General features: G+C 41.2%; 1 protein-coding gene across 2 annotated transcripts; it reads right to left on the bottom strand.

The window, feature by feature from the left end:
• Positions 1-63,301: 63,301 nt before the first annotated feature.
• Ect2 (epithelial cell transforming 2) lies at positions 63,302-121,530 on the bottom strand. 2 transcript variants are annotated; one of them, XM_036190567.1, is made up of 24 exons: positions 121,383-121,530; positions 120,372-120,451; positions 120,190-120,282; positions 117,479-117,661; positions 116,272-116,361; positions 112,924-113,031; positions 108,235-108,308; positions 106,464-106,594; positions 105,912-106,027; positions 105,748-105,810; positions 103,534-103,756; positions 99,192-99,328; positions 95,925-96,044; positions 93,850-93,918; positions 91,533-91,643; positions 90,412-90,508; positions 89,272-89,353; positions 87,712-87,790; positions 87,210-87,329; positions 83,186-83,324; positions 80,800-80,954; positions 71,784-71,891; positions 68,247-68,390; positions 63,302-64,573 (listed from the first exon to the last, which is right to left on the bottom strand). In XM_036190567.1, exons 1-24 carry the CDS (start codon positions 121,510-121,512, stop codon positions 64,484-64,486), a joined length of 2,742 nt encoding a protein of 913 aa, XP_036046460.1. In that variant the 5' UTR covers positions 121,513-121,530; the 3' UTR covers positions 63,302-64,483. The 2 variants fall into 2 exon arrangements, with proteins under 2 accessions (XP_036046460.1, XP_036046461.1); XM_036190568.1 differs by lacking the exon at positions 120,190-120,282.
• Positions 121,531-121,953: the final 423 nt, after the last annotated feature.

The following is a 121,953-nucleotide window of genomic DNA, read 5'->3' on the forward strand; positions in this document are numbered from 1 at the left end:
CAGGATGTTTCAGTTCATGACAGACACTCAGAAGACCACAGGGAATTGAAAAATGCCTCTAGTAGTGTCATAGTCATCACAAGCTCACAGCATGTGTCCCTTCCCCCCACATCTGTAACATGCGGCCATGGACATCGCTACTATACAACCAGTCACATGGAAGTGTAATATAGAATTATATTAGATGATAAGAGATGACAATGTTTGTGGGTGGTATATTTATTATGCTATAGTTTTATCATTATTTTAAAGTAGATTCCTAACATTTTTTACAAGTTTACTGTTACTATCTCATATTTTACTGAAAGAAGTCCCATGCATTTCTTATTTATTGAGTCACTTGATTGCATCAAAAGATCAAGAAAGCTTCCTGCTCTTTCAGAGGACTGGAGTTTTCTTCCTAGCACCCATGTCAGGCAGCTCAAAACCACCTGTAACTGCAGCCCCAGGAGACTGAACACCCTTTTCTGATCACTGTGGGCATGTGTGGGCGGGCACACACACACACACACACACACACACACACACACACACACACAAATAAAATGTTCAAAGAGAGAGAGAGAGAGAGAGACTATGTGAAGGATGGAGGTGCATCTCAGTGGTGGAATACTTTCCTAGTACACATAAGGCCTTGGTTTGATTCCTATCATCACAATAATTTAATCAATTAATTAATATAAAAGCATTTATTAATTAAAAATTATACATATTCATTAGAAACTGGCTGACACCTTGTTCAATGTTTTTAACTGTATAAAATATCATCCATGCAGTTTTTAATTAAATTGCTCTAAGCCTGAGGTATGGTCAAGTTGGTACACTCTACCAAGCATAAAGCCCTGGGCTCTGTCCCCAACACTTGTAGCTGAAGTTATCCTGTTCCTGCCCGGCTGCCATGGCCCTCAGACCCAAGCAAACACACACAGACTTATATTACTTATAAACTGTATGGCTATGGCAGGCTGCTTGCTATCAGTTCTTATATCTTAAATTAACCTGTTTCTATACATCTATACCTTGCCACGTGGCTTGTGGCTTACTGGTATCTTACATCATGCTTCTCCTGGTGGCAGCTGGCAGCTCTCTCTGCCTCAGCCTTCCACCTCCCAGAATTCTCCTTCCTTTTTGTCCCTCCTGAACTTCCTGCCTGGCTACTGGCCAATCAGCACTGTATTTATTAACCAATCGGAGCAACACATTCACAGCATAGAAAACATCCCACAGCAAACACTGAATAGGATTGGGTGTGGTGCTGCATGTCTGTAATCAGCACTCAGGTAGAAGCAAGAAGTTCAAGGTCAACCTCAGCTAGATAGTGATTTCTAGGCCAGCCTAAAATATAGGACATCCAGTCTCTTTATTTTAAAATAATTTTAGAGTTACAAAGATGTTTTAAAAATAGTTCGGAGTTCATGTTCATGTATACCATTTACTCAATTTTCCATAGTGTTAGTTGCCAGTAACTTGGGTAGTTAGCAAAACCAAGACTTTAGCATAGTAACAATACCGTTAAAGAGCCTTATCTGAGTGCTATCCATTTTCCACCCAACACCCTTCTCTTTTCCAGGGTCCTGCCAGGCACCACAAGCCAACTTCTTCCTCTTCTCCACACATCTGGAGCACTTCCTCACTTTTTCCTTTTCTTTCACACCCTTGGTGGAGCCCTGAGCAGTTATTTTGGAGAATTTAAGCTGAAATTATCCTGTTCCTGCCTGGCTCCCATGGTCCTCAGACCCAAGCAAGTAAACACACAGAGACTTATATTGCTTACAAACTGTATGGCTGCAGTAGGCTTCTTGTTACTAGTTCTTATATCTTAAATTAACCCATTTCTATAAATCTATACCTTGCCACATGGCTTGTGGCTTACCGATATCTTAACATCTGCTTCTCATCATGGTGGCTGGCAGCGTCTCTCTGCCTCAGCCTTCCACCTCCCAGCATTCTCCTCTCTGCTCGTCCTGCCTATACTTCCTGCCGGGCTACTGGCCAGTCAGTATTTTATTTATTTACCAATCAGAGCAATACATTTAACATACAGAACATCCCACAACAGAGAATATTCTTCATCATGGACTTTTCATTTTTTTCTGGCTTACAACATTGAGCCTTTGGGACAAGCATGTATTCTTTTGCTTTCCTCAGGGCACATCAAAGGCTAAATGAACTGAGTTCATAGCAATGGTCGTGTTAACCTTGATCACTGGCTGAGCAGTTCCTGCAAGGGATCTCCTACATCATTAATGGCTGTAAATTGAGATTTGCCCACAGCCAGTTGCCCTGTGCCTTCAGCCTTCCTGACATTAATGGTTCTTACAGCTGTGCTCACCCAGTCAGGACTATTTTCATGGTACCTTCTGCCTTTGTTTACTGGTTGTTTTCCACAGGGAAGACCTGACCCTCCCCCATTTATTTGTTTATTTGATGACTTATTTAGATCCATGATTCCAGGATATTTATTTTATTGGTTGAAATCTAATTTTAAACTTGTATATTTTATTATTTGAGTCTTTCCATTTCAGGTGACCAGGAGTCCCCTGTCCTAGTGACATGTTCTCCTAGCCTGTGTCTTATTTTATGATCCACAAGCTGATCTGGTCTCATATTTAATTTTATCTCCCTCAGCTCTCAAGTCAACCGTTTTTCCAAGGGGCTCTGGTTCATTTGATTGGAAGATCATGTTCAAAAATAAATATGATGTCACCAAGTTTGCTCATGGATGCTAGGATATTGTTTCTCCTAGACCCTTTCAGTGGACAATGCTAGGAAGTGTGTGTGTGTATGTGTGTGTGTGTGTGTGTGTGTGTGTGTGTGTGTGAAGTACATATTGATTCTTCTGATTCCAATCCAACACAATGAGGTCCATTCTCTTCTTCCCTCTAGACCTCTTTTTCCAACAGCTGGAGACTCCTCTCTCATCAACAATGGTAGATTCAGTGCTAGTATCCATGAAAAGTAGCTGCATGATTCCCAGGCTACACCATAAGAAACAGACTCACCATCTGGCTAACAGTATTTGTGTCTAGCTCTTTTTGTATCTCACATTATCCAGGCAGATGGATATGCATTAGTCCTTCCATTCTCTTCTCACTGTGTGATTGTGACACCCATTTGTAATATGTCTACTGTAGTAGCTGGTGTCACTATGACCAGAACAGCAACAGAAACTTTTTAAGGGTGAAAAGATTTATTCTGGCTCAGCTTCTGAGCATTTTCAGTCCATTGTGGCTGGAAAGATGTGGAAGTGGGGAGCATGTGTAGACCCTCCTCAAACAGCAGTTGACTAGGAAACAGAACACAAGTTTTAGCCTTCAAGATACACCCCTGCTCACCTGCTCCCAACAACCAGATCCCACCTTCTCAGTCCCCCTTGCCACCAAAATGGCAGCACAAGCCAGGGACTGGAAACTCAGAATGAGAGCCCGAGGGATGTTCCAGATTCAAACAATAGCCAGGCTGGTTTTTTTTACTGATTTGACTGTGACTGTGTACTGAGGGAAAGGTATGGATGTGTAACGCCATCACAGTTCTAATAGGCTTATTATAATCACTACAGCTCAGATGGGAAAGTATCCTGGCAGTTGGAAGCCAGGGAATACCATAGTCATACAGCACAACAAACCTCACATAAGAGATTTGTTGGAAGGGAAGAACCCAAGAGGGTAGCTGCCTCTGCTTGGGCAAGAAGCAGCAGAAAGCTGAGCAGAAGACAAGGTTTGTGTAACTTTTCTTGGGGAGTGGGGTGGGCCAGAGCTTGCCAGGGTGGGAATCAGTGAGATTTCAAGTCCAGAGCTTGGATTTTTTTATTCTGTAGGGCAGGGGCAGGGTCCAGCCATTAGGGCAGTTAGAGTGTTCTGTAGGTGGAATCTGACTTTTGGAGGTCTTCAAGGGAAGGCCACTACTCATGTGCTTTGAGTGGCTTACATCCCCCCCTTTTTTTGTTTGTTTTTGATAAGCACTCAGGTTACAGGAAAGGGGGCAATGTTGCTACATCCTGCTAATTGGGGGCACCAAAGTCCTTGGGTGAACTTGTTCTTCACCATCAAGGTAAAATTGGAAGTCAAAGGCCTCCAGCTCTGTGGCTAGGGGCTGTTAATCCTGTAATAGCAACTGATTAAAAGTCTGGTTAGAACTCTTTTCAATGTCCTGTTGAAATCTAGACAAGGAGTGTATAAGGCAGGATGTGACTAGGAGGGTTAAGGAGAATAGGAGGAGAGGGTAGGTTAAAAAGGGGAGTATCCAACGCCATATTGGACTGTCAGGGATGAGAGGAATTCCAGCCATGCCCCATGATCACCTATGCCCCGGCAGGACACTCAGACATTTCCATCTAGTCATTCCTAGGTCATACGTCCTATGTAACCCATGCGCTGCGTGGCCACTTAAATCACCTGAGGCGTGACCACATGATTATGCACACACATGGAGTAGCCACGTGGACTCGAGGTGGTCCTTAAAAGGTGGATCCTATGTCTCCTCCTCCTCCTTTTCACATGTCCTTTCAGCAGGCCTGAACACATCTGTCCCTTTCTCCTTGTCTTAAAATTCTTGCTTCGCCGTGTTCCTTGACATTTTCTCACAGGCTGAGAGCAACGCTAAAACCAACAAATGAGCCACTGGCCAGAGGCATCGAGCTGTTTCTTACACTTTTGGAGATCCACCTGGAGTTGTCAAAAATGTGTTTTACTATACCTGACTGGTTAACACAGAAGCAACGTTCCTCCCTGAGGAGACAAAGACCACCTCTCTCAGCTGTTAGTAAGTCCAATCCTCCCTCATTTTAGAGTACTACATCTACCAGCAAGTCTGTTTGTCCCTGGGCTGTAAGAATGAGCTGAGCTGCCCATTGGAGAGCTAACTAAACTAAAAGGAAACTGATGGTAACTAGCTGGGGAAGTAGTCAGTTTTGCTGCTCTGGTGGTGACTCCACAGGTTATACCCAGGACTGCTAGAGAGGGTATGACCTGAACCTCTCATTTGTCATGCTGTGCTGCTATAAACCTTGTGATGGGAATCAGCAAGGGTTCTTCACCAGGTACCAACCCTAGTTTTGGACAAAGAAACACCAGGCCATGAGTCCCAGACCACCCAACAGGTAGGTGACAATAAACTTGAGTGCCCCAGTATGAGTGTTTAGACACAGAGGCTGAGTGGTAATACTAAGGGTCCAATTAGAGTATCATTGCAGTCTGCAGAATCCAGTGTGGTCACAAAGCATGTTCCTGAGGAGTTGAGGCAGTCTGTGATACCAAAGAGAAAGACATGGGAGAGACAAGGGGTTGGTAGTGATATTTGGATTAGAGCTATTAACCAGAGTTGAGGTGAGAGAGTCTAATAAGCCAATGAGTGAGGCCACAGATGATGGGAGTGAGTTTGACCCAGGAGGGAAACACAACCAGTATTCTCCAAAGGGGTCAGGCAGTAGCTGATATTCAGAGGTTAACGTCTGTAACAAGAGATGGTGTGTCAGTTAGGCGGGGTCAATATCATCTAAAAGGGGTGACATTCGGGGTGTAAGGGCCTCTGAGGAGCTTTGGACCACTTCTTCTGCCTTGCCTATATTTAGGGTTTGAGAGGCTGGAATGTGTACCCTCTCTATCTTGACTGCCTGGCGGTCGACTGTGATGAGTGCTTTAGTAAAGTTTACCAATGCCCCGTCACCCATCTAGGGTGCCATGGATCATTAATTAGAATATAAAAGATAGGGCATTTCAAGAACTTTAAGTCCCTGAGAAAAGAAATTGAAGAAGATGTCAGAAAATGGAAAGATCTCCCATGCTCATGGACAGGCAGGATTAACATAGTAAAAATGGCAATCTTACCAAAAGCAATCTACAGATTCAACGCAATTCCCATCAAATTACCAACACAATTCTTCACAGACCTGGAAAAAATAATACTCAACTTCTTATGGAAAAACAAAAAACCCAGGATAGCCAAACGAATCCTGTACAATAAAACAACCTCTGGAGGCATCATGATCCCCAACCTCAAGCTCTACTGTAGAGCTACTGTAATAAAAACAGCTTGGTACTGGCATAAAATCCGACATGTGGACCAATGGAATCGAATTGAAGACCCTGACATTAACCCGCACACCTATGAACATATAATTTTTGACAAAGAAGCCAAAAATGTACAATGGAAAAAAGAAAGCATCTTCAACAAATGGTGCTGGCATAACTGGATGTCAATGTGTAGAAGGCTACAAATAGATCCATATCTGTCACCATGCACAAAACTTAAGTCCAAGTGGATCAAAGACCTCAACATAAATCTAGTTACTCTGAACCTGATAGAAGAGAAAGTAGGAAGTACTCTTGAACACATTGGCACCAGAGATCACTTTCTAAATATAACACCATTAGCACAGACACTGAGAGAAACAATCAATCAATGGGACCTGTTGAAACTGAGAAGCTTTTGTAGAGCAAAGGACATGGTCAACAAGACAAAGTGACAGCTTACAGAATGGGAAAAGGTCTTCACCAACCCCACATCTGACAGAGGGCTGATATCCAGAATATATAAAGAACTCAAGAAATTAGACATCAAAATGCCCAACAGTCCAATTAAGAAACGGGCTATAGAACTAAACAGAGAATTCTCCACAGAGGAAGTTCAAATGGCTGAAAGACATTTAAGGAATTGCTCAACATCCCTAATTATCCAGGAAAGGCAAATCAAAATGACTCTGAGATACCACCTTACACCTGTCAGAGTGGCTAAGATCAAAAACACAGAAGACAGCTTATGCTGGAGAGGATGTGGAACAAGGGGAACTCTCCTCCACTGCTGGTGGGAATGCAAGCTTGTACAGCATTGGAAATCAATATGGCACTTCCTTAGAAAATTGGGAATCCATCTCCCCCAAGACCCAGCTATAGCAATCTTGGGCATATACCCAAAGAATGCTCGATCATACCACAAGGGCATTTACTCAGCTATGTTCATATCAGCATTTTTTTGTAATAGCCAGAACCTGGAAACAACCTAGATGCCCTTCAACTGAAGAATGGATAAAGAAAATGTGGTACATATACACAATGGAGTACTACTCAGCAGAGAAAAACAATGACATCATGAGGTTTGCAGGCAAATGGATGGATCTAGAAAAAATCATCCTGAGTGAGGTAACCCAGACTCAGAAGGATGAACATGGTATGTACTCACTCATAGGAGGATACTAGATGTAAAACAAAGATGAGTAGACTGCTGCACAACTCCAGAGGCTACCTAGAAAACAGGACCTTAGGAAAGACACAGGGATCACCCAATGACAGAGAAATGGATGAGATCTACATGAACAACCTGGACGACAGTGGGAGTAATGAAGGGCAAGGTTTGAGGGAAAGAAAGCTTAGGGGAGCAGGAGATCCCAGCTGGATCAAGAACAGAAGGGGAGAACAAGGAATAACAGACCATGATAAATGATGACCACATGAGAACAGGAATAGGCAGCGTGCTGGAGAGGTCCCCAGAAATCCACAATGATACATCCTCTGTAGACTGCTGGCAATGGTTGAGAGAAAGCCTGATCTGACCTAGTCTGGTGATCAGATGACTAAACACCCTAACAGTCGTCTTGGAACTCTCATCCAATAACTGATGGAAGTGGATGCAGAGATCCTTGGCCAGGCCCCAGGTGGAGCTCCAGGAGTCAAATTGTCGAGAAAGAGGAGGGACTGTAAGAGTGTGAATTGTTGAGACCAAGATTGGAAAAGCACAGGGACAAATATCCAAATGAATGGAAGCACATGAATTATGAACCAAAGGCTGTGGAGCCTCCAGCTGGATCAGGCCCTCTGGATAAGTGAGACAATTGAATAGCTTGAACTGTTTGGAAGGCACCCAGGCTGTGGGACCGGGACCTGTCCTTAGAGCATGAGCTGGCTGTTTGGAACCTTGGGCTTACACAGGGACACTTTGCTCAGCCTGGAAGGAGGGGACTGGAGCTGTTTGTACTGAATCCTCCAGGTTTAAATGAATCCCCAGGGGAGTCTTGGCCCTGGAGGAGATGGGAATGGAGGGGAGGGGCTGGGGAGAAGGTGGGAGCAGGAATGGGAGGGGGGAGGACAGGGGAACCCATGGCTGATGTGTAAAATTAAAACATAAATATAATAAATAACAAAAAAAAGATAGGTCATTTGCTTAAAAGGCAGACCGCCTGCCTTCCTGAATGTGCACCATGTCTCCCCCGGTGCCAATGAGGGCGACCTCCATAAGTATCTAGCCAACGTGGACAGTGATCCCATGGACCATAGAGAAAGCCTGCACAGGGACAGGTGTTCTAGAAGTTGATTTGGGTGTTATAGGGACAGTACTTCCTTTTGGCAACCTGCTGGTGAGCAGTATCCAGACCCCACCATGTGAGTGGTGTGGTTGAACTGTTGTTAACTATTCGTTTCTTAAACCTTTGAAATCTTAACATAAGAATAGCATAGGGGGGTAAGGAAATGTGAAACTTTCTCATCACCTTAAATAACCTTCTTATACCTGCCAAACCTTTTAAGCTGTTGTATCCTCCAATGTACGTTCTCAGACCCTCAGAACTTAGTAGCGCGTTCACCAACAGCCTCTCCTGGGCTCTCTTTAGGAACTTCAGTCCTGCTGCACAGTGGCAGCTTCTCTCCATGGCCCCTCCATGTCTTTTTAGAACTAATACCACCAAGGTGATTCTTATATTGCCAACTTCAGCTACCGGGAAGAGGAACATTCTTGTATGAGTACATAGAAGTGCAGCTTTAATATCTTATTAAACAAGCATTGTTTTGCAAATCCTACCATAAAGCATGTTTTTATTATTTTTGTTTCTAGTACAGGAATTATCATACAACAGTAGAAAAAAACAGGCATGGGGTAAGGCCCAGCGAAGGAGAGATGGATAGGGGAGTCATAGGGAGCTGAACTGGCCTTTGACAGCATGATAGAGAGCAATTTCCTGACCCTATTAGGATGAGCTATTGGTTAGAGGTGGTGGTCTCTTGGATGATAATATCCATATGGAAGAGCTATGCTGGACAGGTGGAGTCAAGAAGAAATAGAAAGGAGAGCAAGTTTAGACATAAAAGATTTTCAGATCCTTTGTTTGTCCAGTGGCAGAAGTTACCACCATTGAACATCGAGCACCAGTTTAGACCATCGAGCCGTGCTGAGGCCAAGCTGTCTGTAGTAACAGAGTGAGGTTTTATAAAATTAGAGTCCATGGAGGAAGAGAAGAAGGTTCAAAAAAATGAACTCTGCTTGAGGGAGTGTCTATAAGTTCCACGTGCTAACTGAGAGGCGAGAGAGAGAGACCTAGGAAGGCACAGAGAAGCTGTGAGACTTCCTGGATGCAGCTGAATAAAGGAGGGACAAGGTCGCAGCTGCCCAGAGGGCTTAAGGAAACTTGAGGACTTAAAAGACAGCTCCCAGGTGGAGGAGGTAAAAAGAAACATGGTCCCAGGAGAGGGAGATGAGCAAGTGTCTTAGTAACTAGAGAGTTGCCCACAGAGTCGAGCCCTGAAGGTGGCAGCAAGCTCCAGGAACCAAAGAGAAGATGCTTACAGAGTAGGGGAGAAGAGGTGAGTGGATAGAGTTTCCCGCTCCGCACCAAGCATTACAGTTTGGATGGAAAGGTATCCTGGCAGTGGGGAGCCAAGGAATACCACAAAGTCACATCACACAACATACCTCACACAAGAGGTTTATTGGGAGGGAAAAAGCAGGAGGTTGGTTGTCTCTGCTCAGACAAGAAACAGCAGAGAACTGAGCAGGAGACAGGGTTTATACAGCTTTTCTGGGTGGGGGTAGGGCAGAGCTTGCCAGGGTAGGGATTGGTGGGATTTCAAATCCAGAACTTGGGCTTTTTACTCCAGAGGGCCAGGGCAGGGTCCAACCATTAGGGCAGTTAGAATGTTCTGCAGGTGGAACCTGATTTTAGGAAGTCCTCAGGGGAGGGGCCTGCCACTCGTGTGCCTTGAGTGGCTTACACCTATACTTAAAGAACTCAGAGAACTATTTCTCCCATTTTACCCCTACTAACATGGCCGATTCATCCCTTCCCATGCCTTTCCAACCAGCCTCTATGAGTAGTTAACATCTAGTTTCTTGTTTATCTGTGATTTTATTTCTCTTGCACAAATGTGTATTTCTTACATTTTGGGGCCCATCTTTCTCACATGCTAGATCTACTTTTTGTGGGGGTTTTTGTTAGTTAGTTAGTTTGCCACTTAGTAAGTCATAGAAATCATTTCATATCCTCCAAAGAACGAGACTCTGTTCGTTCTTCTTCAGAGGAACTTGGCACTCTTATAAGCTGTTCAACCATTGTCCGATGATGGAAATTCAGGTTGCTCTCCATGTCTTACAATTGCAACACTGTAACATATAACTTCACCATGATCCATTTGTATTTTGAGAAAATCTTCAGAGTAGATTCCTAAAAATGGCATGCAGGTGAATATGCACTATGGTACAGTCTGACCAACATGCTTTCCACTGGTTGTGATGGTTAGTTATCTCCACTGTCAACGTGACTGGATTTAGAGTTATGTGAAAACACACCGCTTGGTGTATGTATAGATTGTTTCCAGCAAATTTTGACTGAATATGGATGGAACACAACCCTAAATATGGACAACACCATCCCTTAGGTGGGGGTACTAACAGGAATATAAAGAAGAAAGCAAGCTCTCTCTCTTCCTGACACAACAGGACGGACTGTGTTATGGTCCATCAGCTATGCCTCCTGTCTAAAGGTTTCTATTGCTGTGAAGAGACATCATGACCATGGCAGCTCCTTTTTTTTAAATATAACAAAATTCTTCATTGATTCTTTGGGAATTTCACATCATGCACCCCAATTCCAGTCACCTCCTAGTCCTTCCATATCCACCCTTCACCCCTGCAGCATCTCACCAAAAGAAAACTCCCAAAAATAAAAATTAAAAACAAACAAAACCCCTCCTCTGTCTTTCCTGCTTCTCCAACAGCTCTTCGTTCCTCCTAGTGGCATTGGGAGCTGCTGTGGTGTGTCATGAAGTACACCCTTTTGTCCAGTCAGCCCCACTTACACAGGTTCTTTGCAGTGATGTCTGGTTCAAGGCCCCTGGCCTCTGGCACACCACCATCACTGGACACTTACAGAAACTCCTCTTGGATATCCTGCTGTTGCCCCGAGTCATGGAGATCCTATGGCTGTCATTCTGCAGGATCAGTCCCTTCATGCACTCCAGCAGGTTGTAGATGGAGTAGATGCTAGGGTGGGCCAATCAAAGGCCCAAGATGTGGGCCTGGGTGGTAACTGAGTCTGGGATTCTGGGACCAACCTCTCAGGTGAAGGGCAAAGCCAGTTCTCCTATGCCCATGCCATCAGGGTCAGGTCATCCATATCCATGGTGGGGGTGGGGCATCTCTCCCTAGTGCTGGGACCAGCTTTTCTATGAGGAGCACAGCCAGATCTCCTGCTACAATGTCCACTGAGGAGCAGGGCCAGCTAGCCCAGGGGCAGTGCAGGGTGGGGCCAGTTCAGCAGGGCTTTCAGATTTCAAAATGCATGGTTCTTATGGTCTATTGTGGTAACATGGGCCATGGACATCAACACAGACCCCAGTTCCAGCACGACCACAAACCCACACATGGCCCTTGGCAGCAGCTCAAGCCAGGACATCACCATGGCCCCAGTGGCAGCACAGATCACCCAGATCAGTATGGCCCTGGCAGCATGACCCTCAGACACCAATATTGCTACAGGTGGTGGCCCAGACCCCTGGCATTGGCATGGCCTTCCATGGTAACATGATCCACAAATATCAACATAAGCCATGGCTGCAGTAGGGCCACAGAATCAGGAATGGTTCTAGTCAGCAGATCAGGCCCAGACATTATCATGGCCCAGGTGACAGGACAGATGATGACCATGACCATGCCAACTCTTTTTTTTTTTTTTTTTTTTTTTTTGGTTTTTCAAGACAAGGTTTCTCTGTAGCTTTGGAGCCTGTCCTGGACTAGCTCTGTAGACCAGGCTGGTCTCGAACTAACAGAGATCCACCTGCCTCTGCCTCCTTAGTGCTGGGATTACAGGCATGCTCCACCTCTGCCTGGCCCATGCCAAATCTTATAAAGGAAAATATTTAATTGGGACTTTCTTAGTCCATTATCGTCAAGGCAGGAAGCATGGCAGTATGCAGGCAGACATGGTGCTGGAGAGGAGCTGAGAGTCCTATATCTGCAGCCCCAGGCAGCAGGAAGAGACAGTGAGTCGCTAGGCCTGGCTTGAGCTTCTGGGACCTCAAAGCCCAGCCCCTAGTGATACATTTCCATCAACAGAGGCACACCTATTCCAATAAGACCACACCTAACAGTGCACATTTCCATGAGCCTGTGGGGCCATTTTCTTTCAAACCACCACAATACCTCACCATAATGATGGGTTGTATCTCTTAAAACTGTGAGACAAAACACAACCTAACTACCTCCCTTCCTTCCTTCTTTCCTTCCTTCATTTCCTCCTTCCTTCTCTCCCTCTCTCCCTTCCTTCCTTCCTTCCTCTTTTTCAGGTATGTTCTTACAACAACAAAAGGTGAAACGAACATCGTGGGACTGTTCCTAACTCCTACCAGAAACGTAGGAGGAAGTGCTGTCCTCACAGCAGAACAGAACGTACTGACGTGCTTCCTAATGTCTGCTTCTGATGAAAGATTGTAAGTGAATTTAAAAATTGTCATGTGGTGCATTTTGTGCTTGCTCGGGCTTCAGCCACCCACATTTGACCATGAGTCTTGGTCCTCTGTCTCTCTATTTCTACAAGTCCTTTAGAGATCTCTTAAGAAAATACATCTGTGACAAATATTCTTTTAGTTGGTGAAATTTTTGTTGTACCTACATTTCTCAGTCTGTGCTTTGGTTGAGTTTGAGCTCCAAGTCTGAGCTAATGAAGCCTTCCTTGTACTTTTACTCAGGTGAAAGAAGCGTTTACCTGATTTTCTCTTGTGTTTACATTGTTCTTACTTTTTGAATTTAAACCTCTAACCTTTAGGGGATTTATTCTTGTGTGTGTAGAGAGTGAGATGGCATGGGCCTAATTTAATCCCCCTCCAAATGGCCACCCTGTTGTCTGACATTTATGAAAATGCTCAGGGATCACAGACAAGATGTTATTTAATAAACTAATTTTTAAATCCATAAAAATGAAGAGGTTATGAGAACATTAACAGACAAAGTAATTTTAAAAATAAATGCATTCCAAAAGGTAAACAGATGATGCTAAAGAAGGAAATGCGTGCCGGGCATGTGTACAGAGAGGGCATTTCACAGGGGCTTTTCCACAGTGCTGACTATCAAGGCCTTATGCATACCTGGTCAGGGCTCTACCACTGGGCTCCACCCCCACCCACAGTGATTCCTAGAGACCCGATTATCAAGGCGACATAACAGTCTTAACATAACAGTCTGTGACACTTGTCATATTCCTTCGCTGGTTTTCTAATCTAACAAAAATGCCGTAACTCTCATCTGACAAAGGAGTTGATTTAGAAAATCATTTATTTGTGTTTCTGGGGTTGTTTTGCATTTCATCCCACAGAGCCAGAGGCAGAATCCGAAGCTTCAGGCCATATCCACAGTAATATCAGGATCCCTGACACATTTTCGGTTCTTAGGAAAACAGCTGGATAGAGCACTGATCTGAGTTTTCCAGCTGTGACTTTTGATCCTTTGCTTTGGGCTTCTTACACTTTTATCAGCTCATTTCCATTCTTTCGGACAAACTTCAGACACTGAAAACAGTCATTTGTTTTCAAGGGAACAGTTCTGAGACAGAACTTTTTATAACCTGGACAATTATGAGAACCTAGCAAAGTAGTTCCAGGCTACATTCCATGAGCCACTCAATTCCAAGTTAGTCCATGGTGCTCCTCCACCTCCTACCTGCTAAAACATTGAGGGGTGAGTCGTTCGATTTCATAAACACATGGTGTTAATCACAAACTAGATGATGAATCTTGCTATAAGTAGAATCAGTTTGACATTTAGGAAAGGCATCAGTACCAAGCTTTTAAGGTGTGCACATAATATGTAGATTAAAGAGGTAGGATTCCTACCAAAAGATTTATCAACACCTCTTAGCTGTTGGGATCTGTGAGTCAGCCAGTCTTCACTTCATGTTTATGAAATGCTCTTCCCCTAGGGAGTTCTTCTCACACTCATTATCTCATTAATCACCCAGCTATTCCCTTGGAGGAAGGAAAATGGGGAAATATGCATTCTATCAGCTCTCTAACTCCCAGGAGGAAATACTCAGACTGTGAGAGAAAAAATAATTTCCTTGTCTGTAAAATGAGTTCTCTGGCTTAGGCCACGCCTTTTGCCCTCAGTGCTTGGAAATGATGAGAGATTTGAGAGGTTCTTCAGTCCTTAGGAAAAAGTAATTGCTTGTAGCTAGTCATGCAAACTATTTGAAATATGCTACTACGGGAATCTTAATAAAAGCTAAATTATGCTGTGTGGGAACCTACTACCATGGTGCCTCCAGACACATATTTCTGGTGGGTCATTGTTAGGAACCCAATCAATGAGGCTGCCATAGGTTGTCCTATACTTAAGCACGTTGACATGCTCAGTACACATACACAAAGATAGAAATAATTCAGACTTGGGATATTATCTTTTCATACAAATTTTACTTAATCCTGTTAGAAATTATAAGAAGAAAGCATTAGAAGTATACTGAGGACATTACACCCAATAGACAGCAAAGTGAAACTGAAGCCAGTGCATGAGGCACTGTGCGTGCCTTTAAGCGTGTGTGTGTGTGTGTGTGTGTGTGTGTGTGTGTGTGTGTGTGTGAAGACTACAGGGTAACCTCGTGTTGTTACTTGAGTGGAATTTTCCTAATTTGTCTGTTTATTTTGAAAAGGGGCCTCTTGCAGTTCTGGAACCTACCAAGCAGGCTAGTCTGGCTGACCAATGAGCCCCAGAGATCGGCCTTTCTCTGCCTCTCAGGGAGTTGAGATTATATGAGCTTGCTGCTACACTACCTTTTTGGTTTTGCTTTGTTTTTTTTTAATGCGAGCTCTGACCCTGGAACTCAGGTCTTCCTACAGGCCAGCACATTACCACTGAACTATTGCCTCAGCTCCAGATGTTTTGAATTTTTAAATCCATGTTCTCTCCACCACATGGAATGTCCACCAGCAATGACTTGTTTCATCTTAATCCAGTGAATCTCAGCATTCCAATCTAGAAATTCTGAAACTGGCATGAATCCCAACTTGTTGCTTGTGCACTTGTTTGGGGAAATGCTGTTTCGGGACAATGCTGGAGCTCAGCTTCCTACATGGAAGAGAAAGACAGTTCTGCTTCAGAAATGGCAGCTCTGGAACGGCTGAAGACATGCCAAGAGTGCTCATGGCCTTGAGTCTAGGGAAGAAGCTATCGTGACTGTTTCTTAAATACTCAACAGGTTAAAGTATTATTATTATCACTCAATGGCGTGAGCTTTCACCTTTGCCTCCGAAAAGATGCAACACACTTATATCAGGAACAGTGATCTTTATTTTTTGCAGCAATGGTGATGGAGCCCAAGGCTTGTGCACTCTAGGAAACACTGTGCCACTGAGTTACATCCCCACCTTCCTGTGATTCTTTTGATTCTTTTAATTCTTTTGTGCAAACAGAATTTCCTATACAGACCTCCCAATTCCAAATAAACACACAGAGGCTTATATGAATTACAAATGTTTGGCCAATAACTCAGGCTTATTACCAACTAGCTCTTACATTTTAAATTAACCCATATTTCTTATTTATGTTCTGCCATGTAACAGTGCCTTTATTAGCATGGCACATTCATCTCCTGCTCCCTCTGCTCTATCTGGCAACTCCTGACTCAGCCCTTCCCCTTCCCCTTCCCATCATCCTTAGCTTGGTTGCCCCACCTATACTTCCTGCCTGGATACCGGCCAATCAGCATTTTATTAAATCAGTTCAAGTACACATCTTTATCGTGTACAAGAGGATTATTCCACAGCATTCCTCCTTTTTGTCTAATTAAAAGGAATGTTTTAACTTTAACATATACAACAAAAACAGTTATCAAGTAAGAATCACAGTTACAGTATCTAGTCTATTTGTATTTGACAAAATCAGAGAAAACATTTAATTATCCATCCTATCTTGGTGAGTCCAAAGTTTTATATCTAATTTATCCTTTTATCATAATTAAGAAAAATTATAACTATGAATGCCTAGTCTTCAATTCCATCAAAGACTCCAGAAAAATGAAATGTTACCTAATGACAGGGACATCAGGCTGCCTGGACAGTCACCCAAAGTTTCTCTGCAATGTTGAGTCATCCATCTTTGGCCTACAAGTCTGGCATATCTGACAGACTTTCCTGTGAAGCAGAGAATTTTGAAGGACTGTCCTACCTTGTCTTCAGAAAGTTCAACCATAGTCTTTTGTTGCCCTGCTGGTCCAGTTTGGACAGTAACTTCAGCAATTAAGGCAAAGGCAGTTTCTTTGTCCATATGGCTTACTTTTACCATAAAGAAAACAAACTCCATATGGAGTTTCTTTGATGCCTATCATCTTCTCTAGAGTATATTGGTGCTGGCAGAAGCAGACTTGTCTCACTGCCATGAAAAGTCTAAGTTATTAAAACATTCTATAGGTCTTTGAAGCATTTGAAGATTACCTATTTATCTGAAATATATCTCTGTATACCTAGAAAACCTAACATGACTATAAGATTTACTACTATGGATGACTATTAATCTATATTTCTTAGTTACATACTACATTTTTAAATGAGTTGCATAAACATAATACTTTAAACAAGAGTAGAAATATACACATAACAAAATTATCTTTAAAATTGTATCAACAGACAAAAATCCATACCAATGTAAGACATTTTGAGATTAACAGTTGTTTTGGGGGTTAAAATGGATTCAATAATCTACTCTTTTATCCTATCATTGCTATATCCCCCTTTTCTTTTCAGATCAAAATCCTTGAATCTAATCTCCTTTGTTTAGCTTTTTCCTGACCATTATCCATAACAACTTGTAACCAACCCCCCTAAAATGATAATAAATACCCATAACCCATTTTGGGAGGGAATGTGGGCATAGTTTTCTAGACTACTTCCTGCTGATTGGGGGCACATTTAATCTTTGGGGGACCCTGAGAAAACTCAGGATTATGGTCAAATCCTCACTGAAGAATTCTGTAAGGCTGGATCATCTCAGCCAGCAGCCTTGAAGCTGTTTTGGATGCAGAACTCAGAGGAAACTGCAAGAGAGGTGCTCTGAAACATTGGATCATTTGGGCCATCCATTCACATTGGAGATTTTTCAGGGGTTTTTCCTCAATCAAACCTGATTTTTCTTAACCCAGAAAGAATCCACAGCCTCTCATTTCCTGTGGAAACAAAAGCATAACCTCTCCCCTAAAGTAACATATCTTTTTTTAAAAAGATTGATTTATTTATTATGTATATGGAAGAGGGTGCCGGATCTCATTACAAATGGTTGTGAGCCACCATGTGGGTGCTGGGAATTGAACTCAGGACCTCTGGAAGAGCAGTTGGTGCTCTTAGCCTCTGAGCCATCTCTCCAGCCTATAACGTATCTTTTGACTTAAATCTTGAAGTCAAGATAATTTTAAAATATATAGGTTGGTTTGATCTAGCAGCTTTCATAATTCAAGGTCTCTTAAAAGCCAAAATTTTTAAATACAACACAATAATATACATAATCCAGACTCTCTATTTTCCATCTTTATGTGGCTTATTATATTTTTCATTACTCTATTCCTTTTTTAAGGACTTTCTCTACTCTTTTTCTTTTCTCTCCAAAGACTACACATATTTTTAAACACAGTGTAACCCATTTAGAAGTTTTGGGGTTTGTTTTTTGTTTTTGGTCTGAATCTGTCTTTACTGCATATCTCTATCTTTTGCTGACCACATGAGTCTTTAAACTGCTAAGTGGCATGGCTAGGACCAAAGCAGTAGCCCCATTCTGTGGTTTCTTGAGAGGCTAGTCTTAATGCAGAGGCATGTTTACTGCCACAACTCTGGGAAGCTTTTGAGTCCACACCAAGTAGTATGCCACCCACTGCTCATAAGCACCACTTAAGTGTTTGTCAGCAGGGCCTCTTAAAAGAGCCATGCAGTTCTTACTGCTAACACTGAGTCAAGAAGCCATTTCCTAAAGGAGCCACACCTCTGTTGCCACCAGAAAACAAGCCTACTGAAGAAAACATGATAACCAAGAAGCTGTGCTTGACTCCATTCTTGTGTGTCTAGAATCCTTTTTTAAAGCTTTGTCAGGTTTTAGTAATCAAGGATCAAGGCTTCAGTAGGGTGGTGTCAGCTGAGGACTGCCCTCCACTTCCACCGTGGTGCCTCAGTTGTTAGAGTGTTTGTTTAGAATACCCAAAATTCTTGGATTGATTCTTAGCACAGAATAAACCAGGCTTGATCACATATGCCTGGTAATCCCATCACTCAGGAAGTAAGGCAGAAGGCTCAGAAATTCAAGGATCATCCTCACCTACATAGTCAAAGGCCAGCTTGGGCTACATAAGATCATATTTTATTTTTTAGATTAATACCTTTATTGTCGGGGAGCACATGCCATACCATGCATGTGGAGGTCAGATGATAACTTTGAGTTAGCTCTCTTCTTCCATCATGTGAGGGTAGGAGGTTGGACTCAGTGGATCTGGCTTGGCTACAAGCTCCCTTATCTGCTAGGACATCTTACCAGCCTTAAGACCTTGTTTATAAAAATAAAGCTAGTGTCTTTCTGCTCCATCATCTGAATGGAAGAACATCACTCTTACCTGGTAAAGGAGACAGGGGAGGAAAGGCAGCCTCTGGCCCCTGTTACAACACCAGGCTTGGTTTGAGGAGCCTGCCGCATCCTCACGCTACTAACTTATTAGAAAAGAATTTCAGGAAACACATTGAAGCCACTGTGCTGAAGGACTGAGAGTTTGCAGATGGGTTGGGTTGGGGAGGTAAAGAGGAGAGAAACTTTAGAAGACTGGAATGGAATTAAAAAGAATTGAAAAGGCATGGCACAATAGTTGAACCCTTGCCAAGCATATTATCAGACCCTGGGTTTGACCCTCAGTACCATCCAGCTGTTGTTGTTTGGTTGTTTTGTCTTTTGCTCTTTTACTTTGGGGGCCACACCCAGCTCCCAAATAATTACCAATGCCTGCCCTTAGCTTATTTTAGTTTCCTGCCAGCCTTCCTTAACTGGTCCCATCTACCTTTTGTCTCTGGGCTTTTCCCACTCTCTTACTTCTGTAAGTCCTACTCTCCCTAAGGCTGGCTGTGTAGCGGGGTGGCTGGCCCCTGGGTCCTCCTCCTTCTCTGGCTCCCAGCTCTCTCCTCCCAGATCTCTCTCTCCATATACTCTGCCTGCCAGCCCCACCTACTCTCTCTCCTGCCTTGCTATTGGCCAGTTCTTCATTAGACCATCAGGTATTCTAGACCACAGCCTCACAGTTAAACAAGTACAACATACACAAAAGTGACACCCCTTGACACAACATTTGCCAACACCTAGCAGCTTCTGGTACCCTCTGTTCTATATTATTTAGCTCCTAAAAAAAAAGAAAGAAAGAAAACCATGATTTAATATAGATGTGTGTGTGTGTGTGTGTGTGTGAGAGAGAGAGAGAGAGAGAGAGAGAGAGAGAGAGAGAGAGAAAGAGATTTCTATTCTGAAAAGATTGTTAGTAGTTAGGGTTAGTGTTAGTTGCCACCCTCCCTGACTTGTCAAGCAGTTATGGTCATTTGTCACACACAGGTCATTGATTGGAACGTCCATACACCACTGTTGGAAAAGTCAGAAGTTAAAGGCAAGCCACAGGTGAGCTAATCTGGTCTGTCGTCAGGATGTTTGGCCCACACAACAGGGAAAGTGCAGGCTTTCATTTAAAAATAAGAATTTTCAGAGGTAGAAAGATTGCTCAGCAGTTAAGTGTACTTGATGCTGCTCCTGAGAAGCCTACTCCAGTTCCCAGCACCCACATTGGGCAGTTCACAACCACCTGTAACTCCAGTTCCTCAGGATCTGATGCCCTTTTCTGGCCTCCACAGGGACCCATGTGCACATGGCATACACTCACAAAGACACACACATAAATAAAAATAAAACAAATCTTTTAAAAATTATAAGATTTTTTTTTTTTTTTTTTTTTTTTTTTTTTTTTTTTTTTTTTTTGTTTTTTGAGACAGGGTTTCTCTGTGTAGCTTTGCGCCTTTCCCGGAGCTCACTCTGTAGACCAGGCTGGCCTCGAACTCACAGAGATCCGCCAATCTCTGCCTCCTGAGTGCTGGGACTAAAGGCATCCACCACCACCCAGCGGAACACTTCTTTTCGTCCTTGGATCACAGCAGTTGGCAGGGCTAACTATGGCCTCTTTGTGATGAAGAGTGCTGTCCCCGCTTTGCCATCCCCAAGGAGAATCCTAGTTTACCCACGTCTGCCGCCTCCATCAATCGTGTTGCTTACCTGGCCTCTATTGGCTCCTAAGTCTGCAAACTCTGAGTTAGGTTTTCTTTACTCCAATCATGTGGCCAGAATCAAGGAGCCAGGCGTCTGTGGACAGGGAGCCTTCCCCAGGAAAGCTATGGGCACTGCAGGCATGCCAGGGCATGGCTGCTCCATTACACTGACGGAGCACATGCATTTTGATAAATATCAATGTGTATCATATAAACCAAAAATTTATATCGTGTTCTTATTAAAAAAAACTTATATCCAAGTACTGCCTGTTAATTTGAATCTAATCTAATTAGGAAATATTGCCTTGAAAATAAACTTAGGAAGTGGAAGAATAATCTACGCACAGTCTTTTTATTTTTTTTTTTTTAGGATGTTTCATTATTGTTTGAGTATTGTTTTTGTTGTTGTTGTTTTAAGATGGGTTCTTACTCTAGCCCTAGCTGGCCTTGAATTTATGGCAACCCTCCTGCCTCAGCCTTCCAGGTGCTGGGATTACAGGTGGGTGCCACCAAACCCAACTAGTCTTTGATTTTAAATAGGAAAATGTTATGCTCTGTTTCAGCCTACTCCAAAACCCTAACAAATGTTTCAAAATTTAAACACTCTTAAATAATAAAGACCAAAGGGTTTGGGCAAATATGTGTGATACAAAACACTAGCTACATAATTATTACCTAATGAATTATTACCTAATGAATGTTTTATGGGTGTGTGTGTGTGTGTGTGTGTGTGTGTGTGTGTGTGTGTACATGTAACATTCACAAGAGTGCTGGTGTTTCACATGGACATGTGGAGGAAAGAGAATTTCTCATGTCTTCTCACATTGCTCTCTGCCTTATTACCTTGACATGGGTCTCACAGAAGCAGAAGCTCACCAGTTCAGTTAGGCTGGCTACAGAGTTCTCAGGATCTGCCTGCCCACTCCCCTATTGGTGAAATTATTAAGGCCACTCCACGTAGTTAAAAGGGAGGTTTATTTTGTAGGGTAACTTACAAATGAAGGGGTAGGTTGCAGGGTCTGGCAAAGGTATAGCACAGTCTGGCGGTGTTCTCTGGAGAACTCTGTTCGGTCTACCTCCTGCGTCCAGCATCCCCGAACCAAGAGCACGACCTCCTCTTGATCCTCGGTCTTCCGCTCCTTCCTCTGCCCCGCCTTGTGGGTGTGATCATCACTGAAGCCTCAATGGGGGTTGGAACTTCCAGGCCAATGCTGGGATGGCTATCCACTACATCTCCCCCTTTTGTCTAAATAAGAAAGTTCTAACCTAATACAAGACTATATACAAAGAGATGGTTATCAAATATTGTCTAGGAGTAATGAGGGATAATGACTTAGATAAGTTGGAATTACAATAAGTGCAAACAATATCAAACAAAAAACACATATTAAAATCTAGGGAAGTCTAGGGCATGGGTAGGTGGCATGTTACAAGGATCATTCCAAAAGGTGTACTATCTTAAAGAACCTGAGTCTAATACTTAATATATTCTATCTAAGATATTATATATGTATATATACTAAGTTGTAACTATAACTGTTAATCTCCAACCTCATCAAAGACCTGAGAAGGAATATAATAATACCTGAGAAATGGGAGAAGGATGCAAGCAACTTTCGGAAGTCTTGCAAGAGTAGACAGAGACAGCTAGCAGCTGGACAGTCACCTAATGTTTCTCAGTATCGTTGGTGCATTCAAATTGGCTACAGGCCTAGAGTATCTGACAGACCATTTTCAGAAGCAGGAATTCTGAAAGACCATCTTACCCTGTCTTGGCAAAGTATGGTGGTCGCTTTCCTTGTGTCCCGCTTGTCCAGAAAGGACAGCATTTGTACTGTCAGCAGTTGAGGCAAGGGCAGTTCTTTGCCCAGTAGGCCATTTTGTGCCAAGAAGACAAACTTCCAAATGGAAATGTCTTAGAAGCCCAACATTTTCTCGGGATCAAATTGGTGCTGCCAGGAGCAATTGTGTCTCACGTCAACAGAATTGTAAATTATTTAAATGCCATATTCTCTAGGTCCATGAAGTGTTTGAAGATTACCTGTCCATCTGGCCTATGTGTTTATAAATCTGGATAACCTAACTAACATAATTATAGAGATGACAAGCATAGGTGACAATAACTCTGTAAGTCTCATCTACCTAAACAACCTAAGGACTAAGGCTTCCTATAAATAAGGCAAACAGTCTGTAAGCAAATGTACAGTAAAAGGACAATGACTTCAAAATATCTTTAACAGAGGTAGGAATGTATAGTGCAATATGCAATATGATAATAATCCTAAATATATATCAGTATACAGAATATCTTAAACAGAAGTAGAACATACATACAGTATGACAGACATAAATTCACATTTGTATCAATATACAAATATTTCAAATAAGAGTAAAAATATGTGTACAATATAACAAACATAGTTCTGCATTTGTATCAATATACAAGTTATCTTAAATAGGAATATAAAAATCTCATATTTGTATCAACATATAAGAATTCATAACAGTGCAAAGGCTGCTATATTACTAAATTTGTTTACTAATGTATATGATAGTCTACCATAATATCTTATACGTATCCACTCCATTTCTTCTTTTCCCTTTTTTTTTTTTTTTGAGACATATTGTCTTTCCTTAAGGAGAGTACTGAGTTTAACCATTTCTTCTACCCCCAACCCTAGAACCATTATCCATACCCTGAGAAATATGAAACCTAAGGGATAAGGGGCGTCGTGTTCTTAGAATTGCTTCCTGCTGTTTAGGGGGCGATGGTATCTCTGTTGGGTATTGTGAGAAAGCTCAGATAGTTAAATCTCAGTTAGATTAACTGTAGATTCTGCAGCAACTCTTAGAGTAATGGGTAAGATTGTCTGAAATTCTGGCAAGAAGTGTAGTATGATGATGATTACCATGGCATCATTCTGGATTGGGTAGAGTTGTTGTTGTTGTTGGGGCCCCATCTTCCTTCTGGATACTTCAGAGAGTGCTATTGGAAAAAAACTTATTTTTTATCAGAATGGAAGGTTTGGATTTAAAGATGTCATGTCATGTGAGAAAGGATTCCAAGAAATCAAGAATAAGCATGGAGAGAATTAGAATCTTGAAGATAATGGTCCCTTATAATTGGTTTCCTTCTGTCTCACACCAGAGGGCTCTTCTGATATGGAACTGAAGAATCTCTCAACCTTTTTTTTTTTTTTTTTTTTTTTTTTTTTTTTTATCAATATGCTTGGGTTTAGAGAAGGAGTGAGCCAGTTCCATCTCCAAAGCCAGCGTGGTTTATAATTAAATTGGAACCACAACTATTCTAGATTGATAGAGATATAGATGTTAGACAGTGATATCTTACCCTGTGTAGATTGGTACCAATAGATTCTTTCTTTCTGCTGTAAACATCCGGATATCCAAGGCCTTATGATTTCTGGAAGATGGGTATTTCCATTATCCTGGAAAGACAAAAACAAAAGCCTACCCCAACCTTTGATTGTTAACTTTTTCTTACAACCTGAGGAGATGTCACATTGGTGGATGATCTTTTACTTCTCCTCATCAAGGGGTTTCTCCTGTTCGAATCGAATCTTTATTAATTTTGTTGATATCCATAGCTTTTCTTCTCCTGTGGAAACAAAAGCAAAACCCCTTCCCCAACATAGGACATATCCAGGTTTCCATTCTGAGGTCAACACATCTTTGAAATAAACCGGTTGGTTTAGCTCAGGAGTTTTGTCTGTCATCCAATGTCTCTCCGCAGCTGTTGTTCCTTTCTCATCAGCATTGAGAAAATTCAAGGTTAATAAAGCACTATGCAATCTATTTCTAGGAGTCATTGTTACCTGTTGCTGTTTATTTAGCATATCATTTAAAGTTAAAGCCTGTATCAGTCCCAATAATGACTCATCTTTGTTCTTACTATTAAACCAGTGTTTGAACACTGTGTGAATTATTACAATGAATGTCAAAATGGTACAGGCCAGATATGTCTTAGGGAGGTCGTATATTTCCAGGAAAATGTCATTCATCATACAGGCAAAAAGGTTTTTAAATTCTTGTGAGGTAATGTTGTCAGCCATATTACAAGAATTATTCAAAATTTGTTAGTCAGTTTTAAGGTGTAAAATTATCAAGTAAGTACTTTTACTTGAAAGAAGCTTACCTTTCCGTGGTTTTGGGGGGTGCAGTAGCACTTTTCAGCCAGCAGGAGGCATTGGTATAGCTCCAAAGCAAGGCCTGCTAGCGACCTTGGCTGGCGGCAGCTGAAGGCAGGAGCCAAGGTGGCAGGGAGCCGGCACTCAGGGAGGGGTGGGTACGCCTCACTCACAGCGGTTTTCGCTGGTCTAGGGGCTAAGCTAGGGAACTGAGACCGGACTAGCTGTTCCCTTTTTCGGGAATGGGACCGTGTAGGCGTCCCCTGGTTAAATGGAACTTTGCAGGTGCGTTTAGGTGCCCGCCAGCCGCCAGCCGGGAGGAGGCTGAGGGAGGGAGCCGCCTGGGCCTTTGGAATTTGCCCCATGTGAGCGCCAGATATTGGTGAAATTATTTAGGCCACTCCACGAAGTTAAAAGGGAGGTTTATTTTGTAGGGTAACTTACAAATGAAGGGATAGGTTGTAGGGTCTGGCAAAGGTATAGCACAGTCCGGCGGTGTTCTCTGGAGAACTCTGTTCGGTCTGCCTCCTGCGTCCAGCATCCCCGAACCAAGAGCGCGACCTCCTCTTGATCCTCGGTCTTCTGCTCCCTCCTCTGCCCCGCCTTGTGGGTGTGATCATTACTGAAGCCTCAATGGGGGTTGGAACTTCCAGGCCAATGCTGGGATGGCTATCCACTACACTCCCCTGCCAACATACACACACAAACTTGGGGCTCAAACATATGCAGCAATTCCTGGCTTTTACATGATGCTTAGGATTCAAACTCAGGTACTGATGTTTGGACAGTGTAGTAGTTTGAAAGAAAATGGCACTATTAGGTACTGAAGGAAGTACGCCACTGTGGAGTGTTTCCTATGATCAACCTATGCTCAGTGTGACACTCAGTTCACTTCTTGTTGCCTGCTGATCCAGATGTGGAACTCTCAGCTCCTTCTCCAGCACCATGTCTGCCTGTGTGCTGTCATGCTCCCTGCCATGACGATAATGGACTAAACCTCTGAAACTGTAAGCTAGCCCTTAAATGTTTCCTTTGTAAGAGTTGCTGTGGTCATGGTGTCTCTTCACAGTAATAGAAACCCTAACTGAGACAGACAGCAAGCTAAGCTCTCTTTGAGGCATATCTTCATACAACACAGGACAGTGTCCTATACAACACAGGAATTTATGTCCCTATGCAATGTGAGCACTTTAACATAAATTAAAAACTATTGTGTCTTAGGTTATGGAACAAATACAAACATCACTAGTTACATAAAATTCAGAAACATAGAAGCCAGTTTAAATGATTAACCAAACAAACAGAGGTCAGTTATAAATAAAGTAAATGGAGATGGAGCAAAACAGTGTGTGTGTGTGTGTGTGTGTGTGTGTGTGTGTGTGTGTGTGTTTGTGTGTTGGTGACCATCCTCGGGACTAACCTGACTTTTGATTGTAGTTGGAGATCTTTTCTCCAGGTGCCACCAAGCCCCTGCGGTCCCACAACCCACATATAAAATAATCACTCAGATGCTTATATTACTTATAAACTGTATGGCCGTGGCAGTATTCTTGTTATCTACATCTTCTATCTTAAATTAATCCATGTCTATTAATCTATAACTTGCCACATGACTCGTGGCTTACCTGTACCTTACATCTCGCTTGTCATGGTGGTGGCTGGCAGTGTCTCTCCCTCCGCCTTCCTGTTCCCAGAATTCTCTTCTCTGCTTGTCCCGCCTATACTTCCTGCCTGGCTACTGGCCAATCAGCATTTTATTTACACAGAGCAATAACCATAGCATTTGATGCTTGTTACCATGGAGTTAGATGGGTATAAATGATTAGGGTCAGTTAGTAGGGTACTTACCTAACATGCAAGAGGCCCTGGGCTCCATCTCCAGAGCCACATTAACTGGGAGAGAGAGGCTGGTCTGGGCTGCATAGGACTGTTGTAAGGTGCTGTCACCTCACCACCTTCTCCAATTTTCATGAGATCAACTGTGCCTACTCATGATCAGCCATTAGACTGTTGATGTCACCTTCAGAAAGATGGATGGGCAGGGTCATTGAGTCCTGACTGTGTGTCCATCCACTCCTCCTAGCCATTTGTATGCAATTCAGTCGCAACTGCATCCTGCCTCAGGATCAGCTAGAAAAGACTAGTAGGAGGAGGCCTTCATCCAGGTAGCTATAGGAGCACCATTGTCCATGCTAGTTGAAGAATTCCCAGTGAGGACGCTTTGGGTCTACCTACACTCCTGTCAGTAAGCCCTCACCCGTGTTCTGTATTAAAACCCAATAAACTCATTGGGTCCCTCAGGTGAACTGTGGTAGAATCAGATTTGGGTTTATTTGGGGGACCTTAGTGCAAGGAGGCAGACATTGTTCACATCTCCCCAGGGAAGGAATTTTAACAACAGACTTTGTCTCTAAAACAAACAAACAGAATGCAAACCTATGGATCCAACCGAAGCAAGTGATGGTAATTTGTAGAAGTGTAGTTATTCCAGGCCTAGTGTTAGCTGTTTGCAGCCCCTCTCCCTTCCTCTGGGGACCCAGGGTGAGCATCAGTCAAAGAAGTCCTTCATTCACGTCCTTTGTGCTGTGCCCTTCGCTAACTTCCTCCTAAGATTTAGGGTTTCTGCTCTGCATCAGTCACTTCCCAGAAGCCTTGGAAGTCAGCGACAGCAGATAGGACCAGGTTCCCCTCGCCCACTCATGGTGTGCTATGCCACCTGCCAAAGCCACTTGACACATGGGAGACCTGCTGACTGTCCAAACCTGCCCATAAACCTCTTCTGGAGTGTCATTACCTGCATCATCAGCCCATCAACCAGCTGGTAAGCACCACGCTCAGCTCCCCCATCTCCAGACAGGATGCCTTGAAGACTGCAGCATCTCCTAAGTGCAGGACTGCAGTCATGACTGGAAGCTGGGAGGTTAAAAAAATGCTGTGCTAGTGTCTCCATGTGCATCAGCACAGAAGGACATTTGGAAGATTGGACTATTATCAAAAGTACCTTGTTTGCAAGGTTATTTTTTTTCTACTGTATCCTGTTTTGACGAGGTAGAGTGCTAGCTCTTCATATAATCACTGATCACTGCCTTGCTCACCCAATCTTTTATAACCCAAATATCAGCTAAAAAGCACAAGGATCTTTGAAACAGTACACGGCAGCTTAGCTCCACCTTCCCTTCAAAGCTGTGCTAGTCTGTCCTGCGCGGCTCTTATGTCTCCTTCTGAAATGAGTCTGTGAGAGTACAGTTTCATCAACACTAAAAAATTGCTGTGCCATTCAGCCCCTTCGTCAATAGTTTTCTTTGTTGGCTCCGGCACTTTCTTCACAGGCTTCTCAGCATTCTGAGGAGACATTTGCATAGAATAATGTGCAGAAACTGACAAGATAACACAGAACATGTTGAGGCTGTGTTTGCACAAGACTCAGGATTATTGCAAGAAAAGCCGAGACTCCCCTGCAGCACAGTCTCAATTTTCACCCCCAATACGTGCACAAATCAACAGTTCCACTGAGATAGTACAGATTTTTTTCCTAAGCAGCTTCCCTTTTACAGAGAGAATATGGGGCAAAATCTGTGCAAATCCTTTTAAAGTAAGTATTTGCACAGTACATTCAGATGGCAAGGTACGCTGGTTACAATAGGAAGAGAGAAAAGGATCTAGTTCTACAGTTCAAGGTTAGCAACAATACCCTCAAAATTGAGACAGGGGATCTTCAATTTGTGGGGAGGGGCGGCTATCAATGTTTCTAATCTATCTCAAATAAATAGGCATCAATATTATGAATTAAATGGGTAAAATAGAGTCAATTGAATGAAATGCCATCTCCCTGGACTAACAGTGTCCACCCAGAAGTGTTTAATTGCGTCAGCACGTCCCATGCATGTGTGCTACAGAACATTACTGTTAGTTATTTAGTGGCACACCAGAAATCCCAGCATTCAGAAGGCTAGAGAGGAAGAGAGGACATTTAATGCCAACCTGTGAGAAAACCCTTTCTTACACAAAGAAAAGGGAAATTAGTATCTTTATCTCCCCATTGGGGAGAAGAAATGTTACTGTCTCCTTACCTTGAGTATGAAGGATGGTTTTCAAGAGAATGTTTGGAAATTTGATAGTCTGGAATGAGGAGAGCACTCTCCCTCAGGCAGACAAATCTAAAGAAGGCCCAAGTCCAGGAGACGGTAACACCATGTAACCCATCATAAATGCCTGGTGTCGCCAGTCAACCAAGATATCCCAGGACTCTGCCTCTCTCTCCCAACACAGGAATCCAGGAAGCAGGGGTAAAGACAGAGATCCAGGTTTTTTTGTTGTCGTTTTTTGTTTGTTTGTTTGGTTTTGGTTTTTGTTTTGTTTTTGGTATTTTGGTTTTTTTGAGACAGGGTTTCTCTGTGTAGCTTTGCACCTTTCCTGGAACTAGCTTTGTAGACCAGGCTGGCCTTGAACTCACAGAGATCCACCTGCCTCTGCCTCCCGAGTGCTGGGATTATAGGTGTGTGCCACCAACGCCCAGCCAGAGATCCAGTTTTATCCAGTTTTAAGACCCAAAGGAAGCAAGGTACTAGACCACGTTCTCCTGAACCATCCAAACTGTGGGAAGAGATCAGAGTTCAAATGAAGTTCTGGGTGTTGCTGATCTCCTTGGACTGACCAGTAATGAACAAAAGGTGAGTATTCTTGTCATTAAACATAATGGAAAGATTCAATTTGTGGAGATCGAGAAGAAACCCATCCATTAAATCTCTCAAAGGATGGGAAGTCAACGGGCGGGGGGGGGGGGTGGAATGGTTAGTGATTTGGGTGCAGGGACGAGAAGAGAAAAAGTTATGATGATTCTTCTTCTTTACCAGAACCCACATGTGGTGGTTTGAATGAGGAATCACCCGCCCCCGCCCCTGAGGCCTTGAACACTTGAACACTTGGTCGCCTGTGGGGACATTATTTGGGAAAGTTTAGGAATGTCTAAGAGGCTCTGGGGGGATTTGAGAGCCTGTGGTCTCACACCACTTCTAGTTCCCACTGTTGACCTACGACCTCTCAACTTTCTGCTCTGGCTGCCTGCAGCCATGCCTCCCTCACCTAATGACATCTAGCCCTCTAGAACCTAGAGCCCAAGCAAACCCTTCCTTACATGGCTTTTCAAAACAGCATGATGCTGAGTCTGTGGTGTGATCATTGCTGACTCTTATGCAGGCCCACACTGAAAAATGTCAGGTAGTTTGGAGGGGGAAGGAACTCTAGGAATCAATGCTACAGTCAAGGCATGTGCTGAATGAGAGGGGGTAATTGTAAGATTGGTGTCTTTCAGTAGAGGCCTTCAGCTCCATACTAGAAAAAAAGGCAAACGTGACTTCAGGGCAAGACCCCACCCAGCTGAGTTTACAGTTTGTTTTCTGCTCCTAGAAAACAACAGCATACAAAATGAGTGGGATTCAAGGGGTCAAGAGTCCTTCCCAAACTGGCATCCATATTTGGTAGTATCATATGGCTTTGGTGACATGGAAAATACAAGAATGAGAGAGGTGTAGTTCTTCATGCATGGTTCCAGGCAGCTGCTGAAGCCAGGAAATGTGTGGCAAGAGGCAATTTCATGAGGCAGTAAAAGCAGAACTTGGATTGTGGTGGAGATCCCACACTTGGTACCAACTTCCATATAAGTTACATTTGTTCTGAGAGGGCCAGGCAAATATCATGACAGACTGCCCTAATAACTCAGTTAAAAACTGAGTCCCTGCTCTTCAAACTAGACAGTTTCTAAGGAAACCATGAACAAAGGGCAATTAATCACTCATGCCCCTGACAACAGAAGTCACGGGAGATAGGATGTAGCAAGCCTGGAATCTGTCCAGGCCTTCCCCAAAATGGAAAACTTATAGCCTTGATGAGCCCCAAACTAACCCTAGCCAATTAGAATGTACTAATATCATTGCCACTTGCTTAAGTCAATCATATCCAAAGTGACCTAATTGCCCTAGGAACTCCCTTCCACTATGCTTAAAAGGAGCCCACATGTCCCTCTTGGGGTCACTGCCATTTTGCCTCTGTGTTGGATGGATGGCCCCAGTATACCAGAATAATAAATGATCTTGCTGATTGAGTACATGGTTGGGGGTCTTCTGTAGGACTTCTTCAGGATCCTAACAGTATCAATGGGATAAAATGCCATGTCCAAAAGCAACTTATAGAAGAAAGGGTTTGTTTTGGCATAATGGTGAGGAGGCTTGGCAGTAGGCTGCCAGAGCAGAAAGTTGAGGGATCACATCTCAACCACACAAAGGAAGCAGAGAGAAGAGCTAGAAAGGAAGCAAGACCTTCTCCAGTGCTATGCTTCATCCAGCAAGATGTCACAACCTAAAAGTTCCATAACCTCCCCAAAAAGCATCACTGAGTTTTCAAGTGCTTGAGCCTGTGGGAGACATTTCTCTCCAAACCACTACACTGTGGTAAGTCATTTGATCTAGTCTCTTCCAGCAAGAGCTCCTATCTCCAAGCAAGTTGGCTATGTATTGGCCAGTATGAACTATAGAATTAGTCTTGCTGACTGAAGAACTGGTATTTTCATAGAAGCTACTTACTTGGAATGAGATACATAGTTCATTTTTTAATAAATTTATTTATTTTACATCCCTGACCCAGTTTCCCCTCCCTCCTCTCCTCCTAGTCCCTCCCCCAGCCCCACCCTTCTGTTCCCACACCCCAGTCTACTCCTCCTCCATTTCTGTTTAGGAAAGTGGAAGGTCTCCCATGAGTACCAACAAAACATGGCATATCAAATTGCCATAAGACAAAACACCTCCCCATCTATTAAGGCTGGGCAAGGTGACCCAGTATGAGGAGTAGGGTCCCAAAAGCTAGTAAAAGAGTCAGAGGCAGCCCCTGCTCCCTCTGTTAGGAGTCCCACAAGAAGACCATGCTACACAACTGTCACATATATGCATAAGGTCAGTCCCATGCAGGCTCCCTGGTTTTCAGTTCAGTCTCTGTGAGCCCCTATGAGCCCAGGTTAGTTGATTCTGTGAGTTTTCCTGTGGTGTCCTTGACCCCTCTGGCTCCTACAATCCTTCCTCCCCATCTTCTGCTGGATCCCCTAAACTCTGCCTCTTGTTTGGTTGTGGGTCTGCATCTGTTTCCATTGATTGCTAGATGAAGCCCTTCTGATGACAATTGGGCTAGGCGCCAATCTGGTCACAGGAGATGGCCAGTTCAGGCTACTTATCCGCTATAGCTGGGGTCATCATTGTAGATTCCTAGGAGATTCCTTGTGCCACATTTTTACCTGACACTGAAATGCCCCCATTTTCAGTAGTCTTATGCAGTCCTCTCCCTCTGTCCCACTACAACTTAATCACTCATGTTTCCATCCACCCTCAGTCCACTCACAAAATCTTCTATTTCCTTTTCCCAGGGAAATCTGGGTGTCCTTTCATGAACCCTCCTTGTTACCTAGTTTCTCTGAGTGTGGATTATAGCATAGTTATCCCTTATTTTACAGCTACTATCCACTTATGAGTGAATACATACAATGTTTGTCTTTCTGGTCCTGGTTACCTCACTCAGGATGATTTTTTCTAGTTCCATCCATTTGCCTTCAAATTTTCTGGTGTCGTTTTTTAGCATCTGAGTAATACTCCATTGTGTGAATCTATCACATTTTCTTTATCCATTCCTCAGTTAAGGGACATCTAGGTTGTTTCCAGGTTCTGGGTATTACAAATAAAGCTGCTATGCACATAACTGAGCAAATGACCTTGTGGTATGATTGAGCATCCTTTAGGTATATGCCCTAGAGTGGTATAGCTGAGTCTTGTGATAGATTGATTCCAAGTTTTCAGAGGAACAGCCATATTGATTTCCAAAGTGGCTGTACAAGATCGCACATGCACCAGTAATGGAGGTGTGCTCGCCTTACTCCAACAGGAGCTGTCACTAGTTTTTATCTTAGCCATCTGTCAGTGTACAGTGGAATCTCAGAGTCACTTGAATTTGCATTTCTTTGATGGCTAAGGATGGTGAACATCTCCTTAAAGTGTTTCTTGGCCATTTGAGATTCTTCTGTTGAGAATTCTGTTTAGCTCTCTACCCCATTTTTTTTTTTATTGGATTACTTGGTTTGTTGATATCAAGTTTCTTGAGTTCTTTATATATTTTGGAAATCAGTCCTCCAACAGATGTGGGATTTGTGAAGATATCCTATTCTATATGATGCCATTTTGTTCAATGTGATGTGTCCATTGCCTTACAGAAACCTTCAATTTCATTAAGTCCCATTTATTGCCAATCCTAGTGCCTGGGCTATTGGTGTTATGTTCAGGAAGTTGTCTCCTGTGCCAATGCATTAGTTTATTTCCCACCTTCTCTTCTATCAGGGTCAGTGTATCTGGTTTTATGTTGAGATTTTTGATCCACTTGGACTTGAGTTTTGTGCAGGGTGATAGATATGGATCTATTTGCATTCTTCTACATACCAACATCCATTTAGACCAAGACCATTTGTTAGAGATGCTTTTTTTTTTCCATTGTATAATTTTGGCTTCTTTGTCAAAAATCAAGTGTCTAATTAGGCATTCATGGGTATGTGGACTTACATCTGGATCTTTGATTTGATTCCATTGATCCATTTGTGTTGTGGAATATTATTTTAAGATGTATTACATTTGTTTATACTGTGAAACATTTGTTTAATGATGCAAAGATGTGTTTAATTCTTTTATGTTGCATTTGTTTAACTCTGTGAATCTGTGTTTCTGTGCCTGTCTAAAACACCTGATGGTCTAATAAAGAGCTGAATGACCAAAATCAAGGGAGAAAGGGTAGGTGGGGCTGGCAGACAGAGAGAATAGATAGAAGAAGAAATCTGGGAGGAGAAAGAAGAAGGAGCAAGAAAACAAAGAGAGGAGGATGCTAAGGAGCCAGCCACACAGCCACCCAGCCACTCAGCCACTCAGCCACCCAGCCACCCAGCCACCCAGCCACTCAGCCACTCACCCACCCAGCCACTCAGCCACACAGCCACCCAGCCACTCAGCCACTCAGCCACTCAGCCACCCAGCCACCCAGCCACCCAGCCACTCAGCCACCCAGCCACTCAGCCACACAGCCACCCAGCCACTCAGCCACCCAGCCACTCAGCCACCCAGCCACTCAGCCACCCAGCCACTCAGCCACTCAGCCACCCAGCCACCCAGCCACCCAGCCACTCAGCCACCCAGCCACCCAGCCACCCAGCCACTCAGCCACTCAGCCACCCAGCCACTCAGCCACACAGCCACCCAGCCACTCAGCCACACAGCCACCCAGCCACCCAGCCACTCAGCCACTCAGCCACCCAGCCACTCAGCCACACAGCCACACAGCCACTCAGCCACACAGCCACACAGCCACCCAGCCACACAGCCACTCAGCCACTCAGCCACACAGCCACACAGCCACTCAGCCACTCAGCCACACAGCCAGCCACACAGCCACCCTGCCACTCAGCCACCCAGCCACTCAGCCACTCAGCCACTCAGCCACTCAGCCACACAGCCACACAGCCACTCAGCCACTCAGCCACACAGCCAGCCACACAGCCACACAGCCACCCAGCCACTCAGCCACCCAGCCACTCAGCCACTCAGCCATATAGCCACCCAGCCACACAGCCACCCAGCCACTCAGCCAGCCACACAGCCACTCAGCCACCCAGCCACACAGCCACCCAGCCACCCAGCCAGCCACAGAGTGAGAGTGAAAGCAAGATTTACAGAAGAGAAAGGTAAAAGCCCAGAGGCAAAAGGTAGATGGGATAATCTACTGGTAGCCAGCCGCCAGCTACCCAGGGTATGCAACAACAAAAAAATCCATAAATTTGGAAGGGCTAGACTTTTTCTACTTGAGGGGTAAATGAGGAAACATACATGCTTTCTGATGCTAACTTTCTCTTTTATTTCATCTTAAAAAAATCTTTCTTTGAAAATCTGTCTTCACATAGATTCTGCACAAAGCCACAGACCTCTTTTGCACAGTTACATCTCTTTTCTATGTTTGTCATTGTCCTTGACATCTCTTTTTCACACAGCTCCACATCTCTCTTCTACACACATTTCTTCTCTCTACTCTGCTACGTCCCTTCACAGTATTACATCATTTATCCACTCTTTACTGGATCATTCTCTCATGCTCACACACTCTCACACTCTCACACTCTCACACTCCCACACTCTCACACTCCCACACTCTCACACTCCCACACTCTCACACTCTCACACTCCCACACTCTCACACTCTCACACCCCCACACTCTCACACCCCCACACTCTCACACCCTCACACTCTCACACCCCCACACTCTCACACCCTCACACTCTCACACTCTCACACTCTCACACTCTCACACTCCCACACTCTCACACTCTCACACTCTCACACTCCCACACTCTCACACTCTCACACCCCCACACTCTCACACCCCCACACTCTCACACCCTCACACTCTCACACTCTCACACTCTCACACTCCCACACTCTCACACTCCCACACTCTCACACTCTCACACTCTCACACTCTCACACTCCCACACTCTCACACTCCCACACTCCCACACTCTCACACTCCCACACTCCCACACTCTCACACTCTCACACTCCCACACTCTCACACTCTCACACTCCCACACTCTCACACCCTCACACTCTCACACTCCCACACTCTCACACTCCCACACTCTCACACTCTCACACTCCCACACTCTCACACCCTCACACTCTCACACTCTCACACCCCCACACTCTCACACCCTCACACTCTCACACTCTCACACTCCCACACTCTCACACCCTCACACTCTCACACTCTCACACTCTCACACTCTCACACTCTCACACTCCCACACTCCCACACTCTCACACTCTCACACTCTCACACTCTCACACTCTCACACTCTCACACTCCCACACTCTCACACCCCCACACTCCCACACTCTCACACTCTCACACTCTCACACTCTCACACTCTCACACTCTCACACTCTCACACTCCCACACTCCCACACTCTCACACTCTCACACTCTCACACTCTCACACTCTCACACTCTCACACTCTCACACTCCCACACTCTCACACTCCCACACTCCCACACTCTCACACTCTCACACTCCCACACTCCCACACTCTCACACTCCCACACTCTCACACTCCCACACTCCCACACTCCCACACTCTCACACTCTCACACTCTCACACTCTCACACTCTCACACTCTCACACTCCCACACTCTCACACTCCCACACTCCCACACTCTCACACTCTCACACTCTCATACTCTCACACTCACACTCACACAGTACAGCTCTCCTCACAGCAGCTCTCTCACATTCACACGCACACTCTCACACCTCTTCTTCTCTCTGCCCAGCTTTGGACAATTACATGTTACATTTTCAGGGTCTAGTCCATTCTCATAACACACAGTAAGTCACATAATTTCTCTCAGACTAGGTAGGTCACATTGACTGGCCAGTGAGTAACACATGGCCATGTACATAGCTCTAAGTTGGTGAGGGTTCCGACAGACAAAATGTAAACAGTTGGCTGAAACTTGAGCCTGTAACATAAACTGAAGCTGGGACTATGTGCAAAAAGTCAATTACTACCAAAATTGCCTCATGTCGGACCTTGATTCAGCAACAAACAACACCTGGGAATTCATCCTTGTATATTCATCCCCAGAGCAAGGAGTTAACTTTGAATATGTTCTGAAGTCTAAAATTTGCTGTTTTTGTGATTGAAAATACTATTACTTGGGCTGGAGAGGTGGCTCAGAGGTTAAGAGCACTGACTGCTCTTCCAGAGGTCTTGAGTTCAATTCCCAGCAACCACATGGTGGCTCACAACCATCTGTAATGAGACCTGGTGCCCTCTTCTGTATACATAATAAATAAATAAATAAATCTTTAAAAAAAAAAAGAAAATACTATTACTTCTTGTATCGGTTATGAAAAATGTTCTAATATTATTAGAATTATACAGCTAAAGCAGAAATCACCTTCCTGACCATCCACAGCAGTATGTGTGCCCAAAGATGGAATATTTTTACAAGATAAACACACAAGCAGTGGGGAAAATACCCATATCAGTTACTAGGAAAGAAATGTAATGGTACATGAGAGAAATTACAGACAGAAACAACCAACCATTTATAGTCAGTAACTCCATGGCTCTGCCAGGTGGGCTCCCCAGCAGGTGGGTCTGGTGGAGTTGACCTGTTAAATACTAGTTGTCACCTGCTGTATACTCCCATGGCCTCCTGCAATAATTTAAGAAAAGCTGGCTAGCAACAAGCCAAGCTAAGGTTGAGTATTCATAAGAAAGTAATTAAGACTTAATGTGTAACTTATTTGGGAAATGGGTAGCAAGCCACACAAAAGAGCAAAAATAGCCAACAACACACCTGTCTGTTTTTATGCCATTATCAAGCAGTTTTTATTACTATAATTCTGTAGTAGAGCTTGAAATCAGGGATGGTGATATCTCCAGAAGTTCTTTCATGTACAGGATTGTTTTAGCTATTCTGGGTTTTTTATTTTTCCATATGAAGTTGAGTATTATTCTTCTAAGGTCTGTAGAGAATTGTGTTGAATTTTAATGGGGATTGCATGGAATCTATAGATTGCTTTTAGGAAAATGGCCCTTTTTACTACGTTAATCCTAATGATTCATGAGCATGGAGATCTTTCCACCTTCTAATAGTTTCTTCGATTTCTTTATTCAAAGACATAAAGTTCTTGCCGTACAGGTCTTTCACTTGCTTGGTTAGTTACCCCAAGATATTTTGTATTATTTGAGGCTATTGTAAAGGGTGTTGATTCTCTGATTTTTTTTCTCAGCCAATTATCATTTGTTTATAGAAGGGCTACTGAGTTAATCTTGTATCCCGCCACATTTCTGAAGGTGTTTATCAGCTGTAGTTCTCTGGTAGAATTTTGGGGGTTGCTCATGTATACTATCATATTGTCTGCAAGTAATGATACCTTTACTTCTTCCTTTCCAATTTTTCCCCTTTGATTTCCTTCAGTTGTTTTACTGCTCTGGCTAGAACTTCAAGTACTATATTGAATAGGTCTGGAGAGAGTGGACAACTTTGTCTTGTTCCTGATTGTATTGGAATTGCTTTGAGTTTCTCTCCACTTAATTCTATGTTGGCAATCAGCTTGCTATATATTGCTTTTATTGTGTTTAGGTATCTTCCCTGGATCTCTGATCTCTCCAAGACTTTCATCATGAAGGGATGTTGGATTTTCTCAGAAGCTTTCTCAGCATCTAACAAGAGGATCATGTGGGTTTTTTTTCTTTCAGTTTGTTTATATGGTGGATTACATTGACAGATTTTTGTATGTTGAACCACCCCTCCATCTCTGGGATGAAGCCTAAATGGTCACATCTTTTTGATGTGATCTTGGATTCCATCTGCCAGTATTTGGGGGGGGGGGGGGGGCAGGGTTGAGACAGGGTTTCTCTGTGTAGTTTTGGTGCCTGTCCTGGATCTCGTTCTGTACACCAGGCTGGCCTCAAACTCAAAGAGATCTGCCTGCCTCTGCCTCCCAAGTGCTAGGATTAAAGGCCTGCGCCACCACCACCCTGGCTACTGTCTTTCAGTATTTTAATGAGTATTTTTACATCAATGTTCATGAATGAAAATGGTCTGCAATTCTCTTTCTTTGTTGAGTCTTTGTGTGGTTTGGGTATCAGGGTGATTGTGGCCTCATAGAATGAATGTGGCAATGTTCCTCCTGTTTCTATTTTGTTGAATAATTTGAGGAGTATTGATGTTAGGTCTCCTTTGAAAGTCTGGTAGAACTCTGTGTACAAACTGTCTGGCCCTGGGCTTTTTTTGGTTGAGAGACTTTTACTGAATGTTTCTATTCTCTTAGGGGTTAATGGTCTATTAAAATTGTTTATCTGATTTTGATTTAACTTTGGTAAGTGGTATCTATCAAGAAATTTGCCCATTTCTTTTAAATTTTCCAATTTTGCACAGTACAGGTTTTTGAAGTATGACCTAATGATTATTTGGATTTCCCTGGTATCTGTTGTTATGTCCCTGTTTTTTGTTTCTGATTTTGTTGATTTCAGTATTCTCTCTGTGTCTTTTCATTAGTTTGTATAATGGTTTGTCTATTTTATTGATTTTCTCAAAGAACTAACTCTTTGTTTTATTGATTCTTTGTATTGTTTTCTTTGTTTCTATTTTATTGATTTCAGTCCTCAATTTGATTATTTCCTCTGTCTACTCCTTTTTGGTGTGTTTGCTTCATTTTGTTCTAGAACTTTTAACTTCTTTATAAAGGCACTAGTGCTATGAACTTTCCTCTAAGCACTACTTTTATTGTGTTCCATAAATGTGGGTATGTTGTGCATTCATTTTCATTGAAATCTAGGAAGTCTTTCATTTCTTTCTTTATTTCTTCCTTGACCCAGTGGTAACGCAGTAGAGAGCTGTTTGGTTTCCATGAGTTTGTAGGCTTTCTGTTGTTTCTGTTATTGTTTTTTTTTTGGGGGGGGGGGGGTGTTTTTTGTTTTTTGTTTTCCGGAGCTGAGGACCGAACCCAGGCCCTTGTGCTTGCTAAGCAAGTGCTCTAGCACTGAGCTAAATCCCCAACCCTGTTTCTGTTATTGTTAAAACCCAGCTTTATTCCATGGTGGTCTGTTTGTTTTTTCTTGGCTTTCTTGGCATTCTTTTAGGTATTGATTGATTTCCTCCAATTTTTTGTTTGTCTTTTCATCAATTTCTTTAAGGGATTTTTTTTATTTTCTCTTTGAGGACCTCTATCATCTTCATAAAGTCATTTCAAAGGTCATTTTCTTGTGTTTCAGCTGTGTTGGATTGTTCAGGTCTTCTGTTGTAAGATAGTTGAGTGCTGGTAATGTCAAATTGCCCTGTTACTGATTATGCTCCTACTCTGGCATTTAGGCATCTGGATTTGGGATGATTATAGATCTAGCGTTTGTCTTTGTTGGATGGCTATTTGGTTTCTATTTCCTCGCTGGTCATTTAACCTGGACTTCCTAGATCCTGCCTGGCTTCTGGTAAAGTCAAAGACTTCTTCCAAGGTAGTAGGCCTGGATATGAAGCCCAGGGTTGGGGATGCAGTCTGGGGTTGTTGGACAGGCTTAAAGGGATATAGCAGGTGGAGGCCTTGTCTCCCCTCGAGTTTCTGGGGTTCCTAGAACCTGCCTGGCCTCTGGTAAAGCCAAAGACTTCTTCCAAAGTAGTAGGTTGAGATATGAAGCTCAGAGGTGAGGGTACAGTCTGGGGTTGTTGGACAGGCTTAAAAGGTTTAAGCAGGTAGTGAGCAGTGTCTTCCCTGAAGTCATTAGGAGCACTCTGGCCTTTGGTAAAGCCACTGGGGCTGTGGGCCCTAGTGTGGAGCCATGTGGTACATTTTCAACAAATGAACCCCTCTACAGTCACTGTGAGTTCCAAACTCATCCTTAGCTTCATCATATATCCTACTCTTAAATTTTTATTCCTTTGGGAATGGGGGTACCTCAGCATACATATAGAATTCAGAAGATGACTTACAAGAGTCAGTACTCTCCTTTCATCGTGTGGGTTCTGGGGATTGAATTCAGATCATCAGTCTTTACCCACTGAGCTATCTTGCTAGCAGCCCCCCCCCCCCACACTTTCTTCTACAATTTTTGTAGTATACATTTATGGAAGTCACTTCAAGGATTTTTCTGAAATATGGTGAGAAAACAAATACATTTCTCACAAATGCCTAGCTTAAAATAAGCCAAATGAAAATTAATCGTGAACATCATTTAGCTGTGTTCTCATGATTATGAAGGTCCCAGGGTCTTGCATTGCTTAAGGACATCTAGATGAACATCAATTATCATTGTCCTTTAAGTGTGATTAAGTCCACAGAGGAGTCTAACGAACAGTGACTCCGATGAAGAGTTTGCTCTTTGTCGTCAGCCTGGGGCGAGGAGAATGTTCTGAAACCACCACCTTTCACTTCGAAGTATTTCTAAGTTAACATTTGTCTCTGTCTATCATTTGGTTGTAAAGGAACAAATATTCTTTCCAACTGAGTATCCTATTTAAAATATTTAAGATTTTAGAGTTCAATTAACAGCACCTGAAGTAACAGTTGTAGAAGTAGCACTGTTGGTTTCTGTTCGCAAGCAGAACTGTAACCATTGGAAACACTGAAGTCAGGCGTTACTGATGCATCAGTTAGCAGGGTGCTTCTGGCATGAACGAGATCCGATCTCCAGAACAGCACAAACTGGGTGTGATGTACATTCCAATCACTCAGGAGGCAGAGACAGGTGGGTCAGCTTCAGAGCCATTCTTAATACAAGGGCTACATAGTGGTTTTGAGGCTAGCCTAGGATACTTTAGACCTTGTCTCAAAAAGAAAGGAAGGAAGGGAGAAAGAAACCAGAAATAGTTACAAGCATTCATTATTTTTCTAAACAAATTAAGACTCACACTGCTGTGGGATGTCTTTCTGTATGCTATGAATATGTGTTGCTCTGATTGGTTGATAAATAAAGCTGCCCTATTTGTAATAGCCAGAAGCTGGAAACAAGCTAGATGCCCATCAACTGAAGAATGGATTAAGAAGATGTGGTACGTATACACAATGGAGTACTACTCAGCAGAGAAAAACAATGACAGCGTGAAATTTGCAGGCAAATGGATGGAACTAGAAAATATCATCCTGAGTGAGGTAACCCAAACCCAGAAGGACAAACATGGTATGTACTCACTCATAAGTGGATTATAGGTAGAAAGCAAAGAACAATCAGACTGCAACCCACAGAACCAGGGAGGCTATATATATAGCAGAGGGGACCCTAGGATGACTGTGGCTTATAATAAGTTTTGGTTTTACTCAATTACTGGGCAAGCCTCAATGAAACATTTCTCAATTAGGATAAGAATTTATACTGTATTAAGCTGATAATAGAAAAATAAATTTTAAAAAAGTGAAAAAAATGACAGAAGTTACCGGCTAGCTGGACAATCACCCTTGGTTCCTCCAAGTCACAGGGACAGAGGTCCAGGGCAGTGTCAGTCTTAAGCTTCCAGATCCAAACAGACTTTCCTGTGGAGTAGGAACTTGAGGAGGATTAGCCTACCTTGTCTAAGCAAAGTGGTTCAGTCACCTCCCCAGTGCCCTTCTTGTCACTGATTGGACAGAGTACTGTGGCAGGTGAGGTGAAAGGCAGTTTCCCCAGTGGCTGGCTTTGCCACATTTAAAACAGGCTCTGGGTGGAGTTTCTTCTGTGCCCATCTTCATTTTTTGAGATTAGGAGTAATGTCAGAATCTGGTATATCTCTCTATCACAAAGTACTTATTATTATTATTATTATTATTATTATTATTATTATTATTATTATTTGTCATAGTCAGTAGATCTTTGAAGAGTTTGAGGACCATCTAATTATTAAGTATACCTGATTACTTGCTTAAGCTTAATTTTGAAAATACATACAGGAGACTAAATAAAGCTAAAAAAAAAAAAAGCTGCATTGGCCTATGGCAGGGCAGGATGGAGCCAGGTGTGGACATCTAAGACAGACAGTGGGAGGAGAAAGGAGAGTGAAGCAGATGCCATCAGGAGAAGCAAGATGTAAGGTACTGGTAAGCCACAAGCCATGTGGCAAGGTATAGTTGTATAGAAATGGGTTAGTTTAAGATGTAAGAGCTAGCTAGCGAGAAGCCTGCCATGGCCATAGTCTGAAAATTATATAGGGGTTGGGGATTTAGCTCAGTGGTAGAGTGCTTGCCTAGAAAGCACAAGGCCCTGGGTTTGGTCCTCAGCTCCAGAAAGAAAGAAAGAAAGAAAGAAAGAAAGAAAGAAAGAAAGAAAGAAAGAAAGAAAGAAAGAAAGAAAGGGAGAGAGAGAGAGAGGGAGGGAGGGAGGAAGGGAGAGGGAGGGAGGGAGGGAGGGAGAGGGAGGAAGGAAGGAAGGAAGGAAGGAAGGAAGAAAGAAAGAAAATAATACAAGCCTCTGTATGCTTATTTGGGTCTGAGCAGCTGCAGGACCAGGCAGGACACAGAAAAACTTCCAACTACATCATACTATTCTTTTAAAAACAAAATTATAATCAATTTGGCAAAAATTAAGTCCTTTGGAAGAGCAAGCAGCGCTCTTAACCTCTGAGCCATCTGTCCAGCACATTCTCCTCCATCTCTCTTGCCTCCCTTTTCTCACTCCTCCATCTTCCCACTAATCCCCCTTGTTCCTTAGACAGTTTCACTTCTATTACACACACACACACACACACACACACACACACACACACACACACACACGATAGATAGATAGATAGATAGATGGATAGATAAGTAAATGTGATTTTAAACAATTAAATCCCTGTTCCTCCCAAGGCACGTATTGTGGAGACATCAGATTATCACTTCTGAGAAGAAGGAACACCCTAAGGATGTATTAAGGTGTGAATCAAATGGAGCTCTCCACTTGCCCCTCTGTCAGCTTTCCCATTGATGCTGCAGCAATTTAAACAGTTGATGAACACCTATAGTATGTCAGGTTCTGAGCTAGGAGCTAGCTGTGTTTGTTTGATATGTAAATTAGATGAAGCTGGGAATGGGTATAACTCAGTGGTAGAGCCCTTGCCTCCATGTATAATGACATAAATTCTATGCTTAAAAGAAACAATAAATGATGTTGAAAGTTATAAAAAGAAGCTAACCCACCCTGGGGAAAGAGCAGATTCATGTAAGGCTTTTTAAAGGAAAAAGCAAGCAAAGAAGACAGGCATCCTTCGGAGAGGGAACAGCAGAGAGAGGCAGGACTCAAGCAGAGCACATTGTAGGAAGCAGTGTCTACATGGGAATCAGTGAAGATGGCTCCAGGAGGAAGGAGGAGCCTCCTCCCACCCCAGAAGGCTTCAGGAGAGACTGTAAGATTTTAAGCAGGAAAATAGCATACTCATTTTCTTTTACAAAGACTCTGGCTATAAAAGATGAACAGGAAGGGCATGGAAGTGCTCAGGGCCCTTCCACTGGACACTTCTGAGCCTTTCAGATGTCATCGTTTTTTGCTGAAGCCAGGATGTAGGATGTGCCTTGGGGACGTCCAAGCCTTTGAGGTGTCAGAGTTGCTGGGTCTTCATGCAAGTACAACCTAGGCTCGCAAAGGACTGAACTATGGCTTTGAAGGCTGAGAGAGCTCTGCCTCTCTCTTTTTCATGTGTCTGGCAGGCTGTTCCCACAGGGCTGGGCAGCAGTGGTTGGTAACGGTGCCCAGCTCAATAAAGCAAACTGTCTCTCCTCAGGATGAATTAGGCAGATAAACCTAGCAGAAGCCTTTGTTCCAGGTTCTGCTTTTGTGAGTCTCAGGTTAGAACTGAAGGCCACCATGCAGATCCAGGAGAGACTTGTGCATGTCTCAAGTAAAGCCTGGCAATGGACTACAGATGAAGAGTGGAGTCACTTGCAAAATCCATCTTAAGAACGTGGGGTCAAAGAACCAGGAGAAGGAATGATGAAGAGAGACGAGCATGCTGGAGAGGAGACCAGGGTTTCTGGCTCAGGTGGTAGGTGGATGCTGATGTCACAGTAAGCCATGTAAAATAGCATGGAAAGGATTAGGGAATGTCAGTCTTACTTGCTGTTCAGTATATAGTCTAGATACAAAATATAGATTGTGAGGATCTTTGAGCATGCAGTATATGAAGTGTTAAATCATTCAAGGGCTTACATCCTGCAGACAATTTGACATGCATAAACATGCATGTATGTATAGTGTATGTAAAATGCAAAGAAATGAATACAAAGATATGAGGTATGTGATATGTCTGGGCCAAAGCTTCACTGAACTCGATGCCACTTACTAGTTAAGAGAGCCACTGCATGCTTTGCAGAACTCCCTCCGAAGTGTACACACTGCATGCTTTGCAGAACTCCCTCCGAAGTGTACGCACTGCATGCTTTGCAGAACTCTCTACGAAGTGTACGCACTGCATGCTTTGCAGAACTCCCTACGAAGTGTGTACGCACTGCATGCTTTGCAGAACTCCCTCCGAAGTGTACGCACTGCATGCTTTGCAGAACTCCCTCCGAAGTGTGTACACACTGCATGCTTTGCAGAACTCCCTACGAAGTGTACGCACTGCATGCTTTGCAGAACTCCCTACGAAGTGTGTACACACTGCATGCTTTGCAGAACTCCCTCCGAAGTGTGTACGCACTGCATGCTTTGCAGAACTCCCTCCGAAGTGTGTACACACTGCATGCTTTGCAGAACTCCCTCCGAAGTGTGTACACACTGCATGCTTTGCAGAACTCCCTCCGAAGTGTGTACGCACTGCATGCTTTGCAGAACTCCCTCCGAAGTGTGTACGCACTGCATGCTTTGCAGAACTCCCTCCGAAGTGTGTACGCACTGCATGCTTTGCAGAACTCCCTACGAAGTGTGTACACACTGCATGCTTTGCAGAACTCCCTCCGAAGTGTACGCACTGCATGCTTTGCAGAACTCCCTATGAAGTGTACGCACTGCATGCTTTGCAGAACTCCCTCCGAAGTGTACGCACTGCATGCTTTGCAGAACTCCCTCCGAAGTGTATGCACTGCATGCTTTCTCACAAACAATTCTAGCAGAACCTCAAGACAAACATACCCCCAGTAACGCAGCAAGTTGCTGTCTGGAGGCTGATAATAAGAAAATGGGCAATATATATAGCCATGTTATGGGATTGCACATATAAAAAACTTTTTACAAAGAAATCTCTGATGAACAATTTTATTTTTTTGAAAGAATAAAAGCTTAGAAATCCTTTGCAAACACTTTATAAAGAATATTGATGTAACCCTAAATACAGCACCCACATGCAGAGAAGAAATAAATTCTGTACCAGACATTTTCTTTTAGGGCACCAACCAGATCCCAAGTCATGACACAGACTTATTAGTTTTCGATGCTAAGCCTAGCTTATGCATGTTTTGGCTAGCTCTTTCAACTTAAATTAGCCTGTTTCTCTGTATCTATTTCTTGCCTCAGGGCTTATTCCCTTCCTTACTTCTGTATATCTTACTTTTACTGCTTCTCTGTGTCTGCTGGTGGGCATCTGCCTGGCCTCTTGCCCCATGCATCTCCTTGCTCTCTCCTGTCCTCTTCTCTCTCATTCTTCTTCATTTTCTCTCGAGCCTAGATTTCTCCTCCTATTTATACTCTCTGCCCACCAGCCCCACCTATCCTTTCTCTGCCTAGCTATTGGATGTTCAGCTCTTTATTAGACCAATCAGGTGCCATAGCCAGGCAAGGTGAAACAGACGCAACATCCTTACATCATTAAACAAATGCAATTTAAACAAAAGTAACAAACCTTTACAAAGTAATATTCTGCAGCATAAACAAATGTAACATATCTCTGCCTAGTTAAAATAATGTTCCACAACACTACAGTGGCAACAGTCTGGAGGGTGAGCAGACAGAAACTCAAATAGACACATAGGCAGTCTGTAGCAGCTGGGCCAGGGCATGCCTTTGACCAAGAGGCCGAGTGTGTGCCTGTAGGGCTTCTGAGACATAGGCCTGGTTCTCATGGGTCACTCCCGGAGTAACGTGAAAAATAATGTCTTTCCATATCTTCCAGTGTTTGAGTGCTTGCAACTAGTAAGCTAAATAAACAATGGAGAGAAACAAGAAATCTCATATATGCCAGAAAGTGCTCCTGGGGCTATTCTGGTTGAGTATCTCTATTGGAAATAAATTCTTGAACTGTTTCGTATTTAGGAATATCTGTGTACACACAATGAGATATATTGAGGATGTGACCTAAATGCAAAGAAACATATAATGTATCATGTATACTTTATTCACTGAGATTGAAGGTAATTTGATACAGCATTTTCAGGTGACAAGATGGCTCATTAGGTAAAGGAATTTGCTGCTAAGCCAGACAACCTGCGGTTAATATCTGGGACCTACATGGTTGAAGATGAGAACCTACAACTTAAAGTTTTTCTCTGAACTCTGTACTGTTGTAGAATATTATTTTAAGATGTGTTACTTTTGTTTGTGTTGCGTTTGTTTAACTCTGTGAAGCTGTGTTACGGTGCCTGTCTAAAACACCTGGTGGTCTCATAAAGAACTGGCCAATAGCAAGGCAGAAGAAAAGATAGTTGGGGCTGGCAGGAAGAGGAAATATATAGAAAGAGAAATATTGGAGGAAAGGAGAAGTAGCCAGAGAAGGAAGAGGATCTGGGTCCAGCCACCCAGCTACACAGCCAGCCACAGAGTAAGAGTAAGATCTATAAAAGTAAGAGAACAGGAAAAGCCCAGAGGCAAAAGGTAGGTGGAATAATACAAGTTAAGGAAAACAGGCAAGAAACAAGCCAAGATAAGGCCAAGCATTTCTAATTAAGAATAAGCCTCTATTTATTTGGGAGCTGGGTGGCAGACCCCCCAAGAGAGCAAAAACCCCCAACAACACTGCATGTGTGCTGTAGCATGCTTGTGTCCCTCAGTAAGCAAACAAACAAATAAATGTATGCTGGAAAGAGTCTGATAGTGGACCTTAATACTTCAGTGCTATGCTGGCAGGAATCCCAAATTTGGGGCATTTGGGATTTGGATTTCTTTTTCCTTTTATTGAAAATAATTTTTTTCTCATGTAATATATCCTAATTATGGTTTCTCTTCCCTCTACTTCTCCCAGTTCCTCCCCACTTCCTCCCATTGGGATTGATTCCCTTTCTGTCTCTTATTAGGAAAAAAAAAAAAAAAGGTTTCTAAGAGATATATTAAAATATAGCAAAATAAGACAAAACAAAAATTATCACATTGAAGTTGGACAAGACAAAACCAACAGAAGAAAAAGAGCCAAAGAGCACAAGAAACAGAGACCCATTCGTTTCCATTAAAAACACTAAGCTGGAAGCCATAATATATACAGAGGACCCGAAGCAGACCAGTGCAGGCTCTGTGCATGCTGCTGCAGGCTCTGTGAGTTCACATGAGCTTGCTCAGTTGATTCCGAGGGTCTTGTTCTCCTGAGACCCTCATCTTCTTGCTCTTACACTCTCCACCTCCTCTTCTCTGGGGTTCCCTGAGCTCGGTGGGGGGGGGGGAGGGATTTCATGGAGATCTCCCATTTAGGACTGACACTCTCTGCATAGTGTCTGGGTCTCTATTCAACGGAGAATTGTTTATGCAAATTGTGGTAGACAGCACACCCTTGCCAGTAGCACATCATACCTTGCAATATCTGATTTTTAAAGTAGTATTACTCCATTTTTAGTAGTCTCATTTGCTAATTACACTGAGTAACTTTTCACACATTCACTGATTACTCATTTGCCTGGTAATGACTTGTCCATTCATCTTGATAATTACATCTTGATACTACAAAGCTCTTCTGGATTAAAATCATTAAGCTGACATCACAAATGTTGCATGTATTTTTCAGTCTGTTTACCTTTTGGCTTCATTTTGCATGTGTGTGTACATGTGTGTATATACCTTAACCTTTGATTCAAGTTCCTTCATTTCTGGACCTCACCAAAAGAGCTAGTCTGGTTGGGCTGGCTGGGCTGGCTGGCTAGGCAGTGAGCTCCAATGGTGTGCCTGCCTCCTCCCCAGAATTAGAGGTGTGTACCACCACACTTAGTTTTTTAGTGAGTGCTAGGGATCCAAACACAGGTCTCTGACTTAGGAACAAGCACTTTATCAACTGAGCCATTTCCTCAGCCCTATCTGCTCCTTTTTATTAATAATTATTTATTATTCTTGTATTGAATTGGCTAAAAACTTTCAAAATCAACCGTGTTTTTTTTTTCTCCTAGTTTGATGCACTGATATACACCGCATATACCAAATATTTTTCTATTTAGATAATGTAAGTTTCCATGTGAAAATGTGTTAACAAACTATCTAAAATTAAGTAATCTTGAATACACTACAGAAACCTGGCTTGGTCATATGGAATTCTTTTGTATAATACAAAATTTTATTTGTTAATATTTTATTTTAAAATTCTGCATGAATTCTCACATAATTTTAGCCTTTAAGATGCTCAAAACTGTGCAGAATCCATAAATTCCATTTTTCAGTCCCTAAGAATTTGTAGAAGTTGCATGTGTTGTCAGGAATTGAACCAAGGGTTTCAGGCACCAGGCAAGATTGGCTTTGTCATAAAATATTAGAGTCAGAATCCACCACTGAATCCACTTGGCCTGATTCCTCGTACATGAGGATTCCTTCTTGTTAGTGTTAATGGGGATGCTCTCCATCTCTAATGCTAGCAAATTATATTTTCCTAAAACCGCGTTTATGAAAGTTACCATAGTAATGAGTTCCAGTTTGCTCAAATTATCTAAAACCTGGATCTCTGTGTAGTAATGCCTTCCCATAATGACTTTAGGTTTGGATATATAATTTGTTTTATCCAATAAAAAAATGATAAAGATAACAAAGCAGAGACTTTTAAATTATTTACTGCTTGTGGAAGCTCACAATTACTGCTCCATGAACAAAGCTGAAGGCTAATGCTGACACAGACCCCATCATCTGTCGACCTAACGAAGATGCCAGGGTCCCAAAGCCCAGGAGTCTGTTTTAGATGGGAAGGGACTCTGTAGAAGTGACTGCGGACCTCGAGATGAGATGTTCTAGGAATATCAGGTGGGAATATCCTGCACACAGGAGGAAAATAATCTGATGACATGAGCACAGACTGGAGTGACAGTCACAGGCCAGGAAACAGCCAAAACCTCTGAGATGGAAGAGAGAAGGAAGGGGTTCTCTCCTAGAGCCTCTGGAAGCCTGACCCACTAACCTGGGGTCAGATCACCACTGCACTTCTCATCTCCAAACTAAGGGAATTTATGGAGATTGGGAGCGGGGAAGCATGTTTTGTTTGGTGAGATAAAAGGCCTAGATGTATAGAGTAGGCTAGCCACACACTCACAATCCACCATCAGTTTGTATTTAAGTCACTACAATTTAATGGTCACCAACAGGAAACAAATATTAATTTTCGTATCAGCAATGAGCACATGCTTGCAGCCCCAGGATTTGGGAAGTGGTGGTAGGAGGATCAGAAGTTTGAGGCTGTACTGAGCTATATGAGATCTTGTTTCAAAAAACAACAAAAAGCAGAAATAGCTAGGGAATTGGCTACTCAGATACATGAATTATGCAAAAGTTTATATTGTTATGTGAGGTAATGTATATGCTAACTGCTTGATTAATTTGTTCTATAACATGTATTTCAGAATACTATGTTGTATACCATAATATGAAAAAACTTTTACTAGTTTAAAAAAATGAGAAAGAAAAGAGAGTATACGAGGGGAAATTAATTGCTCAATGTATAATACATACTTGCATGAAAAAAAGTTAATACAAAAGAAAGAAAACCTAAATAGGAGGGGCAAAAGAAAATGGTTCAGTGGTTAAGAGCACTGGCTGCTCCTGCAGAGGATTCAGGTTCAACTCCGAGCACCCACACAGCAGCTCACAACTGTCCGTAACTACAGTTCCAGGGGCTCTGATGCCTTCTTTTGGCTTCCGTGTATACCAAGCAACTATGCTGGTGTACAGACATACATATAGGCCAAACACCCATACATTAAAAATTAAATAAGAAGAAAACGAAACAAAGTATACTGAGAGGAACTCAGCATTGTGCTGGGAGAGAAACAAAAAAACTTGTTAGAAACACAAATGCTTCCAGAAGTAGTGATGCATGCCTGAATCTTACCTAGCAATTAGAGGCAGGAGCATGAAGATGAGGAATTCAAGGCCAGACATGACTACACAGAGCACTCAAGGCCATCCTGGGCTACAGGAAACCCTGTCTCAACAAAACAAAACAACAAAAGGAAATGTGTATGTAAGTGATTCTACCAGTGAGAACTCAGAAGCAAGGATCATAGCAGGACAGAATGTCTCCTATTGTAAAATGTTATTTTAATGAGTGTTACTTTTGTTTATGTTACATTTGTTTAACTCTAAATGTTATGTTACATTTGCCTGTCTAAAACACCTGATGGTCTAATAAAGAGCTGAATAGCCAATATTAAGGCAGGAGAAAGGATAGGTGGGGCCTGCAGGCAGAGAGAGGATAAATAGAAAGATTACTCAGGAAGAGAGAAAGAGAAAGCCTGAGAAGAAAGAGGACTCCAGGGGCTACACAGAAGGCCATGGAGTAAGAGTAAGATTTACAGAAGGAAGAAAATGGGAAAAGCAAAAGGTAGATAATTTAAGGAAAGCTGTCAAGAAACAAGCCAAAATAAGGCCAGGCATTTGCAATTAAGAATAAGCCTCTGTGTGTGATTTATTTGGGAGATGGGCAGCAGGCCCCCCAAAAGAGCCAGAGGAACCCAGAGAATAAAAAACAAACAACAACATTTTGGCATACCAATGTGGAGCTTGAATTTCCATAGTGCCTGAGAAAAGATAAATATATATCCTTTAAGAGTTTCTGCCTGCTGGTAAGAAGCCCTTGAACAGCTAGCAAGTTAAGTAGGAACAGAAAAACTAAGTAAAAATGCCTGCTACAGTGCAAGCATTTTAGAGCTCTAGGGAAGTTGAATGCATTTCCTGGTCAAACAAACCTTTGACTGGCTGCAAGTTTCACACTTGGTTTTCACAACCTGAGAAGTGGATGGAGCCAACTGAGAGCCATGTGCAGAGGAGCCTGGTGTAGATTAGCTATTTAAAGGTTTGCTCATCAGATGCAGAGATCCACAACCAAACTCCAGGCTGAGCCCCAGGGGCCCAGTCAAAGAGAGGGAAGAGGGATTCTGCAGAGACAGCTGAACCAAGTTCATAGGAACTCACGAACCTTTGGCCAACAGCTGTGGAGCCTGCCTGGGACTGGACGAGACCTCTGCATAAGGGAGACAGTTGTGTAGCTGGGTCTGTTTGAGAGGCCCCTGGCAGTGTGATCAGGATCTATCCCCAGTACATGAGCTGGCTTTCTGGAGCCCATTACCTACGGACGGACACCTTGCTCACCCTTGATGCAGAGGGAAGGAGTTGGTCCTGCCTCAACTGAATGTACCAGGCTCTTCTGTCCTCCCATGGGAGTAATCACCTTTTCAGAGGAAGGGAGGGGAGTGAGTGGGGGGGGGGGGGGGGAAGGGGAGAGTGAGAGAAGGGATGAGAGGGAGATTTGTGGTTTGTATGTAAAACAAATTAAAAGATTTTTTAATAAAAAAATTGTTTGCTAATATGGTCAAAGAAGGCTGAAGATACACAATAAAAGAGGTCCAGATTGGGGGGGGGGGGGCTCTTAAATAGATTATGGTGATATATCGTGTATCAAATAAAGCTTGCCTGAGGATCAGAGGACAGAGCCAGACACTAGATTAAACATAGAGGCCAGGCAGTAGTGGCACACACCTTTAATCCTAGCACTCAGGAGGCAGAGATCCATCTGGATCTCTGTGAGTTCAAAGCCACACTAAACTACATGAGATTGACTCAGTCTAGGAGAGAAATAGAGACAGACAGTGGTGGCACACACCTTTAACTCCAGTACTTAGAAGTCACATGCCTTTAATCCCAGGACTTTAGATCCATGCCTTTACTCCAGTATTAAGGAAGCACACATGCCAGTTATCTCAGCACTTGGAAGGAAGTGATATGACTGGGTGGGTGGAGGAAGGTATAGAAAGTGTGAGGAAACAGGAACTAAGCCTTTTGGTTGAGGAAGCCTTTTCAGCTGAGGACTTAGAGGCTTGCAGAGAGGATTCATGGAGAAAGGATCTCACCTTTGATTTGGTCTAAGGATTGGGTAGTGGTGAGAAGTTTCTCTAGTGGCTTGTTCCTTTGTCTCTCTGATCTTTCAGCATTTACCCCAATATCTGGCCCCAGGTTTCTATTATAAGACTTATTAGATTTCAAGCAACATGGTACACCTACACATTTAACAATGTGTGTAGGCTTAAGAAAAGAAAGGGCATAGTCATAGAAATGCATAGTTTAAATATAATAAAGTCTCTAAAGAAACAGTAAAAGTAAAATAAATAAATAAGAGTAAAAGTAATATAACAGGGAAAAAAAAAAGATGTAAGATGGGAGATACACGGGGAATCTGGATCCTGTATGTTACTGTGTTGATTTTGAATTTTTTTGATGGTTGAGAAGCAAAGAACAGCTGCAAAGAGACCTGGAATTTGAAGAGGGACTGTTGAAATAAATCAGTCTATATACTTTCAGAATGCCTTAACTTTAAAAATGTCAAAAAATATATTTGTCAAATGGAAATAAAAAATGCTTTGGAGTTTTGTTCCCACAGGAGATGAGAGGCTGTGGATTCCTTCAGGGTTAATACAGATCAGGTTTGATCAGGAAAGACCTCCTGAGTCTTGACAAGCAATATCTATCAGCAGAGATTACTGCTGTTCTTCTCAGGTCTTGGCCATTATCTCAAATTTTCTCTCTGGGACCCTGAAGATGCTTCATCCACATACAGCAGAAAGCAGTCTAGAGAAAATGAAGTCCACATTCCCAAGAGTTGGGGGTGTGGGTGGTCTTTGGAAAATTGGTGGGTTATAGATTTTTGACATCATTTAGGGGGATACAATATATTGTTAAAAATTTAGTTATTTTTGTTACGCTGTATATATGTTCCTACTCTTGTTTACAAGATTTTTGTATATTGATACAAATTTAAGGTTATTTTTGCAACAACATATTGTATATATGTTTCTATTCTTGTTTATGGTATTGTACCTATTCAGTTTATTTAAAAATGTAAGGTAAAATTCTAGTTTTTGAAAGGTATTATTATACACTATATAGGATAAACAGGAAACATAAATTAGTGGTTAGTCATTTATAACAATCAAATTTGTAGATGTGTTAGGTATGCTTTCTACATCATTTAGAGATATATTTTAGATAGACAGGTGGTCTTCAAACTTTTCAAAGACTTACATAATATAATATTTGAAATATTTTGTTAACTTAGGACTTTTCATGACAATGAGACACATCTGCTCCTGGCAGCATCAATTTACTTCAGAGATGATGGTCATTGAAGAAACTCCTCATGCGGTTTGCAGTCAATGTGTCAAGGCCAGCAGCTTGGGCAAGAAACTTCTCTTGCCTGGACTGCTTGACAGTATGCTGTATAAACTTGACATGCAGGACACACAGGAAAGTGACCGCTGAACTTTGCCAAAACAAGGCAGGGTGGTCCTTCAGGGTTCCTGCTTCACAGAAGAAACTGCCAGACATTCTTCAGGACACAGAGGAAAGTGACTGATGAACTTTGCCATTTATAGGGCAGTACAATCCTTCAAATTTCCTGCTTCACTCAAAATTTACCAGATATTCTGAAGAGGGATGCCTCAACATTGCAGAAGGAATTTTGAGTGACTGTCCAAGCAGTCAGATGTCCCTGTCATTGCTAGAGTTTTGGAAGTTGTTGTTTGCAGTGTACTTATTGTTTAGTCAAATAATATTATCCCTCTGGGGCCTTTGATGGAGTTGAAGACTAGATTGTTATAGTTGTAGTTTTTCTTAGATATGATAGACAGTAAATTAGGCATAGAATTTTGGATTTACTAAGATAGGATAGATTATTGAATAATTTCTTTAAATGTACCAGACACAAATGAATTAGAATTGAGTACAGTGTGACTTACTTGATAATTTTTATTGTGTATAGTCTTACTATGTTTAAGGTAAAACCTTTATTCTTTTTTCAGAGCTGAGGACTGAACCCAGGGCCTTGCAATTGCTAGGCAAGTGCTCTACCACTGAGCTAAATCCCCAACCCCAAAACCTTTATTTTTATTTTATTTAGACAGAAAGGGAGAAATGTTGTGAAATATTATTTTAAGGTGTGTTACTTTTGTTTATGTTGCACGTGTTTAACTCTGTGAAGCTGTGTTACTGTGCCTGTCTAAAACACCTGATAGTCTAATAAAGAACTGAATGGCCAATAGCAAGGCATGAGAAAGGATAGGTGGGGCTGGCAGGCAGAGAGAATATATAGAAGAAGAAATCTGGGAAGAAAAGGAAGTAGCCAAAGAAGAAGGAGGACTCCAGGGGCCAGCCACCCAGCTACACAGCAAGCCACGGAGTAAGAGTAAGATTTATAAAAGTAGGAGAATAATAATTTAAAGTTAAGGAAAGTTGGCAAGAAACAAGCCAAGGCCAGACATTTATAATTAAGAATAAGCCTCCATATGTGATTTATTTGGGAGCTCCCCAAAAGAGCAAAAACAAACAACAGTATCCTCTAGAGAAATGGCTAGTAGAAATACACATGTTCAGTGTGTGCTGAGAAGTCTCAGGAAAAAAATTAGGAGAGTTGCTGGAAAGAAGGCAGGAGTCCTTTTATACAGTGGCAAGAAACTTGGTGAATTGTACTGCTGCTGTACAAAGTGAATTTGGACATGATCAACTTGGATACTTTGCTGAGATTCTGAAGCAAAGGTGTAATCTGGTCTCCCCTGCTGCTTTTATTACATCATGAATCAGAAGACACAGATTGAGGAAAGGATTGTTGAGCAGAAAGGAACAAGAATTTTATGATACAGAAAGTTCTCTACCTATCCAGGTAGTAAGGAATGCTACCTCTAGATTTGCTGTAAACCAATGTGTGCTCTGGAGAGAAGGCTGAACCACCTTTTACTAACTGCCTTGGAATGGCAGTGTAGTGGTTAATTTCATGTGTCAACTTGACTGGATTAAGGGTTAAGTATTATTTTGGGGTGTGTCCCTAAAGATATTTCTGGAAGTTATTAGCAGCAGAGTTAATAAATTGAGTAAAGAAGATTTGCCCTCATCAGTGTGGGAGGCATCAGCCAACCTATTAAAAGCCTAACTAGAGAAAACCAGAAAAGCCAATATGCCATGTTTAGTCTGGGGCATCCATCTTCTCTTGCCCTTGGACTCAAGTATTTTATTCTCACACATCTGGACTTAATCCAATATTTAATCACTGACTCCTCTCATTCTGTGAGCTTCAGACTTGGACTGAATTATACCACCAGCCTCCAAAATCAAGTGAGCCAATTCCTATAAGGATATTATTTTATGTATCTAAACTCTATATAATATTGGCTGTGCTTCTGAAGAACTCCAGTCTAAGGTTTTAGTACCACCAATGTTTCCAGAGAAACAGAATTGTGAGGATGAGCTTTCTCAACTGGTGCTTGGATTTCTGGAGCTTGCTCTCTAAGTTGGATTTAGAGACATCAGTGACTCCATTTCTAGTAGCTTTGCTAGAGTGTATTGTGATGTGCTCCCTATCGGCCTTGGATACTCCCAACTACTTTCAGAAGCCAGGAGCTAAGCAACTCAGTAAAGGAGCTTGTGAACACTTAGAAAACTAAAGAATGATGTGGTTAGTCATGCCTAATGTCACTGAATAAAGTGACAAGAGAAATGACCAAGCTGAAGGGTTCTAATTTACAACTCATGCACTGCATAAATGACCTCAAAGAATCTAGATGTGCACCCAAAGAAAAAGATAACCAATACAAAAGCAGGACTGTTCCCTGTGTGGCTGGATTAGCATGCAGATTGAATTCTCAAGCATATGGGGTGAATACTAAAAAGGGAGGTTATTGACGCAAAGAATGGACACTCTAAGTTGGAATAAGGACATGTTGAAAAGACTAACAGGGCTGGGGACACTGGACTCCTAAATCCTGATTGTTCTTTACTAGCAGCAGATGCTTCCACTGTCACCCCTCTTTTGCCAGATTTAATCCTGAGCTATCTAAATAAATGGCAATGGCCTTCCCCCAAGTCAGTGGCCTGAACCCTGAGAATGATTGAGTCTCCTCATCCTTGACTTATAACTAGGTTCAAGTACCCACTGAGACTGAAGGATGAGGTAACAGTATACGCCTGGCACATGCAAGCCTTGCAGCTCATCCCCAGCACCACATAAACCAGGTGTGTGGTGCACACGCCTAAATTCTGAAGTAGAGGCAGGTCAGCCTAAGCTACCTGGTAAGTTCAGGGGCAGCCTGAACTTGAAATCAATTTTAAAAAACAAACAAACAAAAACAGTATTTTTAAAGGCACAATGCCTAGTAGCCTGTTGGGATTTTTAGAAGCAGTGTTTTCATTTGCCTGTCAGCTCCCTGATTTAGGCCTTCTGACTCAGAGCTGAATTATGTTACTGTATTTCTAGAAAATTCTAATATAACCAGAAGTCACAGATCGGGCTTCAGTAAGCCTTCTAAGGTCTGTAACTGAATATGTACTTACCCATCTCAGCAGAAGATGGGACCCCAAGAAAGCCAACTGAGGTCTCTTGTCTGAGTGCTGAGTTGTAAGATCTGTGAGCTCAGAGACTGTGAGAATATCACAGAAATACAACTAAGACTGGTTAATACAAAACCAAATGAAACGATGTTACAACTCCAATGTCACCAGCAGGGGACAGACCAGTACAACCACTATGATACAAACTTATGCTCGCTCTCATTGGAGCACAAAGGATTACTGATGGTAGATTCTTGGGTACTGAGCCAAACATAAGAATGTCCTGTTTCGTCAAATTAGGACTGCACGGTACATTCCATGGGATCTGCCAGTTGAGTGCCACACACCAGGTCACCATGACATCTTCCTAGCCTCTGCTTGTGCAATTGTGACCAATGAAAGCAGCCTCCTACTAACCACTGGGTTTTCTGTACCAAGCAGAGAATCTCTAGCTATACCTTCATGACAGTCATTTTTGTTCCTTACATTTTATCCCTTGACCTCAACAACATACTTGGGACTTCCCTAGACCTCTAAAGGCAAAAACTGCTATCTTTTCAGGAGAGCAACCACAGATTTCCCTAAGTTAGTTAAACTTCCTTGGATCTTGTGGTGGGATCACTGTAGATCTGGTGAGGCCACATGTATATACTCTTCTAAGCATGAAACTATTGTTCTCAATCTTAGCATTTGCTTCAAAATGGTGTTCTAGAAATCACGCCATACATGGATAAAAATTAACTTCAAATACTATATAGTGTGAGTGAACTTTTATTACCTAATCCCATATTAATGGACAAGATGTTGCAGTGTTGCTCAACCCACATCATGTGGTAACATCTTATGTGTAGGTCATTTTTTTTATTTGCCAATGGAATTTGGGAAGAGCATATGTCAATGGATGGTACAATTTTTTAAAATGTGACTAAATTCTCTGGATAAGGGTTATAGACATTTTGCTACTAGAAAATAAAAATGGAGTATGTTTCTCCAGTTTCACCAGAAGTAGTAAATACTAAGATTTCAATAATGACTTATTTTATTTAACAAGTTATGTTGGATTTTTGAAAATTTCTCTTGTAAGATTGGCCAGCTTACAATTCTAAGGGTCACTTTCCACAATATTTTAAACATTTATCACCATTTTGTTTTGCCTGCATGTGCATCTATGGACCATATGCTTACAGTGTTCTTGCAGGCATACCTGGAACTTACCTTGTGCTTTCAACTGCTCAGTTAAGATCAAAGCCAGTGCTTTCTAACCACCGAGTCATAACTGCAGCCCCTCACTTAATGTTTTATTAAAAACAATCATGCTGATCTATCATCCGTTATGAGCTGTTTATTATTTTGTGTGCATACATTTGTGTTACATGTGCAGTTTGTACATCTGTAAACAGAGGCCAGAACAGGACACAGGGTATCTTAGCATTTTATTCTCTATGGATATTATTGCCTTAAGATGGGACTGTCTGTTGTGTGATATTGTGTTCTGACAAATAAAGCCCGCCTGAAAAGATTAGAGAAGCAGAGCAGCAACCACTAGAAATGTCTTACCTCTAGAATCCTCAGCCCAAATGGGTAGTGAGAACCTGTCTCCACCTCCCCAGTGCTGGGATTAAAGGCATTAGTTCACCTTTCTCTTTCAGACTGGTTCAATCTCGTGTAGCCTAAAGTGACCTTGAACTCCTGAACTCCTTATCTTCCTGCTTCCTCCTCCCAAGTGCTGGGATTAAGGTGTGTGGCACCACTGCCTGGCCTCTATGGTTAACTAGTGCTCCAAGCCACAAGAAAATGTAATGGAATCCAGCTACTATCACAATAGCTACTACTTGCAAAGTCAAGGACTTTTCTGAAAGTCAAGCCATGGCTTAAGAAGTCTTGATGAGGGTTGGGGATTTAGCTCAGTAGTAGAGCACTTGCCTAACAAGCGCAAAGCCCTGGGTTCGATCCTCAGCTCCAAAAACCAAAACAACAACAAAAAAGCCTTGGTGATATTTTAGCTTTTGTATATATTAGCCAATTCCTATAATGATTTACTTGTATGCTATTTGTGCTTCCTAGAACTAACAGTGTATCTAAAATACCTATCAAGCGTTCAAGGCCAAATGATCTCCTGAACTAAGGTAACACCCTTATGGAAACAATGCTTGTCGCCTAGGTCAGGCAGATAGTTTTATTTCTTGTGCAATTTAAGCTGAGACCTTCCTTTCTTACACAGCCTTACTAACATTATACACTCCTAACAATTTTACCTAGCCACTTCTAGGAATGTACTTTGAGCACATAAATTCTTTTTCTGATATATTAACTGATTTTAGCTCTCAGTTGACCTCCTCCTTTTCTTTTGGGTTGTAAAACAAAGTCACTGCCTGAGGAAACTCTTATCTGCCTTTATGATCCTGTAAGAATTCAAGCCTGGTGGCCTTGCGTTAGCTGGAGCACTGCTACTGCATGGGTATATAACTGTAAACCTCAGAGACTTGGAGAGGACTTTGAGGATTTCTACTGGAGAACTAGAGGGAGAACTAGAAGAATGAAATGGAAGATGAAGAAGAGCCAGAAGGGGAAGAACCAGATGGTTAAGAAGATGAGAAGACCAAGGTAGGGCAGAACTAAGATGACAGAATTAAGACAGAACATAGAGGGGACAGCATATAAACGTAGAGAGAAATCAGGCAAGAAAGGAGCTAGGCATGAGAACAGAACTGAAGCTGTGTAGACAGGATTTTATCCCAAAGGAATAAAGTAGATGGACGAAAGAGCATATGTCAATGGATGGTACAATTTTTTAAAATGTGACTAAATTCTCTGGATAAGGGTTATAGACATTTTGCTACTAGAAAATAAAAATGGAGTATGTTTCTCCAGTTTCACCAGAAGTAGTAAATACTAAGATTTCAATAATGACTTATTTTATTTAACAAGTTATGTTGGATTTTTGAAAATTTCTCTTGTAAGATTGGCCAGCTTACAATTCTAAGGGTCACTTTCCACAATATTTTAAACATTTATCACCATTTTGTTTTGCCTGCATGTGCATCTATGGACCATATGCTTACAGTGTTCTTGCAGGCATACCTGGAACTTACCTTGTGCTTTCAACTGCTCAGTTAAGATCAAAGCCAGTGCTTTCTAACCACCGAGTCATAACTGCAGCCCCTCACTTAATGTTTTATTAAAAACAATCATGCTGATCTATCATCCGTTATGAGCTGTTTATTATTTTGTGTGCATACATTTGTGTTACATGTGCAGTTTGTACATCTGTAAACAGAGGCCAGAACAGGACACAGGGTATCTTAGCATTTTATTCTCTATGGATATTATTGCCTTAAGATGGGACTGTCTGTTGTGTGATATTGTGTTCTGACAAATAAAGCCCGCCTGAAAAGATTAGAGAAGCAGAGCAGCAACCACTAGAAATGTCTTACCTCTAGAATCCTCAGCCCAAATGGGTAGTGAGAACCTGTCTCCACCTCCCCAGTGCTGGGATTAAAGGCATTAGTTCACCTTTCTCTTTCAGACTGGTTCAATCTCGTGTAGCCTAAAGTGACCTTGAACTCCTGAACTCCTTATCTTCCTGCTTCCTCCTCCCAAGTGCTGGGATTAAGGTGTGTGGCACCACTGCCTGGCCTCTATGGTTAACTAGTGCTCCAAGCCACAAGAAAATGTAATGGAATCCAGCTACTATCACAATAGCTACTACTTGCAAAGTCAAGGACTTTTCTGAAAGTCAAGCCATGGCTTAAGAAGTCTTGATGAGGGTTGGGGATTTAGCTCAGTAGTAGAGCACTTGCCTAACAAGCGCAAAGCCCTGGGTTCGATCCTCAGCTCCAAAAACCAAAACAACAACAAAAAAGCCTTGGTGATATTTTAGCTTTTGTATATATATTAGCCAATTCCTATAATGATTTACTTGTATGCTATTTGTGCTTCCTAGAACTAACAGTGTATCTAAAATACCTATCAAGCGTTCAAGGCCAAATGATCTCCTGAACTAAGGTAACACCCTTATGGAAACAATGCTTGTCGCCTAGGTCAGGCAGATAGTTTTATTTCTTGTGCAATTTAAGCTGAGACCTTCCTTTCTTACACAGCCTTACTAACATTATACACTCCTAACAATTTTACCTAGCCACTTCTAGGAATGTACTTTGAGCACATAAATTCTTTTTCTGATATATTAACTGATTTTAGCTCTCAGTTGACCTCCTCCTTTTCTTTTGGGTTGTAAAACAAAGTCACTGCCTGAGGAAACTCTTATCTGCCTTTATGATCCTGTAAGAATTCAAGCCTGGTGGCCTTGCGTTAGCTGGAGCACTGCTACTGCATGGGTATATAACTGTAAACCTCAGAGACTTGGAGAGGACTTTGAGGATTTCTACTGGAGAACTAGAGGGAGAACTAGAAGAATGAAATGGAAGATGAAGAAGAGCCAGAAGGGGAAGAACCAGATGGTTAAGAAGATGAGAAGACCAAGGTAGGGCAGAACTAAGATGACAGAATTAAGACAGAACATAGAGGGGACAGCATATAAACGTAGAGAGAAATCAGGCAAGAAAGGAGCTAGGCATGAGAACAGAACTGAAGCTGTGTAGACAGGATTTTATCCCAAAGGAATAAAGTAGATGGACGAAAGAGGTCGGTGTTCATAGATTCTTTTCCCCAAAATAATTCTCGCCGTTTATAGCTTCTCTTCTGGTTCACAGCTACGCTTCTGGGCCCCTGGGAAGAATATTATTAAGGCTAGTCCACCTTAACTAGTGGCTAGCTCAACCTCTGATCTCCAGGCAAGCTTTGTCAGAACACAAACAAAATATCATACAACTGTCACTGAACCAGAAGCTTGCCTTTAGGCTAGGCTGGCTAGCTGATGAGGTCCCAGGATCCATCTGTCTCTGCCTGCCAGGGCTGAGGTTATAGGCCCATTTAGAGTTATGCTAGGATTTTTACACAGGTTCCGAGGATCTGAACTCCAGGTCCTCGTGATGAACACTCTTACCCACTGAGCCATGTCTCAGGCCCTGAGTATACGTGTATATGTATGTATGTATGTATGTATGTATGTATGTATGTATGTATGTATGTATTATTTTCTTGGTCAAGAGATTCTACTTGCTTCATCTCTTTCACACTTCATCTCCTATTTTAATTGCACTCTTACCTTCAAGTCAGGCATTTTCTGTTGCTTTAAACAGTGTGATCTGCCCAAAACAGAAACATTTTAGGATTTACGTGAGGTAGGGGTGTGTGTGTGTGTGTGTGTGTGTATACATACGTACATATGTGTACACATACATACTCCACTCAAATTCCCAAGGTACCATCTCCAGAACAATACACAGCCCAAGGCACCAGTTAAGAGTCAGTGACCAATTCCCTAAAGCCATTAGATCTTCCACATTGTTCTTTTCCTCTTGCTTACATATTAGCATTATTATTCTTTGTTATATTTCATAAGAAATGCTTGGTGCTGGGACTAGCATAGCACAATGGTAGAGTTAGCCTACTCAATAAGAGGAGGTAGGTCCAATCCTCAGCACCAAAAGCAAACAAATAAGGCACATTTGTTGTTCCCATTGTGGCATTCACTCTGAATCCAGTTGCTTTACCTATGCTGACAAGTGGTCCTCAGAACTTTGTCTGCATGTAACCCTGCAGGCCAGAAGAGGGCACCAGATCTCATTATATATAGATGGTTTTAAGCCACCATGTGGTTGCTGGGAATTGAACTCAGGACTGCTGGAAAAACAGCCAGTGTTCTCAACCTCTGACCTATCTCTCCAGCCCCATCTTCAGAACTTTGAAACTTGGTCATTTGATGATATCTCTCATCCTTAAATTGGCAATATAAATCCTATCAACAAATATCCTGATATTAAACCACGGTTGCATTCTTGAAAGAACACTATCTGATGCTCTAAAAGCATTAAAACATTTGTAAAGGCTTTTATAATAAATAAAACATGTTACTTTCTCATTAGAGGAAAAAGTTGTTGATAATTCTGCATGGTGCAGAATCTTAATGCATTAAGTGCACATACAAACTGGCTTTATCTGATAATGGGAACACACCAATGCTCTACAATGGACAGTTAATGATAAGGCCCAGACAGAGTTACTTTTAAGTTAAAATTTACCATTTGTTTACTATTTTTTGATAGTACACCTGATAGTTTTCCAAGTTCATAATTTCTGCAATTTCATCTCTCTGGAAAAATTCAGGCTTTGTAGGCAGGGCAATACCTCCACCTCCAATAAAACAACAAACACCCCCATCCTATAGACAGCGCACTATACACATACTCAAAAACATCAGTGAAACATATGAGAATAAGCTAAATACAAAACAGTCCAGAGACTAATGAGGCATCCAAATTTGTCTATGAAAATTTCTCTGAAGAAATGACAGGACACATAAAAGATAACTGTTTTAAGCTATTTATTTACAAGTTCTTGCTAATAACTGTTTTTAAAATATAGCAAAACAATGTCATATACTAACCTGTGAAATGACATACGTGGCATAGAAAAAATCCATAGTCAATTCAACTATTAAAGCATATTATTGAAAATTAAGTAACAAGGAGACTTACAACACCCCCTTGAATAAGTAGGAAATAATACACTTGGCCATAGGAACCTGATCATTCAGTATTACTGACTCTAAGAAATACTACACTAAAAGATAATGGCAGATTTACAAAGTATTTGACAATAAATTTCCAATCTTATTTTTAATGATATGACCACAAAAAAAGCTGACCACACATAATATCTATGCATTTCACAGCAGATTAGCAAAACTGAAGGCAACTTCAGAAGGACTGTATGGAGAACAGAAGCAATTCTTAACAGTTTTCCCATGGTCTTCTCCTTTGAAATAAAATTCAACACAGTAGTCAAAACTAAAGCAAGATTTGATAGTAGCTAGAACAAAAAAATAAAATAAAAGTAGTCTCTGAAACAATTAAAAGTACATACTAATATCTGTCTTTGTAGCATACACAATGTTTTCTAATCTTTCTGTCATCTCAATTTGCAAAAAATATTTTCAAACAATCTTAATTATATGGTTGATACTGGTGTATCTTTTAAAATTCATGTGCTAGATCTTTTATTCTAAAAGAAAATAAACTGCAGAAGAGCAGTTAGGCACATCAAACAATACATGTGACTGAGGCCCTAGAATTTAGTCAGAGGTTTTTATTTAGTAAGTATTGCATTACCATTTAGTCACTGCACAAATTGAGATATACAAATATGTACTTCCAAAAATTCATTCAAGATACTATACAAATAGACAATAGTATTTTACACCCACCAATAAGTTTACTGTATCAGGTTACAAAGCTACTAATTATCATGAATAACTTAAGTTACTGTCTTCAGATGTGAGCATCAAACAGAGATAAATTACATCAAGAATCAATATTTTTTTTACATGAATTATCTTGAAAAATGTAAGAAATAAACGTAGTTTTTCAAGAACATAAAATGGCATTGGTTAGTGTTACTTATCTCCTTTACGACTTTCACCAAGTGCTAATTAGAAGTACCATTTATGTCAGCATCTTTTTGAAGGATGAAGTCCCGTGGGTTCAGTTTCATATCAAGTGAGTTGTAGATCTACTTAATGTATGACTTCTTCGTTCAAAGAAAGAAGGCAAGCTGACAAGGGAGGGAGATGGAATGCCCTGTGGAAGATAAGACAAACATACTTCAGATTTCTCTCCTCAAAACTTGTAGCAGAGCCCAGTGCCATGCCTACCCATCTCACCTCTACTAATCACCATGACAATCAAGACACAGCTCCAAACTCTTTCAATATAAGACTTAAGATCAGAGGAATGGAGTAGGAATAAAACACAATTAAAACTAGCATTCTGAAACAAAAGCTAGATGACTGACGACTGATTTACCCAGAAGACACTGGCTTAGTGACTAATCTCATTGGAATCGTTCCTCCGTGAGGCACTCGTGGCTCAGGGTTACAGGTTGTGAGACTTTGTAAATCAGTTAAAAGATAAACACTTGTAGCCGGGCGGTGGTGGCGCACGCCTGTAATCCCAGCACTCGGGAGGCAGAGGCAGGTGGATCTCTCTGAGTTCAAGGCCAGCCTGGGCTACAGAGCTAGTCCAGGACAGGTTCCAAAGCTACAGAGAAACCCTGTCTCGGGAAAAAAAGAAAGACAGGGAGAGAGGGAGGGAGGGAGGGAGGGAGGGAGGGAGGAAGGAAGGAAGGAAGGAAGGAAGGAAGGAAGGAAGGAAGGAAGGAAGGAAGGAAGGAAGGAAGGAAGGAGAAAAACACTTGAGGAACTTGTATGCTGAACAGAGGGACAACTTCTAGGAGCCAGGTCTCTCCTTCCAGAGACTGAACGTGGGTCCTCAGGTTTGGCAGGAAGCACCTTGCCTGCTGAGCCTTCTAATTGGTTCTTTCTTAATTCTTTGTGTGTGTGTGTGTGTGTGTGTTGTGTGTGTGTGTGTGTGTCTGAGAGAGAGAGAGAGAGAGAGAGAGGTGGGGAGGGGAGGAGAGGAGAGGAGAGGAGAGGAGAGACACACTACCTGACGTGGGGCTCTGGGGATCAAACTTGGGTACTATGAAAGAACAGGAAATGCTGAGTCCTCTCTCTCCAGGCCCCTTTTCTTAATTCTTACAGCAAAATTAGGAAGGATAAAAATCACATCATGGAAATTACCTAACAGTAATTCATCTATTCCCCCAAGTTTCAATGTTATATGCACAACTCCTATGTGTTTGTGTGTATGTTCATGTATATATTTCACTCCACATAAACTGAACAGGACAGCAGCACTTCTGAGTAACAGTAATTATCAAATTTCTCTGAGGAATATAAACTTATTCTTTCAAAGGTCAAAGTTTATCATCATCAGAATCTTAAACTATAACAAGAAAAGCATGCAGAAGGTTATCAAGCCCAAGTGAGTATAATAAAATAAATTAAAAGTCTACTTTCTTGAAATGAAGATGAACGGCTATATCTAAACTCAGGGCCTATAAGATAACCGGCCCTAGGTTTCCATCCAAGGGGAAAATAACGTTTAAAGCAAATTAATAAGGACTGCCACACAAGTGATAAAATCTAATGACTTCAACAGCCAACCTCCGTGACTTCCTCTGGTAGAACTTTTATGATTTACTATATAAAAGCCATAAATTTGAGAATCTACATATTATAACACACTCCTTTAGATGATTATTTTCTAAAGAAAAATTTTAATGGAACCTGCTTATTATGAACTTAATAAATTCTGTTGTAAAAAACATTTTTATTTGACAATATGCAAAAAATATTTAATATTTACTATATATTCAAAGCAATAATAAAGTTGTGAATTCAAAAGTCACACCCCACATAAAGTGATTCAATGGAGAATGTTTTCTTTCTTTTTCCACAAATACAAATTTCAAGTAGCCAAAAAGCTCACATTAAACTTCACAAGGCTTGTTTCCATCACTGCTTGGCAGAGTTCCTAAATTCTTCACAAATGTCAAAGGTGACTTGGGAAGAACATTTGTTGAAATTTGAGAAAGTTGAAAGAAAACATCAGTTATTTCCTCCTTCTAGTAATTGTGAAGAACTAGAGCAGGAGGCAGAGCGCTGTACAGAAGGAAAATGGGAATACAGGAATACGGAGTGTGCCCAACAGTGGGGTCTGAGTGCTGAACATGAATGGGCTTAATCCAATTACACTGCCTGGGGAGACACAACTGTAATCTGTTGGACTACAAACAGCACCTGAGGAGAGAGCATGGAGTTCTTAAAGATATTTCAGCTACTTCTCATGTATATTGTCTATATAAAAATATTACTAAAAATAACACATATTTTCTACAAGTCATCTAAAAAATAATAAAACCCACTTATCAGTATTTAAAGGCAACCAGGTTTACATTAGTACAATGAAAAAAGCAAATAAAACTTGGGCCTTAAGAAAATTCATAATCTAACAAACAAATGCTTATCTGCATTGTTTATAACTTTGCACATCTATATATTTTTTTCAAAAAATTTTTTGTATCTCTTAAAGACAGGGTCTCATGTAGGGCAAGCTGACTTCAAACTTGTCACAGAGCTGAATGGCCAGGGCTGACCTTGAACGTCTGGTCCTACTTGCACTCCACTGCATGCTGGGATTCCAGGTGTGTGCCTGGTTAGCATGGTGCTGAGGAACCCACAGCCTGGTGAGTGTGAGACAAACACTTACCAAATGAGCTACAACTCCAGCCAACTTTGCATGGACTTGTAAACACACTCATTTTCTTGGCTATAACTGAAGTATTAAAGACCTTAACTAGTTTTTAAAAAATAACTTTACTATTATGTTCCTTATCTACATTAGTTTTATATGACACAAATCTAACCACTCATTAATACCAGAGCACCCAGTGTGCCAGATTCGAAGCATTTAATATACATTAATTTCACCCTTACCATTACTTTGGATTTGTTTTACAGTAAAAGTGAGACAGATCATTAATAAAACTTGCCAAAGTTATACACTAGTATACAGCAAAGCAAGGTTCTGAAAACTTGGGTTCCAGAGTTCAAGTGCTTAACTCTTACCCAAACTTATCCCTGAATATGCAGTGCACATGACATCCAGGTGTGATTTCATCTATCATTCAGTTCTCTGATGTAAGGATTAGTGACAACCTCTTGTTCATAAAAACTCAGACACTTGCTAAGTGATGTAGAGCTAAGAACTGACAGCCATGTGATTTCCTTAACCTCCATAGCGTGGGTTAATAATAATTTAATGGGAACACATATACTTCAGTGGGATGGCACTGTTACAAATGTCTAGTTCATTCTAGCACTGTGAATGCGGACTGCTTAGGAGCACTTAAGTATTTACACGTGATTTTAAACCCCACAGACCCTCCAAAGTTTAGTTGTAGTAGAGATGACATTCTACTCATCAAGCCAATCGAAAAGAAATAAACCTTAGTCCAATGTTACTGGAACTTAACAAAGAGAAACATAACATTTATATTAATAAACTACTAAAGCCAGACTAAAGAATGCTTTTCTTATGAAAATTAGAATGTCTCGATGTCAGTAAAATCTCATATCCAGTGAACTACATAGGAGGTATGCACCTAACTCACTAAAAGCTCTTAGCTGGGTGTAGTGGCACATGCCCAGGATGTGGGAGGCAGAGGCAGGTGGATCTCTGAGTTCGAGGCCAGCCTGGGCTACACAGAAGTTCCACAATAACTAAGGTTACAATAGACCCTGCTGAAGGAAAGAAAAGAAGAAAGGACCTTTTCTGTTTCTAAGAAAGAAGTAGTTCGTCACCCTTCCACATCTGAGTTAGCCCTTTAGCTTACCAAGCCAATACTTACTGCTAAGGATGATGTGCTAGACAGACGGCTCACACCAAGTCTGCCACTACTGGGAGGACTCCTTCCCTCTGAGCTATGGGATGATGAGAGAGCCATCCGCAGTGCTCTCTTGGGAGTTTTGGAAAAAGAAAACGCTCTTGTAACCTGAAGTTTAAAAAGAGTTTAGTATTAGTTAGCTAGACAAACTTGAGATGGTCCATAAAAATATCTCTACAAAGAAAGCCAAATATATCATTCCCACAAATCGATGTAGCAGAATTCTCTTTGGCATAGGCAGGGAGAAAATGACGCCTATTCCCTCTTGCACTTGGAGCACTGAAGCCCAATGGAACGAAGAAGTGGAAGAAAATGGCTAGCCTGAGACACAAGAAATTTAGGGGTTTTGTTGTGCTGTTTGTTTTCTATTTCTTTTCTTTTTGTAGTGCTGGGATTGGACCCAGGATTTCTATATGCTTAAAAAAACAAAACAACAACAACAACAAAAAAAAACCCCACTCATCACTAAGCTACATTCTAAGCTAAATAAAACCCATGATTTTCTCTTATTCTATCACAGTGTAGTTGTGCATTCCAAAGCCACTTGGACCCAATTTCTTTGCTGCTAGGTAAGGAATTCCTCTGAATCATGATCTAACTAGTTTACCTACTATATGTTATAGTGTTAAGTGAAAGCATACACAAGATAGCACAGAGCCTCCCTTTCTAAGGGAAACAAAACAAACCTTATAAATAAAGCAGCAAACCATAAGGCTATGTGGTGGTTTGAATAGAGATGGCCTCCAGAGACTCATGTGTTTGACGGCTTGGCCTATACAGAGTAGCATTATTAGGAGATGTGGCCTTGTTGGAGGAAGTGTTTCACTGAAGGGACAGGCTTGGAATCTCAGAGCTCAAGCTATGATCAGTATGAGACACGGTTCACTTCTTGGTGCCTGCTGATCCAGATGTGGAACTCTCAGCTCCTTCTCCAGCACCGTGTCTGCCTGTGTGCCGCCATGCTCCCTGCCATGACAATAATGGATTTAACCTCTGAAACTGTAATCCAGCCCTAGTTAAATGTTTTCCTTTGTAAGAGTTGCTGTGGTCATGGTGTCTCTTCACAGTAATAGAAACCCTATCTGAGGTTGCAAATGCCCACTAGCTCTCTGAAACCCTACTTTTATTACTTACTTACTTACTTACTTACTTACTTACTTACTTACTTACCTGTCTGTCTGTCTGTCTGTCTGTCTATCTATCTATTCTATCTGTCTGTCTGTCTGTCTGTCTGTCTATCTATCATCTTGGAGGCAGAGTCTCTCTTCATAATCCAGGCAGTCCTGTAACTCAGAAACCCATCTGCCTCTTCCTCCCAAGTATTGTAATTAAAGGCAGGCACAAGTATACCCAGCTAACTTCTACTTTTTAAAAGTCCCATTATCAATATAAGATGAAAACATGAATAGATCCTGTTTCCTGACTCAGTATTATGCTCTTGCTGAAAACTCTTTCTGGCATTATTTAAGATGAATGAATATGTATTTATATGTAAAACACCAAAGGTACATTTCAGCACAAGTCTGATTCATACAAGTCATTAAGACAAGAATGCCTGCATAAGACCCAGGTTCCAAACAGCCAGCTCATGCACTAAGGACAGGTCTGGGTTCCACTGCCTGGATACCTCCCAAATAGTTCAAGCTAATCCACTGTCTCACTTATCCAGAGGGCCTGATCCAGTTGGGGGCTCCTCAGCTTTTGGTTCATAGTTCATGTGTTTCCATTAGTTTGGCTATTTGTCCCTGTGCTTTTTCCAATCTTGGTTTCAACAATTCTCACTCATACAATCCCTCCTCTTTCTCGCCAATTGGACTCCTGGAGCTCCACCTGGGGCCTGGCCAAGGATCTCTGCATCGGCTTCCCTCAATCATTAGATGAGATTCCTAGCACGACAGTTAGGGTGTTTGGCCATCCAATCACCAGACTAGGTCAGTTCAGGCTTTCTCTCGACCATTGCCAGTAGTTTACAGTGGAGGTATCATTGTGGATTTCTGGGGACCTCTCTAGCACTTTGCTTCATGCAGGGACATTTTGCTCAGCCTAGGAGGAGGAGGGAGGACAGGGGAATCCATGCTGATATGTAAAATTAAATTAAATTATAAAATTAAAAAAAAAAGACAAGAATGCCAACAGCAAGTTGTTAAGTGCTATGACAAAGACGCCACTGAACTTTATAAAACCAAGTCTGTAAGTCATTTCTGAGTATTGTAGAACAGTTTTGTTGTAGACTATTGAGAGTGTATGCATATGTGTGTGCCTGCACGTGCACACAAGCAGGTCACAGGGCAGTGTTGTGGAATATTACTTTAACTGTGTAAAGGTGTGTTACATTGGTTTATGCTGCATTTGCTTAATTATGTAAAGATGTGTTGCTGTTTCACCTCGCCTGCCTAAGGCACCTGATTGGTCTAATAAAAAGCTGAACAGTCAATAGTTAGGCAGTAGAGGGATAGGCAGGGTTGGTATGCAGAGAGAAAATGTAGGAGGAGGAATCTAGGCTCAAGAGAAAAGAGAGAAGGAAGAAGAGAATGAGGGAGAAAAAGAGGGAGACTCCCAGGACCAACCACCAGGCAGCTGTTCGACAGACAGATACAGACATACAGAATGAAAGAAAGGTAAAAGCCCCAAGGCAAAACACAGACGAAGAGAAACAGTTAAAATTAAGTTGTAAGAGCTAGTGGGACAAGCATAAGCTAAGGCTGAGCATTCACAATTGATAATAAACATTCATAATTGATAGTAAGTCTCTGTGTCTTTATTTGAGAGCTGGTTAGTGGCCCAAAAGAAAGCTTGCTACAGGGCAATCACTAATATGTAATCAGGTACTTTCTAACTTACTTTCTTAAAGATGGGATCTCTACTGGCATAGAACTCATCAAGTAATCCACACTAGCTGACCATCAAACCCCAGGAATACCTCCTGACTCCGCCTCCCCAAAAGTAGGATTATAAATGTCACGGCCCGGCCCCTTGAGTTCTAAAAATAGAACTCGACTCCTTACAACAGCTCTAGACTATTCTTTTATTAGGGTTGAAATAATGCTGTATGTCAAATGTGTTGCTCTGATTGGTTAAAATAAATAAAGTGCTGATTGGCCAGTAGCCAGGCAGGAAAGATAGGGTAGGCAGGACAAGGAAGAGGAGAAGGCTGGGAACAGGAAGGCTGGAGAGACACTGCCAGCTGCCTCCATGAGAAGCAACATGTAAAGACACCGGTAAGCCGCAAGCCATGTGGCAAAGTATAGACTAACAGAAATGGGTTAATTTAAGATAGAAGACGTAGATAACAAGAAGCCTGCCACGGCCGTGCAGTTTGTAAGCAATATAAGTTTCTGTGTGCTTTCTTGGTTGGGTCTGAGTGACTGTGGGACTGGCAGGTAAGAGAGAGTTGTCCTGACTGGGCCAGGCAGAAAAACTCTAACTACAAAATAAATATTAGTTTAACTTAATGTAAAAAACACATTTTAAAGATATGTCCAGAATTTCACCCAAACTTACCTTTTTTGAAGTCTTTTTTATTGCTCTAGATGCTCGACTCAATGTACTATCCATATCTTTTGTAGTTACTTCAAAAGACTCTGGATCAGCCACGTACATAAGATTCTCCTGGTGAAAAAATAATTTAGTTCAAAAATCAAACTATTAAGCACTTACATATATACGGTAACTGAAGTTACTTAAGACTTGTGACGTGGACTGGGATGTGGCTCAGCGGTAGTGGGTTCTGGATCTAATCCATGGTGCAAACCCATCCCACTACCCCAAAAATTAACATAATTTTTACCCTGAAATATACTAGCTTGAGGATAATGGAAAATAATTGATTAAAGGAATAGTTTACTGTGGACCACATAACTTAGATCAACAGGATATGCATCATATAAAAGCTTACTAAACAACCTAAAACTAACGTTATAAATTAAGAGTTAATGCTTAAATATAGTTTGCCACAAACCAACGACACACTTTCCTAAGAGACTCTCACCCCTGACATTCCTCCTCAATCAGAGGCTCTGGCCTGTCATCCCAGTCCTACAGTAATAACAGCAAAGAATCAGGAATCAGTGTGTTTAACACTCTTGAAACCATGCAAATATTCTGTGTAATGAGCAAAGTGCTCTGTTCTAAGGCAAGGTTCTGAGATTATAAAGCACATTCCCAAAGAGCAAGAGCCCTCCTAGAGTAAGCTAAGAACCACAGACCAAAATTAACTTTAAAATCAGAAAACCCCTTGTCAGAACATGGTCCAAGAATGGTCCTGTGAGAATTCTGAGTGATTATGAAAACACTCAAGAAAACAAGGCAAGAGTCTTGTGACCTCAGTTTCTTCAAAACACAGAATTGTTCTTGGAATGTGCTTTCATGCTCTTCCCAGGTGTGGTGGATAGGAGTGAGTTTATTTCAAATTATTCATTACAAGTGGGTGTTTGTTTGTGTCTATGCCTCTATGGAAAAACGTTTCTGCCACATGACTGTACAGTTTACTCATGGACTCTTCCTAACCATCAGAGTATAAACTGCTGCTCTGAGTAAAGCTGGCTATTGTGTGAGACTCTAGCCTGCCTCACTCATCTGCTCCATTTTCCCAGGTCTCATTGCCTCTAGTGTAGTAGACGGTCCTTCTCCACATAATTACAAATATTACTATTTGTCTGCACTTCATAAATTTTGTTTGCATCAATTTGCAACTACTACAGAGAATTGAATACCATCTTGTGAAAGATATTTTTTCTGAAAGTTTCCTCATATACAAAGTGGAGAAAATACTGATGATGACTAGTCAACAGCACTTACAAAGGGAATGCCTGACAGTGCTCAGAAGAATTGACTGAAACACAAAGTATTAAACAACACATCCTACAATTATAAATGGCTATTCAAAATGAAACTAGAGGCAAAATATAAATGCCTACTTTACTCTCCACCATTAGCAGCCAAATGGCCTTAGTTTGCTAAAGCTGTTTTAGTTTCTTCACTAAAGTAATCACATTTGGGGCTGAGCTGTTAAGCCATATACTGTTCGAGCAGAAACCCAGAGTGCAGTCCTCAGTCAGCACCACGTTAGGCTCTCCCTGCAACTACAGCTCCTAAAGATTCAGCGAGCTCTTCTGTCATCCATGGGTGCAATCACATACACATACCCCCACATACATACACATAATTTCAAAAGTTAAAAGAAAACCAAAGTCATTCTGCCTGCTCCAGACCCACTTTTCCCACATGATGCATCTGCTAAATGACAGACTTAATCCAATCCCCAGTACATAACAGTACCTGTAGATGTCTATACTTTTAAGGAAGATACAATGAAAAATGATACAAAGTTATTTTTATTACTTATCTTGTTTTTGTCAGTATTTCCAATTTTTATTTTGCATTCCTTATTAACATACATACAGTTCATTTGTCAAACTCTCTAACTTCGTTTTTCTATGTCCCTTCTGCCTAATGGGTACTTCCCATTTAAAAGAGGTAATTTATGCCACATAATATTTCTTGTTTTTGAAACGGTTTCTCACTTTTTTTACACTTAACTCATATTTATAATTTATGTGGAAAGGAATACTGATATACATCTAATTTCTAAATACTTAACTAATTTTCATAGTGCCGTGGGCTAATAACTATAGTTAAGGGTCTACACCAGCATGATAGTCTTATTTCAAAAACATCTGCTCTGGACTGAAGAAAATGGCTCAGCAATTCAGAGTACTGGCTGCTTTTCCAGAGGACCGGAGTACAATTCCTAAGAACCAGCTGGCATCTCACAGCCATGTGTAACTACAGTTCCTGGGGAGTCAATGCCCTCTCTGGTCTCCTTGTACACTTCCAGCATGTGCTGTACAGACATACAAATATACAGGCAAAACAGCCATCTGTGGAGAATACTTTTTATTTACTCTTCCTATCAAACAGTGTGATAGTATTCTGATTGCCATAATCTTTTTTTAGAAGTACAATTCAGGGTCAGCATGATAAATCAGTGGGGAAAGGCATTTGTCTGCAAGCCTAATATTTTAATTCTATCCCCAGGAGCAAAGAGAGAGAAGAAAGAGTGAAGAGAGAGAGCTGACCCCCACACCTCCAGCTCCACCAAGCTTCCTTCACAAGAGCAGTGGCATACACATCCCACTCTGCCAAATAAACAAATGTCATTTTTAAAGCTTAAGTATAATTTAGTATCTCATATGGTAGCAGAGCTACTATTTTCTAGGTATCAGTTTCTTCTTTAAAAATCATCCTAGGGATCATTCCATCAAATTCCAAAAGTTCTCCAAAGGATTTTAGAAATAGCAGAAATCTGTAAACTAATTAAAGATGAATCAACACCCGTGTACTAATGTTATCACTCAGGAATATCTTATCAAGGGCTCTCAATACTGCAGATTTCTGTTTCATTGTTTTTGTGCTGGATAGTGAAAGCAGATCTTAGAAATTCAAGGCGAACACTCTACCATTGAATTATAATCCTAGTCAAACACAAACTTCTTAAATTAATTTCCCTATTTCTTAAAAAAACTATTCCTAAATACTTCATAATGAATTTTATTGGAAGAGGTCATTTTTCTATACTCGGTAGGTTCTGATTGCTGCCTTGCTTTACACACAGCACCACAAACTGAGTGCATAGTTTAGTGATGTGCTACTTCTCCGTGGGAATGCCTTTCATACTGTGCAAACAATATAACATACATCCACAGACCACATAAACTACATTGCTACTCTACAAAAGAACCTCACAGGGTGGACCATCAGTGTGCAGTCTGCTGGCGGCTAAAAAGATGCCAGGGATGACTCCACATCCATCAACAAATACATACTCAAAGAGCCTACTGTCCTTTGGAAAGTTCAAAGACCTAAACTTATTTTCTGTTAAGTATGCTTTACTTTTTAACTACAAGTAATCTGTCAATGTTCATTTGGCTTGTTCAACTCGTGACACTGTTTGAAAAACAGAAAGCTGAAAACTGCAATGGAGTGCACTGGAAAATTACTTGAACCAGGACTATGTAAAACGGCTGGCTAAAACCTTAATGTATGTATCAAAGATTCACCTATTGACAAAAAAAGAAAATTAGAAAGAGAAAATACTAGGAAGTAAGCAGCCTAAGTACCGGATTTGTGAAATTATAGACAAAACTGCCTATGTGAATCTAATAAATGTACATTTTCAAAGAAAGCTTTACATCTGTTCTTTCATTTCTGGAAAGACAAAAGCATAACAAAACTACACCCATAAAGAAAAAGACTAATGGAACAGGGAAATGAGACAAATATTAGTATAGTGTACCTATTTTTTAGTTGATTTGTTTTTGCTCCAATGTGCAATACTATTTTTCAACTTAAGAGTAAATCCATCAATAAACACATATTGTAACTAACATTTATTTCTTGAATAAAATGTTCATGAAAAAAGTATCAATTTAGATTATGAAGCTAAACACCTTTGCTCAGTTTTTGTAAAATAATTTTACAATGAAGGCTTCTATAATTTAAGACTCTAGGGTCCATTTTCCTAATGCTTTAACTATTTCTGAGCAAGTAATAACCACCTACGAACTAAGAAGGGAAACAGGAGTTTCATGGTTATTTTCTGATTTGGAGAGAAGACAAACATACAGTCTTTTACAGCTAACAGGAAATACCCAGGTCTCCCATTAGAGGGCAAAGTAATGACAAAGCTGTTAGTGGAAGCATGTGCCCCAGTTCTCTAAGCACAGAAGAAAGGGTGAAAAGACAGGAATGAGCCAAGAGTATGCATCGGAGTAGTCCTAGGCTTGTTACTTCTCAGTAGTAATTATGATTCTTTCAAAAATACCCTTTTTTCAAATATTTTTCTCTTTCTCAAATTAAATGTAAACAAAATTTAAAACATAGCTCAAACTTGTACTTTCTAACATAATTCTGAAAACACTGAGAGGTTAGTCAAAGAATGTCAAAGGTAAAAGTAGCCATGGATGGGCAGTTTTTCAATTACAGAGACAGAAGTACTTACTCTAAGACTGGAAAGCAGTAACTGGCTTTCCCACTAAGGAACACGATATCAACTGCACATGAAAGGGAGCTACAGTTGTGGTTTACAAGATTACTTATGAATGATAATCCACACACGCGAATTATCTCGTATTTCTGGGTTTTTTTGTTTTTGTTTTTGTTTTTGTTTTGTTTTGTTTTTCGAGACAGGGTTTCTCTGTAGCTTTGGAGCCGGTCCAGGACTAGCTCAGTAGACCAGGCTGGCCTCAAACTCACAGAGATCCGTCTGCCTCTGCCTCCCAAGTGCTGGGATTACAGGCGTGCGCCACCACCGCCCGAAAATGTGTAGCCCAGGCTGGCCTTGAACTCGTGATCCTCCTGCCTCCACCTCCTTCAGCAAATCCTACCTTCATGCGCCACCACAACTGGCTTTGGTATCTTAAACCAATAAAAGCATTTATCTCACTGACGGGAGTCACAGACCCTTTTGCCTTTCCTTTCCTTCCCAACGCTCACCTTCCTGGCTAGTTACTCTTCAAGCTCCCACGGGCGCGCACACACACACACACACACACACACACACACACACACACACACACACACACACAAATCACCTTCAGGCTGTGAGTATAAGAAACAAATGAATTGCAGGTTTAAACTTGAGTAATATCCAATTTATCACATTAAACATATGCAAGTATTTCAAAAATGTAGAAAAAGTCTAACATCTGAAATAATTAGGATCCTAACATTTAGAATCCAAGAATTTTGAATACTAAATATCCACCCCAATAACTTGCAGAATACTTATAAATACAAATCACATATTAATTTAGTTATACACAATACTGTCTCACAAGCACAAATCTCTTTCCTACATGCCCTGTATCTATTCCCCAAGTAGTTATAATTCTGCTTACAAGTTCAGAAAAAACAAAACACTGCTATAAGCAACCAGTGGCAATAACTAAAATCAAGACATAAAGCATTGCTTTTGGGTCTTTAAAAGAGATTAATTTTTATTTATGTATATGGGTATTTTGCCTGTACGTATGTGCACTGCATACATGCCTGTGCCCAGAGACCAGATGAGGGTATCAGATCCCCTTGAACTTGAGATAGTGAGGATTTTAAGCCGTCATATGGGTTTTGGGAACAGAACCTGAATTCTATGCAAGAATAGTAAGTGCTTTTAGCCACTAAGCCATTTCTCCAGCCCCAAGTTACAGAACATGTTTTTCATTTTTATTAGAAATGTTGAGTTAATGGCAAAAATACAAAATTGTGGCAAAGGGCATTTAATTCTCAAGTTACTTCTAGACTAACTATATTGCCAAAAGGTGACAATGCTTAACTTCATTATTAGTACAACTATACTGCTGGCATTAGAAGTCAGAAAAAATACATGTATATATTAGTACAACTATACTGCTGGCATTAGAAGTCAGAAAAATAGTATTGCACATTGGAGTAAAAACAAATCAACAAAAAAACACACACACACATATATATAACTACCATCTGACCAAGAATATAGACCATGCAATTAAAGGTACATGCTAGCAAGAAACAGGAAATCCCATTGTAAACATTCTGAGTTAACACTTTGAGCAGGCTGAACTTACACATTACATTTGGAAACAATAAAATGTGAGGCATCATATCAACAGGGAGAAAAGATGGGTTTCTGTTTTTGTTTGGTTTTTTGGGGGGTTTTCAAGACAAGGTTTCTCTGCGTAGTCTTTGCTGTCCTGGAACTTGCCCTGTATCCCAGGCTGGTCTTCCGCCTGCCTCTGCCTCCTGAGTGCTGGGATTAAAGGCGTGCGCCATTCAGGCAACAAGAAAGTCTGACCAAGAATAAAGATGCCAGAACCCTAGAGTCACAGTACCATCATCCGTTATTGGTCTTGGCTTTTTAAACATTTTTGTTTAAGTTTTCTTTCAAACTGAAAGCTTTAATTAAGTCATTTACAAAGGTCACAATAACTTAAACAGTATAGACAATAAAATGACCATACTTATTTTACTCACTTAAGCAGTGTCAAGCCAGTGTGGTAATCCGAGCACACAGGAGGCGAAGGCAGGAGGACTGCAGCAAGTTTGAGGACTCCCAGGTTACATGTCAAAGAAAGAGACACTTCAACAATAACAAAGAGAGCAACTTCAATTGTTTAAGGTAACAGAAAATAAAAACAACAACAAAACCTACTGATTCAAATATTTAGAATTGCCTTTTTAAGAAATATCGGTTACATGTCTATTTATATCTCTTGTACATACATATTTAGAAACATACTTTCTTCAACATAGCAAAATATTCTCCAATAAGACATTAACTAGGGGCTGCAAGTTCTCCTATGTGTGAACTCTTAACTGCAGGAAAGAGCTTGACTGATGATGCCCCTGAATCTGAATGTAAAGAGCACAACGCTAAGGGAAACTTCAACAGACTGGAGTGACCCAGTGTGTAAGTGTTTGCTGCCATCTTGTGGATGGGCACACTTTCTGAAACCTTCTGCATTTGCTGCTTCATCCTCCATCCAGTACGCCTATTACAGCAACAGATCCTATCTCTGTGTCATTTCTGCAGGGTAAGGCTCTCCCTAACAACCTGATCCCATAGGAAGATCTTCCAGGGGATCTTGAATGCATCCAACATCTACTAAAGGTTCTCAGATTCCTGGCAATTCACTTACTCCTAGTCATCATACCTAGCTCTTCACTGTAGTTTGTCTGGTATAAAGGTAATCTTGTCTTAATGATGGTAACTAATTTATAAGAGTTGCTATGAGAAAACTGGATTGGCAACCTGTCATAACAGAAAAAGCAACATGCTATGACCTTCCATTGCTTTCAATGAGACAGAAAGAAAATGCCCTCTTTTATTACCGTCAAACATCCCTAATCCAACAATCAGAAAGCCAAAATATAAAACACTGTGCACTCAGTACTAAGTTCGGGAGCGACTGATCTCAGAATTTCAGCTTACAGATATATCTCACGAAGTCTGCAAATATTCCACAACCCGAAAAACTTGCCAAAGTGTGAGACACTTCTGGTTCCAAGCACTTTGAAAAACAATAGTCTGCCTAAAGACACCAATGGAAATTACGAGGTAGGAAGCGAAAAGACAGTGGCTAAGATGGCTGAGCAAGACAGCACAGTGACAAGAAACAAGATCTTCCTCAGTGCTAAGGACAGCCAGACTCTAAGAGGGAACACACCATCTGCTTTTAACTTAACACTGAAGAAGGAAGGCAGGAGGATTACTCTTTCCTCAACTTGAAGCAAAGTGCCACCATGCCTCTGGCCTGGGCAAGAATTAAGTCCTTGGACTTGAAAGTCACCAGCAAGCACACTATGGTGAAACCAATGCTGAGCAAAGTCCCAAAACCAGGGATTAAACTACTAGAACCGTGCTGACCAGCAGCAGGAAGACTACCTCTACTTCTAGGACTGTTAATCTGCATCTAGAATCACCTGGAAGACAGGACTCTGGAGGGTTACATGGACAAGAATAACTGAGATGAGACGCCCTGACTGCTGTGGGTGGCACTGGCTTGCACCACTCTGGGATCCAGAACTGTATAAAAAGACAGTGATCTAAGCACAAGCACCCATCATTCTCTGCCTCTTCAACTATGGTAGCAACGTAACCGGCCACTTCAAGCTCCCACCGCCTTAACTTCCCCACTATGATGCACTATACCCTGGAATGTTAAAGAATTGTTTTAAAGAAACTCAAGTTTCAAAAATAGAGAGAAAAGATTCCACGCTCAGCCTAGACACTTAACAGTGATAGAAGCATTTAAAAAAATCACTGAGCAGAAAACAGGCACTATTTTTAAAAGACAATAGACAGCATCGAAGCCAGGCTAGGCCAGACAATAAAAATGAACCACTGGGCCGAAGAGAGCTCACAGAGACTTTGGGACAGCACTGAACAAGACTTTCAGTGAGGGAGTTCAAGAAGGGTTTGATTAGAAAGGGCTGGGGAGATGGCTTAGTGGTTATGAACACTGGCTGCTCTTTTAAAGGACCTCAGTTTGATTCCCAACATGGCGACTCACAACCATCTGTAACTCCAGTTCCAGGGGATCCAATGGCCTCTTCTGGCTTCCATGGGAACCAGGCCACAGAAACCCATAAACACAAAACAGTAATTTTTTTCAAAACATTTAAAATAGAAAATTAGAACAAACTTGCAAAACAGCTAGATTAAGATTTTATATATACAAAATTACCTTAATGTCAATATTTTAAATTCTATTAAAGAAGAAGTATTTGCAAAAATCACATGGTGCATTACAAGTCCCCAAAGACTCACTAAACTGCAGCCACAAGCACTAGAACGTTAAAAGTGACCAAATAATCTCATTTTTCTGCATATGAATAAAACTAAAGGCTCTCCTCCATCCATGATTAACCTGTCACTGGGAATGTAGTCAGCCTGACTGCACTGTGCAGCCTGACTGCACTGTGCAGCCTGACTGCACTGTGCATGTTTACAGCTGCACCTGACACAGGTTTAAGAACTTACAGCATCTGCTTTACAAATGGTGTTGGCAACATGTCGACAGAGCATCTTCAGCCAGTTTTCTTTTGGAAGCTCCTCTGATGTCATCTGGAAGCTGAGTAGTACATTGGCCTGCTCTGTTGGTGGCCTCACCAGCAAGGCGAAAGCATTATGACAATCTAGGGTTCCAGAATAACCATAAACAGTGTTACTCCTTGGATGTTTAGAAATTTCATTTCCACAGACCACCAAAATCAGCTTTCTCTTCCCCCACTCCTGCTTTTTTCAACTAAAACGGGACCATCACTGCAGTAAGCTGAAGCACTGGGAAGAATTATAACCATAAAAACTGTATAAGGAATCAACAATAACCTAAAACAAATCAAAAGGATTCTTTGTGACATTTAAATTTTTCAATGATAATCTATCTAATAAAAAGATATAATCTGAGAATTCTAGCGTTTAAGTTTCAAGACTAAAATGGCAGCATAAACCACGAGCAACATACATAAATCACATAAAAAGTGAACAAGTATTAAAAAGCAACTGCTTTGTAGTTGAGATGCTAAAATAATCTATTTTAAAAAGAGAATGATGAAGGTAACAAACATTAAGTTGCTATCAATGAAGGCGTGGAAGCCAGAGGACAACTTGTGAGAGGGCAGTCCTCTCCATCACATGGGTCCTGGGCCCAGACGCAGGTCATCAGGCCTGATGCCCTGACCTGTATCCTAGAGACACCCCTGAGTGTGAACTCTTCCACAACTACCACTCCCCAAACTAAGCAACTGTCTCCTCATAGGCGCTGATAAACACAGAGCTGAACAACTGAGAGAAAATAGCTCTGTAAGTTACTGTGGCCGAGTGCCTGAGCAGCGGGCGCAAGGCCCTGGGTCTGAACGCCAGCAGCAGCACACAGGAGAAAAGGAAAGCTGCCTCACAGCTCAGAGTGGATCACTGAAATAGCTTAACTTTGTGACCATAAACACACTACACTAAGTGTTAGCTAAATAGATAACGCTAGTTCAGAGCGATGTTCCCTGTGGGGCTTTCCAGACCACAGAAAATCACTCAAACACTCAATACTAGTGAGTTAAGAGGAGAAGCTTTCCTTAGGCCAGTGCTGCACACGGATGAGGAGCGACACCAAGGCTGTGCCTGTCTGCAGCCGGGACCCCGGCTCTTCACAGCTGTGCTACGGGTCTCAGACATGATGAACCACATCGCCACAGCAATAAAGCTGAAGGGAACCGACTGAAAGCTCCAAAATTATCAGCCGACATATTTCATAAGTAGATTGTCTCAGGAATTCTGGCGCAAATGCAACAGGTGCGCACACACACAAATGTACACATGCCTGCTTTTTTTAAATTATTATTTTTGAGATAGGGTCTCACTACACACGGAAGCTGGCCAGGAGCTCACTCTGTAGACCAGGCTGGCCTCAAACTGCCTGCCTCTGCCGCCCAAGTGCTGGGATGACAGTGAGCTACCACACCTATCTTTTGCACAGGTATGTGTCCATGCATCTGACCAAGCCTACCAGTTACTGGGGGCTATTTATTTCATATCCATCTACTCTTCAACCTCTATCTTTTCTAAAAGAAAACTAAACTACTGTGTGGTTGTCTGTTCCCATGCACACTCACATGCTAGATTATGTGTGCTTTAGTGGACCATTTTTGGGAGTGAGTTCTTTTCTTCCCCCATGTGGGACCCAGGGATTGAATTCAGGTTAGGCTTGGCAGCAAGCTCCTTTACACAATGAGCCATCCTGTCCACTCCCACAACTCCCTTCCCAAATATGTATCTTAAAGATACACCTGGGGCTAGAGAGGTGGCTCAGTGGTTAGGATCACTCGCTGCTCTTCCAGAGGACTTGGGTTCATTCCCAGCACTCACATGGCAGCTCACAACCATCTTAACTCCAGTCCCAGGGATCTGGGGCCTTCTTTTGGCCTCTGTGGGCACTGTATAAATGTAGTGCTTAGACATGTAGACAAAATATGCACACACTATTTTCTCAATAGAGAAAAAAAGAAAAGAGACTCCTAAATGCACCATCTGCAAGAAAAAAAGGTATTAAGATATATGGTCCAGAACAAGACTGGTGATTTATTTTGGATTCTGAAGAATGATTAGTAAGTTTTGATATGGGAATAAGACAAACTAAGGTGCATAACCATTTAAAAGCCTTTGACTCTTAGAGAGAGGATATTCTGCTGGTTGAAACAATGAAAAAAATCAAGTCTGTACCTAGAGACGGAGTGAACAATTACTCTAGGACACATTACAGTTGAGCCACATGTCACGGTAACTCATCCATTAAATAAGAATTGACAGTAGTAAGTCTAAGCCTCAGTGAGGAAAGGCTATTCTTATCTAGTGAACACTTTTCCCAGGAGCTTACCTTCTGTCTCTCTTATGTCCAGCACCTTCTTTATCTGCGACAGAGGCATTAGATGAATATGCTTAAGAGAAGCTGGAGGTCGGGTGCGATCATGAGGGCTTCTGAAAGGACCGATGACCTTATGCCGCTTTCTTGCTATCTGATTGTAGGAAAGTCATAATCATTATTATGACAAAACCAAAGGTTCACACTTAAAAATAACAGCACTAGTCACATAAATCTATATGCAACTAATCTGATGATTAGCCATTCCAGTTACTATGCGATAAAAGCAAGAGACCATGACAAAAAGCACACATGTAACTGTACAGCCAGATGTTCATGTCCATATTAGGGAAGTTCACAACCAGAAAAACAGGCCTGGGGTAGGGGTGTGGGAAGTCCCAAGGGCATGGAAGGACGAGAAACAAGAACATAAAAAAATTGGCAGGAGACTTGAATAAAGCCCGGAACCTCAGATGGGAAATAGCTGTTCTGGGACAGCTGTCCTGGGTTCAAAATGGTGTTAATTGTAGTGTAAGGGGAGTATTTCAAATATCTCCTAGTGACAGAATAATACAAGGGAAATGTCAAACAGTTCCTAGTCTCATGGCTGCTTACAGATGACTGACAAAGGGAAGTCTAAGGGAAGTAATTAAACATGCATTCAACACCTGAAATCCCAGCTCTTAGGAAGCTAATGCAGGAGAGGACCTTCGGGTCGAGGCCAGCTTGAGCTACACAGTAAAACTGTCTCAAAAAATAAAATAGCAACAATAACACAGACACACACACACACACACACACACACACACACACACACACACACACACACACAAATAGAAATTATAAAGTCAAAGTGCTGTATGAGGCTATCACTTTACCTTAACTGGATACCCATGCAAAAGGAAGAGATAGGTAACTGGAGAAGAGCAAAATCAGAAAGATCTTGTGATTCGTGATATATTGAGATTTTGCCAAAGAAAAGAAAAAGAAAGAGGAGAAAGAAATCTCCTTTGCAGTAAAACAGATTTTGCTGAAAGGCATTTACATAAAATGAGTGCAAACATTTACTTGAATTGAGACTGGTTGTCATGAGTAAGACAAATACAATTAAAAATATATTACGTGGTACTGGGCTAATGAATACGATGAACTAGTCGGTATATCATATTCCCACTAAGGCAGATATGGAAATGTCTATTCTACATATCACATAAATATACCAAACATTAACATTCCATTGACATGAGCACAAGGAAAGTAAACAGAAGATAATCTAATTCCTCTACAATGAATGCATATACTTTTTATTGGCTAAACAAAACATACCATTTTAAGATATTGAAACTGATGACACAAACATTAATAAGTCAAGGATTAAAAAAACCCAAAACACAGATAAAATATTCAAATGCAAAATAAATCCTTAAATCTAGATTTAACATTACTCGATGTCATACTAAAGATAGTACAGATTTTACCATTATTTAACTGCTCCTAATGTGTAAGTATAGTGATTGCTCTAGGCATTTACATTATGTATTATCAGAATATTAAAAAATAACTACTTTTGTTTCAAATTTGCTGGTCTATTTTTTCTTTTTCTTTCTTTTTTTTTTTTTGTTTTCATTTTATGAGACAGGGTTTCTTTGTGTAGCCCTAGCTGTCTTGGAACTAGCTCTATAGATCAGGCTAGCCTCGAACTCACAGAGCTCCACCTGCCTCTGCCTCCTCAATGTTGAGATTAAAGGCATATGCCACCACTGCCCACAGAGTTCTACTTTTCTTACATGAATTAAATAAAGGTCTAGCAGGGCAGTGGTGGTCCATACCTTTAATCCCAGCACTCAGGAGACAGAGGCAAGTGGATCTCGTGAGTTTGAGGCCAACCTGGTCTATAGAGTTGAGTTCCCGGGCAGCCAGGGCTATTACACAAAGAAATCTTGTCTTGAAAAATCAAAACAAATCATTGCAATACTAAAAACAAAGATAAACTCCATAACAAATTGTTAAAGAAATCCAAATAACCAGACCTAACAGAATGGGGCCAATAGACCTGGAGATTTCAATAGAAGAAACCTAAAGAAGTCTTAACAGAAGCAAACAAAAGAAACACAGTCCAGCTAAGCCCTCTCTGGTAATGTAAAATCGGGTAAAATGGGATTCAAGGTGACTCCTGGCCTTGTTCTCACAAGTAGGGCAGGCTGAGGCCGTTCCCAATCACCCACGGCATGATTTCGTCGTTCTTGTCACTCCAGGACACAGTCCTCGGTGTGCCCTGCCATCACTATTTTGTGTTTTCTGTAACACTACTGGCCAAATAAAAGTATCACTCTAAGTACAGGACTCTTCAACAGAGGTAGATCTTCCTTGAGATTTTACTGTAACCTATAGCTGCTCTGTGAATACATACCTTGGTCTCTAAGATTGGCCTGTGTTTTATACTTTCAATAATGTGCATGATGTAAGAGGGCAGCTCTTTAAGAAAAGCAACACAGAAAATGGATAAAGGAATGGATAGACTTAAAGAAGAAGGAAAGCCAGCCGTCACTTTGATGAAGGAAACAGAAAGTTCATCAGTTATAAAGATGTCAAATAAGTTTTCTTGTTAATGTCGTTTTTTCCCCAATGAACATCTTTGAAATGAAGGAAGCTGAATTCCTTTCTTCCTGTGCTGGATAGTTTTACATCAACTTGACACAAACTAAAGTCATCTGAGATGAAGAAACCTGAATTTAAAAAATGCATCCATAAGACTGAATTGTAGGCCGGACGGTGGTGGCGCACGCCTGTAATCCCAGCACTCGGGAGGCAGAGCCAGGCGGATCTCTGTGAGTTTGAGGCCAGCCTTGTCTACAGAGCAAGATTCAGGAAAGGCACAAAGCTACACAGAGGAACCCTGTCTGGGGGCAAGGGGGGGGGGAGGGGGGGGACGGGACTGAATTGTAGGAAAGAATGTAGGGGATTTTCTCAATTAGTGATTGATGTGTAAGGGCCTAGCCCATTGCGGGTGTTGCCATCTTTTTATAAGAAAGCAGGCTGAGCAAGCCAGTAAGCAGCAGTCCCTCATGGCCTCTGCATCAGCTCCGCCTCCAGGTTCCTGCCCTGTTTGAGTTCCTGTCCTGACTTCCTTCAGTGATGAACAATGATGTGGAAGTGTAAGCCGAATAAATGCTTTCCTCCTCTAAGTGCTCTGGTCATGGAATTTCATTACAGCAACTAAGATACTTCCCCTCATTAAATTGGTTATTTAAGAATACATGTTAAAGGAAGGGAAAGAAGCTAAAGAAGTACATATACTCAATAATTTGCTTGTGGGGTGCTATGAGAAGAAACCACTGACCACAAACAGGTTAGTCTTGGAATTAAAATTATTACATCTCTTCAATAAGACCTTCTGATTTTAAAGAATAGAATTTGGCATAGTGGCTCATGCCTATCATCTCAGCACTCAGGAGGCTGAAGTGGAAGGACTACCAAAGTTCAAGGCCAGCTTGGACTACAAAGTGAGATAATATTGAAGTAGAAAAAGAAGAAATTAAGGGATTCACAGTACTAACTTATCAAGTTAGCTCTTCAACTGATATCATCTTGGCTGCAAAGGGCTCCTTACATTTTAATATAAAAAATTTAGCAGGGGTTGGGGATTTAGCTCAGTGGTAGAGCGCTTGCCTAGCAAGCACAAGGCCCTGGGTTCAATCCTCAGCTCCACCAAAAAAAAAAAAAAAAAAAAAAAAAATTAATTTGTAGATCTTGAATAAATATACATAAAAAAACGCAAGGTCCCCAAAACTCATGATCTAAACATTTACCTGTAAGAAATTTTGATGTAAGATTTGGAGTCTGGAAATTTACCAAACTATTGTTAATATTAGACTTTCTCTGCAAAGCATTCCACTACATCAGCGATCGGTCTTAATTTCTTTGAAAAATAACTGAATATAGCGCAAATTTCTACACTGTACTCCGATCAAAGCTTGGTTTTAAATATTTAGGGAAATCACAAAATACCTCAGTGTTAAATTACTGAGTACAAATTTACCTCGAGGCAGTCATTGAAGAGGAAGAGAGTGACTTGCTCTCCCCGGTCACAGGGGTGCTCACCTAGAGAGACTGTTTCCACTCTTTGTATTAGGCTTCGATGAGAAGATAATAGATTAGCCTGGGAACATGGACAAAAATAGTCAAAAGCCATCAAGTAACTTTTACAAGTTGTCATTCAAAAGTGGTGCTAACATTGTTAATGTATTTTTAAAGATCTGTTTCTATTATTCTTATTTATATGTATGTGTCTCTTTGAGTATATGCTATGTGTGAAACAGTTCCCTCAGCACCCAAAAGAGGGTACTGAATCCCCTGTAGCTGGATTCTAGGTTGTGAGTCACCGGACATGGGTGCTGAGAACTGAATTTGGATCCTTTTTAAGAGCAGCACGTGCTCTCAACTACCGAGGCATCTCTGCAGCCTGAGATTACTAATATTGTTGAAACTATAGAACCTCATTAAGGCAGTAAACTAAATGGTAACCATCAAACAATACTTACTGGGCATCCATCTACTTCATAAACAACATCAAAAATTTGCTTCTGTGCTTCTGTTTTCCTCTTATCCTCATTGATATGTCTGAAAAAGTCATATTTATTTTGTAAAATTTCTTTTAATACAGATGTGAAATCAGCACACAAATATATCTCATGTCACAAAGCCTGACTTTCATGTGGGTGCCTTAATTTCGATACATGAATCAGACAGACATTCCTTCTAAACCATCCTGATACTAAAAAATAGTCCAGAGAAATGTTATGTTTCACTGTGGAATATTTTACTCACGTAGTAAACACTTTCTAAAATAATGTGCATAATAGTTAATGTTAACAAAATTCTGAAGTTTGAAACACTCTCTCAGTTAAAGCTTTATGCTTTATTCTCATTTCACTGCAGAGAAAAGTCTACTACTTCTAGAGAAAATAGTCTAAGAGTCTCTCCTTTCTGTTACCTTTGTGCCCAAAACTAAAAATCCATCAAAACAAAGACAAGTCTCTTGAAATTAGGAAATGCATAATGGTAAAAAGCCAAAGAATGAATTTACTGAACTCTTAGTCAGCAATTGTGTCTTATTAGATACCCAAGAATTTACAGTGAACAATTTATGAATGTAAGGTCAGGGGAACTTTCACTTGTGAGAAATGTGGACAAGCCTCCACCATGGCATAAACCCTACTGGAGTCCAGTAAGGAACTCAATAGCAAGAGAGCTTCCATCTGGAGTTCACATCGTGCTCAACATCAGCAGGGATCCTCGAGAATGTAAATCAGGACAGAAAACTTGTATGGACTTAGGATCTTGCTCAACAGGAGAAGATTCATGAAAGGAAACTATGAATTTAAGGAATGTTTAAAGACTTCTCTTTACTGCATGAAGTTTAATATAAGAAAATTCATTCAAGTAAAGAAATATAAAAAGTAGTAGTAGGAAAAAGAAAATCCATGCTGGTGAAAGGACCTATGAATGCAAGGTTTACAGAAATGTATCTTTGTAAATCAGAATTTAATTGAAATCAGAAAATTGCCATGAACAAGACCATATGCATGTGAAAGAGAGGAAAAAGCCTTTCTCTAGGGCACAAGAAGAAAAGGTCTACTTGTGCATTAATGGCGATTTTCAAATTTCTAGCCCATTACTGTCTCTGTACATACAATTAATGTCAGAAATAAATAGTTTGATCAATATAAATATACTCTTACAATACTTACCATTTTAATTATAATCATACTAGAAGAATAATTTAGGTATTTTACAGAAGTTTGTTACCGATATTTATTTATGACAAAATTATCATTTCCAGTCTAAATCCAACAACAAAAACATATTAGCAGGCTAGCAAGCTGGATCTCCAGGTAAAATGCAAGCCTGTGAGTTCAATCCTCAGAATCCACATGAAAGTGTAAGGAGTAAAGTTGTCCTCTGACCTCTGCGTGCCTATGGTGGAGCTCACATACTCACATGCTCATCGTATTCTCTCTCTCTGACTCTGAACACACACACACACACACACACACACACACACACACACCCCATTGTAAAGGAAACTCTAAGTTGCTTACGTCATCACTTCTTTGAGTGATCCAATAGCTTTTTCTAAAGTGCTTTTGTCAGGGTTTTCATCAGCTGTATGCTTCTTGAGATCTGTAATAATAACATGTTTCATGACTGCTTAAAATACATCCATCTTCATACAGGCTAACTGTTTGTAAAGGTAACATCTAACCCTTCTATTAAAAAGAAGTCTGTGGCCAGGAATGGCACAGCAGAACGGTGATCCCTATTACCTTAGGAGTTAGAGATAGAAGGATTGCACGTTTGGAACAAAACTTGACTGCACAGCAGTAGCCTGTCTCAAAACAAAAACTTGATCCTAAAAGCTGTGCTAGAAATCCTGTTGATACCTGCAGTTTTAAGTAATAAATGGACGCCGGTCTCCAGGTGCAGTAAACACTGAGATTGAGTCATTTGAGACAGGGTCTCATGTGTCCCGCTCTGACCTCACACTCTATGCAGATCATCTGCACTGTGACCCTCTGATCCACGCCCCAGGCGATCGACTGCCGGAGAGCAGCACCAGGCCTCGCTTATGGGGAAGCATGTGTTATAGGCCGGCCAGCAAATCTAAGACTTTACAAAAAGGTCAACACAAAACCAAATGTAAAAACCTTAAAGAGGACTAGGAACTTGGGACACGAGTCCTCTTCTTGTGACGTTTCTGTGGGAATTCTGTTACTTCAATAAATAGATTTAGAAACTATGATACCATGAAATAAAAGGAACTTTTAAGCAGAAAGAGACCACTATGACAACACAGACTATCAGGTAAAACTAAATATTTGTAGCTTCAGAGACTGCTTTTCAAATTTATCATAAATTTGATATCTATATAAAAAAACAAACTCTAATGCTACGACTTAATAAACTCTGAAAATAAAAATACCAACTCTTCAAGAAAGAAGTACTGCAGACTGAGGATGGAGCTGCTGGGACAGTGCTTACCAGCATGCCACATGGAGTTGTGGGCTGGAACTCCAATACTACCTAAACCAGATACTAATCACTGCACTCAGGAGATGGGTAAGGCAGAAGCTCAAGGTCATCCTCAAGAAGAAAGGAGGAAAGAAGGAAGAACTACTGCATAAAAAAATCTAAAGTTTAAAAAAAAAATCAAGCAAACAAAACCACAGTAAGCCAAGTACCATTTAGTAGTAAAGCAACGCTGGGTAGCCGCTGCACCGGCCGGATGAGAAGTTCCACGAGGCTCTGCCGTCCACACTCTGGTTTAGCTTGATTTATCTAAACAGAAGTAATTTATTAGATACAACTATCCTTGTCAAGGAGAGAGAAGAGGAAGCAGGTGCTGACTCTGAAGGTAAAGGCACTTGCTGCCAATCAGACACTCAAGTTCAAGCCCCAGAATCTACAGGGTCAAAGATGCACATGCATGCACAAACACTGCAATGAACAGACATGCAAGTGTGCGCACACGTGCATTCGCATAAAATAAATGAATTAAGAATTCATGGAGAAGATGTAGATCACCATGATACAATAACTTTCAAGGTCTAATATTCTGTCTTGGTCAGGAAGGGTTAACATGTTACAGAGAGTGTGTTCCTCTACACACACGTAACATATAAGGGCTTTCTTAAGCTCTTATGAAGACTGCATAGGTCAGCCCTAAAACAGCTTAACTTATCAGCTGCTCTACACCACTCGTTAACAGAAAGCACTGATGGGAGAAAAACAGCCATTAAAGGTGAACCCAGCATCATTGGAACACCAGCAAGTGTTTCCAGAATTCATCAAGGATAACATTATTTCCTTTGAAATATCCATATGTGCCACCACACACAAAGCCTATTGCTACAGAGCAGCCAAAACAAATCATACAGCATCCCTATTCACTCAGCTGCCTCTTGGCCCCTTCTGTAGAAATACCAAATCTTCTAAGTCTAAACATCGTAGCCACCCACAGGTACAACTAAAATTAAGACCAGTATTAATGTGTCATTATAAGAGTAGAATTTTACTAACATTATAAATTGCTCTTTTAAAAATTATTTAATGAGGGGCTGGAGAGATGGCTCAGAGGTTAAGAGCACTGACTCTTCCAGAGGTCCTGAGTTTAATTCCCTGCACCCACATGGTGGCTCACAACCATCTATAATGAGATCTGGCGCCCTCTTCTGGCATGCAAGGATACATGGAGGGAGAATGTTGTACACATAAAAAAATAAATGAAATCTTAAAAAAAATTATTTAATGAATCCATTCACAAGTGATAATCAAATGTTTGTATGAAAGAAAATTCTATTACCTTGAGAAAAGCATGAAATCTGGGCTTCTGTTTTTCACATTTAATAATTGTTTCCTTGCTCATTTCAAAGAAGTTTACAAATGGAGGGTAGGTTTTTACCAAATCTTTTGACTAGATACAAAAAAGAAAAACAATTTCTTATGAATGTCACCCTTAGACAATGAATCTTTGTGACACAATTGACAATCACATCAGACTTATATGCAAAAGAAAGGTTTTAAATAAGTTTCCTCATAATTTCTGTTAAAAACAGAAATTTGTTTTACAAATAAGTTGATGCTAAACAAATGGCCCACACCCCAACACTCAGAAGCCGAGAGGACAGCCAGCAAGAGGCAGACTGGTGTACTGAGAGCCCCAGGATGTCCTCAGCTTACACAGTGAGACTTCATCTCAAAAGAACTTTTCCATTGCTATTCAAAATGCATCAGCTGGTACACACAGCCTATGATTTCACACACACACACACACACACACACACACACACACACACACGACACATACTTTAAAACATAACAAATATATGAATATCAGACTGGGAATGGAGTCAATAGAGTGCTTACTTAGTATAAACAAAACCCTTGGTTTGATCCCGGCACCATATAAACTAGGTGTGATGAAACATACCTACAAACTAGACATTCAAAACCTTTCTGTTTTCATAATATTTTAAATTAAGTTAAAGCTAATCTATGGGAGCCTAAAAATAAATGTTATTGTTTCTTAAAGAATCCAAACCACGATTAAAATACCAATCATATTTCTCAAGACATGCAATTTTAAGAAAGAAAAAAAAATGGTCTGAAAATGGGGCACAGCTGTTAAGAAGAGTTTACTGCTCTTGCAGCAGACCCAAGTTCAGTACCCAGCACCCACATGGAACACTGACTGTCCACAACACCCTAACTCCAAGCCTTCACAAGAACTTGCCTGCTCGTGTACAAATCCACACACATATAAATACCATTAAAATTAAAAACTAAAACCTTTAAAAAGCATGTTGATAGTCATCACATATGTCAATGATCTCCATGCTTAGAACCCTCAACAACCTGAACAAATACTTATAAAGGTTGAGAAAGAGGCCTCAGAACACAAAAGCAACCTGTTGCAGAAGGAACATCAGGTACTCAAATGCAAATCCCAGCCTAAGAGACTTAAGAAGAGCAGGTCCTAGTCACAGGACCTCATGAAAAGGAAAACATTTCATGGACATTGTTTTTGGTTTGTTTTGAGACAGAGTCTCACTGTGAGTTCAAGCAATCCTTCTGCCTCAGCCTCCAAGTGCTGGGATTACAGATATAAACCACGGGCCTGTTACAAAATGGATTATACCCTAAATTTAAGCTACATGGTCTTTATATGTTTGTTGGAACAGGACCACTTTATGTAATCCAGGTGGGCCTCTGACTCACAGTCTGCTTGCCTCAATTTCCTAAGTGCTAGAAGGAGAGGTGTATGCAACTATATACACTGCCTTTTGTCTTTGATTTTGTTTGTTGAAGGATTAAAACACACACACACACACAGTAGGCAAACACTCTACCCCACCCCTAGTCTTAAGTGGTTAGTTTGTTTCTCCCCTTCTACGATGTGTGGTGCTCACTCAGCAAGCACTCTAGCCTCAGCTACACCCTCAGATACACAGTTCTTTGTGGTTTTAAAATTCAACAGAATTGGAGATTCCCCCAGGTTGGAGATTTAGCTCAGTGGTAGAGCACTTGCAAGGCCCTGGGTTCGGTCCTCAGCTCCGGAAAAGAAAAAAGAAAAAAAAAAAAATTTCAACAGAAGCAGATGTGAAAGCAAGAGATACCAACAATATATATGTGCATATATCAACCTATACATACCTATACATGCATACAAAGTCTTTGTTTTTGTTTTTTGAGACAGGGTTTCACTATGTAGCCCTGGCTGTCCTGGAATTGGTTCTGTAGACCAGGCTGGCCTCAAACTCAGAGATCCACTTGCCTCTGCCTCCTGAGTGCTGAGGTTAAAGGTGTGCGCCACCACTGCCTGGCATATGCAAAGTTGTTTTTTTTTTTTAAATTATGAATATATAACCATTTGTGGATAGTAAATAATTTTACATAAAAGTCACTATACATTTGTGAGACAACTAGTGTTCTAATGATGACCTTGTATTAAGCTGGCATACAGAAAGCATGTTTCAAAAGTCAAGAACAATTCTAGGATATTTTGTAACAACCACGAGCACTTTTTAAATGGCATTTCACATTTCCTTCCCTGCCAGTCCTTATGAGCTACTAATAAGTCTGTAATCGTTCAGGTCCGTGCAATTGTAAACAACACTTACATATTTAAGAAAGATGTCACCAATGCTTTTGCTCTCGTCCCAGTTAACAATAAGGTCTTCAAGATCATCCTGAAATACAACAAATCGAAATGTTGAAACTCAACAGCTCCTTACACATTTCATAACATTTATGAGATCTTTTGCTGAAAAAACAAACCAAAAAAAACTTTATGCAGTACCTTAATGTTATATGTAAACTCCTTTTCTAACAAAGAATTAAATTTTTGTCTACAAAGAACATAACCTTTGGACTAACTAAGAAAATATAAACAGCACTCTCAGGCAGACCAATCCTAATTCCCCAATATGACTAATAGCTCAATGCTTTGTCTTACTAAATATAAAGCTGATTGGCCTTATCAATTATGAAAAAGCTACTTTTATCCTGCTACTGTAGCAACTAATTTAACACAAGTCATTAAAAATTATAACCTGTAACATGGTCAAGCAAATTTTACTAGAAGGGACAGATGGTAAATACTGCAAGGCCATATGGCCTCTGTTACTAGTTCTCAATTCTGCAGAATGGAAGCAAGCACAGAGCCTGCAAATGGAGAATGAGGGACTGGGACACAAGTCCTAAATGGGATGCCTCTGTCAAACTTCTCCCCCGGGGATCAAGATCTATGTGGAGGAGGAGGCAGAAATGTGGATGACACTAAGGAAGCAGCGTCTTCTAGACACAACAGAACAGAACATAGGATCTCACAGAATCTGCGGTAGTATGCAAGTACCTGCACATACTCAAGCCAAACAAAACCCCAGCACTGAGAAAGGGAAACAGACTCAGCAAACCCCTGCCAAGTCATCTGGAACTGATACCTTCTGGGAAATGGCAACTGAGTTTTCTGTAATGGTCTGTCACTGGGTATATCAACTACATCAGGAGAGGCCTCGTGCCCAGAAAGAGTTGGTCAACACAAAAAAAAAAAAAAAAAAAAAAAAGACTTTTTTCCCCACTTTTTTTGTGGGCTTGGTATATTGTTTGTCCTGCTGGCTTTTTGTTTGTTTGCTTGCTTTAATTTTTTTGTTTGTTTGTTTTTGAGATAAGGAACCTGAAGTTAGATGGGGAGGGAGATGGGAAACATCTGAGGAATAGGGGAGGGGAAAGAATATAATCAAAATATAATGTATAAAAAAACATATGGCCGGGCGGTGGTGGCGCATGCCTTTAATCCCAGCACTCAGGAAGCAGAGCCATGTGGATCTCTGTGAGTTCGAGGCCAGCCTAGGCCACCAAGTGAGTTCCAGGAAAAAGGCGCAAAGCTACACAGAGAAACCCTGTCTCAAAAAAAACATACATACATACATACATACATACATACATAAATAGAATGAAAATAAATGGGCTCTACTATAAGACTCTACCAAAACAGAGGGCTAGATGCAAGCTATGAACCACAAGTTTGCTAATCCCTGGTCCATAAAATTCCTCAGTCATCCTCAAACATAAAATGCTCGTGGGATTTGAGTGAGGAGATGGCTCAGTGGTCTAGAGCACTTTCCACTCTTTCAGAGGACCCAGGTTCAATTCCCAGCACCCACATCTATAACTCCAGATTCCAGGGGATCTAATGCCAACTTCTGACCTCTGTGGGCACCAAGCACGCATGTGGTGTGCACACAAACATGCAGGCAAAATACTTATCCACATACAATAAAATGTCCTAAAATTTTTTTTTGCCAGGTGGTGGTGACATACACCTTTAAAAATCCCAGCAATTGAGAGGCAGAGGCAGGAAGATCTCTGTGAGTTCGAGGCCAGCCTGGTCTACAGAGTGAGTTCCAGGAAAGGTACCAAAGCTACACAGAGAAACCCTGTCTCAAAAAACCAAAACAAACAAACAAAAATTTTATTGAAGACATTTACAAAATCTAAGCCAAGAGTGGTGTCTCAACTCTGTAACCCCCAGCTGAGCAAGGAGAATCTCGATGAGCTCAAAGCCAGCTACATGGTGAGATGTTAAGTCTCACATACAAAACTTATTTACTTAGCTAGGCAGAAAGACCTGAAATATTACAGTAAGTATACACAATCCCCAAGAGAATGCTGTCCATCTCTAACACACATTTACCTTTATCTTCATATGTACATCAAAGATATCTGGGATGCTCCCAAAAATAGTCTTGATCTCCTCTGGTGCAAGAATAGGTCCACCACGTTGCCCTTCTTCTTCTAATGGCACCTGAAATAACTAAGTGGGGGATCCACTTTAGGCCAACCGTGAGAAAAAGAAGGCTAAACATAAAGAGTGGCAAACAGGGACGGCAACATCATAAATAGTCGAGGGAAAACCCTTCCTAGATTTCACAATCTTTTCTCCTAACATTTTACTTTCATTCTCATATTGATATACTCTGTACAGGCACACACTTGGGGGGGGGGGGTGTTAAGTGCACTGGCTGCCAGGGCACCCAGGTTCAGCTCCCAGCAACCATATGGTGAGTTCTACAACTCCAATCCCAGGGAATCCAATACATTCTTCTTGGTTCCACCAGAACAGTAGCAAAAAAAAAAAAAAAAAAAAACCAAAACAAAACAAAAAAAAACAACCCATAAATATAAAATAAAAATAAATCTTTTTTTAAAAAAGGAACCAAACAAATAAATTAGTAGAATTAGTAGAAAAGTTAATTCCTTTTTATTCAATTTGTAACGAAGAAAGCAATAAGCTTTCTAGACCCATAATAATCGTATAATACTAAATGTTTTAGAAATGGCAACATAAAAATTCAGTAGCAAAGAAACTAGTTTTCTAAATCTCATGAGAAACCTGAACTCTGCCCACTTATTGCTGTAGCATTTTTATATTATTATCAGTGTGTGTCTGTGAGTCAGACAGAAGTGGAAGAGGGGGAGCCAAAAGGTAGGGAGGAGGGGAGAGGGGGAGACAGAAGTAAGGGAAGGGGAAGAAAAACACGGTGCACACATGCAACAGTGCATTTGCACAAGTCAGAAGCAATCTCTCAGAAGTCAATCTTCCCCTTCCACCCTGATGCTGGGATCCAATGAAGGCCTTTCGAGGCAAGTACATTCTTTAGTCACTGAGCCATCTTACTGGTCCTGCTGTGCCAATTATAAGGAAAAAAAAGAAATAACAAAACCTTAAATAACCTTAGCCTTCTAAGTATTGGGGTTTCAGGTATATATATATGTATATGTATATATATATATATATATATATATATACCTAAATGTGGTTTTCTTATTCTTATTTGTTTTTAGCAGGTAGATTTCACCCCATTTATAAAAGTGGGGGTGAGGGGCTGTGTTGTGGAAACTATAAACTGTTGTGTAACTTGGAAATTTTGGACTGATTATGTTAATGGTGTGGAGAATGAAATCTATGCCCATGTACACTGCATATGCACTCTCCCCTAGAGCTACTCCATCCCTGTTATGGTGACAATTTTTAATATTCAAGTACTTTTTCTCCTTTTTCCACCTTCATGAATGTGTGTACATCTGCATGTGTGTGGTATGTGTGTGCAAGTACACGTGGAAGAAGCCTAAAGTTGATGCTGAGAATCATCCTTCATGGTTTTCCCATCTTATGCATTGAAGCAGGTCCTCTTCAGTCAAACCCAAAGGTAGCCAACACAGCGAATCTTCCAGTCAGACTGCTCTGGGGTTCCCATTAACTTCTGAGGCTGGAGTAATAGGCTGCCAGCCAAGCCCAGCCAGCGTTTACAAGGTTCTGGAGATCCAAGTCCCAGGCCTCATACCCACACAGCAAACACTTTAACCTGAATATCATCCCATGTCTGTGTGTGTGTGTGTGTGTGTGTGTGTGTGTGTGTGTGTGTGTGTGCATGTGTTTGTGTGTGCATGTGTTTGTGTATGAATGTGTATGTGTGCATGTATGTGTAGAACTGTGCCAATTTTTTTTCCATGAAAACCAGGACCAGGGACATAACTCAGTTAGCAGTGTTTGCCTAACACACACAGCATGCAGGAGTCCCTGTGACCATGCCCAGCACCACACAAACCTGGCAGGGTGGTGCACTTGAGGGTGGGGACAGGAGGATCCAAAGTCCAAAGCAGGATATTATCTCAAAAGGCCAGGGGGGGGGGGGGGGGGCAGGAGTGAAAAAACTTAATCTGTTCCTGTTTCTGTTCTCAGATAAGCTTGGAGACCTTCCCAATATCCCAAATGGTCTCTTTCACTACCTACAACTACTTTAGACAACACAAAACCGTCCAGTTCCTGGCTTTCCTACCTTCAACTTCAGTTTGCTTATTCCTTACTGTCTTTTGCACTCTACTGTCTTTCATCAGAAGCTCTCCACAGTTCTGCCTGGTTGCTTGTGCCTGGCTTTGACACAGGGTTCCACTACAGCGCATTGGTCTTGCCCTCCCTGCCTCCACCTCCACAGCACTGACATTACTGATATTCCAAGTGGGCATTACCTGACCAGCTCAAAGGATGTTTAAACATAGACAAGCCAAGAGTTCCGTGTTTGAGTAACTACTGCCCACCTGATGGAGCACATGCAAGGACTGAGAAAATTACTGACATCAGTTGTTCAGCTTCTCAGGATTTAGACAATATTTTTTCACACATATGCCGTTTTAATAGGACAATTTCTCTAGAACACAAATTTCAGAAAATTCTACAGTTGTAGTCAGTCATTGTCAGCCTAATCAAAAAGAAGAAACTGGGATCTTACATGGATTTTTAGGTACAAAGACACAAGGTCACACAAAGGCACTTCTAACAAACAAACTAACAGCAGCTTCTGACAGGCACCACTAGTGACTGCTGGGGTCAAGGATTATTGTTTCAAATGGGTTGATGCAATGCTGCTTGGTTTGGTCTTTCAGGTCATCCTCCTGCCAAGGTGGGGCACACATCCGCTATCCATGTACTCAGGGGAGAAAGACTAGGATCATGGCAAGTTTGAGGCCAGCCTAGGTCATGTACTGAGTATCAGCCCAGCTAGAATTATATAGCAAGATTTATCACAATCCCATAACCCCAATACCACCCAAAAGAAAACCCAATATCCTTTAAAAGAACAAGACACAGAATCATAGAAGGGAAGCAAGAGGGGAGAGTCTTTCAGAAAGTTATCTAGGACCTAACTCACACTCACCTGAATGACTGTGGCCGGTATGTTGATGTGAGAGTCTTTTTTTTAAAAAAAAAAACTTTTTATTTATTTATTATGTATACAGAAGAGGGCACCAGATCTCATTACAAATGGTTGTGAGCCACCATGTGGTTGCTGGGAATCGAACTCAGGACCTCTGGAAGAGCAGTCAGTGCTCTTAACCTCTGAGCCATCTCTCCAGCCTGAGAGTCTTTTAGGAAGTTATTTAGAACCTAACTCATACTCACTTGAATAATTGTCGCCAGTATGTTGACATAATTGCTCTCAGTCTGATATAGTTCTTTGGCCACCTGCCACCTGGCTGACTGCTTTGGAGGAACTGGAGTAGAACTTCTGGAAGACTTAGTACACGACTTGGGTGTTTCTGAAAAGGACGAGAGATTTAATTGGAAGGCAGATCTAAACATTATACAGACTTAATAGCACCACCATGGAGATTTCTGTTAAAGTAAAATTTCCTCATAGGATAAGTCCATAAAAATACAGTGACCAAAAAGTAATTAATTCTGAGCTGAGAATATAGCTCAATGGAAGAAAGCTTACCTGCATATGAAGTTCTAGGTTCAGTCTTAATATCAATTACAAAACTGATACACATTTTACTAATAGCCGATAGTCTTTGAAACTGCCAAGGTCATTAAATTAAAAGGAAGTTTCCTAGATGAGAGGAAACTAAATGATGAAAATAATGTGTATCCTGGATTGTACTCTAAATTAAAATACAAACTTTTGTTGTTGTTTGAGTTGGGGGCTAGAAATCAGGACATGATTAAGAAAACTAGAGTAGGGCTGGAGAGATAGCTCAGTGATGGAGAGCACTGGCTGCTCTTCCAGAAGACCTGGGTTCAATTCCCAGCACCCACATTGATGGCTCACAACCACCTGTACCTCCAGTCTGATCTCTACAGGCACCAGGCATGCATGTGGCACACAGATGTATATACAGATCAAACATCAATGCATATTAAAAAAACAAAACAAACAAACAAACAAAAACACTAAAGAAATCTGAAATATTAGATTTGGTTCATGGAATTAATGTTATAACTGTTATGTGGTTAAGAAACGTCTTCAAACCAGCTAGAGTGGTACATGTCTGTAAGCTCATCATTCAGGATGCTATGACTTCAGGAATACCCAGGACTACACAGTGATATCCCCCTGCCTGTCTCAAAGCATGGGCTGGTAATGCAGTGGGAAAGCACTCCCCCAGTATGTTGGGTCCTGAGTTCACCCCCAGTGTTCAGGAAGCACAAATACGCACACACAGAAATGTCCAAATATAGACACTTAGATATTGAGAACTAAGGACTCATCATACTTTCCAATTACCCCCTCCTCTCACATGGCACAAACGTACATGGAGGAATGTGTATGGGTAATGATTTCTGACTGAATGGATTCAGAAGAAAACATAGCAGAATAATCCCATGGAGAGAACCCGAAAAACCACAGGTTTTTGAAAAGCTAAAATAATAAAATAGAAAAAAAATGTTAAAATACTTCGGTGTAAAACAAGAGGAAACCAAGCACTGTGGTACATGCCTTTAATCTCAACACTCAGGAAGTGAATGAATTCAAAGCCAGCCTGGTCTACATAGTAAGTTCCAGGACAGCTAGGACCATGTCTAGAGACCCTATCTCAAAAAATAAATAAATCATGAAAGAGGAAAGGGTGAGCTATGATTATACTATTACAATAATGTAAACTTTATGCAGATAGAAGAAGCCTCCTTCACAGATAGCCAACAGGCTCTGTGGTTAAGAACACTGGCTGTTTTTGCAGAGATCTGGAATCAGTTCCCAATACCCACACAAAATCTCAGAACTGACTAACTCCAGCTCAAAGATCCGACCCCCTCTTCTGACCTCTAGAGCAGTGGTTCTCAACTGGAGGGTCAAATGGCTTCACAGGGGCCACATCAGATACCCTGCATACCAGATAGTTTCATTCAGTAGCTTAATCACAGTTATGAAGTAACAACAAAATAATTTTATGGTTGGGGGGGTCACCACAAACAACATGAGGAACTATATTAAAGAGTAGCAGGATTAGAAAGGTTGAACACCTCTGCTCTGGAGGCACCACACATGCACATGGTGTGCAAACATGCATGCTGGCAAAATATAAACCATTTACACACATGAAATAAATCTTTAAAAAATGAACCAAAAACTGTTAGTTCAAAGTAATCTTAACATAGAAACATCCAGTCCAACGAAAATGGAGAAGGCAGTAGAATTAGCATGTTTTAAGCATATATTATGAAACAAAAATTGGAGAAAAGCTTAAAATTAATTTTCTTTCTCTTTTATTTTTCACCGAGATAGGGTTTCTCTGTGTAGCTCTGGAGCCTGTCCTGGAACTCCCTCTGTAGCCCAGGCTGCCCTCAAAAAAATTCATTTTCTTATTCTCAGTATGATTAGAACACTTTAGCATTACATGTACAACTTCCTAAGGGCAAGAATGTTTCACAAAAGAGGGGGAAAAAAAGTGGCATGGAAAACAGACATTAACTATTCCTAAGCCTTACTTAGTTTTACACAGATAGCTTTAAACATTTTCATATTAAGACAATCATGTGTATTGTGGAGTTCTAAGTTCCTATATGTCCTACATTAATTCAGGCTACATTCAACAGTGCCATAAGCCACAGGACACTTGAATGAGGAAAAGTCTGAGATGTAGTGATGTTAAATTACAGTGTCTAGCTGGGACATGCCAGCTGAAGACCTGACATAACAGTGTTCATGTGTCTGCTTTCATGGTTAATTTTCTTCTCTCTCCTAAACTGCATGTTCAAGCCCTGCACCTTTAAGATTGGCTCCTTACTACCTCATGCCCTCGTCCATAACAACTACAGAACCAAGCCAAATCTGGTCATGTAGGCCTGTGACCCCAGTTACTTGGAAGGTTGAAACAGAAAAGATTCTAAATTTAAAACCTACTCACTTTCCACCTGACTTTCCTAAAACCGATCTATCATCTTCAAAGACGAAGTGTCATTTAGGCCAAGGCCACAGCCGTTTCATTTAATGAATCCTGAAGCCACACATGGTGGCTCACAGCTGTGACACTGACTTAGGAGGCGAAGACAAGAGGAACAGTTCACACAGTCTCGGCTGCACAGGACATTCAAAGCCACGATGGGCTGTGAGACCCTCTCAAAGAAACGGGAAAAGGGCTACAATAGCACAAAGCCACTGCACGACTTTTAAAGCAGAGGTGTGACACGTTTTAAATTTCCATTTTTAAAGACTTTTATAAGTTTGGCATGTACAAAGGCAAAACTCAAAACAATGATGTAATGTAGGAGTCACTATCATAAAAAAGTGTCTGCTACAGGAAAAACTGAGGAAGGATGGATGAGAAAAGACACAGGAGTTCCCGTTTGGTTCAATCTCAGATCCTCACTGTATAAGGTCAGAATGTCTCAAGTTACCAGCTCAGCAGAGAAGACACATTCAGGGGACATCAGCAGAGAAAATGAAAGATGGGAAATTAATGAGATCATGAAGCACTTGGAGTTAGAGTTGGAAGGAAAAGTTTGGCAAAGGAGAAAGAAGTTAGTTCTGTCAGGAAGCCTGGGAAGGATGGGGGATGTGTCCAGGAAGGAGTTAGCTGTTTAAATGCCGAGTGCTGTGAATTACACAGAACTGTCTCCCAGGAGAGGAATGACACACCGTAGGGACTGCTCATGTAATGGGGACAAGCGGAAAGGACAAGGGAAACAAGGATGAGTTAGTTCATGGATCATACAGGCAATTCTCAGAAGCATACTGATGGAAAGGGGACAGGAAAATGGGACAATTAGGAGAACACCAGGGAGTCAAAAACTTTTATTTTTTTCTATCTAAAATCTAGAAAATACTACACATTTACAGACTAAAGAGAAATACTGGTGATGAAAACAGAGTTAATCAGTCTTCCTGTCAGTCCAACCCAAAGTACTATCACCCTCCTTGGTCTTTAGTCATTCTCCGTATTTCCCCACAGTAAATGTGACATTTCTTATAGTTCTCTTTAGTGGTGTGGTGGTGCATTCTTCCAATCTCAGACTTGAGAAGCAGGGTGAGCAGCAGTTTAAGACCAGACTCAGCTATAAGTCCTAGTCTTTTTTAAAAAAAATCTTTTAAAATAGCTGTCACTCTCCAGTTATAGCCCTGGACAAGGCATAATCCCCTGCACCTCAGTTCAGTGGCCTGTAAATCAGACACCACCTATTCAAAACACACAAAAGTTTACAGTCATTCAACAAAAGCATTACTGTGCATAGTAGATTGATTTATGGAATCTGTTTTTTTTAGTTTTGTTTTGTTTTTGAGATAGAGTCTCACATTGGCCAGACGGCCTTGAACTCATCTTCTGGTCTCCACCTGACCAGTCCTGGAATTACAGGGGTGTATCACCTTACCCAGCTATGCTGAGCTTTCCACATGTCTTATTTCCTCAACTACAATAAAGTTAATTAGAAAAAAGCCTTTCCTATTCATATTCACTGCAGTAGGGATTTATTCTATTAGTCATTCCAGTCCACTTCATTTTAAAGATTAATAGATGTGACTTACCTCCATAGTGAATGCTAGACTCGGGTGTGTTGGAAATATCCAGGAGTGAGCCAATAGAAAGGGAATGCTCGGCCGAGGGCCGCTTCCGGGGAGGGAAAGGGGAGAGGTCGGTCTCCCTGGAGAGCTGGGCCAGTGTTTCTCTCAGTCGGCGCCGTTTGCGGCTGCTGCTGGGCGTGCTTAGAGAGAGCAGAGACACTGACTTCTTGAGCTCAGGAGTATTAGTCTGAAAGGAAAGGCACAGAAGCTCAGTTTTATCATGATGGCTCTGACGGAGACAGGAACACTAATTCTCAGAATCTTGCCGTCTACTAGACAATTGCAAAGCTTCACAAAACAGAACGGTCAAGACACCACTATACCAGGCAGCCTCGCACCTTTTTTCAGAGCCCCTTCTCCATGAATAGCTGTCTTTTTTGCCAGAGCTGAGGACCGAACCCAGGGCCTTGCACTTGCTAGGCAAGCGCTCTACCACTGAGCTAAATCCCCACCCCAGAATAGCTGTCTTTTAGCTTGTTCGCTAGCTGCTCTTTTTAGGGCATGAACTGAGAGAGGGTGGGCTGCACATTCTGTTTCTTCAGACTCGAGACTATAGCAGTGAGGGAACCTAGTACACTGCAGTCTTCCCTGAAACATTCCCAGTTCAAACAAGAGTTTAGAGTTCTCTCACTGCATCTAAAGCACATTTCAAACTTTACTGAGAACTTTACATGGAGAACAAGACTAAGGAGCACAGTGAGATAATGACATAGATTTTATAGAGGAAACAATAAGTTTAAAACCTTATATTCAATATAGCATTCAAAAATTATCTTCATCTTTCTGAGGCAGAGTCTTACTGAGTAGCCTGGGCTCACCTGGTACCTCACTACATGGCCAAAGCTGGCCTCAAACTCACTGAAGACCTTCTTCTGAAGCCTCCTAGGTAATAGGATTATGGTCATGTGCCATCACACCTGGCTTCTCCACTCAAAATTACTAAATCTCAAATCGAAGTAAATCTTCTCAAAAATCTTTCTAGAATTTAATAGTCCTCTTTGTTGATACCCAACATCAAAATGAACTCTTTCTTGCTTACATTCATCTTTTTAATAACAATGACTCATAATTCTGAATATGTGGCTCTTCGGGATATTAAGAACTCTGAGCTGGGTGGTGGTGGCGCACGCCTTTAATCCCAGCACTCAGAGGCAGAGCCAGGCGGATCTCTGTGAGTTCAAGGCCAGCCTGGTCAACAGAGCGAGATTCAGGAAAGGTGCAAAAATACACAGAGAAACGGTCTCGAAAAACCAAAAAAAAAGAACTCTGGGTCTTCCTATCTATTGAATTTTACCTACTGGTTTTCTTTCCCCTAATTTGAAAAAATCATTCTGAACTATTTTCATGTTGTCGCAAGCTTGCCTACCTCTCCCTGCTGCTCTACCCAATGTCCTCACCTGGTTAGCCTACGATGCTGGTCAACATTCACTTGTCCTAGTCAACCCTGCCAGAGTCTCTCAGAATGAGATTCTCTAAAACAGGATCTGGTTATAACACACCTTTGTTCTAGCAGGGTTGTAAAGTTTCTAAAGACAGCATCATCAACAATTATCAGAGAACAACTTACGTTATATTAAAATGTCTTCATTAGGGTTTCTATTGTGGTGATAAAATACCAGGAGCAAAAGCCACTTGGTAAGGAAGGGCTTGTTTCCTCTTACACCTTACAATCCATCCACCATCCTGGGAAGTCAACGCAGGGACAGGAGGCAGGGAGTAAAGCAGAGGCCATGGAGGAGTGCTGCTTCTTGGCTGGCTTGCTCCTCGTGGGTTGCTCAGCCTGTTTTCTTATAGTTCCCAGGACCACCAGCCAAAGGTAGCACAGCCCACAGTGAAGTGGGCTCTCCCACATCAATCAAAAATGTATACCACAGGCTTGCTCACAAGCCAGTCTGGTGGGAATATTTTCTCAATTGAGGCTCCTTCTTCCCAAATGACTTCAGCTATGTCAAGCTGGCATAAAACTAATGAGGACATTAAAAGAAGACTCACTGCCTTGCACAGTTTCATTTAAATTTACAAAGACTAAGAATATGGTAGTCAAACTATTTCTTCTAAAAAGCTAGATATATGACATGTATACTAATTATACCATGCTTACTAAATGTTCTGGACACAAAAGTATCAATTTTATACAAAAAAAATCACAGAACCAGGAACTCAAGAGCAAAAACCCACCTTTTCATATAAATACATAGTTTCTCCAGCACGAGCATCCATCTGAATGCTTCCCCAGAACCACTAGAGGAGAAAAAAAATATTTCAATTAAATTTTAAATATACCTCAGCAGAGAAGCTAGAGTATTGTTAAAGCTACCTAATTTCATACTGGAGTTACTTGCCTCTTGCTTGACAACAAAAAGTTTCTTTGAGGGTTCAAATGGAAGTTCCTTTACTGTATTCTCTTCAACAATAAGGTGAGTGCACCTTTCATCCCCAACTGGTAAATAGCTACCTCCTAAAGAGAACAGGAGCACAGATAAACAAACATAAATCAGCCAAATAACTGCTATCCAAACTCCATCTCTAAAGCAGCTATTTATCAGGAAGTGATTGAACAGGCCTGAGGAATAAAATGTACACACCCTTTTATAATATTAGTCATTTCTAATAAGAGCTGCAAGGGTTTATTTTGGCTGGGTTCAAGGGTCAATGCATGGCAGATAAGCCGTGGCAGCAGAAGCATGGGGTGGCTGGTCACACTTCAGGAAGCAAAGAGAGAAACACAGGTGCTCAGTTCACTTTCTCCTTCATATGCATGGGACCATGGAACGGCACACTCACAGTCAGAGGAGTCTTCTGCCTCCATTAGTTCAGGCTAGAAACTCCCTCAGAACTACTCACACACTAGTCTCTGGACAACATTAACCACCACATATATCATGTTATGTTACCTTGCATTTCAGTCATTTCTTCCATACTGTTTTTCTCTTCATCTGAAAATCCCAGGAAACTTAAAATGCAATCTTGAAATGGAGGAACTTTAAATTCATTTCTAAAGTCATCAACTGCTGCGCAGAAACATCTAAAAACAAATGTGCACTTGTAAAGCCAGCTTAAATTCTATCAGTTAGGCATATCCATTTGGTATCTCTGGATTCTAAAGGTCTTAGCATATCGCATTTACTGAAAATATCTTACCTAAGGTCCTGAACTTATGCAGTTTGTTTTGGTTTTGTCTGTTTTGCTTTGTTTTCTTAAAAGAAAGGGGGTTGTCTGGGATGTCGCTTAGTAACATGTATAGTCCCAGGGGCCATTACACCTGACCAAATGTAATCACAGACAAGCTTCACATCCTAGCTATATTTTTGGAACTTTATAGTAGATATTCTCCAATTTCATGAAATTTTACATAATGATGAAGTGCCACAGCAGAGAATCAGTAATTGGAAAGTTAGCAAAACAAGATAATAAATTTTAAGCACCAATTCAAACATCTAAACATAAAGTAGAAAAAAACTGTAACATAATCCAAGTACCTAAAAGCAAGAAGCTGTTATCTAGCTAATTTTAGAATGTTTATGATAATCAAACATTTTATTTGTATGTGTGCACATGGGGGCCACAATGCACACATGGAAGTCAGCAGATAACCCCTACAAGTTCAATCTCTCCCTGATGTGAGCCCTGGGAATCAAAAACAGATCAGTAGGCTGGCAGCAAGCAGCTCCACCCATCAAAGCATACTGACTACCCAGTCAAACTTATTTCACAAAAATCAGTCCTGTGAGCTAACCCTGCAGGTAAAGGCAACTGCCACAAATGCCTTACAGTTTAAGGTCAATCATAGAACTCACATAAAAGTAAATGGAGGAAACCAACTCCATAGTCATCCTGACCTCCAAATGTGTGCTGCAACACGCATGCCCAGACATACTATCGTGCATACACACAAAAGGTAGTTTACAAAGTAAATCCAGGGGCTGGAGAGATGGCTCAGAGGTTAAGAGCACTGACTGTTCTTCCAGAGGTCCTGAATTCAATTCCCAGCACCCACATGGTGGCTCACAGCCATCTATAATGAGATCTGGCACCCTCTTCTGTGTACATAATAAATAAATCAATCTTTAAAAAAAAAAAAAAAAGGCAGAGGTGCCTCTGTGAGTTTCAGGCCAACCTGGTTTACAGAATGAGTTCCAGGACAGTCAGGACTGCACAGAGAAACCCTGTCTTGAAAAACAAAGTAAATCTGATTTTTTTTTTTCTTTTTGGTTTTTCGAGACAGAGTTTCTCTGTGTAGCTTTGGAGCCTGTCCTGGATCTCACTCTGTAGCCTAGGCTGGCCTCGACTCACAGAGATCATCCGCCTACCTCTGCCTCCCGAGTGCTGGGATTAAAGGCATGTGCCACCACTGCCCGGCTTATTTTTTTCTGTATGACCTACAAATTTAGTTTTTGTTTGCACATGGCTTTATCTTTAAAACAAAGGGAACCCTGTCCACTATTTCACAAGATAAGACCCAGGTTTGAGTCCCAGGACACACATAGTAACTCCAGTTCCAGAGGTTCTGATGCCATCTTCTGCACACATGTGGTACAACAACGTGCATTCAAGTACATGTATACACACACACACACACACGCACACACACTCACTCACTCAATTTTTTTAAATAAATAACATGTTGAATTCACATAATAAACTATTGGATTCCTAAGTACTTACTGCTCATTCCGTCTTTCCCATGCTTTATAAATCCATTCTGGCTTCATAATTGGAGTACCCAGGCTCACAGCAACCTAAGAATATTAACATCAATCACAATGAGTTTTCAATGTAAATAACTACATTCAAGGAAGTGCTTCTAAAGAATTATGTACAAAACTTTTAGCAGAATTTTACATTTAAGATTTACTTATTTATTTATTACGTATACAGCATGTATGACCAGAAGAGGGCACCAGATCTCATTACAGATGGTTGTGAGCCACCATGTGGTTCTGGGAATTGAAGAACAGTGCTCTTAACCTCTGAGCCATCTCTCCAGCCCTACATTCTACTTTATTAAAGTAAATGTTTAACTTTAAAAATAAGTTCCGGGCTGGAGAGATGGCTCAGCCGTTAAAGCTAGGCTCACAACCAAAAATAAAAATAAGTTCCATGGTATGCAATTCTTTTAACTTTCTTTTTATTTACTCTTTGTGTCTTTCCCATCATGCATCTCAATCTCATTCATTTCTCTGTCCCTTCACATCCACCCTCTGCCTGTGGAAAGCACCTCCCACAAAAATAAAATTTAAGAGGAAAAAAGCTCATGGAGGCTGTAATGTGACACTGTGAGTCACACCTTGAACCCCTTTGTCCATATCTTTACTTGCAAGTATTCACTGCAAAGTCATTGGTCAAAGCTGTGGGTCTGCAGGACCAGTCTTTTCACATGCTCCAGCAGATCATAGGTGGGGTGGATGTTGGGTGGGACAACACATAACCCTGGTTCTGCAGGGTAGCTGCAGGATTGGTCAGCCTACCAGCTCCCCCGTCCTCACCACCAGGGCGAGCCCTAGCTAGTTCACCCCTTGCAGCAGTGAGCAAGAGCAGGGCCAGTTCTCCTGCTTTCAGGTCCTCAGGGTCAGCTCTCCCACATCTGGACCATCAGGGCCAGCTCTATTGTGTTGCCCAAGGGAGGTGCAGGGGCCACTCTCCCACCCATGGGGTGGGGGACATCTCTCCCAGGCTTACACCACCATATGGCAGATGAGGGGCAGGGCCAGATCTCCCAAGTTCCAGCTCACTCACACCCCTGTCAATAAGATCGGCTCTATTGTGCTGCCTAGGAGAGTTAACCAATTCTTTTATTCTATTTTCTATAGATATAGCTCTTAAATTCACCCTTAATTAACTTTGGTTTCTCTCTTCTTTTTTTCCTGTTTCACACCTTGAAAGTACTGGCCAACATAAGACTACAAAAGAAAACTTGTGACTAAGTCACTGAACTCAGAGTATGAGTCTAAATTATTAGGGGGTCTAGTAAGATGGCTCAGTGCCTGCTGTCAAGCCTGACAACCTGAGCTCGAACCCCAGGATCCACATGGTAGAAGGAGAGACCAAACTTCTAGAACAGTGGTTCTCAAAGGGGGGGGGGGGTAGCAGAGGGGGGATGGCAGTGTAGCCAGCACCAGAAACGGACACTGACCTTGACAGTATTAAGACAAATATGAGGACATCATATCTTGTAGTTATCAGAATAATCTTATTGTCTAACTTAATGTAGAATGGTACAGTACTACAAAAAAATTAAAAGCAACATGTATTTTCAATTTTCTTTCTTTTTATAGGTTATTACAATCTTAAAACAAAGGTAATATACATTACCTGAGTTTTATGAATAGCGCTACTTATTAGAATATTGAGTGGACAATTGAAAAGCTTCCCATGTGTACCAACCATACAATTAACATAAAATGAATGTCCTTTACCAGCCCAAATTTTTTGGACCTATATAAAGATTTTGATACTGTTTGTGTCAAAATTGTGATGCTACTGGACTGTTTGACAATATAAACTGAAAGACAAGTAAGATTTCTCTTAATAAGTTACTTAGAATACTGGCATTCACAAAGACAGAAAGTAAGTGTTTACCCAGGCAAGAGAAAGATAAGCCAACAAAAGGGTTAGTAGACAGATTGTAACAACAACTGCACAGAAGAGCAGGTGTAGCTACGACAATGAACGGTGAACTGAAAATCACTAAAGTCTGAGTAGATTTTAGGTATATTTTACGACAATGGGAAACAGTAAGTCTTCCTTAGTACATAGTAATGAATTTAATTTTCAAACACGCCTATGATATGCTAGACATTTCCACCTGAGGTACATACCCATTGCTAACTCTCCTTATTATGCTCTAGAACAGCTTTTCTCATGCCATGGTCGAGACTCCCACAGGGGTCACGTATCAGAAGATATCCTGCCTATCAGATATTTACATGAGGATTCACAACAGTAGCAAAATTACAGTTATGAAGTAACAATAAGATAATTTTATAGTTGGGAGTCACCACCATATGACAGTCGCAGCATTAGGAAGGTCAAGAGTCACTGCTCTAGAGGCAGACACACACTTGGTATGCAAACATGCATGCTGACAAAATATAAAACATTCCTACACATCAGCATTAAGACGGTTGAAAACCACTGTTCTATAAGTTTTCTTCTGGTCTCCATATGTTCAACACGGCATACACACACACACACACACACACACACACACACACACACACACACTCTTAAATAAATTTAGGGGAAATTCAAGCCAATTAGCATTTCCTATCTAAATACACTGAGAATGTGGGATGAATGATAAACTCCAGTTAAGATAATTCAGTTGGGACCAGCTACATGAATCAGTGCTTAAGAGCACTTGCCATGCAATCCCCAAGGCCACATGAGTGGAGAAAACCTATGCCCGCAAGTTGTCTTCTGACCTTCACACATGGGCAATGGTACAAGCACACATCCACATGCAAACACAGACACACAAAATAAATAAAATATAAAATTCAACTACAACTTAAAAGAGACTTCAATCCTACTAAGTTATTTTCAGCTGGCAGGATAGATAGTCCAGTAATCCCGGCACTTGGAAAGCTAGACTGGGATAGCACAGTGACCCACATCTTTAATCCCAGCACCTGGGAGGCGGAAGCAGAGTATCTCTGAGAGTTTCAGACCAACCTGGCCTATACATTGAATTCCACGACAGCCACAGTTACATAGAGATCCTGTCTCAATCAAACAAACAAAACAGCACAAAAGAGTCAACCTCTGAGCACAGGTGTAGGTGAGCCAGCCTCAAAACTGTGAACTTGAGAGAGCTGTCCCAGGAACCATCTGTCTTGTGGTGGCATGAGAGGAGAAGCGCTGCCCCACCGCCATCAACGTCTGGGGCAGTGGAGCTGACACTGTGGTCATAGGAGCAGAACAGTCCCTGACCCCTACCACACTGTGAGGTCAACACTGTTAGCACAGGTGAACCAGTCACAAACTGTGAGCATAGGAGAGCTGTCCCCATTGCCCATCTGTCTTGTGGCCTCATGGGCAGAAGGGAGTTGCCCTCTGCTCAACTTCCCCCATCAAGATCAGGGGCAGTGGGGAGTGCTGGCTCTGTGATGGTAAGAGTGAGAGAGCCAATCCTGTTAGTGCAGGTGGAGGTGAGCCAGGCCCAAAGTTACAAGCATGGGACAGCTGTTCCCATTTCACATCTGGCAAACCAACCCTACAGCTGGCCAGGCCCAACCCAAGATTATGACTTGACCCACCATATACATTTACCCCATCTATGATCTGCTGAAGCACGTGAAGGGGCCTGACCTGCAGACCCAAAGCTACAGAATCTCCATAACACAGGGCAACAACAAGATATCCAGGAAGGGAGGGAGGGAGGGAGGGAGGGAGGAAGGAAGGAAGGAAGGAAGGAGAAAGAAAGAAAGAAAGAAGTAAAGGAAGAAAAAGGAAAAGAAAAAGAAAGAAAAGAAATTACCCAGTCTTTGGAGAAACATACTTTTTCCTGCTTTTTTTTTTAAATATGTGTACTTAATTAATTTATTTTTTCTTTTTTATTTAAATATACAGATAATTAACACATGCAAAGGCACAATATCATTTATAAAAGGCTATGCTTATATAAAGCCAACAGTAAAACATCTGTTCTTAATATTTATCATTGACCTGCCTGTCACTACTGGTCAGACAGCATTTGCTAGCAAAACCCCTCTCCCAACCCTCCTCACCCAACTGTTTCTCTTCCACGTGTAGTTTGGGATTCACTCCCTTCTGAAAACCTGATGGGCCACAGTTCTGTACAGATTAAGTTCTGTAATTTAAATCTGGGCTAAAGGTTCTGTTTGCTTCCCTCTCTGTTTTTTGAAATAGGGATTCACATTAGCACAGGCTGACCTTGAACCACCTATGCAGTCAAAAACCCCCTATAAGTGCTGAGCCTCCTGTCTCCACTAGCAACAGCTGGGATTATACTCATGCACTATTAGGACAGGTATGCAGTGCTAGGGACTGGGCAAGTCCTTCATGCATGCTGGGCAAACACTCTATAACTGAGCTACATCACAAACCCTTTACTAAACATGCCAATGGCAAAATTTCAATCTGACCCTCAGTAAATGGTGCATCAACGAGAGTGATATTATTAAACCTTATCAAACCAGATCAGCCTATAATCAAAGGAGTTAGACAGGGGAAACAGGACACTCATGATGTCAAACCTAGCATGGCCTCCAAAATGATTTCTAGACTATCCTGGACTATAGTATGAGAGCATTTCAAAACAAACATATAAACAAAAAACCATTACAGAGCAACACTATACTGAAGAAAAATGAAAATATGAAGTTTACATACCCTGAATTTTTCTCCTTGTGTGCAATTTGCCACCAGATGTGTTACTTTGGAATTACATTCTTTTCGAATAACTCCACCCATATAATGAACCAATGTCACCAATTTGACCTCAAAAGAAAAATTGAATAAAATTAGTTTATCTAATTTGAACAAAAATCTGTATTAATAACTCACTTAGCATAACTACTTTACAAAACTTATACAAATTTTTATAAATGTTAAATTTTATGTAAAAAAAATTTTAAAGGAGTAGCTTGTAAAGCTCTACTATAGTAATAAAAACAGCTTGGTATTGGCATAAATGCTGACACATAGATCAAATGGAATCAAATCAAAGACCCTGACATTAATCCAAACACCTATGAACACCTGATTTTTGACAAGCTAAAATTATACAATGGAAAAAAGAAAGTATCTTCAACAAATGGTGCTGGCATAACTGGATGTAGACATGTAAAAGATTACAAATAGATCCATATCTATTCCCATGCACATAACTTAAGTCCAAATGGATCAAAGACCTCAACATAAATCCAGCTACACTGAACCTGACAGAAGATAAATTGGAAAGTAGCCTTGAATGCATTGGCACAGGAGACCACTTCCTAAATGACACCAGTAGCACAGACACTGAGATTAACAATTAATAAATGGAACCTCCTCAAACTGAGAAGCTTTTGTCAATAAGACAAAGCAACAGCCTACAGAATGGGAAAAGACCTGAACCAACCCCACATCTGACAGAGGGCTGATATCCAGAATATATAAAGAACTCAAGAAACTAGACATCAAAATGCCAAACAATCCCATTTAAAAAAAAAAAAAATGGGCTATAGATCTAAACAATTCTCAACAGAAGAATGTCAAATGGCTGAAAGACATTTAAGGAATTGCTCAACATCCTTAGTCATCACGGAAATACAAATCTATACCACTCTTGGGTATATACTCAAGGAATGCTCAATCATACCACAAGGACACATGCTCCACTATGTTCGTAGCAATTAGTCATAACAGCCAGAACCTGGAAACAACTTAAATGCCCCTCAACTGAAGAATGGATAAAGAAAATGTGGTACTTATACACAATAGAGTACTATTCAGTGGTTTAAAAAAAAAAAAAAAAAGGACAACATGAAATTTGTAGGTAAATGGATGGAACTAAAAAGAATCATCCTCAGTGCGGTAACCCAGAAAGACAAATATGGTATGTATTCACTCTTTAAAGGATATTAGAGGCAAAGCAAGGATAACCAGGCTACAATTCACAACCCCAGAGAAGCTAGGTAAAAAGGACACACATGGAGGGCTCCAGAAAGGGAAAATAGTTAAGATCTCCTGGGTAAACTGGGGGGAGAAAGAGGAGGGGTGGGGAATGGGAACAGGAGGGGCTGAGATGGCCCAGTGGAGTGAGGCACAGAGAGGGAGAGCAATGAAAAAGATATTTTGGTAGAAGGAACTATTAGGGGATTAGGGAGAAAGCTGGTGCTAGAAAAATCCCCAGTATAGAAATGTATTGTATAGAAATGATAGGATAAAAGTGTAGATTACTGAATCTACTTGGAAAAAAAAAAGATATAGTGTGGTGACATTTTATTTGTGCTGAAATGTGGTGATATTTTATTTGTATGTTAATAAATAAAGTTTGCCTAGAGATCAGAGGTAACAGCAAGCCATTAACACAAAAGTCAGGCAGTGGTAGCACACGCTCTTAATCTGATCACCTGGCAGGCAGGGTCTCTGTGTTCAAGGACACAGTAGGGAACAGCCAAGCACAGTGACACAGGCCTTTACTCCCAGTACCAACCATAGAGACCTGGAGGTCTGTACTGAAAGGCAGTGACAAGGAAGTGAGGTAGCTGGGCTAAGAGCCATGAGAGGGCAGAACAGCAAGGCAGTCAAGGTGCAGGTTAGACAAGAAGTAGCCCCTTTTGGCAGGTGCAGAGCTGGAGAGATAAGGTTGGTGGCTATCACTGTTTCCCTGATCTCTAAGGCTTTCTTCACCCCTTAAAAAAAAAGTAGCTTGCTATTGCTACAGGCGAACCATACAAAAGATAAACAATACGCACAGAATGTTAATAGACAACAGGCTCTAATCCTGCCTAAACACGAATATATTATTTTCATTTGTTTACCTTATTTACTTTTTACTATATTACTTTTTACAACATTGGATATCAAAGCCAAGACCACACACCACAAACAAATATATTGATTTCTTTTTTTAAAATTCACCTTTACTTATGTGTCTGTGAGTAAGCACACATACAAGTAGGTATCCACAGAGCCAGAAGCAGGTTTCAGATCACCCAGAGCAAGCTGTTATTGTGAGCTACCTGACAAGGGTGATGTAAGGATTCCGTCCTTAATTATGTCACCAGCCTGCGACGGGTGGGCCCTCTGTGTGTCTCCCTTTTCTCGGTGCGAGGTTTCTCTGTTTCTCCTTACTGGTTCATATCTCTCTCTCTCTCTCTCTCTCTCTCTCTCTCTCTCTCTCTCTCTCTCTCTCTCTCTCTCTCTCTTCCTCCCTCTCTCTCTCTCTGCCTCCTTCCCTCCCTCTTCCTCCCCCTCCCAATAAAGCTCTAGAAAGGTAACCATGGCTTGTGACTTTCCTCCAGCACTCCCCTCCATCTGGGCAGCCAGCCACGAGCAGGCACATTAACCAACAGGTGATAGGAACCAAACTCTTGTTCTCTGAGCAGAAGGTGCTTTTAACCACTGAGCCATTGCTCCAGCACCAAATATACTGACTTTTAACATCAGGTTATATAACATCAATACCTGTCCCACAAAATTATAGCAATATTTACTAATATTACTTAGGAAATACTATGAACCAAAAAACTTTCTGTGATTTCTCTGTGGTGGTTAGAATACTTTAAAGCTTGGTTTGTATAACAATATTAATTTTGTGTAACAAAACTTCAATTAACCAATGTAACTGATAATTAGCAGGAAAGTAAAATTTTCTATTTACATGCCAACTATCACGTTCTTTTTTTTTTTTAAACAAAACTCTTAAGAATTTTTCTTTAAAATTTAGAACCTGATAGCCACAGCGTTTTTCTTTTAAGACTTTTTGTTTTGTTTTGTTTTGTTTTTGTTTTTCAAGACAGGGTTTCTCTGTATAGCTTTGCGCCTTTCCTGGATCTCACTTTGTAGACCAGGCTGGCCTCGAACTCAGAAAGAAATCCGCCTGCCGAGTGCTGGGATTAAAGGCGTGTGCCACTAGCCAGCACCACCCAGCCCCTCAAGACTTTAAATGAACTCATGATACCAAAAAGAAACAAAGGCATTTCTATCTGCATTACCAGGAAAGTGTCTCCGAAGCTGCCTTATCATACTTACGAGCTCCTCCTTCTTCCTGAATCCAGTAAAGCACAGCACCAGGTCCAGCATGCTCGTGCAGTACAGCGGCCGGCAGGAGAACGGCAGGGGCTGTGAAGGGCACAAGTGGGAACCTCTGAGCTTCCTTTAACTAGAACTTAGAAAACATGGCCTCAAGCTTAACGATTTCTCCTCTTGCCAATTCGCTTTTCAATACCCAAGTTTTTACTTGAATTTTCCAATATGCAGGAGGGAAAAGGTAACAAAAGTCAAACTCTATAAACTCCACAATTAAATATCTCCCCACCAGGTGTGGTCAGTCGGACACTCCTGTAATCAATCCCAGCATTCAGAAGGCTGAGACAGGAGGATTGTAAATTCAAGGCCATCCCGGAATACAAGAAGCCCTTACCTCAAAATAAAGTTTTAAAAATGTAGCCGGGCATAGTGGCCAACTCCTTTAATCTCAGCACTTGGGAGGCAAAGACAGGTGGGATCTCTGAGTTCAAGGCCAGCCTGGTCTACAAAATGAGTTCCAAGAAAGCCAGGGCTACACAGAGAAACCTTGTCTCCAAGAAAAAAAAGCACTTATTGGCAAGTGTGATGACCTGGGTTTGAACCCTGAAATCACCATAATGAAAGAACTAAACCTCCCCCGCCAAGTAGTTCTCTTACATACATACATACATACATACATACACACACACACACACACACACACACACACACACACACACACACACACGCACACACAGTTAAAAGGGGGGGGGTGCTAAAATAATTTCCCTAGTTAAAATTTTATGATAACAGATATGGTACCGGTTTTATGTGAAAAAAGGGAAAGGTTTATGTATACACATGTCTGGAAGCCAAGACTCTGCAAATCTCTCCTAAGGCATTACAGGTGTAATAAGTAAGGCCATATGTACATGCTTTTATATACCCACAGTTCTCACCGTCTGACTTTCAGTGGCCTTGGGCTTTGACTACTAAAAAGGAATACATAAGAAGAGCCCCTATTAATTATCACTTTGTTGAGGAGGAGAGAGCACCTATTTCCACCTCCAAGTGCTAGAATTACAGGCAGGAGCAACAACACCCAGCAACTATGAACTATTCTAAGTGTTACATAGATTCACCAATTAACAGGATTTTCTAATTATAAATTTTCAAAAACTCCATCAGTACAAACGACTCTTGGAAAGTCATGATACTGTATGTTTCTTACCTCCCCCTTTTGTGCGCAGTTGAGTATAACTGGTGGTCCAACAATTCTACAGTCAGCCTTGCGTAAGTCACTGAAGACAGAACTCTGGAAGTCAGTGACTACAAACACATTCTCAAATTCTGGGGAATCCAAATCTCCAAATTCTTCCACTGAGTCCACCTTTCCACAGGGCACTTTAATTTCCTAAGGTTTTTTTTTTTCATATGGTTATTTATTACAAATAAAAATCATTCATAGACCATATAAAATACATGACTCCCTAAAGATGACTCCCGTACTTTTGTTTGTTTTTGTTTTTTGAGACAGGGTATCTCTGTGTAGCTTTGGTGCTTGTCCTGGATCTCGATCTGTAGCCCAGGCTGGCCTCAAACTCACAGAGATCCACCTGGCTCTGCCTCCCAAGTGCTGGGATTAAAGGTGTGTGCCATCACCACTGCCCAGCTGGACTCCAATACTTTTTTGACATTTTTCTTTAAGGTTTGTAGAAAACTTAGGTGTTAATGCATACGATCACCAATGTCACATACAATAGTGAAAACTGTGCATCCATGTTAAGGCCTTGCAGATAGACACTGTAAAGACATGACCTTAGGTTCCATGACTCAATGGCCTATAACCACCTAGCACGCACAGCAAGTTCCAAGTACTAGAACACCAGAAGTTTCCCTTTCTCTAGTTTTAGTTTTGGTGGTAACGGGAATTGAACCTAGAACTCTGAGCATGCTAGGCAAGCACTCTAGTAATGAGCTATTGCCACTGCCTTCTTATTGTTTTTCTGAGGCAAGGTTTTACATTAGCCAGGCTAGCCTGAACTTCTCCATATAACCTAGGCTGGCCTTGAACTCTCAGCAACCTTCCTGGCCTCAGACTGCTGAATGATGAGATTACAAGTATAAGCCACCAGGCCCCACTTAAAAAACAAATAAATAAATTGGGGGTTGGGGATTTAGCTCAGTGGTAGAGCTCTTGCCTAGCAAGCGCAAGGCCCTGGGTTCGATCCTCAGCTCCACATACAAGAGAGAAAAAAAAAAAGGAAAAGAAAAAATAAATTAATTAATTAAGTACACATATTTTGATGCATTTCATCAGTTATCTATTCATCATTTTTTATTCTGATCAGGAAAAATGATAATATGCATACACTGCTATCTTCAAAAAATAAGAAAAAAATACCATAAGCTATAAAATACCACAGTTAACAAAAAAGGTTTCTGATTAATATTCTCATTTCAATACCTATGTTGTAAAAAGAGGTCATGAGCAAAATTAGCTGCATGGGACAGATGTACAATACACAAAGGCAAGCATCTTACAACAATTCCAAAAAAAAAAAAAAAAAGAACAAGAATCAACATCCTGAAGAGCCTACATAACTCCTGTGTGAAAAGAACAGAAAAAAGAATTCTGAATGAAGCTCAGTGGTGGTGGTGCTCGCCTTTAATCCCAGCATTCAGGAGGCAGATGCCAGACAGGTCTACAGAGTAAGTTCAGGACAACCAGAGATACACAGAAAAACACTACCCCCAAATAAATAAATAACCCTGAATTGATAAATAAATTATTTGGGCTTTAATTTGAAAAACTGGAGTGATGGGACAAATCAGCTTACTCTGTTGACCAGGCTGGCCTGCCTCTGCCTCCCAAGTGCTGGGATTAAAGGTGTGCACCACCACCACCACCACCACCACCACCACCACCACCACCACCCAGCTATCCTTGAAGTTCTTTTTTGTTGTTTTTTGGTTTTTCGAAACAGGGTTTCTCTGTGTAGCTTTGCACCTTTCCTGGAACTCGCTTTGGAGACCAGGCTGGCCTTGAATTCAGAGATCTGCCTGCCTCTGCCTCCCAAGTGCTGGGATTAAAGGCGTGCAGCACCACCAACCACCAACCACCAACCACCAACCACCAACCACCACCACCACCACCACCCAGCTATCCTTGAAGTTCTTATACTGAACCCCAAGCCCGAAATGAAAAGTGAAGCTTTACCTCACACAGTGATTCTATGTGGGTAAGGATGTTAACAGCGAAGGTGTACCACACAGAAAGAAACAAGACTGTGAGGAACACAGCAAGGGAGCCATGTGCTGGCCATGACAGGTTCCGGGGACTCTAAACCTGCTGTCACCAATTCCGATTGTTCCCAAAACTTAGAAAATAAAGTTCTGTTGCATAAGCTCTCTAGTCTGTGTTACTTTGTTCCAACGTCCCTAGCAAACTAATGTAACTGAAGGCCAGAGCATTGGCTCAGCAGTAAAATGCTTGCCTAGCATGCAGGAGACCCTGGGTTCAATCTGTCAAAATATAATAATGATTATTTTGGAGATGGACTAGAAAATTAGTTAGATATATTACAAATTCTGAGACAATTGATAATCACTGCTTATTGGTATTAATAATTTGGAAAAACAAGAATTTAAACTAAATAAAATTAATGGGAAAAAGTACTAAAACATGTAAAGAAAATTATCAGATCTTTGTACACATTACATCCTTGATTTAAATTAAATAACTAAGTCTCTAAAATTTGGATTTATAATAGATGCTATCGTTTTGGGTTTTAGAAACAACCCAATTCTAACATCAGTATAAGCTACTTTCTACATTTCTAATTCAGAGTGCACACACATCTCATGCCTGACCCATCACAGAGTGAAGCAATCAACTGAAGGATGTGAAGCGTGCCACATGCAATGAGATGCTTGACCTACCATATTAATAACACTTTTTATTAATTTTTCATCCGATTTTCCAGGACGACTTTCTTTTATCTTTATAACAGGGACTTCCATTATCTTAATAGTCTGTAGAAAAGAGACTTAAGTATAAGATTAAGAAAGATAGGTGGGTGAAGAATCTTATCTGGAAATGAACTACAACCCAAACTCCTTACCTTTACAGCCTTCAGAAGCTCTTCTTGTTTCCCAGCTTCCTGGACCAGAATCAATCTTGTTTCAACCTGAGGCATCTCTTCTATTAAAATGTAAAATGCTTTAATGTGGCTAGAGAGTACCAACAGCACCTTCCTAGGCCTTCTTCCTAGGCATTTCTAACTGCATTACCAGGAAAGTGTCTCCGAAGCTAGAAAATCTTCTATCTCCAAGGAGAGTAGACCATTCCCAAAAGTTAAAATAACCTAATTCTGAGTTAACTACAAAAATATTTGAGTAGCTAGACGGTGGTGGTGCATGTCTTTAATCCCAGCACTCGGGAAGCAGAGCCAGGCGGATCACTGTGAGTTCGAGGCCAGCCTGGGCTAGAAGCGAGTTCCAGGAAAGGCGTAAAGCTACACAGAGAGACCCTGTCTTGAAAAATCAAAAAATAAAAATAAATAAATAAATAAAAATTACTACGTATCACTTTAAAAAAAATAGGGGTTGGGGATTTAGCTCAGTAGTAGAGCGCTTGCCTAGCAAGGGCAAGGCCCTGGGTTCTATCCTCAGCTCCAGGAAAAAAGAGAGAGAGAGAGAGAGAGAGAGAGAGAGAGAGAGAGAGAGAGAGATATACATTGTAGTAAAAGGCATACAAACAACAACCAAGAAATAATTCCCCCAAGGAAGCATTGTCAAGCATGATCCACAGGAAACTTTAGGAAAGATCATCTACAAAAGCAGTGAAATACAGTGGTTCCTCACTTAACCATCAACAAATTCTAGCTTAGCAATTTTACAGCTAGACAGTCAATACTAAGAAGTGGTAACAACACTAAAACACTCCCTTTTTCAAATTGGGGAAGTATTAGCTCAAATGCTGGACAGAGAATGTAGACATAGAGCAAAACTTAGTTACTCAATAGACATGCTCTAACTTAACAACTGTTACATCAGTTACCAAAAAATCAGTAGCCAGTACTTTAGGATTAAAGTAACAACTCAGTGTTTTTAAAAGCAGATAACAGGCTTACCGTCAACACTTGAAGTAGATGCCAGGCACAAGTTATTCTTGGAAGTTTCGGTAACTTTAGAATCAAAGATGGAAGAATCTGCCAAGCTAGTTACCTCAGTAGGAGACGTTAATACACTGTTGTCAGTCATGGTCTGTACTATTTTTTTGGAGGCTGAAAAACAAAATTTGAAATTCGAATGAATACATGAAACAAACCTGGTCACTGAGCAACAACAAGCATCAGACCAGTGAGTGGTTCTCACCCTTCCTAATGCTGCCACCCCTTAATACAGTTCCTCATGTTGTAGTGACTTCCCCATAAAATTTTTCATTGCTACTTCATAACTGTAATGTTGCTACTGTTATGAATCATAACGTAAATATCTGATATGCAGGATATCTGATGTGACCACCAAAGGGATCTTGACCCACAGGCTGAGAACCACTGCATTAGAAGCTGTACTTGGGTCATGTAAAATTTTATCAGCTGGGCCCAAGTAGTAGAGGGTCGTCATGCCTGAAATCAGCACCAGGGAGGTGGAGGAAGAAAGATCAGGAGTAGGAGGTCATCCCTGGCAACATGAATTCAA

The sequence above is a fragment of the Onychomys torridus genome, chromosome 6 (genome assembly GCF_903995425.1).
Source record: "Onychomys torridus chromosome 6, mOncTor1.1, whole genome shotgun sequence".
Taxonomy (NCBI): domain Eukaryota; kingdom Metazoa; phylum Chordata; class Mammalia; order Rodentia; family Cricetidae; genus Onychomys; species Onychomys torridus.

Bases quoted from the DNA above. Each gene is read 5' to 3' on its own strand.
- Ect2 (XM_036190567.1), bottom strand. From the start codon at position 121,512: ATGACTGACAACAGTGTATTAACGTCTCCTACTGAGGTAACTAGCTTG. The intron at 103,757-105,747 runs GTGGGTTTTTGC...CTTTCCTTTCAG, and splicing joins CTATGTATTTATATGAAAAG to ACTAATACTCCTGAGCTCAA. The intron at 87,791-89,271 runs GTAAGCAACTTA...TGACTTTTTCAG, and splicing joins TCACTCAAAGAAGTGATGAC to ACATATCAATGAGGATAAGA.